Consider the following 121,896-nt stretch of genomic DNA (forward strand, 5'->3'; position numbering starts at 1 on the left):
AAGGTCACTAGAAAGAAAATTGTAAAGCCTCCTGTTAGGCCATCATCTACACGACATAGCCCTGAATTTTCCAATGCGCAGCTCTTTGCAAAAGAGAGATATTGGCAAGGAAAAGCTGTCTTGTACCATTGCATTTTTCTCCCAAACGAAGGACACTAGAAAGAATATTTTAAAGCCTCCTGTTAGGCCATCATCTACACGACATAGCCCTGAATTTTCCAATGCGCAGCTCTTTGCAAAAGAGAGATATTGGCAAGGAAAAGCTGTCTTGTACCTTTGCATTTTTCTACCAAACGAAGGTCACTAGAAAGAAAATTTTAAAGCCTCCTGTTAGGCCATCATCTACACGACATAGCCCTGAATTTTCCAATGCGTAGCTCTTTGCAAAAGAGAGATATTGGCAAGGAAAAGCTGTCTTGTACCTTTGCATTTTTCTCCCAAACGAAGGACACTAGAAAGAAAATTTTAAAGCCTCCTGTTAGGCCATCATCTACACGACATAGCCCTGAATTTTCCAATGCGCAGCTCTTTGCAAAAGAGAGATATTGGCAAGGAAAAGCTGTCTTGTACCATTGCATTTTTCTCCCAAACGAAGGGCACTAGAAAGAAAATTTTAAAGCCTCCTGTTAGGCCATCATCTACACGACATAGCCCTGAATTTTCCAATGCGCAGCTCTTTGCAAAAGAGAGATATTGGCAAGGAAAAGCTGTCTTGTACCTTTGCATTTTTCTCCCAAACGAAGGTCACTAGAAAGAAAATTTTAAAGCCTCCTGTTAGGCCATCATCTACACGACATAGCCCTGAATTTTCCAATGCGCAGCTCTTTGCAAAAGAGAGATATTGGCAAGGAAAAGCTGTCTTGTACCTTTGCATTTTTCTCCCAAACGAAGGTCACTAGAAAGAAAATTTTAAAGCCTCCTGTTAGGCCATCATCTACACGACATAGCCCTGAATTTTCCAATGCGCAGCTCTTTGCAAAAGAGAGATATTGGCAAGGAAAAGCTGTCTTGTACCATTGCATTTTTCTCCCAAACGAAGGACACTAGAAAGTAAATTTTAAAGCCTCCTGTTAGGCCATCATCTACACGACATAGCCCTAAATTTTCCAATGCGCAGCTCTTTGCAAAAGAGAGATATTGGCAAGGAAAAGCTGTCTTGTACCTTTGCATTTTTCTCCCAAACGAAGGTCACTAGAAAGAAAATTTTAAAGCCTCCTGTTAGGCCATCATCTACACGACATAGCCCTGAATTTTCCAATGCGCAGCTCTTTGCAAAAGAGAGATATTGGCAAGGAAAAGCTGTCTTGTACCATTGCATTTTTCTCCCAAACGAAGGGCACTAGAAAGAAAATTTTAAAGCCTCCTGTTAGGCCATCATCTACACGACATAGCCCTGAATTTTCCAATGCGCAGCTCTTTGCAAAAGAGAGATATTGGCAAGGAAAAGCTGTCTTGTACCATTGCATTTTTCTCCCAAACGAAGGACACTAGAAAGAACATTTTAAAGCCTCCTGTTAGGCCATCATCTACACGACATAGCCCTGAATTTTCCAATGCGCAGCTCTTTGCAAAAGAGAGATATTGGCAAGGAAAAGCTGTCTTGTACCTTTGCATTTTTCTCCCAAACGAAGGTCACTAGAAAGAAAATTTTAAAGCCTCCTGTTAGGCCATCATCTACACGACATAGCCCTGAATTTTCCAATGCGCAGCTCTTTGCAAAAGAGAGATATTGGCAAGGAAAAGCTGTCTTGTACCATTGCATTTTTCTCCCAAACGAAGGACACTAGAAAGAAAATTTTAAAGCCTCCTGTTAGGCCATCATCTACACGACATAGCCCTGAATTTTCCAATGCGCAGCTCTTTGCAAAAGAGAGATATTGGCAAGGAAAAGCTGTCTTGTACCATTGCATTTTTCTCCCAAACGAAGGACACTAGAAAGAACATTTTAAAGCCTCCTGTTAGGCCATCATCTACACGACATAGCCCTGAATTTTCCAATGCGCAGCTCTTTGCAAAAGAGAGATATTGGCAAGGAAAAGCTGTCTTGTACCTTTGCATTTTTCTCCCAAACGAAGGACACTAGAAAGAAAATTTTAAAGCCTACTGTTAGGCCATCATCTACACGACATAGCCCTGAATTTTCCAATGCGCAGCTCTTTGCAAAAGAGAGATATTGGCAAGGAAAAGCTGTCTTGTACCTTTGCATTTTTCTCCCAAACGAAGGTCACTAGAAAATTTTTTTTAAAGCCTCCTGTTAGGCCATCATCTACACGACATAGCCCTGAATTTTCCAATGCGCAGCTCTTTGCAAAAGAGAGATATTGGCAAGGAAAAGCTGTCTTGTACCATTGCATTTTTCTCCCAAACGAAGGACACTAGAAAGAATATTTTAAAGCCTCCTGTTAGGCCATCATCTACACGACATAGCCCTGAATTTTCCAATGCGCAGCTCTTTGCAAAAGAGAGATATTGGCAAGGAAAAGCTGTCTTGTACCTTTGCATTTTTCTACCAAACGAAGGTCACTAGAAAGAAAATTTTAAAGCCTCCTGTTAGGCCATCATCTACACGACATAGCCCTGAATTTTCCAATGCGTAGCTCTTTGCAAAAGAGAGATATTGGCAAGGAAAAGCTGTCTTGTACCTTTGCATTTTTCTCCCAAACGAAGGACACTAGAAAGAAAATTTTAAAGCCTCCTGTTAGGCCATCATCTACACGACATTAGCCCTGAATTTTCCAATGCGCAGCTCTTTGCAAAAGAGAGATATTGGCAAGGAAAAGCTGTCTTGTACCATTGCATTTTTCTCCCAAACGAAGGGCACTAGAAAGAAAATTTTAAAGCCTCCTGTTAGGCCATCATCTACACGACATAGCCCTGAATTTTCCAATGCGCAGCTCTTTGCAAAAGAGAGATATTGGCAAGGAAAAGCTGTCTTGTACCTTTGCATTTTTCTCCCAAATGAAGGTCACTAGAAAGAAAATTTTAAAGCCTCCTGTTAGGCCATCATCTACACGACATAGCCCTGAATTTTCCAATGCGCAGCTCTTTGCAAAAGAGAGATATTGGCAAGGAAAAGCTGTCTTGTACCTTTGCATTTTTCTCCCAAACGAAGGACACTAGAAAGAAAATTTTAAAGCCTACTGTTAGGCCATCATCTACACGACATAGCCCTGAATTTTCCAATGCGCAGCTCTTTGCAAAAGAGAGATATTGGCAAGGAAAAGCTGTCTTGTACCATTGCATTTTTCTCCCAAACGAAGGACACTAGAAAGAATATTTTAAAGCCTCCTGTTAGGCCATCATCTACACGACATAGCCCTGAATTTTCCAATGCGCAGCTCTTTGCAAAAGAGAGATATTGGCAAGGAAAAGCTGTCTTGTACCTTTGCATTTTTCTACCAAACGAAGGTCACTAGAAAGAAAATTTTAAAGCCTCCTGTTAGGCCATCATCTACACGACATAGCCCTGAATTTTCCAATGCGTAGCTCTTTGCAAAAGAGAGATATTGGCAAGGAAAAGCTGTCTTGTACCTTTGCATTTTTCTCCCAAACGAAGGACACTAGAAAGAAAATTTTAAAGCCTCCTGTTAGGCCATCATCTACACGACATTAGCCCTGAATTTTCCAATGCGCAGCTCTTTGCAAAAGAGAGATATTGGCAAGGAAAAGCTGTCTTGTACCATTGCATTTTTCTCCCAAACGAAGGGCACTAGAAAGAAAATTTTAAAGCCTCCTGTTAGGCCATCATCTACACGACATAGCCCTGAATTTTCCAATGCGCAGCTCTTTGCAAAAGAGAGATATTGGCAAGGAAAAGCTGTCTTGTACCTTTGCATTTTTCTCCCAAACGAAGGTCACTAGAAAGAAAATTTTAAAGCCTCCTGTTAGGCCATCATCTACACGACATAGCCCTGAATTTTCCAATGCGCAGCTCTTTGCAAAAGAGAGATATTGGCAAGGAAAAGCTGTCTTGTACCTTTGCATTTTTCTCCCAAACGAAGGTCACTAGAAAGAAAATTTTAAAGCCTCCTGTTAGGCCATCATCTACACGACATAGCCCTGAATTTTCCAATGCGCAGCTCTTTGCAAAAGAGAAATATTGGCAAGGAAAAGCTGTCTTGTACCATTGCATTTTTCTCCCAAACGAAGGACACTAGAAAGAAAATTTTAAAGCCTCCTGTTAGGCCATCATCTACACGACATAGCCCTAAATTTTCCAATGCGCAGCTCTTTGCAAAAGAGAGATATTGGCAAGGAAAAGCTGTCTTGTACCTTTGCATTTTTCTCCCAAACGAAGGTCACTAGAAAGAAAATTTTAAAGCCTCCTGTTAGGCCATCATCTACACGACATAGCCCTGAATTTTCCAATGCGCAGCTCTTTGCAAAAGAGAGATATTGGCAAGGTAAAGCTGTCTTGTACCATTGCGTTTTTCTCCCAAACGAAGGACACTAGAAAGAAAATTTTAAAGCCTCCTGTTAGGCCATCATCTACACGACATAGCCCTGAATTTTCCAATGCGCAGCTCTTTGCAAAAGAGAGATATTGGCAAGGAAAAGCTGTCTTGTACCTTTGCATTTTTCTCCCAAACGAAGGACACTAGAAAGAAAATTTTAAAGCCTCCTGTTAGGCCATCATCTACACGACATAGCCCTGAATTTTCCAATGCGCAGCTCTTTGCAAAAGAGAGATATTGGCAAGGAAAAGCTGTCTTGTACCTTTGCATTTTTCTCCCAAACGAAGGTCACTAGAAAGAAAATTTTAAAGCCTCCTGTTAGGCCATCATCTACACGACATAGCCCTGAATTTTCCAATGCGCATCTCTTTGCAAAAGAGAAATATTGGCAAGGAAAAGCTGTCTTGTACCTTTGCATTTTTCTCCCAAACGAAGGTCACTAGAAAGAAAATTTTAAAGCCTCCTGTTAGGCCATCATCTACACGACATAGCCCTGAATTTTCCAATGCGCAGCTCTTTGCAAAAGAGAGATATTGGCAAGGAAAAGCTGTCTTGTACCTTTGCATTTTTCTCCCAAACGAAGGTCACTAGAAAGAAAATTTTAAAGCCTCCTGTTAGGCCATCATCTAACGACATAGCCCTGAATTTTCCAATGCGTAGCTCTTTGCAAAAGAGAGATATTGGCAAGGAAAAGCTGTCTTGTACCTTTGCATTTTTCTCCCAAACGAAGGACACTAGAAAGAAAATTTTAAAGCCTCCTGTTAGGCCATCATCTACACGACATAGCCCTGAATTTTCCAATGCGCAGCTCTTTGCAAAAGAGAGATATTGGCAAGGAAAAGCTGTCTTGTACCATTGCATTTTTCTCCCAAACGAAGGTCACTAGAAAGAAAATTTTAAAGCCTCCTGTTAGGCCATCATCTACACGACATAGCCCTGAATTTTCCAATGCGTAGCTCTTTGCAAAAGAGAGATATTGGCAAGGAAAAGCTGTCTTGTACCTTTGCATTTTTCTCCCAAACGAAGGACACTAGAAAGAAAATTTTAAAGCCTCCTGTTAGGCCATCATCTACACGACATAGCCCTGAATTTTCCAATGCGCAGCTCTTTGCAAAAGAGAGATATTGGCAAGGAAAAGCTGTCTTGTACCATTGCATTTTTCTCCCAAACGAAGGACACTAGAAAGAAAATTTTAAAGCCTCCTGTTAGGCCATCATCTACACGACATAGCCCTGAATTTTCCAATGCGCAGCTCTTTGCAAAAGAGAGATATTGGCAAGGAAAAGCTGTCTTGTACCTTTGCATTTTTCTCCCAAACGAAGGACACTAGAAAGAAAATTTTAAAGCCTCCTGTTAGGCCATCATCTACACGACATAGCCCTGAATTTTCCAATGCGCAGCTCTTTGCAAAAGAGAGATATTGGCAAGGAAAAGCTGTCTTGTACCATTGCATTTTTCTCCCAAACGAAGGGCACTAGAAAGAAAATTTTAAAGCCTCCTGTTAGGCCATCATCTACACGACATAGCCCTGAATTTTTTAATGCGCAGCTCTTTGCAAAAGAGAGATATTGGCAAGGAAAAGCTGTCTTGTACCTTTGCATTTTTCTCCCAAACGAAGGGCACTAGAAAGAAAATTTTAAAGCCTCCTGTTAGGCCATCATCTACACGACATAGCCCTGAATTTTCCAATGAGTAGCTCTTTGCAAAAGAGAGATATTGGCAAGGAAAAGCTGTCTTGTACCTTTGCATTTTTCTCCCAAACGAAGGACACTAGAAAGAAAATTTTAAAGCCTCCTGTTAGACCATCATCTACACGACATAGCCCTGAATTTTCCAATGCGCAGCTCTTTGCAAAAGAGAGATATTGGCAAGGAAAAGCTGTCTTGTACCATTGCATTTTTCTCCCAAACGAAGGGCACTAGAAAGAAAATTTTAAAGCCTCCTGTTAGGCCATCATCTACACGACATAGCCCTGAATTTTTTAATGCGCAGCTCTTTGCAAAAGAGAGATATTGGCAAGGAAAAGCTGTCTTGTACCTTTGCATTTTTCTCCCAAACGAAGGGCACTAGAAAGAAAATTTTAAAGCCTCCTGTTAGGCCATCATCTACACGACATAGCCCTGAATTTTCCAATGCGCAGCTCTTTGCAAAAGAGAGATATTGGCAAGGAAAAGCTGTCTTGTACCTTTGCATTTTTCTCCCAAACGAAGGACACTAGAAAGAAAATTTTAAAGCCTCCTGTTAGGCCATCATCTACACGACATAGCCCTGAATTTTCCAATGCGCAGCTCTTTGCAAAAGAGAGATATTGGCAAGGAAAAGCTGTCTTGTACCATTGCATTTTTCTCCCAAACGAAGGACACTAGAAAGAACATTTTAAAGCCTCCTGTTAGGCCATCATCTACACGACATAGCCCTGAATTTTCCAATGCGCAGCTCTTTGCAAAAGAGAGATATTGGCAAGGAAAAGCTGTCTTGTACCTTTGCATTTTTCTCCCAAACGAAGGTCACTAGAAAGAAAATTTTAAAGCCTCCTGTTAGGCCATCATCTACACGACATAGCCCTGAATTTTCCAATGCGTATCTCTTTGCAAAAGAGAGATATTGGCAAGGAAAAGCTGTCTTGTACCTTTGCATTTTTCTCCCAAACGAAGGACACTAGAAAGAAAATTTTAAAGCCTCCTGTTAGGCCATCATCTACACGACATAGCCCTGAATTTTCCAATGCGTAGCTCTTTGCAAAAGAGAGATATTGGCAAGGAAAAGCTGTCTTGTACCTTTGCATTTTTCTCCCAAACGAAGGACACTAGAAAGAAAATTTTAAAGCCTCCTGTTAGGCCATCATCTACACGACATAGCCCTGAATTTTCCAATCCGTAGCTCTTTGCAAAAGAGAGATATTGGCAAGGAAAAGCTGTCTTGTACCTTTGCATTTTTCTCCCAAACGAAGGACACTAGAAAGAAAATTTTAAAGCCTCCTGTTAGGCCATCATCTACACGACATAGCCCTGAATTTTCCAATGCGCAGCTCTTGGCAAGGAAAAGCTGTCTTGTACCATTGCATTTTTCTCCCAAACGAAGGACACTAGAAAGAAAATTTTAAAGCCTCCTGTTAGGCCATCATCTACACGACATAGCCCTGAATTTTCCAATGCGTAGCTCTTTGCAAAAGAGAGATATTGGCAAGGAAAAGCTGTCTTGTACCTTTGCATTTTTCTCCCAAACGAAGGACACTAGAAAGAAAATTTTAAAGCCTCCTGTTAGGCCATCATCTACACGACATAGCCCTGAATTTTCCAATGCGCAGCTCTTTGCAAAAGAGAGATATTGGCAAGGAAAAGCTGTCTTGTACCATTGCATTTTTCTCCCAAACGAAGGACACTAGAAAGAACATTTTAAAGCCTCCTGTTAGGCCATCATCTACACGACATAGCCCTGAATTTTCCAATGCGCAGCTCTTTGCAAAAGAGAGATATCGGCAAGGAAAAACTGTATTGTACCTTTGCATTTTTCTCCCAAACGAAAGACACTAGAATGAAAATTTTAAAGCCTCCTGTTAGTGCTTCATCTACACGTTATAGCCCTGAATTTTCCAATGCCTAGCTCTTTGCAAAAGAGAGATATCGGCAAGGAAAAGCTGTTTTGAACCTTTGCATTTTTCTCCCAAACGAAGGACACTAGAATGAAAATTTTAAAGCCTCCTATTAGTGCTTCATCTACACGTTATAGCCCTGAATTTTCCAATGCCTATCTCTTTGCAAAAGAGAGATATCGGCAAGGAAAAGCTGTATTGTACCTTTGCATTTTTCTCCCAAACGAAGGACACTAGAATGAAAATTGTAAAGCCTCCTGTTAGTGCTTCATCTACACATTATAGCCCTGAATTTTCCAATGCCTAGCTCTTTGCAAAAGAGAGATATTGGCAAGGAAAAGCTGTCTTGTACCTTTGCATTTTTCTCCCAAACGAAGGGCACTAGAAAGAAAATTTTAAAGCCTCCTGTTAGGCCATCATCTACACGACATAGCCCTGAATTTTCCAATGAGTAGCTCTTTGCAAAAGAGAGATATTGGCAAGGAAAAGCTGTCTTGTACCTTTGCATTTTTCTCCCAAACGAAGGACACTAGAAAGAAAATTTTAAAGCCTCCTGTTAGGCCATTATCTACACGACATAGCCCTGAATTTTCCAATGCGCAGCTCTTTGCAAAAGAGAGATATTGGCAAGGAAAAGCTGTCTTGTACCATTGCATTTTTCTCCCAAACGAAGGACACTAGAAAGAAAATTTTAAAGCCTCCTGTTAGGCCATCATCTACACGACATAGCCCTGAATTTTCCAATGCGCAGCTCTTTGCAAAAGAGAGATATTGGCAAGGAAAAGCTGTCTTGTACCATTGCATTTTTCTCCCAAACGAAGGACACTAGAAAGAACATTTTAAAGCCTCCTGTTAGGCCATCATTTACACGACATAGCCCTGAATTTTCCAATGCGCAGCTCTTTGCAAAAGAGAGATATTGGCAAGGAAAAGCTGTCTTGTACCTTTGCATTTTTCTCCCAAACGAAGGTCACTAGAAAGAAAATTTTAAAGCCTCCTGTTAGGCCATCATCTACACGACATAGCCCTGAATTTTCCAATGCGCATCTCTTTGCAAAAGAGAAATATTGGCAAGGAAAAGCTGTCTTGTACCTTTGCATTTTTCTCCCAAACGAAGGTCACTAGAAAGAAAATTTTAAAGCCTCCTGTTAGGCCATCATCTACACGACATAGCCCTGAATTTTCCAATGCGCAGCTCTTTGCAAAAGAGAGATATTGGCAAGGAAAAGCTGTCTTGTACCTTTGCATTTTTCTCCCAAACGAAGGTCACTAGAAAGAAAATTTTAAAGCCTCCTGTTAGGCCATCATCTAACGACATAGCCCTGAATTTTCCAATGCGTAGCTCTTTGCAAAAGAGAGATATTGGCAAGGAAAAGCTGTCTTGTACCTTTGCATTTTTCTCCCAAACGAAGGACACTAGAAAGAAAATTTTAAAGCCTCCTGTTAGGCCATCATCTACACGACATAGCCCTGAATTTTCCAATGCGCAGCTCTTTGCAAAAGAGAGATATTGGCAAGGAAAAGCTGTCTTGTACCATTGCATTTTTCTCCCAAACGAAGGGCACTAGAAAGAAAATTTTAAAGCCTCCTGTTAGGCCATCATCTACACGACATAGCCCTGAATTTTCCAATGCGCAGCTCTTTGCAAAAGAGAGATATTGGCAAGGAAAAGCTGTCTTGTACCATTGCATTTTTCTCCCAAACGAAGGTCACTAGAAAGAAAATTTTAAAGCCTCCTGTTAGGCCATCATCTACACGACATAGCCCTGAATTTTCCAATGCGTAGCTCTTTGCAAAAGAGAGATATTGGCAAGGAAAAGCTGTCTTGTACCTTTGCATTTTTCTCCCAAACGAAGGACACTAGAAAGAAAATTTTAAAGCCTCCTGTTAGGCCATCATCTACACGACATAGCCCTGAATTTTCCAATGCGCAGCTCTTTGCAAAAGAGAGATATTGGCAAGGAAAAGCTGTCTTGTACCATTGCATTTTTCTCCCAAACGAAGGGCACTAGAAAGAAAATTTTAAAGCCTCCTGTTAGGCCATCATCTACACGACATAGCCCTGAATTTTTTAATGCGCAGCTCTTTGCAAAAGAGAGATATTGGCAAGGAAAAGCTGTCTTGTACCTTTGCATTTTTCTCCCAAACGAAGGGCACTAGAAAGAAAATTTTAAAGCCTCCTGTTAGGCCATCATCTACACGACATAGCCCTGAATTTTCCAATGAGTAGCTCTTTGCAAAAGAGAGATATTGGCAAGGAAAAGCTGTCTTGTACCTTTGCATTTTTCTCCCAAACGAAGGACACTAGAAAGAAAATTTTAAAGCCTCCTGTTAGGCCATCATCTACACGACATAGCCCTGAATTTTCCAATGCGCAGCTCTTTGCAAAAGAGAGATATTGGCAAGGAAAAGCTGTCTTGTACCATTGCATTTTTCTCCCAAACGAAGGGCACTAGAAAGAAAATTTTAAAGCCTCCTGTTAGGCCATCATCTACACGACATAGCCCTGAATTTTTTAATGCGCAGCTCTTTGCAAAAGAGAGATATTGGCAAGGAAAAGCTGTCTTGTACCTTTGCATTTTTCTCCCAAACGAAGGGCACTAGAAAGAAAATTTTAAAGCCTCCTGTTAGGCCATCATCTACACGACATAGCCCTGAATTTTCCAATGCGCAGCTCTTTGCAAAAGAGAGATATTGGCAAGGAAAAGCTGTCTTGTACCTTTGCATTTTTCTCCCAAACGAAGGACACTAGAAAGAAAATTTTAAAGCCTCCTGTTAGGACATCATCTACACGACATAGCCCTGAATTTTCCAATGCGCAGCTCTTTGCAAAAGAGAGATATTGGCAAGGAAAAGCTGTCTTGTACCATTGCATTTTTCTCCCAAACGAAGGACACTAGAAAGAACATTTTAAAGCCTCCTGTTAGGCCATCATCTACACGACATAGCCCTGAATTTTCCAATGCGCAGCTCTTTGCAAAAGAGAGATATTGGCAAGGAAAAGCTGTCTTGTACCTTTGCATTTTTCTCCCAAACGAAGGTCACTAGAAAGAAAATTTTAAAGCCTCCTGTTAGGCCATCATCTACACGACATAGCCCTGAATTTTCCAATGCGTAGCTCTTTGCAAAAGAGAGATATTGGCAAGGAAAAGCTGTCTTGTACCTTTGCATTTTTCTCCCAAACGAAGGACACTAGAAAGAAAATTTTAAAGCCTCCTGTTAGGCCATCATCTACACGACATAGCCCTGAATTTTCCAATGCGTAGCTCTTTGCAAAAGAGAGATATTGGCAAGGAAAAGCTGTCTTGTACCTTTGCATTTTTCTCCCAAACGAAGGACACTAGAAAGAAAATTTTAAAGCCTCCTGTTAGGCCATCATCTACACGACATAGCCCTGAATTTTCCAATCCGTAGCTCTTTGCAAAAGAGAGATATTGGCAAGGAAAAGCTGTCTTGTACCTTTGCATTTTTCTCCCAAACGAAGGACACTAGAAAGAAAATTGTAAAGCCTCCTGTTAGGCCATCATCTACACGACATAGCCCTGAATTTTCCAATGCGCAGCTCTTGGCAAGGAAAAGCTGTCTTGTACCATTGCATTTTTCTCCCAAACGAAGGACACTAGAAAGAAAATTTTAAAGCCTCCTGTTAGGCCATCATCTACACGACATAGCCCTGAATTTTCCAATGCGTAGCTCTTTGCAAAAGAGAGATATTGGCAAGGAAAAGCTGTCTTGTACCTTTGCATTTTTCTCCCAAACGAAGGACACTAGAAAGAAAATTTTAAAGCCTCCTGTTAGGCCATCATCTACACGACATAGCCCTGAATTTTCCAATGCGCAGCTCTTTGCAAAAGAGAGATATTGGCAAGGAAAAGCTGTCTTGTACCATTGCATTTTTCTCCCAAACGAAGGACACTAGAAAGAACATTTTAAAGCCTCCTGTTAGGCCATCATCTACACGACATAGCCCTGAATTTTCCAATGCGCAGCTCTTTGCAAAAGAGAGATATCGGCAAGGAAAAACTGTATTGTACCTTTGCATTTTTCTCCCAAACGAAAGACACTAGAATGAAAATTTTAAAGCCTCCTGTTAGTGCTTCATCTACACGTTATAGCCCTGAATTTTCCAATGCCTAGCTCTTTGCAAAAGAGAGATATCGGCAAGGAAAAGCTGTATTGAACCTTTGCATTTTTCTCCCAAACGAAGGACACTAGAATGAAAATTTTAAAGCCTCCTATTAGTGCTTCATCTACCCGTTATAGCCCTGAATTTTCCAATGCCTATCTCTTTGCAAAAGAGAGATATCGGCAAGGAAAAGCTGTATTGTACCTTTGCATTTTTCTCCCAAACGAAGGACACTAGAATGAAAATTTTAAAGCCTCCTGTTAGTGCTTCATCTACACATTATAGCCCTGAATTTTCCAATGCCTAGCTCTTTGCAAAAGAGAGATATTGGCAAGGAAAAGCTGTCTTGTACCTTTGCATTTTTCTCCCAAACGAAGGGCACTAGAAAGAAAATTTTAAAGCCTCCTGTTAGGCCATCATCTACACGACATAGCCCTGAATTTTCCAATGAGTAGCTCTCTGCAAAAGAGAGATATTGGCAAGGAAAAGCTGTCTTGTACCTTTGCATTTTTCTCCCAAACGAAGGACACTAGAAAGAAAATTTTAAAGCCTCCTGTTAGGCCATTATCTACACGACATAGCCCTGAATTTTCCAATGCGCAGCTCTTTGCAAAAGAGAGATATTGGCAAGGAAAAGCTGTCTTGTACCATTGCATTTTTCTCCCAAACGAAGGACACTAGAAAGAAAATTTTAAAGCCTCCTGTTAGGCCATCATCTACACGACATAGCCCTGAATTTTCCAATGCGCAGCTCTTTGCAAAAGAGAGATATTGGCAAGGAAAAGCTGTCTTGTACCATTGCATTTTTCTCCCAAACGAAGGACACTAGAAAGAACATTTTAAAGCCTCCTGTTAGGCCATCATCTACACGACATAGCCCTGAATTTTTCAATGCGCAGCTCTTTGCAAAAGAGAGATATTGGCAAGGAAAAGCTGTCTTGTACCTTTGCATTTTTCTCCCAAACGAAGGTCACTAGAAAGAAAATTTTAAAGCCTCCTGTTAGGCCATCATCTACACGACATAGCCCTGAATTTTCCAATGCGCAGCTCTTGGCAAGGAAAAGCTGTCTTGTACCATTGCATTTTTCTCCCAAACGAAGGACACTAGAAAGAAAATTTTAAAGCCTCCTGTTAGGCCATCATCTACACGACATAGCCCTGAATTTTCCAATGCGTAGCTCTTTGCAAAAGAGAGATATTGGCAAGGAAAAGCTGTCTTGTACCTTTGCATTTTTCTCCCAAACGAAGGACACTAGAAAGAAAATTTTAAAGCCTCCTGTTAGGCCATCATCTACACGACATAGCCCTGAATTTTCCAATCCGTAGCTCTTTGCAAAAGAGAGATATTGGCAAGGAAAAGCTGTCTTGTACCTTTGCATTTTTCTCCCAAACGAAGGACACTAGAAAGAAAATTGTAAAGCCTCCTGTTAGGCCATCATCTACACGACATAGCCCTGAATTTTCCAATGCGCAGCTCTTGGCAAGGAAAAGCTGTCTTGTACCATTGCATTTTTCTCCCAAACGAAGGACACTAGAAAGAAAATTTTAAAGCCTCCTGTTAGGCCATCATCTACACGACATAGCCCTGAATTTTCCAATGCGTAGCTCTTTGCAAAAGAGAGATATTGGCAAGGAAAAGCTGTCTTGTACCTTTGCATTTTTCTCCCAAACGAAGGACACTAGAAAGAAAATTTTAAAGCCTCCTGTTAGGCCATCATCTACACGACATAGCCCTGAATTTTCCAATGCGCAGCTCTTTGCAAAAGAGAGATATTGGCAAGGAAAAGCTGTCTTGTACCATTGCATTTTTCTCCCAAACGAAGGACACTAGAAAGAACATTTTAAAGCCTCCTGTTAGGCCATCATCTACACGACATAGCCCTGAATTTTCCAATGCGCAGCTCTTTGCAAAAGAGAGATATCGGCAAGGAAAAACTGTATTGTACCTTTGCATTTTTCTCCCAAACGAAAGACACTAGAATGAAAATTTTAAAGCCTCCTGTTAGTGCTTCATCTACACGTTATAGCCCTGAATTTTCCAATGCCTAGCTCTTTGCAAAAGAGAGATATCGGCAAGGAAAAGCTGTATTGAACCTTTGCATTTTTCTCCCAAACGAAGGACACTAGAATGAAAATTTTAAAGCCTCCTATTAGTGCTTCATCTACACGTTATAGCCCTGAATTTTCCAATGCCTATCTCTTTGCAAAAGAGAGATATCGGCAAGGAAAAGCTGTATTGTACCTTTGCATTTTTCTCCCAAACGAAGGACACTAGAATGAAAATTTTAAAGCCTCCTGTTAGTGCTTCATCTACACATTATAGCCCTGAATTTTCCAATGCCTAGCTCTTTGCAAAAGAGAGATATTGGCAAGGAAAAGCTGTCTTGTACCTTTGCATTTTTCTCCCAAACGAAGGGCACTAGAAAGAAAATTTTAAAGCCTCCTGTTAGGCCATCATCTACACGACATAGCCCTGAATTTTCCAATGAGTAGCTCTCTGCAAAAGAGAGATATTGGCAAGGAAAAGCTGTCTTGTACCTTTGCATTTTTCTCCCAAACGAAGGACACTAGAAAGAAAATTTTAAAGCCTCCTGTTAGGCCATTATCTACACGACATAGCCCTGAATTTTCCAATGCGCAGCTCTTTGCAAAAGAGAGATATTGGCAAGGAAAAGCTGTCTTGTACCATTGCATTTTTCTCCCAAACGAAGGACACTAGAAAGAAAATTTTAAAGCCTCCTGTTAGGCCATCATCTACACGACATAGCCCTGAATTTTCCAATGCGCAGCTCTTTGCAAAAGAGAGATATTGGCAAGGAAAAGCTGTCTTGTACCATTGCATTTTTCTCCCAAACGAAGGACACTAGAAAGAACATTTTAAAGCCTCCTGTTAGGCCATCATCTACACGACATAGCCCTGAATTTTTCAATGCGCAGCTCTTTGCAAAAGAGAGATATTGGCAAGGAAAAGCTGTCTTGTACCTTTGCATTTTTCTCCCAAACGAAGGTCACTAGAAAGAAAATTTTAAAGCCTCCTGTTAGGCCATCATCTACACGACATAGCCCTGAATTTTCCAATGCGCAGCTCTTGGCAAGGAAAAGCTGTCTTGTACCATTGCATTTTTCTCCCAAACGAAGGACACTAGAAAGAAAATTTTAAAGCCTCCTGTTAGGCCATCATCTACACGACATAGCCCTGAATTTTCCAATGCGTAGCTCTTTGCAAAAGAGAGATATTGGCAAGGAAAAGCTGTATTGTACCTTTGCATTTTTCTCCCAAACGAAGGACACTAGAAAGAAAATTTTAAAGCCTCCTGTTAGGCCATCATCTACACGACATAGCCCTGAATTTTCCAATGCGCAGCTCTTTGCAAAAGAGAGATATTGGCAAGGAAAAGCTGTCTTGTACCATTGCATTTTTCTCCCAAACGAAGGACACTAGAAAGAACATTTTAAAGCCTCCTGTTAGGCCATCATCTACACGACATAGCCCTGAATTTTCCAATGCGCAGCTCTTTGCAAAAGAGAGATATCGGCAAGGAAAAACTGTATTGTACCTTTGCATTTTTCTCCCAAACGAAAGACACTAGAATGAAAATTTTAAAGCCTCCTGTTAGTGCTTCATCTACACGTTATAGCCCTGAATTTTCCAATGCCTAGCTCTTTGCAAAAGAGAGATATCGGCAAGGAAAAGCTGTATTGAACCTTTGCATTTTTCTCCCAAACGAAGGACACTAGAATGAAAATTTTAAAGCCTCCTATTAGTGCTTCATCTACACGTTATAGCCCTGAATTTTCCAATGCCTATCTCTTTGCAAAAGAGAGATATCGGCAAGGAAAAGCTGTATTGTACCTTTGCATTTTTCTCCCAAACGAAGGACACTAGAATGAAAATTTTAAAGCCTCCTGTTAGTGCTTCATCTACACATTATAGCCCTGAATTTTCCAATGCCTAGCTCTTTGCAAAAGAGAGATATTGGCAAGGAAAAGCTGTCTTGTACCTTTGCATTTTTCTCCCAAACGAAGGGCACTAGAAAGAAAATTTTAAAGCCTCCTGTTAGGCCATCATCTACACGACATAGCCCTGAATTTTCCAATGAGTAGCTCTCTGCAAAAGAGAGATATTGGCAAGGAAAAGCTGTCTTGTACCTTTGCATTTTTCTCCCAAACGAAGGACACTAGAAAGAAAATTTTAAAGCCTCCTGTTAGGCCATTATCTACACGACATAGCCCTGAATTTTCCAATGCGCAGCTCTTTGCAAAAGAGAGATATTGGCAAGGAAAAGCTGTCTTGTACCATTGCATTTTTCTCCCAAACGAAGGACACTAGAAAGAAAATTTTAAAGCCTCCTGTTAGGCCATCATCTACACGACATAGCCCTGAATTTTCCAATGCGCAGCTCTTTGCAAAAGAGAGATATTGGCAAGGAAAAGCTGTCTTGTACCATTGCATTTTTCTCCCAAACGAAGGACACTAGAAAGAACATTTTAAAGCCTCCTGTTAGGCCATCATCTACACGACATAGCCCTGAATTTTTCAATGCGCAGCTCTTTGCAAAAGAGAGATATTGGCAAGGAAAAGCTGTCTTGTACCTTTGCATTTTTCTCCCAAACGAAGGTCACTAGAAAGAAAATTTTAAAGCCTCCTGTTAGGCCATCATCTACACGACATAGCCCTGAATTTTCCAATGCGCAGCTCTTGGCAAGGAAAAGCTGTCTTGTACCATTGCATTTTTCTCCCAAACGAAGGACACTAGAAAGAAAATTTTAAAGCCTCCTGTTAGGCCATCATCTACACGACATAGCCCTGAATTTTCCAATGCGTAGCTCTTTGCAAAAGAGAGATATTGGCAAGGAAAAGCTGTATTGTACCTTTGCATTTTTCTCCCAAACGAAGGACACTAGAAAGAAAATTTTAAAGCCTCCTGTTAGGCCATCATCTACACGACATAGCCCTGAATTTTCCAATGCGCAGCTATTTGCAAAAGAGAGATATTGGCAAGGAAAAGCTGTCTTGTACCATTGCATTTTTCTCCCAAACGAAGGACACTAGAAAGAACATTTTAAAGCCTCCTGTTAGGCAATCATCTACACGACATAGCCCTGAATTTTCCAATGCGCAGCTCTTTGCAAAAGAGAGATATTGGCAAGGAAAAGCTGTCTTGTACCTTTGCATTTTTCTCCCAAACGAAGGTCACTAGAAAGAAAAATTTAAAGCTTCCTGTTAGGCCATCATCTACACGACATAGCCCTGAATTTTCCAATGCGTAGCTCTTTGCATAAGAGAGATATTGGCAAGGAAAAGCTGTCTTGTACCTTTGCATTTTTCTCCCAAACGAAGGACACTAGAAAGAAAATTTTAAAGCCTCCTGTTAGGCCATCATCTACACGACATAGCCATGAATTTTCCAATGCGCAGCTCTTTGCAAAAGAGAGATATTGGCAAGGAAAAGCAGTATTGTACCTTTGCATTTTTCTCCCAAACGAAAGACACTAGAATGAAAATTTTAAAGCCTCCTGTTAGTGCTTCATCTACACGGTATAGCCCTGAATTTTCCAATGCCTAGCTCTTTGCAAAAGAGAGATATCGGCAAGGAAAAGCAGCATTGTACCTTTGCATTTTTCTCCCAAACGAAAGACACTAGAATGAAAATTGTAAAGCCTCCTGTTAGTGCTTCATCTACACGTTATAGCCCTGCATTTTCCAATGCCTAGCTCTTTGCAAAAGAGAGATATTGGCAAGGAAAAGCTGTATTGTACCTGCATTTTTCTCCCAAACGAAAGACACTAGAATGAAAATTTTAAAGCCTCCTGTTAGTGCTTCATCTACACATTATAGCCCTGAATTTTCCAATGCCTAGCTCTTTGCAAAAGAGAGATATTGGCAAGGAAAAGCTGTATTGTACCTTTGCATTTTTCTCCCAAACGAAGGACACTAGAATGAAAATTTTAAAGCCTACTGTTAGTGCTTCATCTACACGTTATAGCCCTGAATTTTCCAATGCCTAGCTCTTTGCAAAAGAGAGATATCGGCAAGGAAAAGCTGTATTGTACCTTTGCATTTTTCTCCAAAACGAAAGACACTAGAATGAAAATTTTAAAGCCTCCTGTTAGTGCTTCATCTACACGTTATAGCCCTGAATTTTCCAATGCCTATCTCTTTGCAAAAGAGAGATATCGGCAAGGAAAAGCTGTATTGAACCTTTGCATTTTTCTCCCAAACGAAGGACACTAGAATGAAAATTTTAAAGCCTCCTATTAGTGCTTCATCTACACGTTATAGCCCTGAATTTTCCAATGCCTATCTCTTTGCAAAAGAGAGATATCGGCAAGGAAAAGCTGTATTGTACCTTTGCATTTTTCTCCCAAACGAAGGACACTAGAATGAAAATTTTAAAGCCTCCTGTTAGTGCTTCATCTACACGTTATAGCCCTGAATTTTCCAATGCCTATCTCTTTGCAAAAGAGAGATATCGGCAAGGAAAAGCTGTATTGTGCCTTTGCATTTTTCTCCCAAACGAAAGACACTAGAATGAACATTTTAAAGCCTCCTGTTAGTGCTTCATCTACACGTTATAGCCCTGAATTTTCCAATGCCTATCTCTTTGCAAAAGAGAGATATCGGCAAGGAAATGCTGTATTGTACCTTTGCATTTTTCTCCCAAACGAAAGACACTAGAATGAAAATTTTAAAGCCTCCTGTTAGTGCTTCATCTACACGGTATAGCCCTGAATTTTCCAATGCCTAGCTCTGTGCAAAAGAGAGATATTGGCAAGGAAAAGCTGTATTGTACCTTTGCATTTTTCTCCCAAACGAAGGACACTAGATTGAAAATTTTAAAGCCTCCTATTAGTGCTTCATCTACACGTTATAGCCCTGAATTTTCCAATGCCTATCTCTTTGCAAAAGAGAGATATCGGCAAGGAAAAGCTGTATTGTACCTTTGCATTTTTCTCCCAAACGAAGGACACTAGAATTAAAATTTTAAAGCCTCCTGTTAGTGCTTCATCTACACGTTATAGCCCTGAATTTTCCAATGCCTATCTCTTTGCAAAAGAGAGATATCGGCAAGGAAAAGCTGTATTGTACCTTTGCATTTTTCTCCCAAACGAAGGACACTAGAATGAAAATTTAAAAGCCTCCTGTTAGTGCTTCATCTACACGTTATAGCCCTGAATTTTCCAATGCCTATCTCTTTGCAAAAGAGAGATATCGGCAAGGAAAAGCTGTATTGTACCTTTGCATTTTTCTCCCAAACGAAGGACACTAGAATGAAAATTTAAAAGCCTCCTGTTAGTGCTTCATCTACACGTTATAGCCCTGAATTTTCCAATGCCTATCTCTTTGCAAAAGAGAGATATCGGCAAGGAAAAACTGTATTGTACCTTTGCATTTTTCTCCCAAACGAAAGACACTAGAATGAAAATTTTAAAGCCTCCTGTTAGTGCTTCATCTACACGTTATAGCCCTGAATTTTCCAATGCCTAGCTCTTTGCAAAAGAGAGATATTGGCAAGGAAATGCTGTATTGTACCTTTGCATTTTTCTCTCAAACGAAGGACACTAGAATGAAAATTTTAAAGCCTACTGTTAGTGCTTCATCTACACGTTATAGCCCTGAATTTTCCAATGCCTAGCTCTTTGCAAAAGAGAGATATCGGCAAGGAAAAGCTGTATTGTACCTTTGCATTTTTCTCCCAAACGAAAGACACTAGAATGAAAATTTTAAAGCCTCCTGTTAGTGCTTCATCTACACATTATAGCCCTGAATTTTCCAATGCCTAGCTCTTTGCAAAAGAGAGATATTGGCAAGGAAAAGCTGTATTGTACCTTTGCATTTTTCTCCCAAACGAAGGACACTAGAATGAAAATTTTAAAGCCTACTGTTAGTGCTTCATCTACACGTTATAGCCCTGAATTTTCCAATGCCTAGCTCTTTGCAAAAGAGAGATATCGGCAAGGAAAAGCTGTATTGTACCTTTGCATTTTTCTCCAAAACGAAAGACACTAGAATGAAAATTTTAAAGCCTCCTGTTAGTGCTTCATCTACACGTTATAGCCCTGAATTTTCCAATGCCTATCTCTTTGCAAAAGAGAGATATCGGCAAGGAAAAGCTGTATTGAACCTTTGCATTTTTCTCCCAAACGAAGGACACTAGAATGAAAATTTTAAAGCCTCCTATTAGTGCTTCATCTACACGTTATAGCCCTGAATTTTCCAATGCCTATCTCTTTGCAAAAGAGAGATATCGGCAAGGAAAAGCTGTATTGTACCTTTGCATTTTTCTCCCAAACGAAGGACACTAGAATGAAAATTTTAAAGCCTCCTGTTAGTGCTTCATCTACACGTTATAGCCCTGAATTTTCCAATGCCTATCTCTTTGCAAAAGAGAGATATCGGCAAGGAAAAGCTGTATTGTACCTTTGCATTTTTCTCCCAAACGAAAGACACTAGAATGAACATTTTAAAGCCTCCTGTTAGTGCTTCATCTACACGTTATAGCCCTGAATTTTCCAATGCCTATCTCTTTGCAAAAGAGAGATATCGGCAAGGAAATGCTGTATTGTACCTTTGCATTTTTCTCCCAAACGAAAGACACTAGAATGAAAATTTTAAAGCCTCCTGTTAGTGCTTCATCTACACGGTATAGCCCTGAATTTTCCAATGCCTAGCTCTTTGCAAAAGAGAGATATTGGCAAGGAAAAGCTGTATTGTACCTTTGCATTTTTCTCCCAAACGAAGGACACTAGATTGAAAATTTTAAAGCCTCCTATTAGTGCTTCATCTACACGTTATAGCCCTGAATTTTCCAATGCCTATCTCTTTGCAAAAGAGAGATATCGGCAAGGAAAAGCTGTATTGTACCTTTGCATTTTTCTCCCAAACGAAGGACACTAGAATTAAAATTTTAAAGCCTCCTGTTAGTGCTTCATCTACACGTTATAGCCCTGAATTTTCCAATGCCTATCTCTTTGCAAAAGAGAGATATCGGCAAGGAAAAGCTGTATTGTACCTTTGCATTTTTCTCCCAAACGAAGGACACTAGAATGAAAATTTAAAAGCCTCCTGTTAGTGCTTCATCTACACGTTATAGCCCTGAATTTTCCAATGCCTATCTCTTTGCAAAAGAGAGATATCGGCAAGGAAAAGCTGTATTGTACCTTTGCATTTTTCTCCCAAACGAAGGACACTAGAATGAAAATTTAAAAGCCTCCTGTTAGTGCTTCATCTACACGTTATAGCCCTGAATTTTCCAATGCCTATCTCTTTGCAAAAGAGAGATATCGGCAAGGAAAAACTGTATTGTACCTTTGCATTTTTCTCCCAAACGAAAGACACTAGAATGAAAATTTTAAAGCCTCCTGTTAGTGCTTCATCTACACGTTATAGCCCTGAATTTTCCAATGCCTAGCTCTTTGCAAAAGAGAGATATTGGCAAGGAAATGCTGTATTGTACCTTTGCATTTTTCTCTCAAACGAAGGACACTAGAATGAAAATTTTAAAGCCTACTGTTAGTGCTTCATCTACACGTTATAGCCCTGAATTTTCCAATGCCTAGCTCTTTGCAAAAGAGAGATATCGGCAAGGAAAAGCTGTATTGTACCTTTGCATTTTTCTCCCAAACGAAAGACACTAGAATGAAAATTTTAAAGCCTCCTGTTAGTGCTTCATCTACACGGTATAGCCCTGGATTTTCCAATGCCTAGCTCTTTGCAAAAGAGAGATATCGGCAAGGAAAAGCAGCATTGTACCTTTGCATTTTTCTCCCAAACGAAAGACACTAGAATGAAAATTGTAAAGCCTCCTGTTAGTGCTTCATCTACACGTTATAGCCCTGCATTTTCCAATGCCTAGCTCTTTGCAAAAGAGAGATATTGGCAAGGAAAAGCTGTATTGTACCTTTGCATTTTTCTCCCAAACGAAAGACACTAGAATGAAAATTTTAAAGCCTCCTGTTAGTGCTTCATCTACACATTATAGCCCTGAATTTTCCAATGCCTAGCTCTTTGCAAAAGAGAGATATTGGCAAGGAAAAGCTGTATTGTACCTTTGCATTTTTCTCCCAAACGAAGGACACTAGAATGAAAATTTTAAAGCCTACTGTTAGTGCTTCATCTACACGTTATAGCCCTGAATTTTCCAATGCCTATCTCTTTGCAAAAGAGAGATATCGGCAAGGAAATGCTGTATTGTACCTTTGCATTTTTCTCCCAAACGAAAGACACTAGAATGAAAATTTTAAAGCCTCCTGTTAGTGCTTCATCTACACGGTATAGCCCTGAATTTTCCAATGCCTATCTCTTTGCAAAAGAGAGATATCGGCAAGGAAAAGCTGTATTGAACCTTTGCATTTTTCTCCCAAACGAAGGACACTAGAATGAAAATTTTAAAGCCTCCTATTAGTGCTTCATCTACACGTTATAGCCCTGAATTTTCCAATGCCTATCTCTTTGCAAAAGAGAGATATCGGCAAGGAAAAGCTGTATTGTACCTTTGCATTTTTCTCCCAAACGAAGGACACTAGAATGAAAATTTTAAAGCCTCCTGTTAGTGCTTCATCTACACGTTATAGCCCTGAATTTTCCAATGCCTATCTCTTTGCAAAAGAGAGATATCGGCAAGGAAAAGCTGTATTGTACCTTTGCATTTTTCTCCCAAACGAAAGACACTAGAATGAACATTTTAAAGCCTCCTGTTAGTGCTTCATCTACACGTTATAGCCCTGAATTTTCCAATGCCTATCTCTTTGCAAAAGAGAGATATCGGCAAGGAAATGCTGTATTGTACCTTTGCATTTTTCTCCCAAACGAAAGACACTAGAATGAAAATTTTAAAGCCTCCTGTTAGTGCTTCATCTACACGGTATAGCCCTGAATTTTCCAATGCCTAGCTCTTTGCAAAAGAGAGATATTGGCAAGGAAAAGCTGTATTGTACCTTTGCATTTTTCTCCCAAACGAAGGACACTAGATTGAAAATTTTAAAGCCTCCTATTAGTGCTTCATCTACACGTTATAGCCCTGAATTTTCCAATGCCTATCTCTTTGCAAAAGAGAGATATCGGCAAGGAAAAGCTGTATTGTACCTTTGCATTTTTCTCCCAAACGAAGGACACTAGAATTAAAATTTTAAAGCCTCCTGTTAGTGCTTCATCTACACGTTATAGCCCTGAATTTTCCAATGCCTATCTCTTTGCAAAAGAGAGATATCGGCAAGGAAAAGCTGTATTGTACCTTTGCATTTTTCTCCCAAACGAAGGACACTAGAATGAAAATTTAAAAGCCTCCTGTTAGTGCTTCATCTACACGTTATAGCCCTGAATTTTCCAATGCCTATCTCTTTGCAAAAGAGAGATATCGGCAAGGAAAAGCTGTATTGTACCTTTGCATTTTTCTCCCAAACGAAAGACACTAGAATGAAAATTTTAAAGCCTCCTGTTGGTGCTTCATCTACACGTTATAGCCCTGCATTTTCCAATGCCTATCTCTTTGCAAAAGAGAGATATCGGCAAGGAAAAGCTGCATTGTACTTTTGCATTTTTCTCCCAAACGAAAGACACTAGAATGAAAATTTTAAAGCCTCCTGTTAGTGCTTCATCTACACGTAATAGCCCTGAATTTTCCAATGCCTATCTCTTTACAAAAGAGAGATATCGGCAAGGAAATGCTGTATTGTACCTTTGCATTTTTCTCCCAAACGAAAGACACTAGAATGAAAATTTTAAAGCCTCCTGTTAGTGCTTCATCTACACGTTATAGCCCTGCATTTTCCAATGCCTAGCTCTTTGCAAAAGAGAGATATTGGCAAGGAAAAGCTGTATTGTACCTTTGCATTTTTCTCCCAAACGAAAGACACTAGAATGAAAATTTTAAAGCCTCCTGTTAGTGCTTCATCTACACGTTATAGCCCTGAATTTTCCAATGCCTATCTCTTTGCCAAAGAGAGATATCGGCAAGGAAAAACTGTATTGTACCTTTGCATTTTTCTCCCAAACGAAAGACACTAGAATTAAAATTTTAAAGCCTCCTGTTAGTGCTTCATCTACACGTTATAGCCCTGAATTTTCCAATGCCTATCTCTTTGCAAAAGAAAGATATTGGCAAGGAAAAGCTGTATTGTACCTTTGCATTTTTCTCCCAAACGAAAGACACTAGAATTAAAATTTTAAAGCCCACTGTTAGTGCTTCATCTACACGTTATAGCCCTGAATTTTCCAATGCCTAGCTCTTTGCAAAAGAGAGATATCGGCAAGGAAAAGCTGTATTGTACCTTTGCATTTTTCTCCCAAACGAAAGACACTAGAATGAAAATTTTAAAGCCTCCTGTTAGTGCTTCATCTACACGTTATAGCCCTGAATTTTCCAATGCCTATCTCTTTGCAAAAGAGAGATATCGGCAAGGAAAAGCTGTATTGTACCTTTGCATTTTTCTCCCAAACGAAGGACACTAGAATGAAAATTTAAAAGCCTCCTGTTAGTGCTTCATCTACACGGTATAGCCCTGAATTTTCCAATGCCTAGCTCTTTGCAAAAGAGAGATATTGGCAAGGAAAAGCTGTATTGTACCTTTGCATTTTTCTCCCAAACGAAGGACACTAGAATGAAAATTTTAAAGCCTCCTGTTAGTGCTTCATCTACACGTTATAGCCCTGAATTTTCCAATGCCTAGCTCTTTGCAAAAGAGAGATATCGGCAAGGAAAATCTGTATTGTACCTTTGCATTTTTCTCCCAAACGAAAGACACTAGAATGAAAATTTTAAAGCCTCCTGTTAGTGCTTCATCTACACGTTATAGCCCTGCATTTTCCAATTGCTATCTCTTTGCAAAAGAGAGATATCGGCAAGGAAAAGCTGCATTGTACTTTTGCATTTTTCTCCCAAACGAAAGACACTAGAATGAAAATTTTAAAGCCTCCTGTTAGTGCTTCATCTACACGTAATAGCCCTGAATTTTCCAATGCCTATCTCTTTACAAAAGAGAGATATCGGCAAGGAAATGCTGTATTGTACCTTTGCATTTTTCTCCCAAACGAAAGACACTAGAATGAAAATTTTAAAGCCTCCTGTTAGTGCTTCATCTACACGTTATAGCCCTGCATTTTCCAATGCCTAGCTCTTTGCAAAAGAGAGATATTGGCAAGGAAAAGCTGTATTGTACCTTTGCATTTTTCTCCCAAACGAAAGACACTAGAATGAAAATTTTAAAGCCTCCTGTTAGTGCTTCATCTACGCGTTATAGCCCTGAATTTTCCAATGCCTATCTCTTTGCCAAAGAGAGATATCGGCAAGGAAAAACTGTATTGTACCTTTGCATTTTTCTCCCAAACGAAAGACACTAGAATGAAAATTTTAAAGCCTCCTGTTAGTGCTTCATCTACACGTTATAGCCCTGAATTTTCCAATGCCTATCTCTTTGCCAAAGAGAGATATCGGCAAGGAAAAACTGTATTGTACCTTTGCATTTTTCTCCCAAACGAAGGACACTAGAATGAAAATTTAAAAGCCTCCTGTTAGTGCTTCATCTACACGGTATAGCCCTGAATTTTCCAATGCCTAGCTCTTTGCAAAAGAGAGATATTGGCAAGGAAAAGCTGTATTGTACCTTTGCATTTTTTCTCTCAAACGAAAGACACTAGAATGAAAATTTTAAAGCCTCCTGTTAGTGCTTCATCTACACGTTATAGCCCTGCATTTTCAAATGCCTATCTCTTTGCAAAAGAGAGATATCGGCAAGGAAAAGCAGCATTGTACTTTTGCATTTTTCTCCCAAACGAAAGACACTAGAATTAAAATTTTAAAGCCTCCTGTTAGTGCTTCATCTACACGTTATAGCCCTGAATTTTCCAATGCCTAGCTCTTTGCAAAAGAGAGATATCGGCAAGGAAAAGCTGTATTGTACCTTTGCATTTTTCTCCCAAACGAAGGACACTAGATTGAAAATTTTAAAGCCTCCTATTAGTGATTCATCTACACGTTATAGCCCTGAATTTTCCAATGCCTATCTCTTTGCAAAAGAGAGATATCGGCAAGGAAAAGCTGTATTGTACCTTTGCATTTTTCTCCCAAACGAAGGACACTAGAATGAAAATTTTAAAGCCTCCTGTTAGTGCTTCATCTACACGGTATAGCCCTGAATTTTCCAATGCCTAGCTCTTTGCAAAAGAGAGATATTGGCAAGGAAAAGCTGTATTGTACCTTTGCATTTTTCTCCCAAACGAAAGACACTAGAATGAAAATTTTAAAGCCTACTGTTAATGCTTCATCTACACGTTATAGCCCTGAATTTTCCAATGCCTATCTCTTTGCAAAAGAGAGATATCGGCAAGGAAAAGCTGTATTGTACCTTTGCATTTTTCTCCCAAACGAAAGACACTAGAATGAAAATTTTAAAGCCTCCTGTTAGTGCTTCATCTACACGTTATAGCCCTGAATTTTCCAATGCCTATCTCTTTGCAAAAGAGAGATATCGGCAAGGAAATGCTGTATTATACCTTTGCATTTTTCTCCCAAACGAAAGACACTAGAATGAAAATTTTAAAGCCTCCTGTTAGTGCTTCATCTACACGTTATAGCCCTGCATTTTCCAATGCCTATCTCTTTGCAAAAGAGAGATATCGGCAAGGAAAAGCTGCATTGTACTTTTGCATTTTTCTCCCAAACGAAAGACACTAGAATGAAAATTGTAAAGCCTCCTGTTAGTGCTTCATCTACACGTAATAGCCCTGAATTTTCCAATGCCTATCTCTTTACAAAAGAGAGATATCGGCAAGGAAATGCTGTATTGTACCTTTGCATTTTTCTCCCAAACGAAAGACACTAGAATGAAAATTTTAAAGCCTCCTGTTAGTGCTTCATCTACACGTTATAGCCCTGCATTTTCCAATGCCTATCTCTTTGCAAAAGAGAGATATCGGCAAGGAAAAGCTGCATTGTACTTTTGCATTTTTCTCCCAAACGAAAGACACTAGAATGAAAATTTTAAAGCCTCCTGTTAGTGCTTCATCTACACGTTATAGCCCTGAATTTCCCAATGCCTATCTCTTTGCCAAAGAGAGATATCGGCAAGGAAAAACTGTATTGTACCTTTGCATTTTTCTCCCAAACGAAAGACACTAGAATTAACATTTTAAAGCCTCCTGTTAGTGCTTCATCTACACGTTATAGCCCTGAATTTTCCAATGCCTATCTCTTTGCAAAAGAGAGATATCGGCAAGGAAAAGCTGTATTGTACCTTTGCATTTTTCTCCCAAACGAAGGACACTAGAATGAAAATTTAAAAGCCTCCTGTTAGTGCTTCATCTACACGGTATAGCCCTGAATTTTCCAATGCCTAGCTCTTTGCAAAAGAGAGATATTGGCAAGGAAAAGCTGTATTGTACCTTTGCATTTTTCTCCCAAACGAAAGACACTAGAATGAAAATTTTAAAGCCTACTGTTAGTGCTTCATCTACACGTTATAGCCCTGAATTTTCCAATGCCTAGCTCTTTGCAAAAGAGAGATATCGGCAAGGCAAAGCTCTATTGTACCTTTGCATTTTTCTCCCAAACGAAGGACACTAGAATGAAAATTTAAAAGCCTCCTGTTAGTGCTTCAACTACACGGTATAGCCCTGAATTTTCCAATGCCTAGCTCTTTGCAAAAGAGAGATATTGGCAAGGAAAAGCTGTATTGTACCTTTGCATTTTTCTCCCAAACGAAGGACACTAGAATGAAAATTTTAAAGCCTCCTGTTAGTGCTTCATCTACACGTTATAGCCCTGAATTTTTCAATGCCTAGCTCTTTGCAAAAGAGAGATATCGGCAAGGAAAATCTGTATTGTACCTTTGCATTTTTCTCCCAAACGAAAGACACTAGAATGAAAATTTTAAAGCCTCCTGTTAGTGCTTCATCTACACGTTATAGCCCTGCATTTTCCAATGCCTATCTCTTTGCAAAAGAGAGATATTGGCAAGGAAAAGCTGTATTGTACCTTTGCATTTTTCTCCCAAACGAAAGACACTAGAATGAAAATTTTAAAGCCTACTGTTAGTGCTTCATCTACACGTTATAGCTCTGAATTTTAGAATGCCTAGCTCTTTGCAAAAGAGAGATATCGGCAAGGAAAAGCTGTATTGTACCTTTGCATTTTTCTCCCAAACGAAAGACACTAGAATGAAAATTTTAAAGCCTCCTGTTAGTGCTTCGTCTACACGTTATAGCCCTGAATTTTCCAATGCCTATCTCTTTGCAAAAGAGAGATATCGGCAAGGAAAAGCTGTATTGTACCTTTGCATTTTTCTCCCAAACGAAGGACACTAGAATGAAAATTTTAAAGCCTCCTATTAGTGCTTCATCTACACGTTATAGCCCTGAATTTTCCAATGCCTATCTCTTTGCAAAAGAGAGATATCGGCAAGGAAAAGCTGTATTGTACCTTTGCATTTTTCTCCCAAACGAAAGACACTAGAATGAAAATTTTAAAGCCTCCTGTTAGTGCTTCATCTACACGTTATAGCGCTGCATTTTCCAATGCCTATCTCTTTGCAAAAGAGAGATATCGGCAAGGAAAAGCTGCATTGTACTTTTGCATTTTTCTCCCAAACGAAAGACACTAGAATGAAAAATTTAAAGCCTCCTGTTAGTGCTTCATCTACACGTAATAGCCCTGAATTTTCCAATGCCTATCTCTTTGCAAAAGAGAGATATCGGCAAGGAAATGCTGTATTGTACCTTTGCATTTTTCTCCCAAACGAAAGACACTAGAATGAAAATTTTAAAGCCTCCTGTTAGTGCTTCATCTACACGTTATAGCCCTGCATTTTCCAATGCCTAGCTCTTTGCAAAAGAGAGATATTGGCAAGGAAAAGCTGTATTGTACCTTTGCATTTTTCTCCCAAACGAAAGACACTAGAATGAAAATTTTAAAGCCTACTGTTAATGCTTCATCTACACGTTATAGCCCTGAATTTTCCAATGCCTATCTCTTTGCAAAAGAGAGATATCGGCAAGGAAAAGCTGTATTGTACCTTTGCATTTTTCTCCCAAACGAAGGACACTAGAATGAAAATTTTAAAGCCTCCTATTAGTGCTTCATCTACACGTTATAGCCCTGAATTTTCCAATTCCTATCTCTTTGCAAAAGAGAGATATCGGCAAGGAAAAGCTGTATTGTACCTTTGCATTTTTCTCCCAAACGAAGGACACTAGAATAAAAATTTTAAAGCCTCCTGTTAGTGCTTCATCTACACGTTATAGCCCTGAATTTTCCAATGCCTATCTCTTTGCAAAAGAGAGATATCGGCAAGGAAAAGCTGTATTGTACCTTTGCATTTTTCTCCCAAACGAAAGACACTAGAATGAAAATGTTAAAGCCTCCTGTTAGTGCTTCATCTACACGTTATAGCCCTGAATTTTCCAATGCCTATCTCTTTGCAAAAGAGAGATATCGGCAAGGAAATGCTGTATTATACCTTTGCATTTTTCTCCCAAACGAAAGACACTAGAATGAAAATTTTAAAGCCTCCTGTTAGTGCTTCATCTACACGTTATAGCCCTGCATTTTCCAATGCCTATCTCTTTGCAAAAGAGAGATATCGGCAAGGAAAAGCTGCATTGTACTTTTGCATTTTTCTCCCAAACGAAAGACACTAGAATGAAAATTGTAAAGCCTCCTGTTAGTGCTTCATCTACACGTAATAGCCCTGAATTTTCCAATGCCTATCTCTTTACAAAAGAGAGATATCGGCAAGGAAATGCTGTATTGTACCTTTGCATTTTTCTCCCAAACGAAAGACACTAGAATGAAAATTTTAAAGCCTCCTGTTAGTGCTTCATCTACACGTTATAGCCCTGCATTTTCCAATGCCTATCTCTTTGCAAAAGAGAGATATCGGCAAGGAAAAGCTGCATTGTACTTTTGCATTTTTCTCCCAAACGAAAGACACTAGAATGAAAATTTTAAAGCCTCCTGTTAGTGCTTCATCTACACGTTATAGCCCTGAATTTCCCAATGCCTATCTCTTTGCCAAAGAGAGATATCGGCAAGGAAAAACTGTATTGTACCTTTGCATTTTTCTCCCAAACGAAAGACACTAGAATTAAAATTTTAAAGCCTCCTGTTAGTGCTTCATCTACACGTAATAGCCCTGAATTTTCCAATGCCTATCTCTTTGCAAAAGAGAGATATCGGCAAGGAAATGCTGTATTGTACCTTTGCATTTTTCTCCCAAACGAAAGACACTAGAATGAAAATTTTAAAGCCTCCTGTTAGTGCTTCATCTACACGTTATAGCCCTGCATTTTCCAATGCCTAGCTCTTTGCAAAAGAGAGATATTGGCAAGGAAAAGCTGTATTGTACCTTTGCATTTTTCTCCCAAACGAAAGACACTAGAATGAAAATTTTAAAGCCTACTGTTAATGCTTCATCTACACGTTATAGCCCTGAATTTTCCAATGCCTATCTCTTTGCAAAAGAGAGATATCGGCAAGGAAAAGCTGTATTGTACCTTTGCATTTTTCTCCCAAACGAAGGACACTAGAATGAAAATTTTAAAGCCTCCTATTAGTGCTTCATCTACACGTTATAGCCCTGAATTTTCCAATTCCTATCTCTTTGCAAAAGAGAGATATCGGCAAGGAAAAGCTGTATTGTACCTTTGCATTTTTCTCCCAAACGAAGGACACTAGAATAAAAATTTTAAAGCCTCCTGTTAGTGCTTCATCTACACGTTATAGCCCTGAATTTTCCAATGCCTATCTCTTTGCAAAAGAGAGATATCGGCAAGGAAAAGCTGTATTGTACCTTTGCATTTTTCTCCCAAACGAAAGACACTAGAATGAAAATGTTAAAGCCTCCTGTTAGTGCTTCATCTACACGTTATAGCCCTGAATTTTCCAATGCCTATCTCTTTGCAAAAGAGAGATATCGGCAAGGAAATGCTGTATTATACCTTTGCATTTTTCTCCCAAACGAAAGACACTAGAATGAAAATTTTAAAGCCTCCTGTTAGTGCTTCATCTACACGTTATAGCCCTGCATTTTCCAATGCCTATCTCTTTGCAAAAGAGAGATATCGGCAAGGAAAAGCTGCATTGTACTTTTGCATTTTTCTCCCAAACGAAAGACACTAGAATGAAAATTGTAAAGCCTCCTGTTAGTGCTTCATCTACACGTAATAGCCCTGAATTTTCCAATGCCTATCTCTTTACAAAAGAGAGATATCGGCAAGGAAATGCTGTATTGTACCTTTGCATTTTTCTCCCAAACGAAAGACACTAGAATGAAAATTTTAAAGCCTCCTGTTAGTGCTTCATCTACACGTTATAGCCCTGCATTTTCCAATGCCTATCTCTTTGCAAAAGAGAGATATCGGCAAGGAAAAGCTGCATTGTACTTTTGCATTTTTCTCCCAAACGAAAGACACTAGAATGAAAATTTTAAAGCCTCCTGTTAGTGCTTCATCTACACGTTATAGCCCTGAATTTCCCAATGCCTATCTCTTTGCCAAAGAGAGATATCGGCAAGGAAAAACTGTATTGTACCTTTGCATTTTTCTCCCAAACGAAAGACACTAGAATTAAAATTTTAAAGCCTCCTGTTAGTGCTTCATCTACACGTTATAGCCCTGAATTTTCCAATGCCTATCTCTTTGCAAAAGAGAGATATCGGCAAGGAAAAGCTGTATTGTACCTTTGCATTTTTCTCCCAAACGAAGGACACTAGAATGAAAATTTAAAAGCCTCCTGTTAGTGCTTCATCTACACGATATAGCCCTGAATTTTCCAATGCCTAGCTCTTTGCAAAAGAGAGATATTGGCAAGGAAAAGCTGTATTGTACCTTTGCATTTTTCTCCCAAACGAAAGACACTAGAATGAAAATTTTAAAGCCTACTGTTAGTGCTTCATCTACACGTTATAGCCCTGAATTTTCCAATGCCTAGCTCTTTGCAAAAGAGAGATATCGGCAAGGCAAAGCTCTATTGTACCTTTGCATTTTTCTCCCAAACGAAGGACACTAGAATGAAAATTTAAAAGCCTCCTGTTAGTGCTTCAACTACACGGTATAGCCCTGAATTTTCCAATGCCTAGCTCTTTGCAAAAGAGAGATATTGGCAAGGAAAAGCTGTATTGTACCTTTGCATTTTTCTCCCAAACGAAGGACACTAGAATGAAAATTTTAAAGCCTCCTGTTAGTGCTTCATCTACACGTTATAGCCCTGAATTTTCCAATGCCTAGCTCTTTGCAAAAGAGAGATATCGGCAAGGAAAATCTGTATTGTACCTTTGCATTTTTCTCCCAAACGAAAGACACTAGAATGAAAATTTTAAAGCCTCCTGTTAGTGCTTCATCTACACGTTATAGCCCTGCATTTTCCAATGCCTATCTCTTTGCAAAAGAGAGATATTGGCAAGGAAAAGCTGTATTGTACCTTTGCATTTTTCTCCCAAACGAAAGACACTAGAATGAAAATTTTAAAGCCTACTGTTAGTGCTTCATCTACACGTTATAGCTCTGAATTTTAGAATGCCTAGCTCTTTGCAAAAGAGAGATATCGGCAAGGAAAAGCTGTATTGTACCTTTGCATTTTTCTCCCAAACGAAAGACACTAGAATGAAAATTTTAAAGCCTCCTGTTAGTGCTTCGTCTACACGTTATAGCCCTGAATTTTCCAATGCCTATCTCTTTGCAAAAGAGAGATATCGGCAAGGAAAAGCTGTATTGTACCTTTGCATTTTTCTCCCAAACGAAGGACACTAGAATGAAAATTTTAAAGCCTCCTATTAGTGCTTCATCTACACGTTATAGCCCTGAATTTTCCAATGCCTATCTCTTTGCAAAAGAGAGATATCGGCAAGGAAAAGCTGTATTGTACCTTTGCATTTTTCTCCCAAACGAAAGACACTAGAATGAAAATTTTAAAGCCTCCTGTTAGTGCTTCATCTACACGTTATAGCGCTGCATTTTCCAATGCCTATCTCTTTGCAAAAGAGAGATATCGGCAAGGAAAAGCTGCATTGTACTTTTGCATTTTTCTCCCAAACGAAAGACACTAGAATGAAAAATTTAAAGCCTCCTGTTAGTGCTTCATCTACACGTAATAGCCCTGAATTTTCCAATGCCTATCTCTTTGCAAAAGAGAGATATCGGCAAGGAAATGCTGTATTGTACCTTTGCATTTTTCTCCCAAACGAAAGACACTAGAATGAAAATTTTAAAGCCTCCTGTTAGTGCTTCATCTACACGTTATAGCCCTGCATTTTCCAATGCCTAGCTCTTTGCAAAAGAGAGATATTGGCAAGGAAAAGCTGTATTGTACCTTTGCATTTTTCTCCCAAACGAAAGACACTAGAATGAAAATTTTAAAGCCTACTGTTAATGCTTCATCTACACGTTATAGCCCTGAATTTTCCAATGCCTATCTCTTTGCAAAAGAGAGATATCGGCAAGGAAAAGCTGTATTGTACCTTTGCATTTTTCTCCCAAACGAAGGACACTAGAATGAAAATTTTAAAGCCTCCTATTAGTGCTTCATCTACACGTTATAGCCCTGAATTTTCCAATTCCTATCTCTTTGCAAAAGAGAGATATCGGCAAGGAAAAGCTGTATTGTACCTTTGCATTTTTCTCCCAAACGAAGGACACTAGAATAAAAATTTTAAAGCCTCCTGTTAGTGCTTCATCTACACGTTATAGCCCTGAATTTTCCAATGCCTATCTCTTTGCAAAAGAGAGATATCGGCAAGGAAAAGCTGTATTGTACCTTTGCATTTTTCTCCCAAACGAAAGACACTAGAATGAAAATGTTAAAGCCTCCTGTTAGTGCTTCATCTACACGTTATAGCCCTGAATTTTCCAATGCCTATCTCTTTGCAAAAGAGAGATATCGGCAAGGAAATGCTGTATTATACCTTTGCATTTTTCTCCCAAACGAAAGACACTAGAATGAAAATTTTAAAGCCTCCTGTTAGTGCTTCATCTACACGTTATAGCCCTGCATTTTCCAATGCCTATCTCTTTGCAAAAGAGAGATATCGGCAAGGAAAAGCTGCATTGTACTTTTGCATTTTTCTCCCAAACGAAAGACACTAGAATGAAAATTGTAAAGCCTCCTGTTAGTGCTTCATCTACACGTAATAGCCCTGAATTTTCCAATGCCTATCTCTTTACAAAAGAGAGATATCGGCAAGGAAATGCTGTATTGTACCTTTGCATTTTTCTCCCAAACGAAAGACACTAGAATGAAAATTTTAAAGCCTCCTGTTAGTGCTTCATCTACACGTTATAGCCCTGCATTTTCCAATGCCTATCTCTTTGCAAAAGAGAGATATCGGCAAGGAAAAGCTGCATTGTACTTTTGCATTTTTCTCCCAAACGAAAGACACTAGAATGAAAATTTTAAAGCCTCCTGTTAGTGCTTCATCTACACGTTATAGCCCTGAATTTCCCAATGCCTATCTCTTTGCCAAAGAGAGATATCGGCAAGGAAAAACTGTATTGTACCTTTGCATTTTTCTCCCAAACGAAAGACACTAGAATTAAAATTTTAAAGCCTCCTGTTAGTGCTTCATCTACACGTTATAGCCCTGAATTTTCCAATGCCTATCTCTTTGCAAAAGAGAGATATCGGCAAGGAAAAGCTGTATTGTACCTTTGCATTTTTCTCCCAAACGAAGGACACTAGAATGAAAATTTAAAAGCCTCCTGTTAGTGCTTCATCTACACGGTATAGCCCTGAATTTTCCAATGCCTAGCTCTTTGCAAAAGAGAGATATTGGCAAGGAAAAGCTGTATTGTACCTTTGCATTTTTCTCCCAAACGAAAGACACTAGAATGAAAATTTTAAAGCCTACTGTTAGTGCTTCATCTACACGTTATAGCCCTGAATTTTCCAATGCCTAGCTCTTTGCAAAAGAGAGATATCGGCAAGGCAAAGCTCTATTGTACCTTTGCATTTTTCTCCCAAACGAAGGACACTAGAATGAAAATTTAAAAGCCTCCTGTTAGTGCTTCAACTACACGGTATAGCCCTGAATTTTCCAATGCCTAGCTCTTTGCAAAAGAGAGATATTGGCAAGGAAAAGCTGTATTGTACCTTTGCATTTTTCTCCCAAACGAAGGACACTAGAATGAAAATTTTAAAGCCTCCTGTTAGTGCTTCATCTACACGTTATAGCCCTGAATTTTCCAATGCCTAGCTCTTTGCAAAAGAGAGATATCGGCAAGGAAAATCTGTATTGTACCTTTGCATTTTTCTCCCAAACGAAAGACACTAGAATGAAAATTTTAAAGCCTCCTGTTAGTGCTTCATCTACACGTTATAGCCCTGCATTTTCCAATGCCTATCTCTTTGCAAAAGAGAGATATTGGCAAGGAAAAGCTGTATTGTACCTTTGCATTTTTCTCCCAAACGAAAGACACTAGAATGAAAATTTTAAAGCCTACTGTTAGTGCTTCATCTACACGTTATAGCTCTGAATTTTAGAATGCCTAGCTCTTTGCAAAAGAGAGATATCGGCAAGGAAAAGCTGTATTGTACCTTTGCATTTTTCTCCCAAACGAAAGACACTAGAATGAAAATTTTAAAGCCTCCTGTTAGTGCTTCGTCTACACGTTATAGCCCTGAATTTTCCAATGCCTATCTCTTTGCAAAAGAGAGATATCGGCAAGGAAAAGCTGTATTGTACCTTTGCATTTTTCTCCCAAACGAAGGACACTAGAATGAAAATTTTAAAGCCTCCTATTAGTGCTTCATCTACACGTTATAGCCCTGAATTTTCCAATGCCTATCTCTTTGCAAAAGAGAGATATCGGCAAGGAAAAGCTGTATTGTACCTTTGCATTTTTCTCCCAAACGAAAGACACTAGAATGAAAATTTTAAAGCCTCCTGTTAGTGCTTCATCTACACGTTATAGCGCTGCATTTTCCAATGCCTATCTCTTTGCAAAAGAGAGATATCGGCAAGGAAAAGCTGCATTGTACTTTTGCATTTTTCTCCCAAACGAAAGACACTAGAATGAAAAATTTAAAGCCTCCTGTTAGTGCTTCATCTACACGTAATAGCCCTGAATTTTCCAATACCTATCTCTTTGCAAAAGAGAGATATCGGCAAGGAAATGCTGTATTGTACCTTTGCATTTTTCTCCCAAACGAAAGACACTAGAATGAAAATTTTAAAGCCTCCTGTTAGTGCTTCATCTACACGTTATAGCCCTGCATTTTCCAATGCCTATCTCTTTGCAAAAGAGAGATATCGGCAAGGAAAAGCTGCATTGTACTTTTGCATTTTTCTCCCAAACGAAAGACACTAGAATGAAAATTTTAAAGCCTCCTGTTAGTGCTTCATCTACACGTTATAGCCCTGAATTTTCCAATTCCTATCTCTTTGCAAAAGAGAGATATCGGCAAGGAAAAGCTGTATTGTACCTTTGCATTTTTCTCCCAAACGAAGGACACTAGAATGAAAATTTTAAAGCCTCCTATTAGTGCTTCATCTACACGTTATAGCCCTGAATTTTCCAATGCCTATCTCTTTGTAAAAGAGAGATATCGGCAAGGAAAAGCTGTATTGTACCTTTGCATTTTTCTCCCAAACGAAGGACACTAGAATGAAAATTTTAAAGCCTCCTATTAGTGCTTCATCTACACGTTATAGCCCTGAATTTTCCAATGCCTATCTCTTTGCAAAAGAGAGATATCGGCAAGGAAAAGCTGTATTGCACCTTTGCATTTTTCTCCCAAACGAAGGACACTAGAATGAAAATTTTAAAGCCTCCTGTTAGTGCTTAATCTACACGTTATAGCCCTGAATTTTCCAATGCCTATCTCTTTGCAAAAGAGAGATATCGGCAAGGAAATGCTGTATTGTACCTTTGCATTTTTCTCCCAAACGAAAGACACTAGAATGAAAATTTTAAAGCCTCCTGTTAGTGCTTCATCTACACGTTATAGCCCTGCATTTTCCAATGCCTATCTCTTTGCAAAAGAGAGATATCGGCAAGGAAAAGCTGCATTGTACTTTTGCATTTTTGTCCCAAACGAAAGACACTAGAATGAAAATTTTAAAGCCTCCTGTTAGTGCTTCATCTACACGTAATAGCCCTGAATTTTCCAATGCCTATCTCTTTGCAAAAGAGAGATATCGGCAAGGAAATGCTGTATTGTACCTTTGCATTTTTCTCCCAAACGAAAGACACTAGAATGAAAATTTTAAAGCCTCCTGTTAGTGCTTCATCTACACGTTATAGCCCTGCATTTTCCAATGCCTATCTCTTTGCAAAAGAGAGATATCGGCAAGGAAAAGCTGCATTGTACTTTTGCATTTTTCTCCCAAACGAAAGACACTAGAATGAAAATTTTAAAGCCTCCTGTTAGTGCTTCATCTACACGTTATAGCCCTGAATTTTCCAATGCCTATCTCTTTGCAAAAGAGAGATATCGGCAAGGAAAAGCTGTATTGTACCTTTGCATTTTTCTCCCAAACGAAGGACACTAGAATAAAAATTTTAAAGCCTCCTGTTAGTGCTTCATCTACACGTTATAGCCCTGAATTTTCCAATGCCTATCTCTTTGCAAAAGAGAGATATCGGCAAGGAAAAGCTGTATTGTACCTTTGCATTTTTCTCCCAAACGAAGGACACTAGAATGAAAATTTTAAAGCCTCCTATTAGTGCTACATCTACACGTTATAGCCCTGAATTTTCCAATGCCTATCTCTTTGCAAAAGAGAGATATCGGCAAGGAAAAGCTGTATTGCACCTTTGCATTTTTCTCCCAAACGAAGGACACTAGAATGAAAATTTTAAAGCCTCCTGTTAGTGCTTAATCTACACGTTATAGCCCTGAATTTTCCAATGCCTATCTCTTTGCAAAAGAGAGATATCGGCAAGGAAATGCTGTATTGTACCTTTGCATTTTTCTCCCAAACGAAAGACACTAGAATGAAAATTTTAAAGCCTCCTGTTAGTGCTTCATCTACACGTTATAGCCCTGCATTTTCCAATGCCTATCTCTTTGCAAAAGAGAGATATCGGCAAGGAAAAGCTGCATTGTACTTTTGCATTTTTGTCCCAAACGAAAGACACTAGAATGAAAATTTTAAAGCCTCCTGTTAGTGCTTCATCTACACGTAATAGCCCTGAATTTTCCAATGCCTATCTCTTTGCAAAAGAGAGATATCGGCAAGGAAATGCTGTATTGTACCTTTGCATTTTTCTCCCAAACGAAAGACACTAGAATGAAAATTTTAAAGCCTCCTGTTAGTGCTTCATCTACACGTTATAGCCCTGCATTTTCCAATGCCTATCTCTTTGCAAAAGAGAGATATCGGCAAGGAAAAGCTGCATTGTACTTTTGCATTTTTCTCCCAAACGAAAGACACTAGAATGAAAATTTTAAAGCCTCCTGTTAGTGCTTCATCTACACGTTATAGCCCTGAATTTTCCAATGCCTATCTCTTTGCAAAAGAGAGATATCGGCAAGGAAAAGCTGTATTGTACCTTTGCATTTTTCTCCCAAACGAAGGACACTAGAATAAAAATTTTAAAGCCTCCTGTTAGTGCTTCATCTACACGTTATAGCCCTGAATTTTCCAATGCCTATCTCTTTGCAAAAGAGAGATATCGGCAAGGAAAAGCTGTATTGTACCTTTGCATTTTTCTCCCAAACGAAGGACACTAGAATGAAAATTTTAAAGCCTCCTGTTAATGCTTCATCTACACGTTATAGCCCTGAATTTTCCAATGCCTATCTCTTTGCAAAAGAGAGATATCGGCAAGGAAAAGCTGTATTGTACCTTTGCATTTTTCTCCCAAACGAAAGACACTAGAATGAAAATTTTAAAGCCTCCTGTTAGTGCTTCATCTACTTGTTATAGCCCTGAATTTTCCAATGCCTATCTCTTTGTTATCATGCTGTTAACTGGGTTCAGATCACAAGTTGTACGGTGTGATTGGTGTGGCTGGTATGAGTCTTACCCGGGATTCAAAATCCTTCCTTATTGTGTACGCTCGTCCGGGCACAGTATCCTAACTGAGGCTTGGAGGAGGGTCATAGGGGGAGGAGCCAGTGCACACCAGCTAGTCCTAAAGCTTTTACTTTGTGCCCAGTCTCCTGCGGAGCCGCTATTCCCCATGGTCCTTTCGGAGTCCCCAGCATCCACTACGGACTATGAGAAATAGAATTATCGGTAAGTAAATTCTTATTTTCTGGACTGTGTCCAGGATCATCCTTAGGAATAGAAGACGTGTCGTCGGAATCAGCTGCGATTTTGGAATATTAAGAATCCAACCGTGCTGCCGCAACACTACCTGAGATAGTGCTACCCCGACTACCAACTGTTCCCTGGATCTTGCCCTTATCCGGAGATCGTCCAAGTAAGGGATAATTAAAACTCCCTTCCTTCGAAGGAGTATCATCATTTCGGCCATTACTTTGGTAAAGACCCGGGGTGCCGTGGACAAACCAAACGGCAGCGTCTGAAACTGATAGTGACAGTTCTGTACCACAAACCTGAGGTACCCTTGGTGAGAAGGGTAATTTGGGACATGGAGATAAGCATCCTTGATGTCCAGAGACACCATATAATCCCCTTCTTCCCGGTTTGCCATCACCGCTCTGAGTGACTCCATCTTGAATTTGAACCTTTGTATGTAAGTGTTCAAGGATTTCAGATTTAAATTAGGTCTCACCGAGCCGTCCGGCTTCGGTACCACAAACAGCGTGGAATAATACCCCTTTCCCTGTTGTAGGAGGGGTACCTTGATTATCACCTGCTGGGAATACAGCTTGTGAATGGCTTCCCATACCGCCTCCCTGTCGGAGGGAGACGTCGGTAAAGCAGACTTTAGGAAAACGGCGAAGGGGAGACGTCTCGAATTCCAATTTGTACCCCTGAGATACCACCTGAAGGATCCAGGGGTCCACCTGTGAGTGAGCCCACTGCACGCTGAAATTTATGAGACGGGCCCACACCGTTTCTGTTCCTGGGAACTGGCTGTTTGCTGCAGCCTTTTTCCTCTCCCTCTGCCACGGGGCAGAAATGAGGAGCCTTTTGCCCGCTTGCCCTTATGGGGCCCAAAGGACTGCGCCTGATAATACGGCGTCTTCTTATGTTGAGAGGCTACCTGGGGTAAAAATGTGGATTTCCCAGCCGTTGCCGTGGCCACCAGGTCTGTTAGACCTACCCCAAATAACTCCTCCCTTTTATAAGGCGATACTTCCATATGCCTTTTGGAATCAGCATCACCTGACCACTGTCTTGTCCATAACCCTCTTCTGGCAGAAATGGACAGCGCACTTACTCTTGATGCCAGTCGGCAAATATCCCTCTGTGCATCACGCATATATAGAAAGCATATTTTAAATGCTCTATAGTCAGTAATATACTGTCCCTATCTAGGGTATCAATATTGTCAGTCAGGGAATCCGACCAAGCCACCCCAGCACTGCACATCCAGGCTGAGGCGATTGCTGGTCGCAGTATCACACCCGTGTGAGTGTATATACATTTTAGGATATTTTACTGCTTTCTGTCAGCAGGTTCCTTAAGGGCGGCCGTATCCGGGGACGGTAGTGCCACCTGTTTAGACAAGCGTGTGAGCGCTTTATTCACCCTAGGGGGTGTTTCCCAATGTGCCCTATCCTCTGGCGGGAAGGGGTATGATGCTAATAACTTTTTAGGAATTAACAGTTTTTATCGGGGGAAACCCACGCATCATCACACACTTCATTTAATTCCTCAGATGCAGGAAAAACTACAGGCAGTTTTTTCTCACCCAACATAATACCCTTTTTAGTGGTACTGGTATTATCAGAAATGTGTAAAAACATTTTCCATAGCCTCAATCATGTAACGTGTGGCCCTACTGGAAGTCACATTCGTCTCTTAATCGTCGACACTGGAATCAGTATCCGTGTCGGCGTCTGTATCTGCCATCTGCGGTAACGGGCGTTTTAGAGCCCCTGATGGCTTTTGAGACACCTGGACAGGCACAGGCTGAGTAGCCGGCTGTCTCATGTCATCAATCTTTTGTAAAGAGCTGACACTGTCACGTAATTCCTTCCATAAGCTCAGCCACTCAGGTGTTGACTCCCTAGGGGGTGACAACTCCATTACAGGCAATTGCTCCGCCTCCACACCATTTTCCTCCTCATACATGTCGACACAATCGTACCGACACACAGCACACACACAGGGAATGCTCTGATAGAGGACAGGACCCCACTAGCCCTTTGGGGAGACAGAGGGAGAGTATGCCAGCACACACCAGAGCGCTAATAATATATATACAGGGATAACCTTATATAAGTGTTTTTCCCCTTATAGCTGCTGTATTGTTATACTACGCCTAATTAGTGCCCCCCTCTCTTTTTTAACCCCTTTCTGTAGTGTAGTAACTGCAGGGGAGAGCCAGGGAGCTTCCCTCCAACGGAGCTGTGAGAGAAAATGGCGCCAGTGTGCTGAGGAGATAGGCTCCGCCCCCTTCTCGGCGGCCTTTTCTCCCGTTTTTCTGTGGAATCTGGCAGGGGTTAAAATTCATCCATATAGCCCTGGGGGCTATATGTGATGTATTTTCGCCAGCCAAGGTGTTTCTATTGCTGCTCAGGGCGCCCCCCCCTAGCGCCCTGCACCCTCAGTGACCGAAGTGTGAAGTGTGCTGAGGAGCAATGGCGCACAGCTGCAGTGCTGTGCGCTACCTTGGTGAAGACAGGATGTCTTCTGCCGCCGATTTTCCGGACCTCTTCTTGCTTCTGGCTCTGTAAGGGGGCCGGCGGCGCGGCTCTGGGACCGAGCTCCGAGGCTGGGCCTGTGTTCGGTCCCTCTGGAGCTAATGGTGTCCAGTAGCCTAAGAAGCCCAATCCACTCTGCACGCAGGTGAGTTCGCTTCTTCTCCCCTTAGTCCCTCGATGCAGTGAGCCTGTTGCCAGCAGGTCTCACTGAAAATAAAAAACCTAAAACTAAACTTTCACTAAGAAGCTCAGGAGAGCCCCTAGTGTGCACCCTTCTCGGCCGGGCACAAAAATCTAACTGAGGCTTGGAGGATTGTCATAGGGGGAGGAGCCAGTGCACACCAGGTAGTCCTAAAGCTTTACTTTTGTGCCCAGTCTCCAGCGGAGCCGCTAATCCCCATGGTCCTTATGGAGTTCCCAGCATCCACTAGGACGTCAGAGAAACACTGATAGAGTACATTATATTTATGAATTAATTGCTTCCAGATTCTGCAGCAGCATCATCAGCACCACCAGTGTTACTCACAGTCACTTCACACTGACTGCTGCACAACACATCACTTAATTTCCGGGCCGCCCGCCACCTGGTGAAGAGACATGGGAGATGAAGGACCAGCAGTGCCACGTTGAGCGGAAGTATTGTGAATTAGTTACCCACACACTCCTTGTGACACCTGCTCCCCGTCTGCCCTCCCACCCGCCGCCTGCCGTCCGGAACCCGCACTGACAAGTAAGTCTCAGCAGAATGTGTCTGCCAGCAGCTCCCAGTCCCTCCTAGAGGAACACTGCCAGTGGTGTGGCGGCCGCGGCACACTAGGACTGAGAGACCGCAGCAGGAGGAAAGCACAGGTGGGCGGGAGGAGAGCATGGGCGGACATCACCATGTCACATTGCAAGGTGACGCCAGTCCCCCCAGTGAGGCCGCCGACGAATGCACTCAGCATAGTATTAGCAGCAGGCAGAGGGGGGTCGGGTGCAGCAGTGGTGGGAGGTACGGAAATGAGCTGCAGGCTAGGCTCCACCGATCACACACTCAGCGATCACTGTGCTACAGCAAGCGTGGCGTGCAGCGGTGCTGGACATTAGGGAGTGCCTGTGCGCACCAGGCACCCCCTGTACGCACGCCTATGCGCTACCACCACCCATATGCCACACTACATCACTATGCTACAGCCCTCCCATATGCTGCACTTCATAATTACACTATACCCCCCATACAACATACTACATCACCACACTACACTACTCACAATAAAATTAAAACATCCCAGTTCCTCATTCTTAATGAGCTCACGTGAGTTCTCTCCCCAACGGAGCTCCAGACCAAGTAACAATGAAGACACCAGCAGCGTGTAGGGGGCAGGCCTGGTCCACTTGTCAGGAGAGAGCAGTCACAGGAGGGTAAGAAGGGGGCGGGGCCTAGTCCTACAGACGGGAGAGAGCACAGACAGGAGAGAGCAAGGTACAGGGGTAGAAGGGGACGGAGCCTATTCTTACACGCTTTCAAAATTCGACTTTAAAATTCGACATTTGACAAATTCGACTTTTCTGCAATGGTACAAATGCGGCAATTCGACAAAAGTATATTCAATTGAAGTTTGTAAATTCGACAACAGTGCTTAAAAACAGTAAATTCGTCATTTTCAATCCGCCACACTTTGCTGGCGGAATCTAATAAAAAAAATTTAAAAACATGTTTTTTTTTTGCAGTTTTTTTTTTTTGGTAATAGCATATCTATTTATATTAGAAGGGATTAGGTACTTGGTTTGTCTTTTTTGGAGGCACAAGTATTATTTATATATTTTTTAAAATATTATTTATTTTTTAAATGGAATGTGAAAAACCCGAAAAAAAATTGCGTGGGTCCCCCCTCCAAAGCATAACCAGCCTCGGGCCCTTCGAGCCGGTCCTGGTTCTAAAAATCTGGGGGAAAAACGGACAGGGGATCCCCCGTATTTTTAAAACCAGCACCGGGCTCTGCGCCTGGTGCTGGTGCAAAAAATACGGGGAACAAAAAGAGTAGGGGTCCCCCGTATTTTTTACACCAGCATCGGGCTCCACTAGCTGGACAGATAATGCCACAGCCGGGGGTCACTTTTATACAGTGCCCTGCGGCCGTGGCATTAAATATCCAACTAGTCACCCCTGGCCGGGGTACCCTTGGGGAGTGGGGACCCCTTCAATCAAGGGGTCCCCCCCAGCCACCCAAGGGCCAGGGGTGAAGCCCGAGGCTGTCCCCCCCATCCAAGGGCTGCGGATGGGAGGCTGATAGCCTTGAGAAAATTTAAATAATATTGTTTTTTCTAGTAGTACTACAAGTCCCAGCAAGCCTCCCCCGCAAGCTGGTACTTGGAGAACCACAAGTACCAGCATGCAGGAGAAAAACGGGCCCGCTGGTACCTGTAGTTCTACTGGGGAAAAAATACCCAAATAAAAACAGGACACAGACACCGTAAAAATTTAACTTTATTTCCCACCTGCCGACACACCCATACTTACCTATGTTGACATGAAGCAGTCGGTCCTCTTCTCCAAGTAGAATCCACGGGTACCTGAAAATAAAAGATAATTATACTCACCTGATCCAGGTTCCAGATTAAATCCACGTACTTGGCAAAACAACAAACCGAACACCCGGACCAGACGGACTGAAAGGGGTCCCATGTTTACACATGGGATCCCTTTCCACGAATGCAGACATCCGAATCTCGCGAGAATCCGACAGCGGGATGATGACGTTCGTGCGCGCTCGGGCTAGCCGAGCAAGGCGGGAAGGTTCGAACCTGCCTCGGACCCGTGTAAAATGGGTGAAGTTCGGGGGGTTCGGATTCCGACGAACCGAACCCACTCATCACTAGTATGTACGTGAGTGTCAGGTGCCGTGCGCGTACATACGTGTCAGTGCCATGCGTGTACGTACGTGTGTGTCAAGTGTCGTGCGTGTACGTGTGTGTGTGTGTGTCAGGTGGCGCGTACCTACATGTGTGTATGTCAGGTGCTGTGCATGTGTGTACGTACAGGCGTGTGTCAGGTGCCGCGCGTGTACGTACGTGTGTGTGTGTGCCAGGAGCCGCGCGTGTACATGCGTGTGGGTGTCAGGAGCCGTGCGTATACGTACATACGTGTAGGTGTCAGGTGCCGTGCGTATACGTATATACGTGTGTGTGTCAGGAGCCGCGCGTGTTCGTACATGTGTGTGTGTGTCAGGAGCCACGCGTGTGTGTGTGTGTGTCAGGAGCCGCGCGTGTTCGTACATGTGTGTCAGGTGCCGCACGTGTATGTGTGTGTGTGTGTTAAATTCCGCGTGTGTACGTACGTATGTGTGTGCCTGGAGCCGCGCGTGTACATACATGTGTGTGTGTGAGGTGCTGCGAGTGTATGTGTGTGTTAGGTGCTCTGAGTGTATATGATTGTGTGTCAGGTGCTGTGCGTGTGTGCGTTAAATGCCACATGTATGTATGTATGTGTGTCAGGTGCTGCGTGTGTGTGTGGGTGTGTCAGGTGCTGCATGTGTGTGTGTGTGTGTCTGTCAGGTGCTGCATGTGTGTGTCAGGTGCTGCATGTCTGCGTGTGTGTCAGGCGCTGCATGTCTGTGTCAGGTGCTGCGTGTGTGTGTGTGTGTGTGTGTGTGTCAGGTGCTGTGTGTGTGTGTGTGTGTGTGTGTCAGGTGCTGCGTGTCTGCGTGTGTGTGTCAGGTGCTGCGTGTCTGCGTGTGTGTGTCAGGTGCTGCGTGTGTGTGTGTGTGTGTGTGTGTCAGGTGCTGTGTGTCTGCGTGTGTGTGTCAGGTGCTGCATGTCTGCGTGTGTGTGTCAGGCGCTGCATGTCTGTGTGTCAGGTGCTGCGTGTGTGTGTGTCAGGTGCTGTGTGTGTGTGTCAGGTGCTGCGTGCCGTGTGCGTGTGTCAGGTGCGTGAGTGTGCGTGTGTCAGGTGCGTGAGTGTGTGTGTGTCAGGTGCGTGAGTGTGTGTGTGTGTGTCAGGTGCGTGAGTGTGTGTGTCAGGTGCGTGAGTGTGTGTGTGTCAGGCGCTGCGTGTCTGTGTGTGTCAGGCGCTGCGTGTCTGTGTGTGTAAGGCGCTGCGTGTGAGTGTGTGCGTGTGTGTCAGGTCCGTGTGAGTGTCAGGTGCTGCGTCTGTGTGTGTGTGTCAGGTGCTGCGTGTGTGCGTGTGTGTCAGGCGCTGCGTGTGCGTGTGTCAGGCGCTGCAGAGAGGGCGGGGGGGACGGACAGCAGGGAGGGCGGGGGGGGGACGGACACACAGCAGGGAGGGCGGGGGGAGAACGGACACACAGCAGAGAGGAGGAGGGGGGGTGGCCGGACACAGCGGGAGGAGGGGGGGTGGCCGGACACAGCGGGAGGAGGGGGGTGGCCGGACACAGCGGGAGGAGGGGGGGTGGCCGGACACAGCGGGAGGAGAGGGGGTGGCCGGACACAGCGGGAGGGGGGGGTGGCCGGACACAGCGGGAGGGGGGGTGGCCGGACACAGCGGGAGGGGGGGGTGGACGGACACAGCGGGAGGGGGGGGTGGCCGGACACAGCGGGAGGGGGGGGTGGCCGGACACAGCGGGAGGAGGGGAGGGTGGCCGGACACAGCGGGAGGGGGGGGTGGCCAGACACAGCGGGAGGGGGGGGTGGCCGGACACAGCGGGAGGGGGGGGTGGCCGGACACAGCGGGAGGGGGGGTGGACGGACACAACGAGAGGGGGGGGTGGCCGGACACAGCGGGAGGGGGGGGTGGCCGGACACAGCGGGAGGAGGGGAGGGTGGCCGGACACAGCGGGAGGAGGGGAGGGTGGCCGGACACACAGCAGGGAGGGCGCGGGGGGGAACACACTGCAGGGAGGAGGGGGGGGGACACACAGCAGGGAGGGCAAGGGGGGGGCGACGGACACACAGCAGGGGGGGGGAGGGAGACGGACACACAGCAGGGAGGGCGAGAGGGGGAGGGGGGGTGACTGGTGACCATAGAGACCTTGATAAATACCGCATACTGCACGGAGGGAGGGCCGGACACAGCGGGAGGAGGAGGAGGGAGGAGTGGCCGGACACAGCTGCCCGAGGCGCCTCCTACTGCCAGCCGCACTACAGACGCGGGGAGGAGACGCAGGCAGCCACCAGGGAAGGTCCGGCGGGCGGCCGGGCACACAGCGGGCGAGCGGGCGGGCGAGCGGGCGGGCGGGCGGGCGGGAGGGGAGGGTGGCCGGGCGGGCGGGAGGGGAGGGTGGCCGGACACGCGGGGGAGAAGTGGAAGCTGGGTACACAGCGGTGGGCTGCCTGACAGAACTCACCCAGTGCTACGCAGCTCCGGCGATCTCCTCCCGCTTCATGGACCTCAATGAACTCACACGCCGGGAACCGCTGGCTGTCCTCCTGCAGCTCCACGTGACTCCTTCCCGCTCTGTCTCCTCGTGCCCAACTGCCAGAGCTACTCTCTGTACACCCCCTGTTGGCGGTCACTGCGCAGGCGCAACAAATTGAAATGCCCTATCTCTATAATGGGGCATATTTCTCTTAATTAAAAAAACCCTATAACTTTCTGAAAAACCACAACCCCAAAAGGCACTACACTGGGGCATACTCTATCTAGTAAAACAAACCCCAAGTCTTAATTCGTCCTCTATCCTGACTTATGCCTTCCCAAAAAAATCTTCATTCACTCTATGGGAAAACGTTGTCAAAAAGCCACAGAGGGAGTGGCAGAAAAAAACTGACAGTTGGAAATTTAGCTTACTCCCAATTCCTCATTTTTTATTATTTTGCCCTGAAATTTGTCCTGCAGCAGCGGGTGACGATTCTACGCGTCCATACCAAATTTCAGCTCAGTACGTCCAATCAGTTTTGAGGTGTAGCCCCTCAAACACCATGCCCCCATCTCAGAAGTTTCCTATGGGAGAATTCCGTTTGTTCGATTCAGCCTTAATATAAGGGCACGACCGTGCCCTTATAATTGACTGTATTGTTTTCTTTCAAAAATCCACTTAATTTTCTTTACCCGATTATTAAAATGGTAATTGACAAAAACAAACTACATTGTCACCAGAAGAGCAATACAAAATGTACAAGTGATATATTAAAATCATCTTTCCAGCTTGAATTTCAATGATGCATTGGGGCAACGATTTTGTGAGAAACATCTTCACCCTTAAATAAAGATTTTCTTAATTCCTTACCTGTGTGCTAATTAGATATCACCTTGTTTTCACATTAAACAGACTTCCACATGAGAAAACAGCAAAGATGCAGTGGCGTTAATGTTTCCTGGTGTCAACCTGTATTATTTCCGTAGATATTGAAATGAGGATGCATCTTGCTGCCTTTCCAATGAAGCAAGTTTAATTTAGTAATAGGTGAAAAACCATCCCTACAAAGATGTTAATCAGATACTTGGCTTTGTGGACACTTTTCAGAGAACAAATTTGTTATCATAAAAATAAAGCCAGAAAATGAAGAGCTGTTTAATCACTCAATTGGATTTTTCTGCCAGCATTTTTCTTTTTCTCTGCAACCCACTGCTAAATTGTGCTTCCTAGCTGTTTTTTTATAAAATCACTTAATCAAATCTAACTCTGATTACATCAGAGAAGGCCAGGTACCCTACACCATAAGAGGGGGTTTGCAATTTTGACTTGTCTACTTAAATATCACCAAAATCTGATCACAAGGTCAATTACGTCCCTGGGTGGGATTGAACCACCAACCTTTTGATTAATAGCTGAACACACTAACCGATTGCGCCACAGAGACACTTTGCAAAAACTATATACTGACAAAGACTAATAAGCATTCATCTAGAACGTTTCCTAGAAAAACTTTAAAAAGTCAATAATCTGGAGAGTTTTTGTAAGATGTTTCTTCCAGCAACCAATGAAGAAACACATTGGTACTTTCGCATGATGAGTGAGTGCTTCAGGATCTCTTGCACTTACATGTGCAGCAGAGTACTGCAATGGAAGCATGCTGGGCCCATAACCCAGAGGTAGGCAGATTGAAACTATCCTTTGCTATATGCATTTTTTTTTGTTCATTAAAGTAATCCAAAACTGGGATTGATATTTTAGCTTTTATTTTTACTTAAAGTACAATAACTTTTACCATTTTAATTTGTTTTAATAGTATATTGACAGTATTGTTTTCTTTCAAAAATCCACTTAATTTTCTTTACCCTATTATTAAAATGGTAATTGACAAAAACAAACTACATTGTCACCAGAAGAGCAATACAAAATGTACAAGTGATATATTAAAATCATCTTTCCAGCTTGAATTTCAATGATGCATTGGGGCAACGATTTTGTGAGAAACATCTTCACCCTTAAATAAAGATTTTCTTAATTCCTTACCTGTGTGCTAATTAGATATCACCTTGTTTTCACATTAAACAGACTTCCACATGAGAAAGCAGCAAGGATGCAGTGGCGTTAATGTTTCCTGGTGTCAACCTGTATTATTTCAGTAGATATTGAAATGAGGATGCATCTTGCTGCCTTTCCAATGAAGCAAGTTTAATTTAGTAATAGGTGAAAAACCATCCCTACAAATATGTTAATCAGATACTTGGCTTTGTGGACACTTTTCAGAGAACAAATTAGTTAGCATAAAAATAAAGCCAGAAAATGAAGAGCTGTTTAATCACTCAATTGGATTTTTCTGCCAGCATATTTCTTTTTCTCTGCAACCCACTGCTAAATTGTGCTTCCTAGCTGTTTTTATAAAATCACTGAATCAAATCTAACTCTGATTACATCAGAGAAGGCCAGGTACCCTACACCATAACAGGGGGTTTGAAATTTTGACTTGTCTACTTAAAGATCACCAAAATCTGATAACAAGGTCAATTAAGTCCCTGGGTGGAATTGAACCACCAACCTTTTGGTTAATAGCCTTACACACTAACTGATTGCGCCACAGCAACACTTTGCAAAAGTAGATACTGACAAAGGCTAATAAGCATTCATCTAGAACGATTCCTAGAAACATTTTAAAAAGTCAATAATGTGGAGAGTTTTTGTAAGATGTTTCTTCCATCAACCAATGAAGAAACACATTGGTACTTTCCCATGATGAGTGAGTGCTTCAGGATCTCTTGCACTTACATGTGCAGCAGAGTACTGTAATGGAAGCATGCTGGGTCCATAACCCAGAGGAAGGCAGATTGAAACTATCCTCTGCTATATGCATTTTTTTTTGTTAATTAAAGTAATCCAAAACTGGGATTGATATTTTTGCTCTTTTATTTTTACTTAAAGTACAATAACTTTTACCATTTTAATTTGTTTTAATAGTATATTGACAGTATTGTTTTCTTTCAAAAATCCAATTAATTTTCTTTACCCGATTATTAAAATGGTAATTGACAAAAGCAAACTACATTGTCACCAGAAGAGCAATACAAAATGTACAAGTGATATATTAAAATCATCTTTCCAGCTTGAATTTCAATGATGCATTGGGGCAACGATTTTGTGAGAAACATCTTCACCCTTAAATAAAGATTTTCTTAATTCCTTACCTGTGTGCTAATTAGATATCTCCTTGTTTTCACATTAAACAGACTTCCACATGAGAAAGCAGCAAGGATGCAGTGGCGTTGATGTTTCCTGGTGTCAACCTGTATTATTTCAGTAGATATTGAAATGAGGATGCATCTTGCTGCCTTTCCAATGAAGCAAGTTTAATTTAGTAATAGGTGAAAAACCATCCCTACAAAGATGTTAATCAGATACTTGGCTTTGTGGACACTTTTCAGAGAACAAATTTGTTAGCATAAAAATAAAGCCAGAAAATGAAGAGCTGTTTAATCACTCATTTCAATATCTATCTGTTTAATCACTCATTTTAATCACTGCATCCTCATTTCAATATCTACGGAAATAATACAGGTTGACACCAGGAAACATTAACGCCACTGCATCTTTGCTGTTTTCTCATGTGGAAGTCTGTTTAATATGAAAACAAGGTGATATCTAATTAGCACACAGGTAAGGAATTAAGAAAATCTTTATTTAAGGGTGAAGATGTTTCTCACAAAATCGTTGCCCCAATGCATCATTGAAATTCAAGCTGGAAAGATGATTTTAATATATCACTTGTACATTTTGTATTGCTCTTCTGGTGACAATGTAGTTTGTTTTTGTCAATTACCATTTTAATAATCGGGTAAAGAAAATTAATTGGATTTTTGAAAGAAAACAATACTGTCAATATACTATTAAAACAAATTAAAATGGTAAAAGTTATTGTACTTTAAGTAAAAATAAAAGAGCAAAAATATCAATCCCAGTTTTGGATTACTTTAATTAACAAAAAAAAAATGCATATAGCAGAGGATAGTTTCAATCTGCCTACCTCTGGGTTATGGACCCAGCACTTCCATTACAGTAATCTGCTGCACATGTAAGTGCAAAAGATCCTGAAGCACTCACTCATCATGGGAAAGTACCAATGTGTTTCTTCATTGGTTGATGGAAGAAACATCTTACAAAAACTCTCCACATTATTGACTTTTTAAAATGTTTCTAGGAATCGTTCTAGATGAATGCTTATTAGCCTTTGTCAGTATGGACTTTTGCAAAGTGTTGCTGTGGCGCAATCAGTTAGTGTGTAAGGCTATTAACCAAAAGGTTGGTAGTTCAATCCCACCCAGAGACTTAATTGACCTTGTTATCAGATTTTGGTGATCTTTAAGTAGACAAGTCAAAATTTCAAACCCCCTGTTATGGTGTAGGGTACCTGGCCTTCTCTGATGTAATCAGAGTTAGATTTGATTCAGTGATTTTATAAAAACAGCTAGGAAGCACAATTTAGCAGTGGGTTGCAGAGAAAAAGAAATATGCTGGCAGAAAAATCCAATTGAGTGATTAAACAGCTCTTCATTTTCTGGCTTTATTTTATGCTAACAAATTTGTGCTCTGAAAAGTGTCCACAAAGCCAAGTATCTGATTAACACCTTTGTAGGGATGGTTTTTCACCTATTATTAAATTAAACTTGCTTCATTGGAAAGGCAGCAAGTGATGTCATCCAAGCAGTGGGTCAAAGTTGGCTTCAAACCTCGTCTGCTTATGAAAAGAGAAAAGGGGTATGCAGGGCATGGCGGCCTTTTGCGGTGCTTGGATGACCCCTAGTTCGCATTAAATAATGCAGTCGAGTTTCCCACATTTGGGGAAATCACAGGGGTCAGCATACCCAGAATGCAATGAATGAACCGCTCCCTGGGAGAACAGTCTTCATGACCATGGTATCTCCTATGCAAAATAAGTATGATTTGGGATAGGGCTGGGGAGGGCCGCTGCTCAGGCACATCTCTGTCAAGTAAAGGAGATTCAACTGAGGCAGCACAAGGGAACTCTCATCTGGGGACAACAACTGCAGGGAGAACACATATTTTCAGATGAACATGGGAGGGCAGAAGGCTGCCTAATACTGAAGCACCCCCAAACAACAAACCAAATGCAACAACTAGTGCAAGCATTCCTGGGGGAAGGCCTGCAGCAGAATGATTTGCATATGGCGATGTCATCCAAGCAGTGGGTCAAAGTTGGCTTCAACCCTCGTCTGCATATGAAAAGAGAAAAGGGGCGTGCAGGGCATGGCGGCCTTTTGCGGCACTTGGATGACCCCTAGTTCACATTTCTTGCAGCAGCTGGGCACTGTAACAGCTCCAGAGCTGCTCTGTAAGGCAAGTAAAAGGGTGTGGGCCCTGCAGCACTACCTGTAGTTCGCATTGTGCGAGACCCCTAGTTCGCATTAAACACCCCCACCCTCCTTCGGTGTGGGGCTCATGTTGGCCATGCCCCAGCCCCTGAAGCATTCACGCTGATTTCTTGCAGCAGCTGGGCACTGTAACAGCTCAAGAGCTGCTCTGTAAGGCAAGTAAAAGGGTGTGGGCCCTGCAGCACTACCTGTAGTTTGCATTGTGCTTTGGAAGGCACAAAGTAAGCAGACGGGAAGAGAAGTCAGGATAGTGCACAAGGGTATAGACGGGAGGGGCTCAAGAAAAAAGAAGTGGAAACAGACAGCAAACTAGGCTTCCAATGCACAATGCAAACTACAGGTAGTGCTGCAGGGCCCACACCCTTTTACTTGCCTTACAGAGCAGCTCTGGAGCTGTTTAATCACTCAATTGGATTTTTCTGCCAGCATAATTTTTCTCTTACGTCCTAGAGGATGCTGGGGACTCCGTAAGGACCATGGGGGATAGACGGGCTCCGCAGGAGACATGGGCACTTTAAGAAAGACTTTAGATCTGGGTGTGCACTGGCTCCTCCCTCTATGCCCCTCCTCCAGACCTCAGTTTACTACTGTGCCCAGAGGAGACTGGGTGCTTTTCAGGGAGCTCTCCTGAGTTTCCTGACAGAAAGTATATTTGTTAGATTTTTTTATTTTCAGGGAGCCTGCTGGCAACAGACTCCCTGCATCGAGGGGCGGAGGGGAGAGATGCACACCTACTTCTGTGAGTTGATAGGCTCTGCTTCTTAGGCTACTGTACAGCATTAGCTCCAGAGGGATCGGTACGCAGGTCTCACCCTCGCCGTCCGTCCCAGCGCCGCGCCGCCGTCCCCCTCGCAGAGCCGGAAGATAGAAGCCGGGTGAGTATGAGAAGAAAAGAAGACTTCAGAGGCGGCGGAAGACTTCATGATCTTCACTGAGGTAACGCACAGCAGTAAAGCTGTGCTCCATTGCTCCCATACACCTCTCACACGGCAGTCAGTGTAAGGGTGAAGGGCGCAGGGGGGACGCCCTGGGCAGCAATATAGACCTCTCTTTGGCAAAATAAATATATATGCAGCTAGGCACTGTATATATATATAAGAGCCCCCGCCTTTTTTTTACTATATTTGAGCGGGACAGAAGCCCGTCGCTGAGGGGGTGGGGCTTCTCCCTCAGCACTCACCAGCGCCATTTTCTCCACAGCACCGCTGAGGGGAAGCTCCACGGACTCTCCCCTGCTTATACCACGGTAGAAAGAGGGTCTTAAAGAAGAGGGGGGCACATAATTAGGCGCATATATATATGGAAATACAGCGCTACTGGGTAAACATAAAATTATTGTGTTTTTTTCCTGGGTCATATAGCGCTGGGGTGTGTGCTGGCATACTCTCTCTCTCTGTCTCTCCAAAGGGCCTTGTTGGGGAACTGTCCTCAGATAAGAGGATTCCCTGAGTGTATGGTGTGTCGGTACACGTGTGTCGACATGTCTGAGGTAGAAGGCTCTCCTAGAGAGGAGCAGGAGCAAATTAATGTGGTGTCTCCATCGACAACGCCGACACCTGACTGGATGGATATGTGGAATGTTTTAAGTGCTAATGTAAACTTATTACACAAGAGATTAGACAAAGCTGAAGCTAGGGAACAGTCAGGGAGTCAACCCATGCCTGTCCCTATGTCGCAGGGACCTTCGGGGTCTCAAAAGCGCCCACTATCCCAAATAGTTGACACAGATACCGACACGGATTCTGACTCCAGTGTCGACTACGATGATGCAAAGTTACAGCCAAAATTGGCTAAATGTATTCGATATATGATTATTGCACTAAAAGATGTTTTGCACATCACAGAGTCCCCTGTCCCTGACACGAGGGTACACATGTATAAGGGAAAGAAACCTGAGATAACCTTTCCCCCCTCACATGAGTTGAACGAATTATGTGAAAAAGCTTGGGAATCTCCAGACAAAAAGCTGCCGATTCCCAAAAGGATTCTTATGGCGTATCCTTTCCCGCCAATGGACAGGATACGGTGGGAATCCTCCCCTAGGGTGGATAAAGCATTGACACGCTTATCCAAAAAGGTAGCGCTGCCATCCCAGGATACGGCTACCATCAGGGACCCTGCTGACCGCAAGCAGGAGGTTACCCTAAAGTCCATTTACACACATTCTGGTACCTTACTCAGACCGGCAATTGCGTCGGCCGGGGTTGTAGCGCGGTGGCAGCGGAATTGCAGACCCGTCCTCAATTCCTGCTAAAAGTGGAATCATCCTTTCATATGAACCAACCTATTGTGATGCCTGTGGCTACGCGTGACTTGGAGGATTCCGAGTCCCTTGATGTGGTCAGGGCTTTGAAAATTTACGTGGCCAGAACGGCTAGAGTCAGAAAAACAGAAGCACTGTTTGTCCTGTATGCAGCCAACAAGATTGGCACCCCTGCTTCAAAGCAGACTATTGCTCTCTGGATCTGTAACACGATTCAGCAGGCGCATTCTATGGCGGCAAATCCATCTGCGAACTACAGGTAGTGCTGCAGGGCCCACACCCTTTTACTTGCCTTACAGAGCAGCTCTGGAGCTGTTACAGTGCCCAGCTGCTGCAAGAATTCAGCTTGAATGCTTCAGGGGCTGGGGCATAGCCAACATGAGCCCCACACCAAAGGAGGGTGGAGGTGTTTAATGCAAACTAGGGGTCAGCCAAGCGCCGCAAAAGGCCACCATGCCCTGCACGCACCTTTTCTCTTTTCATATGCAGACGAGGGTTGAAGCCAACTTTGACCAACTGCTTGGATGACATCACCATATGCAAATCCATCTGCGGCAGGCCTTCCCCCAGGAATGCTTGCACTAGTTGTTGCATTTGGTTTGTTGTTTGGGGGTGCTTCAGTATTAGGCAGCCTTCTGCCCTCCCATGTTCATCTGAAAATATATGTTCTCCCTGCAGTTGTTGTCCCAAGATGAGAGTTCCCTTGTGCTGCCTCAGTTGAATCTCCTTTACTTGACAGAGATGTGCATGAGCAGCGGCCCTCCCCAGCCCTATTCCAAATCATACTTATTTTGCATAGGAGATACCATGGTCATGAAGATTTTTCTCCCAGGGTGAGGTTCATTCATTGCATTTTGGGTATGCTGACCCCTGTGATTTCCCCAAATGTGGGAAACTCGACTGCATTATTTGTGGTAGTGGGAGGCTGTGTTTGTGATTTCTTCTGGTCAGCTCTGGTAAAAGTCAGATTTCTTTGTTTCAGATTTTCCTTTAGCCTTGTTCTTCTTTCGAGAGTTCCCTTGTGCTGCCTCAGTTGGATCTCCTTCACTTAACAGGGGGGTGCCCGAGCAGCGACCCTCCCCAGCTCTAGCCCAACTCCTACTTACCTGCCAGGTGAGATACTATGATCATGAAGGTGCTTCTCCCAGGGCAAGGCTCACCCATTGCACTCTGGGTGTGCTGCCCCTGCGATTTCCCCAAATGTGGGAAACTTGACTGCATAATTTGTGTTTCCCCTGGTCGGCTCTCGTATAATTCAGATCTCTTTGTCTCAGATCTCTCTCCAGCCTAGTTTGCTGTCTGTTTCCACTTCTCTTTTCTTCAGCCGCTCCCTTCTATACCCTTGTGCACTATCCTGACTTCTCCTCCCGTCTGCTTACTTTGTGCCTTCCAATGCACAATGCAAACTACAGGTAGTGCTGCAGGGCCCACACCCTTTTACTTGCCTTACAGAGCGTCTCTGGAGCTGTTACAGTGCCCAGCTGCTGCAAGAAATCTGCTTGAATGCTTCAGGGGATGGGACATGGCCAACATGAGCCCCACACCAAAGGAGGGTGGAGCAGAAGGCTGCCTAATACTGAAGCACCCCCAAACAACAAACCAAATGCAACAACTAGTGCAAGCATTCCTGGGGGAAGGCCTGCCGCAGATGGATTTGTGGTGATGTCATCCAAGCAGTTGGTCAAAGGTGGCTTCAACCCTCGTCTGCATATGAAAACAGAAAAGGGGCGTGCAGGGCATGGTGGCCTTTTGCGGCGCTTGACTGACCCCTAGTTTGCATTAAACACCTCCACCCTCCTTCGGTGTGGGGCTCATGTTGGCTATGCCCCAGCCCCTGAAGCATTCAAGCTGATTTCTTGCAGCAGCTGGCCACTGTAACAGCTCCAGAGCTGCTCTGTAAGGCAAGTAAAAGGGTGTGGGCCCTGCAGCACTACCTGTAGTTTGCATTGTGCATTGGAAGGCACAAAGTAAGCAGACGGGAGGAGAAGTCAGGATAGTGCACAAGGGTATAGAAGGGAGCGGCTGAAGAAAAGAGAAGTGGAAACAGACAGCAAACTAGGCTGGAGAGAGACCTGAGACAAAGAGATCTGAATTATACGAGAGCCGACCAGGGGAAACACAAATTATGCAGTCAAGTTTCCCACATTTGGGGAAATCGCAGGAGCAGCACACCCAGAGTACAATGGGTGAGCCTTGCCCTGGGAGAAGCACCTTCATGATCATAGTATCTCACCTGGCAGGTAAGTAGGAGTTGGGCTAGAGCTGGGGAGGGTCGCTGCTCGGGTACCCCCCTGTAAAGTGAAGGAGATCCAACTGAGGCAGCACAAGGGAACTCTCGAAAGAAGAACAAGGCTAAAGGAAAATCTGAGACAAAGAAATCTGACTTTTACCAGAGCTGACCAGAAGAAATCACAAACACAGCCTCCCACTACCACAAATAATGCAGTCAAGTTTCCCACATTTGGGGAAATCACAGGGGTCAGCATACCCAAAATGCAATGAATAAACCTCACCCTGGGAGAAAAATCTTCATGACCATGGTATCTCCTATGCAAAATAAGTATGATTTGGAATAGGGCTGGGGAGGGCCGCTGCTCATGCACATCTCTGTCAAGTAAAGGAGATTTAACTGAGGCAACACAAGGGAACTCTCATCTGGAGACAACAACTGCAGGGAGAACATATATTTTCAGATGAACATGGGAGGGCAGAAGGCTGCCTAATACTGAAGCACCCCCAAACAACAAACCAAATGCAACAACTAGTGCAAGCATTCCTGGGGGAAGGCCTGCCGCAGATGGATTTGCATATGGTGATGTCATCCAAGCAGTGGGTCAAAGTTGGCTTCAACCCTCGTCTGCATATGAAAAGAGAAAAGGGGCGTGCAGGGCATGGTGGCCTTTTGCGGCGCTTGGCTGACCCCTAGTTTGCATTAAACACCTCCACCCTCCTTTGGTGTGGGGCTCATGTTGGCTATGCCCCAGCCCCTGAAGCATTCAAGCTGATTTCTTGCAGCAGCTGGGCACTGTAACAGCTCCAGAGCTGCTCTGTAAGGCAAGTAAAAGGGTGTGGGCCCTGCAGCACTACCTGTAGTTCGCATTGTGCGTTGGAAGGCACAAAGTAAGCAGACAGGAGGAGAAGTCAGGATAGTGCGCAAGGGCATAGAAGGGAGCGGCTCAAGAAAAGAGAAGTGGAAACAGACAGCAAACTAGGCTGGAGAGAGACCTGAGACAAAGAGATCTGAATTATACGAGAGCCGACCAGGGGAAACACAAATTATGCAGTCAAGTTTCCCACATTTGGGGAAATCGCAGGAGCAGCACACCCAGAGCAATGGGTGAGCCTTGCCCTGGGAGAAGCACCTTCATGATCATAGTATCTCACCTGGCAGGTAAGTAGGAGTTGGGCTAGAGCTGGGGAGGGTCGCTGCTCGGGTACCCCCCTGTAAAGTGAAGGAGATCCAACTGAGGCAGCACAAGGGAACTCTCGAAAGAAGAACAAGGCTAGAGGAAAATCTGAGACAAAGAAATCTGACTTTTACCAGAGCTGACCAGAGGAAAGCACAAACACAGTCCCCCACTACCACAAATAATGCAGTCAAGTTTCCCACATTTGGGGAAATCACAGGGGTCAGCATACCCAAAATGCAATGAATGAACCTCACCCTGGGAGAACAATCTTCATGACCATGGTATCTCCTATGCAAAATAAGTATGATTTGGAATAGGGCTGGGGAGGGCCGCTGCTCATGCACATCTCTGTCAAGTAAAGGAGATTCAACTGAGGCAGCACAAGGGAACTCTCATCTGGGGACAACAACTGCAGGGAGAACACATATTTTCAGATGAACATGGGAGGGCAGAAGGCTGCCTAATACTGAAGCACCCCCAAACAACAAACCAAATGCAACAACTAGTGCAAGCATTCCTGGGGGAAGTTCTGCAGAAGACGGATTTGCATACGGTGATGTCATCCAAGCAGTGGGTCAAAGTTGGCTTCAACCCTCATCTGCATATGAAAAGAGAAAAGGGGCGTGCAGGGCATGGCGGCCTTTTGCGGTGCTTGGATGACCCCTAGTTCGCATTAAACACCTCCACCCTCCTTTGGTGTGGGGCTCATGTTGGCCATGCCCCATCCCCTGAAGCATTCAAGCAGATTTCTTGCAGCAGCTGGGCACTGTAACAGCTCCAGAGCTGCTCTGTAAGGCAAGTAAAAGGGTGTGGGCCCTGCAGCACTACCTGTAGTTTGCATTGTGCATTGGAAGGCACAAAGTAAGCAGACGGGAGGAGAAGTCAGGATAGTGCACAAGGGTATAGAAGGGAGCGGCTGAAGAAAAGAGAAGTGGAAACAGACAGCAAACTAGGCTGGAGAGAGACCTGAGACAAAGAGATCTGAATTATACGAGAGCCGACCAGGGGAAACACAAATTATGCAGTCAAGTTTCCCACATTTGGGGAAATCGCAGGGGCAGCACACCCAGAGTGCAATGGGTGAGCCTTGCCCTGGGAGAAGCACCATCATGATCATAGTATCTCACCTGGCAGGTAAGTAGGAGTTGGGCTAGAGCTGGGGAGGGTCTCTGCTCGGGCACCCCCCTGTCAAGTGAAGGAGATCCAACTGAGGCAGCACAAGGGAACTCTCAAAAGAAGAACAAGGCTAGAGGAAGATCTGAAACAAAGAAATCTGACTTTTACCAGAGCTGACCAGAGGAAAACACAAACACAGTCCCCCACTACCACAAATAAAGCAGTCGAGTTTCCCACATTTGGGGAAATCACAGGGGTCAGCATACCCAGAATGCAATGAATGAACCTCACCCTGGGAGAATAATCTTCATGACCATGGTATCTCCTATGCAAAATAAGTATGATTTGGGATAGAGCTGGGGTGGGCCGCTGCTCAGGCACATCTCTGTCAAGTTAAGGAGATTCAACTGAGGCAGCACAAGGGAACTCTCATCTGGGGACAACAACTGCAGGGAGAACACATATTTTCAGATGAACATGGGAGGGCAGAAGGCTGCCTAATACTGAAGCACCCCCAAACAACAAACCAAATGCAACAACTAGTGCAAGCATTCCTGGGGGAAGGCCTGCCGCAGATGGATTTGCATATGGTGATGTCATCCAAGCAGTGGGTCAAAGTTGGCTTCAACCCTCGTCTGCATATGAAAACAGAAAAGGGGCGTGCAGGGCATGGTGGCCTTTTGCGGCGCTTGTCTGACCCCTAGTTTGCATTAAACACCTCCACCCTCCTTCGGTGTGGGGCTCATGTTGGCTATGCCCCAGCCCCTGAAGCATTCAAGCTGATTTCTTGCAGCAGCTGGGCACTGTAACAGCTCCAGAGCTGCTCTGTAAGGCAAGTAAAAGGGTGTGGGCCCTGCAGCACTACCTGTAGCTTGCATTGTGCATTGGAAGGCACAAAGTAAGCAGACGGGAGGAGAAGTCAGGATAGTGCACAAGGGTATAGAAGGGAGCGGCTGAAGAAAAGAGAAGTGGAAACAGACAGCAAACTAGGCTGGAGAGAGACCTGAGACAGAGAGATCTGAATTATACGAGAGCCGACCAGGGGAAACACAAATTATGCAGTCAAGTTTCCCACATTTGGGGAAATTGCAGGAGCAGCACACCCAGAGTACAATGGGTGAGCCTTGCCCAGGGAGAAGCACCTTCATGATCATAGTATCTCACCTGGCAGGTAAGTAGGAGTTGGGCTAGAGCTGGGGAGGGTCGCTGCTCGGGTACCCCCCTGTAAAGTGAAGGAGATCCAACTGAGGCAGCACAAGGGAACTCTCGAAAGAAGAACAAGGCTAAAGGAAAATGTGAGACAAAGAAATCTGACTTTTACCAGAGCTGACCAGAGGAAAGCACAAACACAGTCTCCCACTACCACAAATAATGCAGTCAAGTTTCCCACATTTGGGGAAATCACAGGGGTCAGCATACCCAAAATGCAATGAATGAACCTCACCCTGGGAGAAAAATCTTCATGACCATGGTATCTCCTATGCAAAATAAGCATGATTTGGAATAGGGCTGGGGAGGGCCGCTGCTCATGCACATCTCTGTCAAGTAAAGGAGATTCAACTGAGGCAGCACAAGGGAACTCTCATCTTGGGTCAACAACTGCAGGGAGAACACATATTTTCAGATGAACATGGGAGGGCAGAAGGCTGCCTAATACTGAAGCACCCCCAAACAACAAACCAAATGCAACAACTAGTGCAAGCATTCCTGGGGGAAGTTCTGCAGAAGACGGATTTGCATACGGTGATGTCATCCAAGCAGTGGGTCAAAGTTGGCTTCAACCCTCATCTGCATATGAAAAGGGGCGTGCAGGGCATGGCGGCCTTTTGCGGTGCTTGGATGACCCGTAGTTCGCATTAAACACCTCCACCAACCTTTGGTGTGGGGCTCATGTTGGCCATGCCCCATCCCCTGAAGCATTCAAGCTGATTTCTTGCAGCAGCTGGGCACTGTAACAGCTCCAGAGCTGCTCTGTAAGGCAAGTAAAAGGGTGTGGGCCCTGCAGCACTACCTGTAGTTTGCATTGTGCATTGGAAGGCACAAAGTAAGCAGACGGGAGGAGAAGTCAGGATAGTGCACAAGGGTATAGAAGGGAGCGGCTGAAGAAAAGAGAAGTGGAAACAGACAGCAAACTAGGCTGGAGAGAGACCTGAGACAAAGAGATCTGAATTATACGAGAGCCGACCAGGGGAAACACAAATTATGCAGTCAAGTTTCCCACATTTGGGGAAATCGCAGGAGCAGCACACCCAGAGTACAATGGGTGAGCCTTGCCCTGGGAGAAGCACCTTCATGATCATAGTATCTCACCTGGCAGGTAAGTAGGAGTTGGGCTAGAGCTGGGGAGGGTCGCTGCTCGGGTACCCCCCTGTAAAGTGAAGGAGATCCAACTGAGGCAGCACAAGGGAACTCTCGAAAGAAGAACAAGGCTAAAGGAAAATCTGAGACAAAGAAATCTGACTTTTACCAGAGCTGACCAGAGGAAAGCACAAACACAGTCTCCCACTACCACAAATAATGCAGTCAAGTTTCCCACATTTGGGGAAATCACAGGGGTCAGCATACCCAAAATGCAATGAATGAACCTCACCCTGGGAGAAAAATCTTCATGACCATGGTATCTCCTATGCAAAATAAGTATGATTTGGAATAGGGCTGGGGAGGGCCGCTGCTCATGCACATCTCTGTCAAGTAAAGGAGATTCAACTGAGGCAGCAAAAGGGAACTCTCATCTTGGGACAACAACTGCAGGGAGAACACATATTTTCAGATGAACATGGGAGGGCAGAAGGCTGCCTAATACTGAAGCACCCCCAAACAACAAACCAAATGCAACAACTAGTGCAAGCATTCCTGGGGGAAGGCCTGCCGCAGATGGATTTGCATATGGTGATGTCATCCAAGCAGTGGGTCAAAGTTGGCTTCAACCCTCGTCTGCATATGAAAACAGAAAAGGGGCGTGCAGGGCATGGTGGCCTTTTGCGGCGCTTGTCTGACCCCTAGTTTGCATTAAACACCTCCACCCTCCTTCGGTGTGGGGCTCATGTTGGCTATGCCCCAGCCCCTGAAGCATTCAAGCTGATTTCTTGCAGCAGCTGGGCACTGTAACAGCTCCAGAGCTGCTCTGTAAGGCAAGTAAAAGGGTGTGGGCCCTGCAGCACTACCTGTAGTTTGCATTGTGCATTGGAAGGCACAAAGTAAGCAGACGGGAGGAGAAGTCAGGATAGTGCACAAGGGTATAGAAGGGAGCGGCTGAAGAAAAGAGAAGTGGAAACAGACAGCAAACTAGGCTGGAGAGAGACCTGAGACAAAGAGATCTGAATTATACGAGAGCCGACCAGGGGAAACACAAATTATGCAGTCAAGTTTCCCACATTTGGGGAAATTGCAGGAGCAGCACACCCAGAGTACAATGGGTGAGCCTTGCCCTGGGAGAAGCACCTTCATGATCATAGTATCTCACCTGGCAGGTAAGTAGGAGTTGGGCTAGAGCTGGGGAGGGTCGCAGCTCGGGTACCCCCCTGTAAAGTGAAGGAGATCCAACTGAGGCAGCACAAGGGAACTCTCGAAAGAAGAACAAGGCTAAAGGAAAATCTGAGACAAAGAAATCTGACTTTTACCAGAGCTGACCAGAGGAAAGCACAAACACAGTCTCCCACTACCACAAATAATGCAGTCAAGTTTCCCACATTTGGGGAAATCACAGGGGTCAGCATACCCAAAATGCAATGAATGAACCTCACCCTGGGAGAAAAATCTTCATGACCATGGTATCTCCTATGCAAAATAAGTATGATTTGGAATAGGGCTGGGGAGGGCCGCTGCTCATGCACATCTCTGTCAAGTAAAGGAGATTCAACTGAGGCAGCACAAGGGAACTCTCATCTTGGGACAACAACTGCAGGGAGAACACATATTTTCAGATGAACATGGGAGGGCAGAAGGCTGCCTAATACTGAAGCACCACCAAACAACAAATCAAATGCAACAACTAGTGCAAGCATTCCTGGGGGAAGTTCTGCAGAAGACGGATTTGCATACGGTGATGTCATCCAAGCAGTGGGTCAAAGTTGGCTTCAACCCTCATCTGCATATGAAAAGAGAAAAGGGGCGTGCAGGGCATGGCGGCCTTTTGCGGTGCTTGGATGACCCCTAGTTCGCATTAAACACCTCCACCCTCCTTTGGTGTGGGGCTCATGTTGGCCATGCCCCATCCCCTGAAGCATTCAAGCTGATTTCTTGCAGCAGCTGGGCACTGTAACAGCTCCAGAGCTGCTCTGTAAGGCAAGTAAAAGGGTGTGGGCCCTGCAGCACTACCTGTAGTTTGCATTGTGCATTGGAAGGCACAAAGTAAGCAGACGGGAGGAGAAGTCAGGATAGTGCACAAGGGTATAGAAGGGAGCGGCTGAAGAAAAGAGAAGTGGAAACAGACAGCAAACTAGGCTGGAGAGAGACCTGTGACAAAGAGATCTGAATTATACGAGAGCCGACCAGGGGAAACACAAATTATGCAGTCAAGTTTCCCACATTTGGGGAAATCGCAGGAGCAGCACACCCAGAGTACAATGGGTGAGCCTTGCCCTGGGAGAAGCACCTTCATGATCATAGTATCTCACCTGGCAGGTAAGTAGGAGTTGGGCTAGAGCTGGGGAGGGTCGCTGCTCGGGTACCCCCCTGTAAAGTGAAGGAGATCCAACTGAGGCAGCACAAGGGAACTCTCGAAAGAAGAACAAGGCTAAAGGAAAATCTGAGACAAAGAAATCTGACTTTTACCAGAGCTGACCAGAGGAAAGCACAAACACAGTCTCCCACTACCACAAATAATGCAGTCAAGTTTCCCACATTTGGGGAAATCACAGGGGTCAGCATACCCAAAATGCAATGAATGAACCTCACCCTGGGAGAAAAATCTTCATGACTTAGAATTGAATTAGTATATTGACAGTATTGTTTTCTTTCAAAAATCCACTTAATTTTCTTTACCCGATTATTAAAATGGTAATTGACAAAAACAAACTACATTGTCACCAGAAGAGCAATACAAAATGTACAAGTGATATATTAAAATCATCTTTCCAGCTTGAATTTCAATGATGCATTGGGGCAACGATTTTGTGAGAAACATCTTCACCCTTAAATAAAGATTTTCTTAATTCCTTACCTGTGTGCTAATTAGATATCACCTTGTTTTCACATTAAACAGACTTCCACATGAGAAAGCAGCAAGGATGCAGTGGCGTTAATGTTTCCTGGTGTCAACCTGTATTATTTCAGTAGATATTGAAATGAGGATGCATCTTGCTGCCTTTCCAATGAAGCAAGTTTAATTTAGTAATAGGTGAAAAACCATCCCTACAAAGATGTTAATCAGATACTTGGCTTTGTGGACACTTTTCAGAGAACAAATTTGTTAGCATAAAAATAAAGCCAGAAAATGAAGAGCTGTTTAATCAGTCAATTGGATTTTTTTGCCAGCATATTTCTTTTTCTCTGCAACCCACTGCTAAATTGTGCTTCCTAGCTGTTTTTATAAAATCACTGAATCAAATCTAACTCTGATTACATCAGAGAAGGCCAGGTACCCTACACCATAACAGGGGTTTTCGAAATTTTGACTTGTCTACTTAAATATCACCAAAATCTGATCACAAGGTCAATTACATCCCTGGGTGGGATTGAACCACCAACCTTTTGATTAATAGCTGAACACACTAACCGATTGCGCCACAGAGACACTTTGCAAAAAGTACATACTGACAAAGACTAATAAGCATTCATCTAGAACGTTTCCTAGAAAAACTTTAAAAAGTCAATAATCTGGAGAGTTTTTGTAAGATGTTTCTTCCAGCAACCAATGAAGAAACACATTGGTACTTTCGCATGATGAGTGAGTGCTTCAGGATCTCTTGCACTTACATGTGCAGCAGAGTACTGCACTGGAAGCATGCTGGGCCCATAACCCAGAGGTAGGCAGATTGAAACTATCCTTTGCTATATACATTTTTTTTTTGTTCATTAAAGTAATCCAAAACTGGGATTGATATTTTAGCTTTTATTTTTACTTAAAGTACAATAACTTTTACCATTTTAATTTGTTTTAATAGTATATTGACAGTATTGTTTTCTTTCAAAAATCCAATTAATTTTCTTTACCCGATTATTAAAATGGTATTAAAATCCAATTGAGTGATTAAACAGCTCTTCATTTTCTGGCTTTATTTTTATGCTAACAAATTTGTTCTCTGAAAAGTGTCCACAAAGCCAAGTCTCTGATTAACACCTTTGTAGGGATGGTTTTTCACCTATTACTAACTTAAACTTGCTTCATTGGAAAGGCAGCAAGATGCATCCTCATTTCAATATCTACAGAAATAATACAGGTTGACACCAGGAAACATTAACGCCACTGCATCCTTGCTGCTTTCTCATGTGGAAGTCTGTTTAATGTGAAAACAAGGTGATATCTAATTAGCACACAGGTAAGGAATTAAGAAAATCTTTATTTAAGGGTGAAGATGTTTCTCACAAAATCGTTGCCCCAATGCATCATTGAAATTCAAGCTGGAAAGATGATTTTAATATATCACTTGTACATTTTGTATTGCTCTTCTGGTGACAATGTAGTTTGTTTTTGTCAATTACCATTTTAATAATCGGGTAAAGAAAATTAATTGGATTTTTGAAAGAAAACAATACTGTCAATATACTATTAAAGCAAATTAAAATGGTAAAAGTTATTGTACTTTAAGTAAAAATAAAAGAGCAAAAATATCAATCCCAGTTTTGGATTACTTTAATTAACAAAAAAAAATGCATATAGCAGAGGATAGTTTCAATCTGCCTACCTCTGGGTTATGGACCCAGCATGCTTCCATTACAGTACTCTGCTGCACATGTAAGTGCAAGAGGTCCTGAAGCACTCACTTATCATGGGAAAGTACCAATGTGTTTCTTCATTGGTTGATGGAAGAAACATCTTACAAAAACTCTCCAGATTATTGACTATTTAAAGTTTTTATAGGAAACGTTCTAGATGAATGCTTATTAGCCTTTGTCAGTATGTACTTTTGCAAAGTGTCACTGTGGCGCAATCAGTTAGTGTGTACGGCTATTAACCAAAAGGTTGGTGGTTCAATCCCACCCAGGGACGTAATTGACCTTGTTATCAGATTTTGTTGATCTTTAAGTAGACAAGTCAAAATTTCGAAAACCCCTGTTATGGTGTAGGGTACCTGGCCTTCTCTGATGTAATCAGAGTTAGATTTGATTCAGTGATTTTATAAAAACAGCTAGGAAGCACAATTTAGCAGTGGGTTGCAGAGAAAAAGAAATATGCTGGCAAAAAAATCCAATTGAGTGATTAAACAGCTCTTCATTTTCTGGCTTTATTTTTATGCTAACAAATTTGTTCTCTGAAAAGTGTCCACAAAGCCAAGTATCTGATTAACATCTTTGTAGGGATGGTTTTTCACCTATTACTAAATTAAACTTGCTTCATTGGAAAGGCAGCAAGATGCATCCTCATTTCAATATCTACTGAAATAATACAGGTTGACACCAGGAAACATTAACGCCACTGCATCCTTGCTGCTTTCTCATGTAGAAGTCTGTTTAATGTGAAAACAAGGTGATATCTAATTAGCACACAGGTAAGGAATTAAGAAAATCTTTATTTAAGGGTGAAGATGTTTCTCACAAAATCGTTGCCCCAATGCATCATTGAAATTCAAGCTGGAAAGATGATTTTAATATATCACTTGTACATTTTGTATTGCTCTTCTGGTGACAATGTAGTTTGCTTTTGTCAATTACCATTTTAATAATCGGGTAAAGAAAATTAATTGGATTTTTGAAAGAAAACAATACTGTCAATATACTATTAAAACAAATTAAAATGGTAAAAGTTATTGTACTTTAAGTAAAAATAAAAGAGCAAAAATATCAATCCCAGTTTTGGATTACTTTAATTAACAAAAAAAAATGCATATAGCAGAGGATAGTTTCAATCTGCCTACCTCTGGGTTATGGACCCAGCATGCTTCCATTACAGTACTCTGCTGCACATGTAAGTGCAAGAGATCCTGAAGCACTCACTCATCATGGGAAAGTACCAATGTGTTTCTTCATTGGTTGATGGAAGAAACATCTTACAAAAACTCTCCACATTATTGACTTTTTAAAATGTTTCTAGGAATCGTTCTAGATGAATGCTTATTAGCCTTTGTCAGTAAGTACTTTTGCAAAGTGTCGCTGTGGCGCAATCAGTTAGTGTGTAAGGCTATTAACCAAAAGGTTGGTGGTTCAATCCCACCCAGGGAGTTAATGGACCTTGTTATCAGATTTTGGTGATCTTTAAGTAGACAAGTCAAAATTTCAAACCCCCTGTTATGGTGTAGGGTACCTGGCCTTCTCTGATGTAATCAGAGTTAGATTTGATTAAGTGATTTTATAAAAACAGCTAGGAAGCACAATTTAGCAGTGGGTTGCAGAGAAAAAGAAATATGCTGGCAAAAAAATCCAATTGAGTGATTAAACAGCTCTTCATTTTCTGGCTTTATTTTTATGCTAACAAATTTGTTCTCTGAAAAGTGTCCACAAAGCCAAGTCTCTGATTAACACCTTTGTAGGGATGGTTTTTCACCTATTACTAAATTAAACTTGCTTCATTGGAAAGGCAGCAAGATGCATCTTCATTTCAATGTCTACTGTAATAATACAGGTTGACACCAGGAAACATTAACGCCACTGCATCCTTGCTGCTTTCGCATGTAATAGTCTGTTTAATGTGAAAACAAGGTGATATCTAATTAGCACACAGGTAAGGAATTAAGAAAATCTTTATTTAAGGGTGAAGATGTTTCTCACAAAATCGTTGCCCCAATGCATCATTGAAATTCAAGCTGGAAAGATTATTTTAATATATCACTTGTACATTTTGTATTGCTCTTCTGGTGACAATGTAGTTTGTTTTTGTCAATTACCATTTTAATAATCGGGTAAAGAAAATTAATTGGATTTTTGAAAGAAAACAATACTGTCAATATACTATTAAAACAAATTAAAATGGTAAAAGTTATTGTACTTTAAGTAAAAATAAAAGAGCAAAAATATCAATCCCAGTTTTGGATTACTTTAATTAACAAAAAAAAATGCATATAGCAGAGGATAGTTTCAATCTGCCTACCTTTGGGTTATGGACCCAGCATGCTTCCATTACAGTACTCTGCTGCACATGTAAGTGCAAGAGATCCTGAAGCACTCACTCATCATGGGAAAGTACCAATGTGTTTCTTCATTGGTTGATGGAAGAAACATCTTACAAAAACTCTCCACAGTATTGACTTTTTAAAATGTTTCTAGGAATCGTTCTAGATGAATGCTTATTAGCCTTTGTCAGTAAGTACTTCTGCAAAGTGTCGCTGTGGCGCAATCAGTTAGTGTGTAAGGCTATTAACCAAAAGGTTGGTGGTTCAATCCCACCCAGGGACTTAATTGACCTTGTTATCAGATTTTGGTGATCTTTAAGTAGACAAGTCAAAATTTCAAACCCCCTGTTATGGTGTAGGGTACCTGGCCTTCTCTGATGTAATCAGAGTTAGATTTGATTCAGTGATTTTATAAAAACAGCTAGGAAGCACAATTTAGCAGTGGGTTGCAGAGAAAAAGAAATATGCTGGCAAAAAAATCCAATTGAGTGATTAAACAGCTCTTCATTTTCTGGCTTTATTTTTATGCTAACAAATTTGTTCTCTGAAAAGTGTCCACAAAGCCAAGTCTCTGATTAACACCTTTGTAGGGATGGTTTTTCACCTATTACTATATTAAACTTGCTTCATTGGAAAGGCAGCAAGATGCATCTTCATTTCAATGTCTACTGTAATAATACAGGTTGACACCAGGAAACATTAACGCCACTGCATCCTTGCTGCTTTCGCATGTAATAGTCTGTTTAATGTGAAAACAAGGTGATATCTAATTAGCACACAGGTAAGGAATTAAGAAAATCTTTATTTAAGGGTGAAGATGTTTCTCACAAAATCGTTGCCCCAATGCATCATTGAAATTCAAGCTGGAAAGATGATTTTAATATATCACTTGTACATTTTGTATTGCTCTTCTGGTGACAATGTAGTTTGTTTTTGTCAATTACCATTTTAATAATCGGGTAAAGAAAATTAATTGGATTTTTGAAAGAAAACAATACTGTCAATATACTATTAAAACAAATTAAAATGGTAAAAGTTATTGTACTTTAAGTAAAAATAAAAGAGCAAAAATATCAATCCCAGTTTTGGATTACTTTAATTAACAAAAAAAAATGCATATAGCAGAGGATAGTTTCAATCTGCCTACCTTTGGGTTATGGACCCAGCATGCTTCCATTACAGTACTCTGCTGCACATGTAAGTGCAAGAGATCCTGAAGCACTCACTCATCATGGGAAAGTACCAATGTGTTTCTTCATTGGTTGATGGAACAACAAAGGTACATCTAGTGTCTTTCGTTTGGGAGAAAAATGCAAAGGTACAATACAGCATTTCCTTGCCGATATCTCTCTTTTGCACAGAGATAGGCATTGGAAAATTCAGGGCTATAACGTGTAGATGAAGCACTAACAGGAGGCTTTAAAATTTTCATTCTAGTGTCTTTCGTTTGGGAGAAAAATGCAAAGGTACAATACAGCTTTTCCTTGCCGATATCTCTCTTTTGCAAAGAGATAGGCATTGGAAAATTCAGGGCTATAACGTGTACATGAAGCACTAACAGGAGGCTTTAAAATTTTCATTCTAGTGTCCTTCGTTTGGGAGAAAAATGCAAAGGTACAATACAGCTTTTCCTTGCCGATATCTCTCTTTTGCAAAGAGATAGGCATTGGAAAATTCAGGGCTATAACGTGTAGATGAAGCACTAATAGGAGGCTTTAAAATTTTCAATCTAGTGTCCTTCGTTTGGGAGAAAAATGCAAAGGTACAATGCAGCTTTTCCTTGCCAATATCTCTCTTTTGCAAAGAGCTAGGCATTGGAAAATGCAGGGCTATAACGTGTAGATGAAGCACTAACAGGAGGCTTTACAATTTTCATTCTAGTGTCTTTCGTTTGGGAGAAAAATGCAAAGGTACAATACAGTTTTTCCTTGCCGATATCTCTCTTTTGCAAAGAGATAGGCATTGGAAAATTCAGGGCTATAACGTGTAGATGAAGCACTAATAGGAGGCTTTAAAATTTTCAATCTAGTGTCCTTCGTTTGGGAGAAAAATGCAAAGGTACAATACAGCTTTTCCTTGCCAATATCTCTCTTTTGCAAAGAGCTAGGCATTGGAAAATTCAGGCCTATAACGTGTAGATGAAGCACTAACAGGAGGCTTTAAAATTTTCATTCTAGTGTCTTTCGTTTGGGAGAAAAATGCAAAGGTACAATACAGTTTTTCCTTGCCGATATCTCTCTTTTGCAAAGAGATAGGCATTGGAAAATTCAGGGCTATAACGTGTAGATGAAGCACTAACAGGAGGCTTTACAATTTTCATTCTAGTGTCTTTCGTTTGGGAGAAAAATGCAAAGGTACAATACAGCATTTCCTTGCCGATATCTCTCTTTTGCAAAGAGATAGGCATTGGAAAATTCAGGACTATTACGTGTAGATGAAGCACTAAAAGGAGGCTTTAAAATTTTCATTCTAGTGTCTTTCGTTTGGGAGAAAAATGCAAAAGTACAATGCAGCTTTTCCTTGCCGATATCTCTCTTTTGCAAAGAGATAGGCATTGGAAAATTCAGGGCTATAACGTGTAGATGAAGCACTAATAGGAGGCTTTAAAATTTTCAATCTAGTGTCCTTCGTTTGGGAGAAAAATGCAAAGGTACAATACAGCTTTTCCTTGCCAATATCTCTCTTTTGCAAAGAGCTAGGCATTGGAAAATGCAGGGCTATAACGTGTAGATGAAGCACTAACAGGAGGCTTTACAATTTTCATTCTAGTGTCTTTCGTTTGGGAGAAAAATGCAAAGGTACAATGCAGCTTTTCCTTGCCGATATCTCTCTTTTGCAAAGAGATAGGCATTGGAAAATGCAGGGCTATAACGTGTAGATGAAGCACTAACAGGAGGCTTTAAAATTTTCATTCTAGTGTCTTTCGTTTGGGAGAAAAATGCAAAGGTACAATACAGCATTTCCTTGCCGATATCTCTCTTTTGCACAGAGATAGGCATTGGAAAATTCAGGGCTATAACGTGTAGATGAAGCACTAACAGGAGGCTTTAAAATTTTCATTCTAGTGTCTTTCGTTTGGGAGAAAAATGCAAAGGTACAATACAGCTTTTCCTTGCCGATATCTCTCTTTTGCAAAGAGATAGGCATTGGAAAATTCAGGGCTATAACGTGTACATGAAGCACTAACAGGAGGCTTTAAAATTTTCATTCTAGTGTCCTTCGTTTGGGAGAAAAATGCAAAGGTACAATACAGCTTTTCCTTGCCGATATCTCTCTTTTGCAAAGAGATAGGCATTGGAAAATTCAGGGCTATAACGTGTAGATGAAGCACTAATAGGAGGCTTTAAAATTTTCAATCTAGTGTCCTTCGTTTGGGAGAAAAATGCAAAGGTACAATGCAGCTTTTCCTTGCCAATATCTCTCTTTTGCAAAGAGCTAGGCATTGGAAAATGCAGGGCTATAACGTGTAGATGAAGCACTAACAGGAGGCTTTACAATTTTCATTCTAGTGTCTTTCGTTTGGGAGAAAAATGCAAAGGTACAATACAGTTTTTCCTTGCCGATATCTCTCTTTTGCAAAGAGATAGGCATTGGAAAATTCAGGGCTATAACGTGTAGATGAAGCACTAATAGGAGGCTTTAAAATTTTCAATCTAGTGTCCTTCGTTTGGGAGAAAAATGCAAAGGTACAATACAGCTTTTCCTTGCCAATATCTCTCTTTTGCAAAGAGCTAGGCATTGGAAAATTCAGGCCTATAACGTGTAGATGAAGCACTAACAGGAGGCTTTAAAATTTTCATTCTAGTGTCTTTCGTTTGGGAGAAAAATGCAAAGGTACAATACAGTTTTTCCTTGCCGATATCTCTCTTTTGCAAAGAGATAGGCATTGGAAAATTCAGGGCTATAACGTGTAGATGAAGCACTAACAGGAGGCTTTACAATTTTCATTCTAGTGTCTTTCGTTTGGGAGAAAAATGCAAAGGTACAATACAGCTTTTCCTTGCCGATATCTCTCTTTTGCAAAGAGATAGGCATTGGAAAATGCAGGGCTATAACGTGTAGATGAAGCACTAACAGGAGGCTTTAAAATTTTCATTCTAGTGTCTTTCGTTTGGGAGAAAAATGCAAAGGTACAATACAGCATTTCCTTGCCGATATCTCTCTTTTGCACAGAGATAGGCATTGGAAAATTCAGGGCTATAACGTGTAGATGAAGCACTAAAAGGAGGCTTTAAAATTTTCATTCTAGTGTCTTTCGTTTGGGAGAAAAATGCAAAAGTACAATGCAGCTTTTCCTTGCCGATATCTCTCTTTTGCAAAGAGATAGGCATTGGAAAATTCAGGGCTATAACGTGTAGATGAAGCACTAATAGGAGGCTTTAAAATTTTCAATCTAGTGTCCTTCGTTTGGGAGAAAAATGCAAAGGTACAATACAGCTTTTCCTTGCCAATATCTCTCTTTTGCAAAGAGCTAGGCATTGGAAAATGCAGGGCTATAACGTGTAGATGAAGCACTAACAGGAGGCTTTACAATTTTCATTCTAGTGTCTTTCGTTTGGGAGAAAAATGCAAAGGTACAATGCAGCTTTTCCTTGCCGATATCTCTCTTTTGCAAAGAGATAGGCATTGGAAAATTCAGGGCTATAACGTGTAGATGAAGCACTAATAGGAGGCTTTAAAATTTTCAATCTAGTGTCCTTCGTTTGGGAGAAAAATGCAAAGGTACAATACAGCTTTTCCTTGCCAATATCTCTCTTTTGCAAAGAGCTAGGCATTGGAAAATGCAGGGCTATAACGTGTAGATGAAGCACTAACAGGAGGCTTTACAATTTTCATTCTAGTGTCTTTCGTTTGGGAGAAAAATGCAAAGGTACAATGCAGCTTTTCCTTGCCGATATCTCTCTTTTGCAAAGAGATAGGCATTGGAAAATGCAGGGCTATAACGTGTAGATGAAGCACTAACAGGAGGCTTTAAAATTTTCATTCTAGTGTCTTTCGTTTGGGAGAAAAATGCAAAGGTACAATACAGCATTTCCTTGCCGATATCTCTCTTTTGCACAGAGATAGGCATTGGAAAATTCAGGGCTATAACGTGTAGATGAAGCACTAACAGGAGGCTTTAAAATTTTCATTCTAGTGTCTTTCGTTTGGGAGAAAAATGCAAAGGTACAATACAGCTTTTCCTTGCCGATATCTCTCTTTTGCAAAGAGATAGGCATTGGAAAATTCAAGGCTATAACGTGTAGATGAAGCACTAACAGGAGGCTTTAAAATTTTCATTCTAGTGTCCTTCGTTTGGGAGAAAAATGCAAAGGTACAATACAGCTAATCCTTGCCGATATCTCTCTTTTGCAAAGAGATAGGCATTGGAAAATTCAGGGCTATAACGTGTAGATGAAGCACTAATAGGAGGCTTTAAAATTTTCAATCTAGTGTCCTTCGTTTGGGAGAAAAATGCAAAGGTACAATGCAGCTTTTCCTTGCCAATATCTCTCTTTTGCAAAGAGCTAGGCATTGGAAAATGCAGGGCTATAACGTGTAGATGAAGCACTAACAGGAGGCTTTACAATTTTCATTCTAGTGTCTTTCGTTTGGGAGAAAAATGCAAAGGTACAATACAGTTTTTCCTTGCCGATATCTCTCTTTTGCAAAGAGATAGGCATTGGAAAATTCAGGGCTATAACGTGTAGATGAAGCACTAATAGGAGGCTTTAAAATTTTCAATCTAGTGTCCTTCGTTTGGGAGAAAAATGCAAAGGTACAATACAGCTTTTCCTTGCCAATATCTCTCTTTTGCAAAGAGATAGGCATTGGAAAATGCAGGGCTATAACGTGTAGATGAAGCACTAACAGGAGGCTTTAAAATTTTCATTCTAGTGTCTTTCGTTTGGGAGAAAAATGCAAAGGTACAATACAGCATTTCCTTGCCGATATCTCTCTTTTGCACAGAGATAGGCATTGGAAAATTCAGGGCTATAACGTGTAGATGAAGCACTAACAGGAGGCTTTAAAATTTTCATTCTAGTGTCTTTCGTTTGGGAGAAAAATGCAAAGGTACAATACAGCTTTTCCTTGCCGATATCTGTCTTTTGCAAAGAGATAGGCATTGGAAAATTCAGGGCTATAACGTGTAGATGAAGCACTAACAGGAGGCTTTAAAATTTTCATTCTAGTGTCCTTCGTTTGGGAGAAAAATGCAAAGGTACAATACAGCTTTTCCTTGCCGATATCTCTCTTTTGCAAAGAGATAGGCATTGGAAAATTCAGGGCTATAACGTGTAGATGAAGCACTAATAGGAGGCTTTAAAATTTTCAATCTAGTGTCCTTCGTTTGGGAGAAAAATGCAAAGGTACAATACAGCTTTTCCTTGCCAATATCTCTCTTTTGCAAAGAGCTAGGCATTGGAAAATTCAGGGCTATAACGTGCAGATGAAGCACTAACAGGAGGCTTTAAAATTTTCATTCTAGTGTCTTTCGTTTGGGAGAAAAATGCAAAGGTACAATACCGTTTTTCCTTGCCGATATCTCTCTTTTGCAAAGAGATAGGCATTGGAAAATTCAGGGCTATAACGTGTAGATGAAGCACTAACAGGAGGCTTTGCAATTTTCATTCTAGTGTCTTTCGTTTGGGAGAAAAATGCAAAGGTACAATACAGCTTTTCCTTGCCGATATCTCTCTTTTGCAAAGAGATAGGCATTGGAAAATGCAGGGCTATAACGTGTAGATGAAGCACTAACAGGAGGCTTTAAAATTTTCATTCTAGTGTCTTTCGTTTGGGAGAAAAATGCAAAGGTACAATACAGCATTTCCTTGCCGATATCTCTCTTTTGCAAAGAGATAGGCATTGGAAAATTCAGGACTATTACGTGTAGATGAAGCACTAAAAGGAGGCTTTAAAATTTTCATTCTAGTGTCTTTCGTTTGGGAGAAAAATGCAAAGGTACAATACAGCATTTCCTTGCCGATATCTCTCTTTTGCAAAGAGATAGGCATTGGAAAATTCAGGACTATTACGTGTAGATGAAGCACTAACAGGAGGCTTTAAAATTTTCATTCTAGTGTCCTTCGTTTGGGAGAAAAATGCAAAGGTACAATACAGCTTTTCCTTGCCGATATCTCTCTTTTGCAAAGAGATAGGCATTGGAAAATTCAGGGCTATAACGTGTAGATGAAGCACTAATAGGAGGCTTTAAAATTTTCAATCTAGTGTCCTTCGTTTGGGAGAAAAATGCAAAGGTACAATACAGCTTTTCCTTGCCAATATCTCTCTTTTGCAAAGAGCTAGGCATTGGAAAATTCAGGGCTATAACGTGCAGATGAAGCACTAACAGGAGGCTTTAAAATTTTCATTCTAGTGTCTTTCGTTTGGGAGAAAAATGCAAAGGTACAATACCGTTTTTCCTTGCCGATATCTCTCTTTTGCAAAGAGATAGGCATTGGAAAATTCAGGGCTATAACGTGTAGATGAAGCACTAACAGGAGGCTTTGCAATTTTCATTCTAGTGTCTTTCGTTTGGGAGAAAAATGCAAAGGTACAATACAGCTTTTCCTTGCCGATATCTCTCTTTTGCAAAGAGATAGGCATTGGAAAATGCAGGGCTATAACGTGTAGATGAAGCACTAACAGGAGGCTTTAAAATTTTCATTCTAGTGTCTTTCGTTTGGGAGAAAAATGCAAAGGTACAATACAGCATTTCCTTGCCGATATCTCTCTTTTGCAAAGAGATAGGCATTGGAAAATTCAGGACTATTACGTGTAGATGAAGCACTAAAAGGAGGCTTTAAAATTTTCATTCTAGTGTCTTTCGTTTGGGAGAAAAATGCAAAGGTACAATACAGCATTTCCTTGCCGATATCTCTCTTTTGCAAAGAGATAGGCATTGGAAAATTCAGGACTATTACGTGTAGATGAAGCACTAAAAGGAGGCTTTAAAATTTTCATTCTAGTGTCTTTCGTTTGGGAGAAAAATGCAAAAGTACAATGCAGCTTTTCCTTGCCGATATCTCTCTTTTGCAAAGAGATAGGCATTGGAAAATTCAGGGCTATAACGTGTAGATGAAGCACTAATAGGAGGCTTTAAAATTTTCAATCTAGTGTCCTTCGTTTGGGAGAAAAATGCAAAGGTACAATACAGCTTTTCCTTGCCAATATCTCTCTTTTGCAAAGAGCTAGGCATTGGAAAATGCAGGGCTATAACGTGTAGATGAAGCACTAACAGGAGGCTTTACAATTTTCATTCTAGTGTCTTTCGTTTGGGAGAAAAATGCAAAGGTACAATGCAGCTTTTCCTTGCCGATATCTCTCTTTTGCACAGAGATAGGCATTGGAAAATTCAGGGCTATAACGTGTAGATGAAGCACTAACAGGAGGCTTTAAAATTTTCATTCTAGTGTCTTTCGTTTGGGAGAAAAATGCAAAGGTACAATACAGCTTTTCCTTGCCGATATCTCTCTTTTGCAAAGAGATAGGCATTGGAAAATTCAGGGCTATAACGTGTACATGAAGCACTAACAGGAGGCTTTAAAATTTTCATTCTAGTGTCCTTCGTTTGGGAGAAAAATGCAAAGGTACAATACAGCTTTTCCTTGCCGATATCTCTCTTTTGCAAAGAGATAGGCATTGGAAAATTCAGGGCTATAACGTGTAGATGAAGCACTAATAGGAGGCTTTAAAATTTTCAATCTAGTGTCCTTCGTTTGGGAGAAAAATGCAAAGGTACAATGCAGCTTTTCCTTGCCAATATCTCTCTTTTGCAAAGAGCTAGGCATTGGAAAATGCAGGGCTATAACGTGTAGATGAAGCACTAACAGGAGGCTTTACAATTTTCATTATAGTGTCTTTCGTTTGGGAGAAAAATGCAAAGGTACAATACAGTTTTTCCTTGCCGATATCTCTCTTTTGCAAAGAGATAGGCATTGGAAAATTCAGGGCTATAACGTGTAGATGAAGCACTAATAGGAGGCTTTAAAATTTTCAATCTAGTGTCCTTCGTTTGGGAGAAAAATGCAAAGGTACAATACAGCTTTTCCTTGCCAATATCTCTCTTTTGCAAAGAGCTAGGCATTGGAAAATTCAGGCCTATAACGTGTAGATGAAGCACTAACAGGAGGCTTTAAAATTTTCATTCTAGTGTCTTTCGTTTGGGAGAAAAATGCAAAGGTACAATACAGTTTTTCCTTGCCGATATCTCTCTTTTGCAAAGAGATAGGCATTGGAAAATTCAGGGCTATAACGTGTAGATGAAGCACTAACAGGAGGCTTTACAATTTTCATTCTAGTGTCTTTCGTTTGGGAGAAAAATGCAAAGGTACAATACAGCTTTTCCTTGCCGATATCTCTCTTTTGCAAAGAGATAGGCATTGGAAAATGCAGGGCTATAACGTGTAGATGAAGCACTAACAGGAGGCTTTAAAATTTTCATTCTAGTGTCTTTCGTTTGGGAGAAAAATGCAAAGGTACAATACAGCATTTCCTTGCCGATATCTCTCTTTTGCACAGAGATAGGCATTGGAAAATTCAGGGCTATAACGTGTAGATGAAGCACTAACATGAGGCTTTAAAATTTTCATTCTAGTGTCTTTCGTTTGGGAGAAAAATGCAAAGGTACAATACAGCTTTTCCTTGCCGATATCTCTCTTTTGCAAAGAGATAGGCATTGGAAAATTCAGGGCTATAACGTGTAGATGAAGCACTAATAGGAGGCTTTAAAATTTTCAATCTAGTGTCCTTCGTTTGGGAGAAAAATGCAAAGGTACAATACAGCTTTTCCTTGCCAATATCTCTCTTTTGCAAAGAGCTAGGCATTGGAAAATGCAGGGCTATAACGTGTAGATGAAGCACTAATAGGAGGCTTTAAAATTTTCAATCTAGTGTCTTTCGTTTGGGAGAAAAATGCAAAGGTACAATACAGCATTTCCTTGCCGATATCTCTCTTTTGCACAGAGATAGGCATTGGAAAATTCAGGGCTATAACGTGTAGATGAAGCACTAAAAGGAGGCTTTAAAATTTTCATTCTAGTGTCTTTCGTTTGGGAGAAAAATGCAAAAGTACAATGCAGCTTTTCCTTGCCGATATCTCTCTTTTGCAAAGAGATAGGCATTGGAAAATTCAGGGCTATAACGTGTAGATGAAGCACTAATAGGAGGCTTTAAAATTTTCAATCTATTGTCCTTCGTTTGGGAGAAAAATGCAAAGGTACAATACAGCTTTTCCTTGCCAATATCTCTCTTTTGCAAAGAGCTAGGCATTGGAAAATGCAGGGCTATAACGTGTAGATGAAGCACTAACAGGAGGCTTTACAATTTTCATTCTAGTGTCTTTCGTTTGGGAGAAAAATGCAAAGGTACAATGCAGCTTTTCCTTGCCGATATCTCTCTTTTGCAAAGAGATAGGCATTGGAAAATTCAGGGCTATAACGTGTAGATGAAGCACTAATAGGAGGCTTTAACATTTTCAATCTAGTGTCCTTCGTTTGGGAGAAAAATGCAAAGGTACAATACAGCTTTTCCTTGCCAATATCTCTCTTTTGCAAAGAGCTAGGCATTGGAAAATGCAGGGCTATAACGTGTAGATGAAGCACTAACAGGAGGCTTTACAATTTTCATTCTAGTGTCTTTCGTTTGGGAGAAAAATGCAAAGGTACAATGCAGCTTTTCCTTGCCGATATCTCTCTTTTGCAAAGAGATAGGCATTGGAAAATGCAGGGCTATAACGTGTAGATGAAGCACTAACAGGAGGCTTTAAAATTTTCATTCTAGTGTCTTTCGTTTGGGAGAAAAATGCAAAGGTACAATACAGCATTTCCTTGCCGATATCTCTCTTTTGCACAGAGATAGGCATTGGAAAATTCAGGGCTATAACGTGTAGATGAAGCACTAACAGGAGGCTTTAAAATTTTCATTCTAGTGTCTTTCGTTTGGGAGAAAAATGCAAAGGTACAATACAGCTTTTCCTTGCCGATATCTCTCTTTTGCAAAGAGATAGGCATTGGAAAATTCAAGGCTATAACGTGTAGATGAAGCACTAACAGGAGGCTTTAAAATTTTCATTCTAGTGTCCTTCGTTTGGGAGAAAAATGCAAAGGTACAATACAGCTAATCCTTGCCGATATCTCTCTTTTGCAAAGAGATAGGCATTGGAAAATTCAGGGCTATAACGTGTAGATGAAGCACTAATAGGAGGCTTTAAAATTTTCAATCTAGTGTCCTTCGTTTGGGAGAAAAATGCAAAGGTACAATGCAGCTTTTCCTTGCCAATATCTCTCTTTTGCAAAGAGCTAGGCATTGGAAAATGCAGGGCTATAACGTGTAGATGAAGCACTAACAGGAGGCTTTACAATTTTCATTCTAGTGTCTTTCGTTTGGGAGAAAAATGCAAAGGTACAATACAGTTTTTCCTTGCCGATATCTCTCTTTTGCAAAGAGATAGGCATTGGAAAATTCAGGGCTATAACGTGTAGATGAAGCACTAATAGGAGGCTTTAAAATTTTCAATCTAGTGTCCTTCGTTTGGGAGAAAAATGCAAAGGTACAATACAGCTTTTCCTTGCCAATATCTCTCTTTTGCAAAGAGCTAGGCATTGGAAAATGCAGGGCTATAACGTGTAGATGAAGCACTAACAGGAGGCTTTACAATTTTCATTCTAGTGTCTTTCGTTTGGGAGAAAAATGCAAAGGTACAATGCAGCTTTTCCTTGCCGATATCTCTCTTTTGCAAAGAGATAGGCATTGGAAAATGCAGGGCTATAACGTGTAGATGAAGCACTAACAGGAGGCTTTAAAATTTTCATTCTAGTGTCTTTCGTTTGGGAGAAAAATGCAAAGGTACAATACAGCATTTCCTTGCCGATATCTCTCTTTTGCACAGAGATAGGCATTGGAAAATTCAGGGCTATAACGTGTAGATGAAGCACTAACAGGAGGCTTTAAAATTTTCATTCTAGTGTCTTTCGTTTGGGAGAAAAATGCAAAGGTACAATACAGCTTTTCCTTGCCGATATCTGTCTTTTGCAAAGAGATAGGCATTGGAAAATTCAGGGCTATAACGTGTAGATGAAGCACTAACAGGAGGCTTTAAAATTTTCATTCTAGTGTCCTTCGTTTGGGAGAAAAATGCAAAGGTACAATACAGCTTTTCCTTGCCGATATCTCTCTTTTGCAAAGAGATAGGCATTGGAAAATTCAGGGCTATAACGTGTAGATGAAGCACTAATAGGAGGCTTTAAAATTTTCAATCTAGTGTCCTTCGTTTGGGAGAAAAATGCAAAGGTACAATACAGCTTTTCATTGCCAATATCTCTCTTTTGCAAAGAGCTAGGCATTGGAAAATTCAGGGCTATAACGTGCAGATGAAGCACTAACAGGAGGCTTTAAAATTTTCATTCTAGTGTCTTTCGTTTGGGAGAAAAATGCAAAGGTACAATACCGTTTTTCCTTGCCGATATCTCTCTTTTGCAAAGAGATAGGCATTGGAAAATTCAGGGCTATAACGTGTAGATGAAGCACTAACAGGAGGCTTTACAATTTTCATTCTAGTGTCTTTCGTTTGGGAGAAAAATGCAAAGGTACAATACAGCTTTTCCTTGCCGATATCTCTCTTTTGCAAAGAGATAGGCATTGGAAAATGCAGGGCTATAACGTGTAGATGAAGCACTAACAGGAGGCTTTAAAATTTTCATTCTAGTGTCTTTCGTTTGGGAGAAAAATGCAAAGGTACAATACAGCATTTCCTTGCCGATATCTCTCTTTTGCAAAGAGATAGGCATTGGAAAATTCAGGACTATTACGTGTAGATGAAGCACTAAAAGGAGGCTTTAAAATTTTCATTCTAGTGTCTTTCGTTTGGGAGAAAAATGCAAAGGTACAATACAGCATTTCCTTGCCGATATCTCTCTTTTGCAAAGAGATAGGCATTGGAAAATACAGGACTATTACGTGTAGATGAAGCACTAAAAGGAGGCTTTAAAATTTTCATTCTAGTGTCTTTCGTTTGGGAGAAAAATGCAAAAGTACAATGCAGCTTTTCCTTGCCGATATCTCTCTTTTGCAAAGAGATAGGCATTGGAAAATTCAGGGCTATAACGTGTAGATGAAGCACTAATAGGAGGCTTTAAAATTTTCAATCTAGTGTCCTTCGTTTGGGAGAAAAATGCAAAGGTACAATACAGCTTTTCCTTGCCAATATCTCTCTTTTGCAAAGAGCTAGGCATTGGAAAATGCAGGGCTATAACGTGTAGATGAAGCACTAACAGGAGGCTTTACAATTTTCATTCTAGTGTCTTTCGTTTGGGAGAAAAATGCAAAGGTACAATGCAGCTTTTCCTTGCCGATATCTCTCTTTTGCAAAGAGATAGGCATTGGAAAATGCAGGGCTATAACGTGTAGATGAAGCACTAACAGGAGGCTTTAAAATTTTCATTCTAGTGTCTTTCGTTTGGGAGAAAAATGCAAAGGTACAATACAGCATTTCCTTGCCGATATCTCTCTTTTGCACAGATAGGCATTGGAAAATTCAGGGCTATAACGTGTAGATGAAGCACTAACAGGAGGCTTTAAAATTTTCATTCTAGTGTCTTTCGTTTGGGAGAAAAATGCAAAGGTACAATACAGCTTTTCCTTGCCGATATCTCTCTTTTGCAAAGAGATAGGCATTGGAAAATTCAGGGCTATAACGTGTACATGAAGCACTAACAGGAGGCTTTAAAATTTTCATTCTAGTGTCCTTCGTTTGGGAGAAAAATGCAAAGGTACAATACAGCTTTTCCTTGCCGATATCTCTCTTTTGCAAAGAGATAGGCATTGGAAAATTCAGGGCTATAACGTGTAGATGAAGCACTAATAGGAGGCTTTAAAATTTTCAATCTAGTGTCCTTCGTTTGGGAGAAAAATGCAAAGGTACAATGCAGCTTTTCCTTGCCAATATCTCTCTTTTGCAAAGAGCTAGGCATTGGAAAATGCAGGGCTATAACGTGTAGATGAAGCACTAACAGGAGGCTTTACAATTTTCATTCTAGTGTCTTTCGTTTGGGAGAAAAATGCAAAGGTACAATACAGTTTTTCCTTGCCGATATCTCTCTTTTGCAAAGAGATAGGCATTGGAAAATTCAGGGCTATAACGTGTAGATGAAGCACTAATAGGAGGCTTTAAAATTTTCAATCTAGTGTCCTTCGTTTGGGAGAAAAATGCAAAGGTACAATACAGCTTTTCCTTGCCAATATCTCTCTTTTGCAAAGAGCTAGGCATTGGAAAATTCAGGCCTATAACGTGTAGATGAAGCACTAACAGGAGGCTTTAAAATTTTCATTCTAGTGTCTTTCGTTTGGGAGAAAAATGCAAAGGTACAATACAGTTTTTCCTTGCCGATATCTCTCTTTTGCAAAGAGCTAGGCATTGGAAAATTCAGGGCTATAACGTGTAGATGAAGCACTAATAGGAGGCTTTAAAATTTTCAATCTAGTGTCCTTCGTTTGGGAGAAAAATGCAAAGGTACAATACAGCTTTTCATTGCCAATATCTCTCTTTTGCAAAGAGCTAGGCATTGGAAAATTCAGGGCTATAACGTGCAGATGAAGCACTAACAGGAGGCTTTAAAATTTTCATTCTAGTGTCTTTCGTTTGGGAGAAAAATGCAAAGGTACAATACCGTTTTTCCTTGCCGATATCTCTCTTTTGCAAAGAGATAGGCATTGGAAAATTCAGGGCTATAACGTGTAGATGAAGCACTAACAGGAGGCTTTACAATTTTCATTCTAGTGTCTTTCGTTTGGGAGAAAAATGCAAAGGTACAATACAGCTTTTCCTTGCCGATATCTCTCTTTTGCAAAGAGATAGGCATTGGAAAATGCAGGGCTATAACGTGTAGATGAAGCACTAACAGGAGGCTTTAAAATTTTCATTCTAGTGTCTTTCGTTTGGGAGAAAAATGCAAAGGTACAATACAGCATTTCCTTGCCGATATCTCTCTTTTGCAAAGAGATAGGCATTGGAAAATTCAGGACTATTACGTGTAGATGAAGCACTAAAAGGAGGCTTTAAAATTTTCATTCTAGTGTCTTTCGTTTGGGAGAAAAATGCAAAGGTACAATACAGCATTTCCTTGCCGATATCTCTCTTTTGCAAAGAGATAGGCATTGGAAAATACAGGACTATTACGTGTAGATGAAGCACTAAAAGGAGGCTTTAAAATTTTCATTCTAGTGTCTTTCGTTTGGGAGAAAAATGCAAAAGTACAATGCAGCTTTTCCTTGCCGATATCTCTCTTTTGCAAAGAGATAGGCATTGGAAAATTCAGGGCTATAACGTGTAGATGAAGCACTAATAGGAGGCTTTAAAATTTTCAATCTAGTGTCCTTCGTTTGGGAGAAAAATGCAAAGGTACAATACAGCTTTTCCTTGCCAATATCTCTCTTTTGCAAAGAGCTAGGCATTGGAAAATGCAGGGCTATAACGTGTAGATGAAGCACTAACAGGAGGCTTTACAATTTTCATTCTAGTGTCTTTCGTTTGGGAGAAAAATGCAAAGGTACAATGCAGCTTTTCCTTGCCGATATCTCTCTTTTGCAAAGAGATAGGCATTGGAAAATGCAGGGCTATAACGTGTAGATGAAGCACTAACAGGAGGCTTTAAAATTTTCATTCTAGTGTCTTTCGTTTGGGAGAAAAATGCAAAGGTACAATACAGCATTTCCTTGCCGATATCTCTCTTTTGCACAGATAGGCATTGGAAAATTCAGGGCTATAACGTGTAGATGAAGCACTAACAGGAGGCTTTAAAATTTTCATTCTAGTGTCTTTCGTTTGGGAGAAAAATGCAAAGGTACAATACAGCTTTTCCTTGCCGATATCTCTCTTTTGCAAAGAGATAGGCATTGGAAAATTCAGGGCTATAACGTGTACATGAAGCACTAACAGGAGGCTTTAAAATTTTCATTCTAGTGTCCTTCGTTTGGGAGAAAAATGCAAAGGTACAATACAGCTTTTCCTTGCCGATATCTCTCTTTTGCAAAGAGATAGGCATTGGAAAATTCAGGGCTATAACGTGTAGATGAAGCACTAATAGGAGGCTTTAAAATTTTCAATCTAGTGTCCTTCGTTTGGGAGAAAAATGCAAAGGTACAATGCAGCTTTTCCTTGCCAATATCTCTCTTTTGCAAAGAGCTAGGCATTGGAAAATGCAGGGCTATAACGTGTAGATGAAGCACTAACAGGAGGCTTTACAATTTTCATTCTAGTGTCTTTCGTTTGGGAGAAAAATGCAAAGGTACAATACAGTTTTTCCTTGCCGATATCTCTCTTTTGCAAAGAGATAGGCATTGGAAAATTCAGGGCTATAACGTGTAGATGAAGCACTAATAGGAGGCTTTAAAATTTTCAATCTAGTGTCCTTCGTTTGGGAGAAAAATGCAAAGGTACAATACAGCTTTTCCTTGCCAATATCTCTCTTTTGCAAAGAGCTAGGCATTGGAAAATTCAGGCCTATAACGTGTAGATGAAGCACTAACAGGAGGCTTTAAAATTTTCATTCTAGTGTCTTTCGTTTGGGAGAAAAATGCAAAGGTACAATACAGTTTTTCCTTGCCGATATCTCTCTTTTGCAAAGAGATAGGCATTGGAAAATTCAGGGCTATAACGTGTAGATGAAGCACTAACAGGAGGCTTTACAATTTTCATTCTAGTGTCTTTCGTTTGGGAGAAAAATGCAAAGGTACAATACAGCTTTTCCTTGCCGATATCTCTCTTTTGCAAAGAGATAGGCATTGGAAAATGCAGGGCTATAACGTGTAGATGAAGCACTAACAGGAGGCTTTAAAATTTTCATTCTAGTGTCTTTCGTTTGGGAGAAAAATGCAAAGGTACAATACAGCATTTCCTTGCCGATATCTCTCTTTTGCACAGAGATAGGCATTGGAAAATTCAGGGCTATAACGTGTAGATGAAGCACTAACATGAGGCTTTAAAATTTTCATTCTAGTGTCTTTCGTTTGGGAGAAAAATGCAAAGGTACAATACAGCTTTTCCTTGCCGATATCTCTCTTTTGCAAAGAGATAGGCATTGGAAAATTCAGGGCTATAACGTGTAGATGAAGCACTAATAGGAGGCTTTAAAATTTTCAATCTAGTGTCCTTCGTTTGGGAGAAAAATGCAAAGGTACAATACAGCTTTTCCTTGCCAATATCTCTCTTTTGCAAAGAGCTAGGCATTGGAAAATGCAGGGCTATAACGTGTAGATGAAGCACTAACAGGAGGCTTTACAATTTTCATTCTAGTGTCTTTCGTTTGGGAGAAAAATGCAAAGGTACAATGCAGCTTTTCCTTGCCGATATCTCTCTTTTGCAAAGAGATAGGCATTGGAAAATGCAGGGCTATAACGTGTAGATGAAGCACTAACAGGAGGCTTTAAAATTTTCATTCTAGTGTCTTTCGTTTGGGAGAAAAATGCAAAGGTACAATACAGCATTTCCTTGCCGATATCTCTCTTTTGCACAGAGATAGGCATTGGAAAATTCAGGGCTATAACGTGTAGATGAAGCACTAACAGGAGGCTTTAAAATTTTCATTCTAGTGTCTTTCGTTTGGGAGAAAAATGCAAAGGTACAATACAGCTTTTCCTTGCCGATATCTCTCTTTTGCAAAGAGATAGGCATTGGAAAATTCAGGGCTATAACGTGTAGATGAAGCACTAACAGGAGGCTTTAAAATTTTCATTCTAGTGTCCTTCGTTTGGGAGAAAAATGCAAAGGTACAATACAGCTTTTCCTTGCCGATATCTCTCTTTTGCAAAGAGATAGGCATTGGAAAATTCAGGGCTATAACGTGTAGATGAAGCACTAATAGGAGGCTTTAAAATTTTCAATCTAGTGTCCTTCGTTTGGGAGAAAAATGCAAAGGTACAATACAGCTTTTCCTTGCCAATATCTCTCTTTTGCAAAGAGCTAGGCATTGGAAAATTCAGGGCTATAACGTGTAGATGAAGCACTAACAGGAGGCTTTAAAATTTTCATTCTAGTGTCTTTCGTTTGGGAGAAAAATGCAAAGGTACAATACAGTTTTTCCTTGCCGATATCTCTCTTTTGCAAAGAGATAGGCATTGGAAAATTCAGGGCTATAACGTGTAGATGAAGCACTAACAGGAGGCTTTACAATTTTCATTCTAGTGTCTTTCGTTTGGGAGAAAAATGCAAAGGTACAATACAGCTTTTCCTTGCCGATATCTCTCTTATGCAAAGAGATAGGCATTGGAAAATGCAGGGCTATAACGTGTAGATGAAGCACTAACAGGAGGCTTTAAAATTTTCATTCTAGTGTCTTTCGTTTGGGAGAAAAATGCAAAGGTACAATACAGCATTTCCTTGCCGATATCTCTCTTTTGCAAAGAGATAGGCATTGGAAAATTCAGGACTATTACGTGTAGATGAAGCACTAAAAGGAGGCTTTAAAATTTTCATTCTAGTGTCTTTCGTTTGGGAGAAAAATGCAAAAGTACAATGCAGCTTTTCCTTGCCGATATCTCTCTTTTGCAAAGAGATAGGCATTGGAAAATTCAGGGCTATAACGTGTAGATGAAGCACTAATAGGAGGCTTTAAAATTTTCAATCTAGTGTCCTTCGTTTGGGAGAAAAATGCAAAGGTACAATACAGCTTTTCCTTGCCAATATCTCTCTTTTGCAAAGAGCTAGGCATTGGAAAATTCAGGGCTATAACGTGTAGATGAAGCACTAATAGGAGGCTTTAAAATTTTCAATCTAGTGTCCTTCGTTTGGGAGAAAAATGCAAAGGTACAATACAGCTTTTCCTTGCCAATATCTCTCTTTTGCAAAGAGCTAGGCATTGGAAAATGCAGGGCTATAACGTGTAGATGAAGCACTAACAGGAGGCTTTACAATTTTCATTCTAGTGTCTTTCGTTTGGGAGAAAAATGCAAAGGTACAATGCAGCTTTTCCTTGCCGATATCTCTCTTTTGCAAAGAGATAGGCATTGGAAAATGCAGGGCTATAACGTGTAGATGAAGCACTAACAGGAGGCTTTAAAATTTTCATTCTAGTGTCTTTCGTTTGGGAGAAAAATGCAAAGGTACAATACAGCTTTTCCTTGCCGATATCTCTCTTTTGCAAAGAGATAGGCATTGGAAAATTCAGGGCTATAACGTGTAGATGAAGCACTAACAGGAGGCTTTAAAATTTTCATTCTAGTGTCCTTCGTTTGGGAGAAAAATGCAAAGGTACAATACAGCTTTTCCTTGCCGATATCTCTCTTTTGCAAAGAGATAGGCATTGGAAAATTCAGGGCTATAACGTGTAGATGAAGCACTAATAGGAGGCTTTAAAATTTTCAATCTAGTGTCCTTCGTTTGGGAGAAAAATGCAAAGGTACAATACAGCTTTTCCTTGCCAATATCTCTCTTTTGCAAAGAGCTAGGCATTGGAAAATTCAGGGCTATAACGTGTAGATGAAGCACTAACAGGAGGCTTTAAAATTTTCATTCTAGTGTCTTTCGTTTGGGAGAAAAATGCAAAGGTACAATACAGTTTTTCCTTGCCGATATCTCTCTTTTGCAAAGAGATAGGCATTGGAAAATTCAGGGCTATAACGTGTAGATGAAGCACTAACAGGAGGCTTTACAATTTTCATTCTAGTGTCTTTCGTTTGGGAGAAAAATGCAAAGGTACAATACAGCTTTTCCTTGCCGATATCTCTCTTTTGCAAAGAGATAGGCATTGGAAAATGCAGGGATATAACGTGTAGATGAAGCACTAACAGGAGGTTTTAAAATTTTCATTCTAGTGTCTTTCGTTTGGGAGAAAAATGCAAAGGTACAATACAGCATTTCCTTGCCGATATCTCTCTTTTGCAAAGAGATAGGCATTGGAAAATTCAGGACTATTACGTGTAGATGAAGCACTAAAAGGAGGCTTTAAAATTTTCATTCTAGTGTCTTTCGTTTGGGAGAAAAATGCAAAAGTACATTGCAGCTTTTCCTTGCCGATATCTCTCTTTTGCAAAGAGATAGGCATTGGAAAATTCAGGGCTATAACGTGTAGATGAAGCACTAACAGGAGGCTTTAAAATTTTCATTCTAGTGTCTTTCGTTTGGGAGAAAAATGCAAAGGTACAATACAGCATTTCCTTGCCGATATCTCTCTTTTGCACAGAGATAGGCATTGGAAAATTCAGGGCTATAACGTGTAGATGAAGCACTAACAGGAGGCTTTAAAATTTTCATTCTAGTGTCTTTCGTTTGGGAGAAAAATGCAAAGGTACAATACAGCTTTTCCTTGCCGATATCTCTCTTTTGCAAAGAGATAGGCATTGGAAAATTCAGGGCTATAACGTGTAGATGAAGCACTAACAGGAGGCTTTAAAATTTTCATTCTAGTGTCCTTCGTTTGGGAGAAAAATGCAAAGGTACAATACAGCTTTTCCTTGCCGATATCTCTCTTTTGCAAAGAGATAGGCATTGGAAAATTCAGGGCTATAACGTGTAGATGAAGCACTAATAGGAGGCTTTAAAATTTTCAATCTAGTGTCCTTCGTTTGGGAGAAAAATGCAAAGGTACAATACAGCTTTTCCTTGCCAATATCTCTCTTTTGCAAAGAGCTTGGCATTGGAAAATGCAGGGCTATAACGTGTAGATGAAGCACTAACAGGAGGCTTTACAATTTTCATTCTAGTGTCTTTCGTTTGGAGAAAAATGCAAAGGTACAATACAGTTTTTCCTTGCCGATATCTCTCTTTTGCAAAGAGATAGGCATTGGAAAATTCAGGGCTATAACGTGTAGATGAAGCACTAATAGGAGGCTTTAAAATTTTCAATCTAGTGTCCTTCGTTTGGGAGAAAAATGCAAAGGTACAATACAGCTTTTCCTTGCCAATATCTCTCTTTTGCAGAGAGCTAGGCATTGGAAAATTCAGGGCTATAACGTGTAGATGAAGCACTAACAGGAGGCTTTAAAATTTTCATTCTAGTGTCTTTCGTTTGGGAGAAAAATGCAAAGGTACAATACAGTTTTTCCTTGCCGATATCTCTCTTTTGCAAAGAGATAGGCATTGGAAAATTCAGGGCTATAACGTGTAGATGAAGCACTAACAGGAGGCTTTACAATTTTCATTCTAGTGTCTTTCGTTTGGGAGAAAAATGCAAAGGTACAATACAGCTTTTCCTTGCCGATATCTCTCTTTTGCAAAGAGATAGGCATTGGAAAATGCAGGGCTATAACGTGTAGATGAAGCACTAACAGGAGGCTTTAAAATTTTCATTCTAGTGTCTTTCGTTTGGGAGAAAAATGCAAAGGTACAATACAGCATTTCCTTGCCGATATCTCTCTTTTGCAAAGAGATAGGCATTGGAAAATTCAGGACTATTACGTGTAGATGAAGCACTAAAAGGAGGCTTTAAAATTTTCATTCTAGTGTCTTTCGTTTGGGAGAAAAATGCAAAAGTACAATGCAGCTTTTCCTTGCCGATATCTCTCTTTTGCAAAGAGATAGGCATTGGAAAATTCAGGGCTATAACGTGTAGATGAAGCACTAATAGGAGGCTTTAAAATTTTCAATCTAGTGTCCTTCGTTTGGGAGAAAAATGCAAAGGTACAATACACCTTTTCCTTGCCAATATCTCTCTTTTGCAAAGAGCTAGGCATTGGAAAATTCAGGGCTATAACGTGTAGATGAAGCACTAATAGGAGGCTTTAAAATTTTCAATCTAGTGTCCTTCGTTTGGGAGAAAAATGCAAAGGTACAATACAGCTTTTCCTTGCCAATATCTCTCTTTTGCAAAGAGCTAGGCATTGGAAAATGCAGGGCTATAACGTGTAGATGAAGCACTAACAGGAGGCTTTACAATTTTCATTCTAGTGTCTTTCGTTTGGAGAAAAATGCAAAGGTACAATACAGTTTTTCCTTGCCGATATCTCTCTTTTGCAAAGAGATAGGCATTGGAAAATTCAGGGCTATAACGTGTAGATGAAGCACTAATAGGAGGCTTTAAAATTTTCAATCTAGTGTCCTTCGTTTGGGAGAAAAATGCAAAGGTACAATACAGCTTTTCCTTGCCAATATCTCTCTTTTGCAAAGAGCTAGGCATTGGAAAATTCAGGGCTATAACGTGTAGATGAAGCACTAACAGGAGGCTTTCAAATTTTCATTCTAGTGTCTTTCGTTTGGGAGAAAAATGCAAAGGTACAATACAGTTTTTCCTTGCCGATATCTCTCTTTTGCAAAGAGATAGGCATTGGAAAATTCAGGGCTATAACGTGTAGATGAAGCACTAACAGGAGGCTTTACAATTTTCATTCTAGTGTCTTTCGTTTGGGAGAAAAATGCAAAGGTACAATACAGCTTTTCCTTGCCGATATCTCTCTTTTGCAAAGAGATAGGCATTGGAAAATGCAGGGCTATAACGTGTAGATGAAGCACTAACAGGAGGCTTTAAAATTTTCATTCTAGTGTCTTTCGTTTGGGAGAAAAATGCAAAGGTACAATACAGCATTTCCTTGCCGATATCTCTCTTTTGCAAAGAGATAGGTATTGGAAAATTCAGGACTATTACGTGTAGATGAAGCACTAAAAGGAGGCTTTAAAATTTTCATTCTAGTGTCTTTCGTTTGGGAGAAAAATGCAAAAGTACAATGCAGCTTTTCCTTGCCGATATCTCTCTTTTGCAAAGAGATAGGCATTGGAAAATTCAGGGCTATAACGTGTAGATGAAGCACTAATAGGAGGCTTTAAAATTTTCAATCTAGTGTCCTTCGTTTGGGAGAAAAATGCAAAGGTACAATACAGCTTTTCCTTGCCAATATCTCTCTTTTGCAAAGAGCTAGGCATTGGAAAATTCAGGGCTATAACGTGTAGATGAAGCACTAATAGGAGGCTTTAAAATTTTCAATCTAGTGTCCTTCGTTTGGGAGAAAAATGCAAAGGTACAATACAGCTTTTCCTTGCCAATATCTCTCTTTTGCAAAGAGCTAGGCATTGGAAAATTCAGGGCTATAACGTGTAGATGAAGCACTAACAGGAGGCTTTAAAATTTTCATTCTAGTGTCCTTCGTTTGGGAGAAAAATGCAAAGGTACAATACAGCTTTTCCTTGCCGATATCTCTCTTTTGCAAAGAGATAGGCATTGGAAAATTCAGGGCTATAACGTGTAGATGAAGCACTAATAGGAAGCTTTAAAATTTTCAATCTAGTGTCCTTCGTTTGGGAGAAAAATGCAAAGGTACAATACAGCTTTTCCTTGCCAATATCTCTCTTTTGCAAAGAGCTAGGCATTGGAAAATTCAGGGCTATAACGTGTAGATGAAGCACTAACAGGAGGCTTTAAAATTTTCATTCTAGTGTCTTTCGTTTGGGAGAAAAATGCAAAGGTACAATACAGTTTTTCCTTGCCGATATCTCTCTTTTGCAAAGAGATAGGCATTGGAAAATTCAGGGCTATAACGTGTAGATGAAGCACTAACAGGAGGCTTTACAATTTTCATTCTAGTGTCTTTCGTTTGGGAGAAAAATGCAAAGGTACAATACAGCTTTTCCTTGCCGATATCTCTCTTTTGCAAAGAGATAGGCATTGGAAAATGCAGGGCTATAACGTGTAGATGAAGCACTAACAGGAGGCTTTAAAATTTTCATTCTAGTGTCTTTCGTTTGGGAGAAAAATGCAAAGGTACAATACAGCATTTCCTTGACGATATCTCTCTTTTGCAAAGAGATAGGCATTGGAAAATTCAGGACTATTACGTGTAGATGAAGCACTAAAAGGAGGCTTTAAAATTTTCATTCTAGTGTCTTTCGTTTGGGAGAAAAATGCAAAAGTACATTGCAGCTTTTCCTTGCCGATATCTCTCTTTTGCAAAGAGATAGGCATTGGAAAATGCAGGGCTATAACGTGTAGATGAAGCACTAATAGGAGGCTTTAAAATTTTCAATCTAGTGTCCTTCGTTTGGGAGAAAAATGCAAAGGTACAATACAGCTTTTCCTTGCCAATATCTCTCTTTTGCAAAGAGCTAGGCATTGGAAAATGCAGGGCTATAACGTGTAGATGAAGCACTAACAGGAGGCTTTACAATTTTCATTCTAGTGTCTTTCGTTTGGGAGAAAAATGCAAAGGTACAATACAGTTTTTCCTTGCCGATATCTCTCTTTTGCAAAGAGATAGGCATTGGAAAATTCAGGGCTATAACGTGTAGATGAAGCACTAACAGGAGGCTTTACAATTTTCATTCTAGTGTCTTTCGTTTGGGAGAAAAATGCAAAGGTACAATACAGCTTTTCCTTGCCGATATCTCTCTTTTGCAAAGAGATAGGCATTGGAAAATGCAGGGCTATAACGTGTAGATGAAGCACTAACAGGAGGCTTTAAAATTTTCATTCTAGTGTCTTTCGTTTGGGAGAAAAATGCAAAGGTACAATACAGCATTTCCTTGCCGATATCTCTCTTTTGCAAAGAGATAGGCATTGGAAAATTCAGGACTATTACGTGTAGATGAAGCACTAAAAGGAGGCTTTAAAATTTTCATTCTAGTGTCTTTCGTTTGGGAGAAAAATGCAAAAGTACAATGCAGCTTTTCCTTGCCGATATCTCTCTTTTGCAAAGAGCTAGGCATTGGAAAATTCAGGGCTATAACGTGTAGATGAAGCACTAACAGGAGGCTTTAAAATTTTCATTCTAGTGTCTTTCGTTTGGGAGAAAAATGCAAAGGTACAATACAGTTTTTCCTTGCCGATATCTCTCTTTTGCAAAGAGATAGGCATTGGAAAATTCAGGGCTATAACGTGTAGATGAAGCACTAACAGGAGGCTTTACAATTTTCATTCTAGTGTCTTTCGTTTGGGAGAAAAATGCAAAGGTACAATACAGCTTTTCCTTGCCGATATCTCTCTTTTGCAAAGAGATAGGCATTGGAAAATGCAGGGCTATAACGTGTAGATGAAGCACTAAAAGGAGGCTTTAAAATTTTCATTCTAGTGTCTTTCGTTTGGGAGAAAAATGCAAAAGTACAATGCAGCTTTTCCTTGCCGATATCTCTCTTTTGCAAAGAGATAGGCATTGGAAAATTCAGGGCTATAAGGTGTAGATGAAGCACTAATAGGAGGCTTTAAAATTTTCAATCTAGTGTCCTTCGTTTGGGAGAAAAATGCAAAGGTACAATACAGCTTTTCCTTGCCAATATCTCTCTTTTGCAAAGAGCTAGGCATTGGAAAATGCAGGGCTATAACGTGTAGATGAAGCACTAACAGGAGGCTTTACAATTTTCATTCTAGTGTCTTTCGTTTGGGAGAAAAATGCAAAGGTACAATACAGTTTTTCCTTGCCGATATCTCTCTTTTGCAAAGAGATAGGCATTGGAAAATTCAGGGCTATAACGTGTAGATGAAGCACTAACAGGAGGCTTTACAATTTTCATTCTAGTGTCTTTCGTTTGGGAGAAAAATGCAAAAGTACAATGCAGCTTTTCCTTGCCGATATCTCTCTTTTGCAAAGAGATAGGCATTGGAAAATTCAGGGCTATAACGTGTAGATGAAGCACTAATAGGAGGCTTTAAAATTTTCAATCTAGTGTCCTTCGTTTGGGAGAAAAATGCAAAGGTACAATACAGCTTTTCCTTGCCAATATCTCTCTTTTGCAAAGAGCTAGGCATTGGAAAATGCAGGGCTAACGTGTGTAGATGAAGCACTAACAGGAGGCTTTACAATTTTCATTCTAGTGTCTTTCGTTTGGGAGAAAAATGCAAAGGTACAATGCAGCATTTCCTTGCCGATATCTCTCTTTTGCAAAGAGATAGGCATTGGAAAATGCAGGGCTATAACGTGTAGATGAAGCACTAACAGGAGGCTTTAAAATTTTCATTCTAGTGTCTTTCGTTTGGGAGAAAAATGCAAAGGTACAATACAGCATTTCCTTGCCGATATCTCTCTTTTGCACAGAGATAGGCATTGGAAAATTCAGGGCTATAACGTGTAGATGAAGCACTAACAGGAGGCTTTAAAATTTTCATTCTAGTGTCTTTCGTTTGGGAGAAAAATGCAAAGGTACAATACAGCTTTTCCTTGCCGATATCTCTCTTTTGCAAAGAGATAGGCATTGGAAAATTCAGGGCTATAACGTGTAGATGAAGCACTAACAGGAGGCCTTTAAAATTTTCATTCTAGTGTCCTTCGTTTGGGAGAAAAATGCAAAGGTACAATACAGCTTTTCCTTGCCGATATCTCTCTTTTGCAAAGAGCTAGGCATTGGAAAATTCAGGGCTATAACGTGTAGATGAAGCACTAACAGGAGGCTTTAAAATTTTCATTCTAGTGTCTTTCGTTTGGGAGAAAAATGCAAAGGTACAATACAGTTTTTCCTTGCCGATATCTCTCTTTTGCAAAGAGATAGGCATTGGAAAATTCAGGGCTATAACGTGTAGATGAAGCACTAACAGGAGGCTTTACAATTTTCATTCTAGTGTCTTTCGTTTGGGAGAAAAATGCAAAGGTACAATACAGCTTTTCCTTGCCGATATCTCTCTTTTGCAAAGAGATAGGCATTGGAAAATGCAGGGCTATAACGTGTAGATGAAGCACTAAAAGGAGGCTTTAAAATTTTCATTCTAGTGTCTTTCGTTTGGGAGAAAAATGCAAAAGTACAATGCAGCTTTTCCTTGCCGATATCTCTCTTTTGCAAAGAGATAGGCATTGGAAAATTCAGGGCTATAACGTGTAGATGAAGCACTAATAGGAGGCTTTAAAATTTTCAATCTAGTGTCCTTCGTTTGGGAGAAAAATGCAAAGGTACAATACAGCTTTTCCTTGCCAATATCTCTCTTTTGCAAAGAGCTAGGCATTGGAAAATTCAGGGCTATAACGTGTAGATGAAGCACTAACAGGAGGCTTTAAAATTTTCATTCTAGTGTCTTTCGTTTGGGAGAAAAATGCAAAGGTACAATACAGTTTTTCCTTGCCGATATCTCTCTTTTGCAAAGAGATAGGCATTGGAAAATTCAGGGCTATAACGTGTAGATGAAGCACTAACAGGAGGCTTTACAATTTTCATTCTAGTGTCTTTCGTTTGGGAGAAAAATGCAAAGGTACAATACAGCTTTTCCTTGCCGATATCTCTCTTTTGCAAAGAGATAGGCATAGGAAAATGCAGGGCTATAACGTGTAGATGAAGCACTAACAGGAGGCTTTAAAATTTTCATTCTAGTGTCTTTCGTTTGGGAGAAAAATGCAAAGGTACAATACAGCATTTCCTTGCCGATATCTCTCTTTTGCAAAGAGATAGGCATTGGAAAATTCAGGACTATTACGTGTAGATGAAGCACTAAAAGGAGGCTTTAAAATTTTCATTCTAGTGTCTTTCGTTTGGAGAAAAATGCAAAAGTACAATGCAGCTTTTCCTTGCCGATATCTCTCTTTTGCAAAGAGATAGGCATTGGAAAATTCAGGGCTATAACGTGTAGATGAAGCACTAATAGGAGGCTTTAAAATTTTCAACCTAGTGTCCTTCGTTTGGGAGAAAAATGCAAAGGTACAATACAGCTTTTCCTTGCCAATATCTCTCTTTTGCAAAGAGCTAGGCATTGGAAAATGCAGGGCTATAACGTGTAGATGAAGCACTAACAGGAGGCTTTACAATTTTCATTCTAGTGTCTTTCGTTTGGGAGAAAAATGCAAAGGTACAATGCAGCTTTTCCTTGCCGATATCTCTCTTTTGCAAAGAGATAGGCATTGGAAAATGCAGGGCTATAACGTGTAGATGAAGCACTAACAGGAGGCTTTAAAATTTTCATTCTAGTGTCTTTCGTTTGGGAGAAAAATGCAAAGGTACAATACAGCATTTCCTTGCCGATATCTCTCTTTTGCACAGAGATAGGCATTGGAAAATTCAGGGCTATAACGTGTAGATGAAGCACTAACAGGAGGCTTTAAAATTTTCATTCTAGTGTCTTTCGTTTGGGGAGAAAAATGCAAAGGTACAATACAGCTATTCCTTGCCGATATCTCTCTTTTGCAAAGAGATAGGCATTGGAAAATTCAGGGCTATAACGTGTAGATGAAGCACTAACAGGAGGCTTTAAAATTCATCTGCTGCAGGCCTTCCCCCAGGAATGCTTGCACTAGTTGTTGCATTTGGTTTGTTGTTTGGGGGTGCTTCAGTATTAGGCAGCCTTCTGCCCTCCATGTTCATCTGAAAATATGTGTTCTCCCTGCAGTTGTTGTCCCCAGATGAGAGTTCCCTTGTGCTGCCTCAGTTGAATCTCCTTTACTTGACAGAGATGTGCCTGAGCAGCGGCCCTCCCCAGCCCTATCCCAAATCATACTTATTTTGCATAGGAGATACCATGGTCATGAAGATTGTTCTCCCAGGGTGAGGTTCATTCATTGTATTCTGGGTATGCTGACCCCTGTGATTTCCCCAAATGTGGGGAAACTCGACTGCATTATTTGTGGTAGTGGGGGGACTGTGTTTGTGCTTTCCTCTGGTCAGCTCTGGTAAAAGTCAGATTTATTTGTCTCAGATCTTCCTCTAGCCTTGTTCTTCTTTCGAGAGTTCCCTTGTGCTGCCTCAGTTGGATCTCTTTCACTTGACAGGGGGGTGCCCGAGCAGCGACCCTCCCCAGCTCTAGCCCAACTCCTACTTACCTGCCAGGTGAGATACTATGATCATAAAGGTGCTTCTCCCAGGGCAAGGCTCACCCATTGCACTCTGATTTCCCCAAATGTGGGAAGCTTGACTGCATAATTTGTGTTTCCCCTGGTCGGCTCTCGTATAATTCAGATCTCTTTGTCTCAGGTCTCTCTCCAGCCTAGTTTGCTGTCTGTTTCCACTTCTTTTTTCATGAGCCCCTTCCTTTTATACCCTTGTGCACTATCCTGACTTCTCCTCCTGTCTGCTTACTTTGTGCCTTCCAATGCACAATGCAAACTACAGGTAGTGCTGCAGGGCCCACACCCTTTTACTTGCCGTACAGAGCAGCTCTGGAGCTGTTACAGTGCCCAGCTGCTGCAAGAAATCAGCTTGAATGCTTCAGGGGCTGGGGCATAGCCAACATGAGCCCCACACCGAAGGAGGGTGGAGGTGTTTAATGCGAACTAGGGGTCATCCAAGCGCCGCAAAAGGCCGCCATGCCCTGCACGCCCCTTTTCTCTTTTCATATGCAGACGAGGGTTGAAGCCAACTTTGACCCACTGCTTGGATGACATCACCGTATGCAAATCCATCTGCTGCAGGCCTTCCCCCAGGAATGCTTGCACTAGTTGTTGCATTTGGTTTGTTGTTTGGGGGTGCTTCAGTATTAGGCAGCCTTCTGCCCTCCCATGTTCATCTGAAAATATGTGTTCTCCCTGCAGTTGTTGTCCCCAGATGAGAGTTCCCTTGTGCTGCCTCAGTTGAATCTCCTTTACTTGACAGAGATGTGCCTGAGCAGCGGCCCTCCCCAGCCCTATCCTAAATCATACTTATTTTGCATAGGAGATACCATGGTCATGAAGATTGTTCTCCCAGGGTGAGGTTCATTCATTGCATTCTGGGTATGCTGACCCCTGTGATTTTCCCAAATTTGGGGAAACTCGACTGCATTATTTGTGGTAGTGGGGGACTGTGTTTGTGCTTTCCTCTGGTCAGCTCTGGTAAAAGTCAGATTTCTTTGTCTCAGATCTTCCTCTAGCCTTGTTCTTCTTTCGAGAGTTTCCTAGTGCTGCCTCAGTTGGATCTCCTTCACTTGACAGGGGGGTGCCCGAGCAGCGACCCTCCCAAGCTCTAGCCCAACTCCTACTTACCTGCCAGGTGAGATACTATAATCAGGAAGGTGCTTCTCCCAGGGCAAGGCTCACCCATTGCACTCTGGGTGTGCTGCTCCTGCGATTTCCCCAAATGTGGGAAACTTGACTGCATAATTTGTGTTTCCCCTGGTCGGCTCTCGTATAATTCAGATCTCTTTGTCTCAGGTCTCTCTCCAGCCTAGTTTGCTGTCTGTTTCAACTTCTCTTTTCTTGAGCCGCTCCCTTCTATGCCCTTGCGCACTATCCTGACTTCTCCCGTCTGCTTACTTTGTGCCTTCCAATGCACAATGCAAACTACAGGTAGTGCTGCAGGGCCCACACCCTTTTACTTGCCGTTCAGAGCAGCTCTGGAGCTGTTACAGTGCCCAGCTGCTGCAATAAATCAGCTTGAATGCTTCAGGGGATGGGGCATGGCAAACATGAGCCCCACACCAAAGGAGGGTGGGGGTGTTTAATGCGAACTAGGGGTCATCCAAGCACCGCAAAAGGCCGCCATGCCCTGCACGCCCCTTTTCTCTTTTCATATGCAGATGAGGGTTGAAGCCAACTTTGACCCACTGCTTGGATGACATCACCGTATGCAAATCCGTCTTCTGCAGAACTTCCCCCAGGAATGCTTGCACTAGTTGTTGCATTTGGTTTGTTGTTTGGGGGTGCTTCAGTATTAGGCAGCCTTCTGCCCTCCCATGTTCATCTGAAAATATGTGTTCTCCCTGCAGTTGTTGTCCCCAGATGAGAGTTCCCTTGTGCTGCCTCAGTTGAATCTCCTTTACTTGACAGAGATGTGCATGAGCAGCGGCCCTCCCCAGCCCTATCCCAAATCATACTTATTTTGCATAGGAGATACCATGGTCATGAAGATTACTCTCCCAGGGTGAGGTTCATTCATTGCATTCTGGGTATGCTGACCTCTGTGATTTCCCCAAATGTGGGAAACGCGACTGCTTTATTTGTTGGTAGTGGGGGACTGTGTTTGTGTTTTCCTCTGGTCAGCTCTGGTAAAAGTCAAATTTCTTTGTTTCAGATCTTCCTCTAGCCTTGTTCTTCTTTCGAGAGTTTCCTTGTGCTGCCTCAGTTGGATCTCCTTCACTTGACAGGGGGGTGCCCGAGCAGCGACCCTCCCCAGCTCTAGCCCAACTCCTACTTACCTGCCAGGTGAGATACTATGATCATGAAGGTGCTTCTCCCAGGGCAAGGCTCACCCATTGCACTCTGGGTGTGCTGCCCCTGCGATTTCCCCAAATGTGGGAAACTTGACTGCATAATTTGTGTTTCCCCTGGTCAGGTCTCGTATAATTCAGATCTCTTTGTCTCAGGTCTCTCTCCAGCCTAGTTTGCTGTCTGTTTCAACTTCTCTTTTCTTGAGCCGCTCCCTTTTATACCCTTGTGCACTATCCTGACTTCTCCTCCTGTCTGCTTACTTTGTGCCTTCCAATGCGCAATGCAAACTACAGGTAGTGCTGCAGGGCCCACACCCTTTTACTTGCCTTACTGAACAGCTCTGGAGCTGTTACAGTGCCAAGCTGCTGCAAGAAATCAGCTTGAATGCTTCAGGGGATGGGGCATGGCCAACATGAGCCCCACACCGAAGGAGGGTGGAGGTGTTTAATGCGAACTAAGGGTCATCCAAGCGCCGCAAAAGGCCGCCATGCCCTGCATACCCCTTTTCTCTTTTCATATGCAGATGAGGGTTCCAGCCAACTTTGGCCCACTGCTTGGATGACATCACCGTATGCAATTCCGTCTTCTGCAGAACTTCCCCCAGGAATGCTTGTACTAGTTGTTGCATTTGGTTTGTTGTTTGGGGGTGCTTCAGTATTAGGCAGCCTTCTGCCCTCCCATGTTCATCTGAAAATATGTGTTCTCCCTGCAGTTGTTGTCCCCAGATGAGAGTTTCCTTGTGCTGCCTCAGTTGAATCTCCTTTACTTGACAGAGATGTGCATGAGCAGCGGCCCTCCCCAGCCCTATCCCAAATCATACTTATTTTGCATAGGAGATACCATGGTCATGAAGATTGTTCTCCCAGGGTGAGGTTCATTTATTGCATTTTGGGTATGCTGACCCCTGTGATTTCCCCAAATGTGGGAAACTCGACTGCATTATTTGTGGTAGTGGGGGACTGTGTTTGTGCTTTCCTCTGGTCAGCTCTGGAAAAAGTCAGATTTCTTTGTCTCAGATCTTCCTCTAGCCTTGTTCTTCTTTCGAGAGTTCCCTTGTGCTGCCTCAGTTGGATCTCTTTCACTTGACAGGGGGGTGCCCGAACAGCGACTTTCCCCAGCTCTAGCCCAACTCCTACTTACCTGCCAGGTGAGATACTATGATCATGAAGGTGCTTCTCCCAGGGCAAGGCTCACCCATTGCACTCTGGGTGTGCTGCCCCTGCGATTTCCCCAAATGTGGGAAACTTGACTGCATAATTTGTGTTTCCCCTGGTCGGCTCTCGTATAATTCAGATCTCTTTGTCTCAGGTCTCTCTCCAGCCTAGTTTGCTGTCTGTTTCCACTTCTCTTTTCTTCAGCCGCTCCCTTCTATACCCTTGTGCACTATCCTGACTTCTCCTCCCGTCTGCTTACTTTGTGCCTTCCAATGCACAATGCACACTACATGTAGTGCTGCAGGGCCCACACCCTTTTACTTGCCTTACAGAGCAGCTCTGGAGCTGTTACAGTGCCCAGCTGCTGCAAGAAATCAGCTTGAATGCTTCAGGGGATGGGGCATGGCCAACATGAGCCCCACACCAAAGGAGGGTGGAGGTGTTTAATGCGAACTAGGGGTCATCCAAGCACCGCAAAAGGCCGCCATGCCCTGCACGCCCCTTTTCTCTTTTCATATGCAGATGAGGGTTGAAGCCAACTTTGACCCACTGCTTGGATGACATCACCGTATGCAAATCCGTCTTCTGCAGAACTTCCCCCAGGAATGCTTGCACTAGTTGTTGCATTTGGTTTGTTGTTTGGGGGTGCTTCAGTATTAGGCAGCCTTTTGCCCTCCCATGTTCATCTGAAAATATGTGTTCTCCCTGCAGTTGTTGTCCCAAGATGAGAGTTCCCTTGTGCTGCCTCAGTTGAATCTCCTTTACTTGACAGAGATGTGCATGAGCAGCGGCCCTCCCCAGCCCTATTCCAAATCATACTTATTTTGCATAGGAGATACCATGGTCATGAAGATTTTTCTCCCAGGGTGAGGTTCATTCATTGCATTTTGGGTATGCTGACCCCTGTGATTTCCCCAAATGTGGGAAACTTGACTGCATTATTTGTGGTAGTGGGAGACTGTGTTTGTGCTTTCCTCTGGTCAGCTCTGGTAAAAGTCAGATTTCTTTGTCTCAGATTTTCCTTTAGCCTTGTTCTTCTTTCGAGAGTTCCCTTGTGCTGCCTCAGTTGGATCTCCTTCACTTTACAGGGGGGTACCCGAGCAGCGACCCTCCCCAGCTCTAGCCCAACTCCTACTTACCTGCCAGGTGAGATACTATGATCATGAAGGTGCTTCTCCCAGGGCAAGGCTCACCCATTGTACTCTGGGTGTGCTGCTCCTGCGATTTCCCCAAATGTGGGAAACTTGACTGCATAATTTGTGTTTCCCCTGGTCGGCTCTCGTATAATTCAGATCTCTTTGTCTCAGGTCTCTCTCCAGCCTAGTTTGCTGTCTGTTTCCACTTCTCTTTTCTTCAGCCGCTCCCTTCTATACCCTTGTGCACTATCCTGACTTCTCCTCCCGTCTGCTTACTTTGTGCCTTCCAATGCACAATGCAAACTACAGGTAGTGCTGCAGGGCCCACACCCTTTTACTTGCCTTACAGAGCAGCTCTGGAGCTGTTACAGTGCCCAGCTGCTGCAAGAAATCAGCTTGAATGCTTCAGGGGCTGGGGCATAGCCAACATGAGCCCCACACCGAAGGAGGGTGGAGGTGTTTAATGCAAACTAGGGGTCAGACAAGCGCCGCAAAAGGCCACCATGCCCTGCACGCCCCTTTTCTGTTTTCATATGCAGACGAGGGTTGAAGCCAACTTTGACCCACTGCTTGGATGACATCACCATATGCAAATCCATCTGCGGCAGGCCTTCCCCCAGGAATGCTTGCACTAGTTGTTGCATTTGGTTTGTTGTTTGGAGGTGCTTCAGTATTAGGCAGCCTTCTGCCCTCCCATGTTCATCTGAAAATATGTGTTCTCCCTGCAGTTGTTGTCCCAAGATGAGAGTTCCCTTGTGCTGCCTCAGTTGAATCTCCTTTACTTGACAGAGATGTGCATGAGCAGCGGCCCTCCCCAGCCCTATTCCAAATCATACTTATTTTGCATAGGAGATACCATGGTCATGAAGATTTTTCTCCCAGGGTGAGGTTCATTCATTGCATTTTGGGTATGCTGACCCCTGTGATTTCCCCAAATGTGGGAAACTTGACTGCATTATTTGTGGTAGTGGGAGACTGTGTTTGTGCTTTCCTCTGGTCAGCTCTGGTAAAAGTCAGATTTCTTTGTCTCAGATTTTCCTTTAGCCTTGTTCTTCTTTCGAGAGTTCCCTTGTGCTGCCTCAGTTGGATCTCCTTCACTTTACAGGGGGGTACCCGAGCAGCGACCCTCCCCAGCTCTAGCCCAACTCCTACTTACCTGCCAGGTGAGATACTATGATCATGAAGGTGCTTCTCCCAGGGCAAGGCTCACCCATTGTACTCTGGGTGTGCTGCTCCTGCGATTTCCCCAAATGTGGGAAACTTGACTGCATAATTTGTGTTTCCCCTGGTCGGCTCTCGTATAATTCAGATCTCTTTGTCTCAGGTCTCTCTCCAGCCTAGTTTGCTGTCTGTTTCCACTTCTCTTTTCTTCAGCCGCTCCCTTCTATACCCTTGTGCACTATCCTGACTTCTCCTCCCGTCTGCTTACTTTGTGCCTTCCAATGCACAATGCAAACTACAGGTAGTGCTGCAGGGCCCACACCCTTTTACTTGCCTTACAGAGCAGCTCTGGAGCTGTTACAGTGCCCAGCTGCTGCAAGAAATCAGCTTGAATGCTTCAGGGGATGGGTCATGGCCAACATGAGCCCCACACCAAAGGAAGGTGGAGGTGTTTAATGCGAACTAGGGGTCATCCAAGCACCGCAAAAAGCCGCCATGCCCTGCACGCCCCTTTTCTCTTTTCATATGCAGATGAGGGTTGAAGCCAACTTTGACCCACTGCTTGGATGACATCACCGTATGCAAATCCGTCTTCTGCAGAACTTCCCCCAGGAATGCTTGCACTAGTTGTTGCATTTGGTTTGTTGTTTGGGGGTGCTTCAGTATTAGGCAGCCTTCTGCCCTCCCATGTTCATCTGAAAAGATGTGGTCTCCCTGCAGTTGTTGTCCCCAGATGAGAGTTCCCTTGTGCTGCCTCAGTTGAAACTCCTTAACTTGACAGAGATGTGCCTGAGCAGCGGCCCACCCCAGCTCTATCCCAAATCATACTTATTTTGCATAGGACATACCATGGTCATGAAGATTATTCTCCCAGGGTGAGGTTCATTCATTGCATTCTGGGTATGCTGACCCCTGTGATTTCCCCAAATGTGGGAAACTCGACTGCTTTATTTGTGGTAGTGGGGGACTGTGTTTGTGTTTTCCTCTGGTCAGCTCTGGTAAAAGTCAGATTTCTTTGTTTCAGATCTTCCTCTAGCCCTGTTCTTCTTTTGAGAGTTCCCTTGTGCTGCCTCAGTTGGATCTCCTTCACTTGACAGGGGGGTGCCCGAGCAGAGACCCTCCCCAGCTCTAGCCCAACTCCTACTTACCTGCCAGGTGAGATACTATGATCATGATGGTGCTTCTCCCAGGGCAAGGCTCACCCATTGCACTCTGGGTGTGCTGCCCCTGCGATTTCCCCAAATGTGGGAAACTTGACTGCATAATTTGTGTTTCCCCTGGTCGGCTCTCGTATAATTCAGATCTCTTTGTCTCAGGTCTCTCTCCAGCCTAGTTTGCTGTCTGTTTCCACTTCTCTTTTCTTCAGCCGCTCCCTTCTATAACCTTGTGCACTATCCTGACTTCTCCTCCCGTCTGCTTACTTTGTGCCTTCCAATGCACAATGCAAACTACAGGTAGTGCTGCAGGGCCCACACCCTTTTACTTGCCTTACAGAGCAGCTCTGGAGCTGTTACAGTGCCCAGCTGCTGCAAGAAATCTGCTTGAATGCTTCAGGGGATGGGGCATGGCCAACATGAGCCCCACACCAAAAGAGGGTGGAGGTGTTTAATGCGAACTAGGGGTCATCCAAGCACCGCAAAAGGCCGCCATGCCCTGCACGCCCCTTTTCTCTTTTCATATGCAGACGAGGGTTGAAGCCAACTTTGACCCACTGCTTGGATGACATCACCATATGCAAATCCATCTGCGGCAGGCCTTCCCCCAGGAATGCTTGCACTAGTTGTTGCATTTGGTTTGTTGTTTGGGGGTGCTTCAGTATTAGGCAGCCTTCTGCCCTCCCATGTTCATCTGAAAATATATGTTCTCCCTGCAGTTGTTGTCCCCAGATGAGAGTTCCCTTGTGTTGCCTCAGTTAAATCTCCTTTACTTGACAGAGATGTGCATGAGCAGCGGCCCTCCCCAGCCCTATTCCAAATCATACTTATTTTGCATAGGAGATACCATGGTCATGAAGATTTTTCTCCCAGGGTGAGGTTTATTCATTGCATTTTGGGTATGCTGACCCCTGTGATTTCCCCAAATGTGGGAAACTTGACTGCATTATTTGTGGTAGTGGGAGGCTGTGTTTGTGATTTCTTCTGGTCAGCTCTGGTAAAAGTCAGATTTCTTTGTCTCAGATTTTCCTTTAGCCTTGTTCTTCTTTCGAGAGTTCCCTTGTGCTGCCTCAGTTGGATCTCCTTCACTTTACAGGGGGGTACCCGAGCAGCGACCCTCCCCAGCTCTAGCCCAACTCCTACTTACCTGCCAGGTGAGATACTATGATCATGAAGGTGCTTCTCCCAGGGCAAGGCTCACCCATTGTACTCTGGGTGTGCTGCTCCTGCGATTTCCCCAAATGTGGGAAACTTGACTGCATAATTTGTGTTTCCCCTGGTCGGCTCTCGTATAATTCAGATCTCTTTGTCTCAGGTCTCTCTCCAGCCTAGTTTGCTGTCTGTTTCCACTTCTCTTTTCTTCAGCCGCTCCCTTCTATACCCTTGTGCACTATCCTGACTTCTCCCGTCTGCTTACTTTGTGCCTTCCAATGCACAATGCAAACTACAGGTAGTGCTGCAGGGCCCACACCCTTTTACTTGCCTTACAGAGCAGCTCTGGAGCTGTTACAGTGGCCAGCTGCTGCAAGAAATCAGCTTGAATGCTTCAGGGGCTGGGGCATAGCCAACATGAGCCCCACACCGAAGGAGGGTGGAGGTGTTTAATGCAAACTAGGGGTCAGTCAAGCGCCGCAAAAGGCCACCATGCCCTGCACGCCCCTTTTCTGTTTTTATATGCAGACGAGGGTTGAAGCCACCTTTGACCCACTGCTTGGATGACATCACCGTATGCAAATCCATCTGCGGCAGGCCTTCCCCCAGGAATGCTTGCACTAGTTGTTGCATTTGGTTTGTTGTTTGGGGGTGCTTCAGTATTAGGCAGCCTTCTGCTCCACCCTCCTTTGGTGTGGGGCTCATGTTGGCCATGTCCCATCCCCTGAAGCATTCAAGCAGATTTCTTGCAGCAGCTGGGCACTGTAACAGCTCCAGAGACGCTCTGTAAGGCAAGTAAAAGGGTGTGGGCCCTGCAGCACTACCTGTAGTTTGCATTGTGCATTGGAAGGCACAAAGTAAGCAGACGGGAGGAGAAGTCAGGATAGTGCACAAGGGTATAGAAGGGAGCGGCTGAAGAAAAGAGAAGTGGAAACAGACAGCAAACTAGGCTGGAGAGAGATCTGAGACAAAGAGATCTGAATTATACGAGAGCCGACCAGGGGAAACACAAATTATGCAGTCAAGTTTCCCACATTTGGGGAAATCGCAGGGGCAGCACACCCAGAGTGCAATGGGTGAGCCTTGCCCTGGGAGAAGCACCTTCATGATCATAGTATCTCACCTGGCAGGTAAGTAGGAGTTGGGCTAGAGCTAGGGAGGGTCGCTGCTCGGGCACCCCCCTGTTAAGTGAAGGAGATCCAACTGAGGCAGCACAAGGGAACTCTCGAAAGAAGAACAAGGCTAAAGGAAAATCTGAAACAAAGAAATCTGACTTTTACCAGAGCTGACCAGAAGAAATCACAAACACAGCCTCCCACTACCACAAATAATGCAGTCGAGTTTCCCACATTTGGGGAAATCACAGGGGTCAGCATACCCAAAATGCAATGAATGAACCTCACCCTGGGAGAAAAATCTTCATGACCATGGTATCTCCTATGCAAAATAAGTATGATTTGGAAGAGGGCTGGGGAGGGCCGCTGCTCATGCACATCTCTGTCAAGTAAAGGAGATTCAACTGAGGCAGCACAAGGGAACTCTCATCTTGGGACAACAACTGCAGGGTGAACATATATTTTCAGATGAACATGGGAGGGCAGAAGGCTGCCTAATACTGAAGCACCCCCAAACAACAAACCAAATGCAACAACTAGTGCAAGCATTCCTGGGGGAAGGCCTGCCGCAGATGGATTTGCATATGGTGATGTCATCCAAGCAGTTGGTCAAAGTTGGCTTCAACCCTCGTCTGCATATGAAAAGAGAAAAGGGGCGTGCAGGGCATGGTGGCCTTTTGCGGCGCTTGGCTGACCCCTAGTTTGCATTAAACACCTCCACCCTCCTTTGGTGTGGGGCTCATGTTGGCTATGCCCCAGCCCCTGAAGCATTCAAGCTGAATTCTTGCAGCAGCTGGGCACTGTAACAGCTCCAGAGCTGCTCTGTAAGGCAAGTAAAAGGGTGTGGGCCCTGCAGCACTACCTGTAGTTCGCATTGTGCGTTGGAAGGCACAAAGTAAGCAGACAGGAGGAGAAGTCAGGATAGTGCGCAAGGGCATAGAAGGGAGCGGCTCAAGAAAAGAGAAGTGGAAACAGACAGCAAACTAGGCTGGAGAGAGACCTGAGACAAAGAGATCTGAATTATACGAGAGCCGACCAGGGGAAACACAAATTATGCAGTCAAGTTTCCCACATTTGGGGAAATCGCAGGAGCAGCACACCCAGAGTGCAATGGGTGAGCCTTGCCCTGGGAGAAGCACCTTCATGATCATAGTATCTCACCTGGCAGGTAAGTAGGAGTTGGGCTAGAGCTGGGGAGGGTCGCTGCTCGGGTACCCCCCTGTAAAGTGAAGGAGATCCAACTGAGGCAGCACAAGGGAACTCTCGAAAGAAGAACAAGGCTAGAGGAAAATCTGAGACAAAGAAATCTGACTTTTACCAGAGCTGACCAGAGGAAAGCACAAACACAGTCCCCCACTACCACAAATAATGCAGTCAAGTTTCCCACATTTGGGGAAATCACAGAGGTCAGCATACCCAAAATGCAATGAATGAACCTCACCCTGGGAGAACAATCTTCATGACCATGGTATCTCCTATGCAAAATAAGTATGATTTGGAATAGGGCTGGGAAGGGCCGCTGCTCATGCACATCTCTGTCAAGTAAAGGAGATTCAACTGAGGCAGCACAAGGGAACTCTCATCTGGGGACAACAACTGCAGGGAGAACACATATTTTCAGATGAACATGGGAGGGCAGAAGGCTGCCTAATACTGAAGCACCCCCAAACAACAAACCAAATGCAACAACTAGTGCAAGCATTCCTGGGGGAAGGCCTGCCGCAGATGGATTTGCATACGGTGATGTCATCCAAGCAGTGGGTCAAAGTTGGCTTCAACCCTCATCTGCATATGAAAAGAGAAAAGGGGCGTGCAGGGCATGGCAGCCTTTTGCGGTGCTTGGATGACCCCTAGTTCGCATTAAACACCTCCACCCTCCTTCGGTGTGGGGCTCATGTTGGCTATGCCCCAGCCCCTGAAGCATTCAAGCTGATTTCTTGCAGCAGCTGGGCACTGTAACAGCTCCAGAGCTGCTCTGTAAGGCAAGTAAAAGGGTGTGGGCCCTGCAGCACTACCTGTAGTTTGCATTGTGCATTGGAAGGCACAAAGTAAGCAGATGGGAGGAGAAGTCAGGATAGTGCACAAGGGTATAGAAGGGAGCGGCTGAAGAAAAGAGAAGTGGAAACAGACAGCAAACTAGGCTGGAGAGAGACCTGAGACAAAGAGATCTGAATTATACGTGAGCCGACCAGGGGAAACACAAATTATGCAGTCAAGATTCCCACATTTGGGGAAATCGCAGGAGCATCACACCCAGAGTACAATGGGTGAGCCTTGCCCTGGGAGAAGCACCTTCATGATCATAGTATCTCACCTGGCAGGTAAGTAGGAGTTGGGCTAGAGCTGGGGAGGGTCGCTGCTCGGGTACCCCCCTGTAAAGTGAAGGAGATCCAACTGAGGCAGCACAAGGGAACTCTCGAAAGAAGAACAAGGCTAAAGGAAAATCTGAGACAAAGAAATCTGACTTTTACCAGAGCTGACCAGAGGAAAGCACAAACACAGTCTCCCACTACCACAAATAATGCAGTCAAGTTTCCGACATTTGGGGAAATCACAGGGGTCAGCATACCCAAAATGCAATGAATGAACCTCACCCTGGGAGAAAAATCTTCATGACCATGGTATCTCCTATGCAAAATAAGTATGATTTGGAATAGGGCTGGGGAGGGCCGCTGCTCATGCACATCTCTGTCAAGTAAAGGAGATTCAACTGAGGCAGCACAAGGGAACTCTCATCTTGGGACAACAACTGCAGGGAGAACATATATTTTCAGATGAACATGGGAGGGCAGAAGGCTGCCTAATACTGAAGCACCCCCAAACAACAAACCAAATGCAACAACTAGTGCAAGCATTCCTGGGGGAAGGCCTGCCGCAGATGGATTTGCATATGGTGATGTCATCCAAGCAGTGGGTCAAAGTTGGCTTCAACCCTCGTCTGCATATGAAAAGAGAAAAGGGGCGTGCAGGGCATGGTGGCCTTTTGCGGCGCTTGGCTGACCCCTAGTTTGCATTAAACACCTCCACCCTCCTTTGGTGTGGGGCTCATGTTTGCTATGCCCCAGCCCCTGAAGCATTCAAGCTGATTTCTTGCAGCAGCTGGGCACTGTAACAGCTCCAGAGCTGCTCTGTAAGGCAAGTAAAAGGGTGTGGGCCCTGCAGCACTACCTGTAGTTCGCATTGTGCATTGGAAGGCACAAAGTAAGCAGACGGGAGGAGAAGTCAGGATAGTGCACAAGGGTATAGAAGGGAGCGGCTGAAGAAAAGAGAAGTGGAAACAGACAGCAAACTAGGCTGGAGAGAGACCTGAGACAAAGAGATCTGAATTATACGAGAGCCGACCAGGGGAAACACAAATTATGCAGTCAAGTTTCCCACATTTGGGGAAATCGCAGGGGCAGCACACCCAGAGTGCAATGGGTGAGCCTTGCCCTGGGAGAAGCACCTTCATGATCATAGTATCTCACCTGGCAGGTAAGTAGGAGTTGGGCTAGAGCTGGGGAGGGTCGCTGCTCGGGTTCCCCCCTGTGAAGTGAAGGAGATCCAACTGAGGCAGCACCAGGGAACTCTCGAAAGAAGAACAAGGCTAGAGGAAGATCTGAGACAAAGAAATCTGACTTTTACCAGAGCTGACCAGAGGAAAGCACAAACACAGTCCCCCACTACCACAAATAATGCAGTCGAGTTTCCCACATTTGGGAAAATCACAGGGGTCAGCATACCCAGAATGCAATGAATGAACCTCACCCTGGGAGAACAATCTTCATGACCATGGTATCTCCTATGCAAAATAAGTATGATTTGGGATAGGGCTGGTGAGGGCCGCTGCTCAGGCACATCTCTGTCAAGCAAAGGAGATTCAACTGAGGCAGCACAAGGGAACTCTCATCTGGGGACAACAACTGCAGGGAGACCACATCTTTTCAGATGAACATGGGAGGGCGGAAGGCTGCCTAATACTGAAGCACCATCAAATATCAAACCATATGCAACAACTAGTACAAGCACTCCTGGGGGAAGGTCTGCAGCAGACGGATTTGCATATGGTGATGTTATCCAAGCAGTGGGCCAAAGTTGACTGGAACCCTCATCTGCATATGAAAAGAGAAAAGGGGCATGCAGGGCATGGCGGCCTGTTGCAGTGCTTGGATGACCCCTAGTTCGCATTAAACACCCCCACCCTCCTTTGGTGTGGGGCTCATGTTGGCCATGCCCCATCCCCTGAAGCATTCAAGCTGATTTCTTGCAGCAGCTGGGCACTGTAACAGCTCCAGAGCTGCTCTGTAAGGCAAGTAAAAGGGTGTGGGCCCTGAAGCACTACCTGTAGTTTGCATTGTGCATTGGAAGGCACAAAGTAAGCAGACGGGAGGAGAAGTCAGGATAGTGCACAAGGGTATAGAAGGGAGCGGCTGAAGAAAAGAGAAGTGGAAACAGACAGCAAACTAGGCTGGAGAGAGACCTGAGACAAAGAGATCTGAATTATACGAGAGCCGACCAAGGGAAACACAAATTATGCAGTCAAGTTTCCCACATTTGGGGAAATCGCAGGGGCAGCACACCCAGAGTGCAATGGGTGAGCCTTGCCCTGGGAGAAGCACCTTCATGATCATAGTATCTCACCTGGCAGGTAAGTAGGAGTTGGGCTAGAGCTGGGGAGGGTCGCTGCTCGGGTACCCCCCTGTAAAGTGAAGGAGATCCAACTGAGGCAGCACAAGGGAACTCTCGAAAGAAGAACAAGGCTAGAGGAAAATCTGAGACAAAGAAATCTGACTTTTACCAGAGCTGACCAGAGGAAAGCACAAACACAGTCCCCCACTACCACAAATAATGCAGTCAAGTTTCCCACATTTGGGGAAATCACAGGGGTCAGCATACCCAAAATGCAATGAATGAACCTCACCCTGGGAGAACAATCTTCATGACCATGGTATCTCCTATGCAAAATAAGTATGATTTGGAATAGGGCTGGGGAGGGCCGCTGCTCATGCACATCTCTGTCAAGTAAAGGAGATTCAACTGAGGCAGCACAAGGGAACTCTCATCTGGGGACAACAACTGCAGGGAGAACACATATTTTCAGATGAACATGGGAGGGCAGAAGGCTGCCTAATACTGAAGCACCCCCAAACAACAAACCAAATGCAACAACTAGTGCAAGCATTCCTGGGGGAAGTTCTGCAGAAGACGGATTTGCATACGGTGATGTCATCCAAGCAGTGGGTCAAAGTTGGCTTCAACCCTCATCTGCATATGAAAAGAGAAAATGGGCGTGCAGGGCATGGCGGCCTTTTGCGGTGCTTGGATGACCCCTAGTTCGCATTAAACACCTCCACCCTCCTTTGGTGTGGGGCTCATGTTGGCCATGCCCCATCCCCTGAAGCATTCAAGCTGATTTCTTGCAGCAGCTGGGCACTGTAACAGCTCCAGAGCTGCTCTGTAAGGCAAGTAAAAGGGTGTGGGCCCTGCAGCACTTCCTGTAGTTTGCATTGTGCATTGGAAGGCACAAAGTAAGCAGACTGGAGGAGAAGTCAGGATAGTGCACAAGGGTATAGAAGGGAGCGGCTGAAGAAAAGAGAAGTGGAAACAGACAGCAAACTAGGCTGGAGAGAGACCTGAGACAAAGAGATCTGAATTATACGAGAGCCGACCAGGGGAAACACAAATTATGCAGTCAAGTTTCCCACATTTGGGGAAATCGCAGGGGCAGCACACCCAGAGTGCAATGGGTGAGCCTTGCCCTGGGAGAAGCACCTTCATGTTAGCATAAAAATAAAGCCAGAAAATGAAGAGCTGTTTAATCAGTCAATTGGATTTTTTTGCCAGCATATTTCTTTTTTCTCTGCAACCCACTGCTAAATTGTGCTTCCTAGCTGTTTTTATAAAATCACTGAATCAAATCTAACTCTGATTACATCAGAGAAGGCCAGGTACCCTACACCATAACAGGGGTTTTCGAAATTTTGACTTGTCTACTTAAATATCACCAAAATCTGATCACAAGGTCAATTACGTCCCTGGGTGGGATTGAACCACCAACCTTTTGATTAATAGCTGAACACACTAACCGATTGCGCCACAGAGACACTTTGCAAAAAGTACATACTGACAAAGACTAATAAGCATTCATCTAGAACGTTTCCTAGAAAAACTTTAAAAAGTCAATAATCTGGAGAGTTTTTGTAAGATGTTTCTTCCAGCAACCAATGAAGAAACACATTGGTACTTTCGCATGATGAGTGAGTGCTTCAGGATCTCCTGCACTTACATGTGCAGCAGAGTACTGCACTGGAAGCATGCTGGGCCCATAACCCAGAGGTAGGCAGATTGAAACTATCCTTTGCTATATGCATTTTTTTTTTGTTCATTAAAGTAATCCAAAACTGGGATTGATATTTTAGCTTTTATTTTTACTTAAAGTACAATAACTTTTACCATTTTAATTTTTTTTAATAGTATATTGACAGTATTGTTTTCTTTCAAAAATCCAATTAATTTTCTTTACCCGATTATTAAAATGGTAATTGACAAAAACAAACTACATTGTCACCAGAAGAGCAATACAAAATGTACAAGTGATATATTAAAATCATCTTTTCAGCTTGAATTTCAATGATGCATTGGGGCAACGATTTTGTGAGAAACATCTTCACCCTTAAATAAAGATTTTCTTAATTCCTTACCTGTGTGCTAATTAGATATCACCTTGTTTTCACATTAAACAGACTTCCACATGAGAAAGCAGCAAGGATGCAGTGGCGTTAATGTTTCCTGGTGTCAACCTGTATTATTTCAGTAGATATTGAAATGAGGATGCATCTTGCTGCCTTTCCAATGAAGCAAGTTTAATTTAGTAATAGGTGAAAAACCATCACCACAAATATGTTAATCAGATACTTGGCTTTGTGGACACTTTTCAGAGAACAAATTAGTTAGCATAAAAATAAAGCCAGAAAATGAAGAGCTGTTTAATCATTCAATTGGATTTTTCTGCCAGCATATTTCTTTTTCTCTGCAACCCACTGCTAAATTGTGCTTCCTAGCTGTTTTTATAACATCACTGAATCAAATCTAACTCTGATTACATCAGAGAAGGCCAGGTACCCTACACCATAAGAGGGGGTTTGCAATTTTGACTTGTCTACTTAAATATCACCAAAATCTGATCACAAGGTCAATTACGTCCCTGGGTGGGATTGAACCACCAACCTTTTGATTAATAGCTGCACACACTAACCGATTGCGCCACAGAGACACTTTGCGAAAAGTATATACTGACAAAGACTAATAAGCATTCATCTAGAACGTTTCCTAGAAAAACTTTAAAAAGTCAATAATCTGGAGAGTGTTTGTAAGATGTTTCTTCCAGCAACCAATGAAGAAACACATTGGTACTTTCGCATGATGAGTGAGTGCTTCAGGATCTCTTGCACTTACATGTGCAGCAGAGTACTGCAATGGAAGCATGCTGGGTCCATAACCCAGAGGTAGGCAGATTGAAACTATCCTTTGCTATATGCATTTTTTTTTGTTCATTAAAGTAATCCAAAACTGGGATTGATATTTTAGCTTTTATTTTTACTTAAAGTACAATAACTTTTACCATTTTAATTTGTTTTAATAGTATATTGACAGTATTGTTTTCTTTCAAAAATCCACTTAATTTTCTTTACCCTATTATTAAAATGGTAATTGACAAAAACAAACTACATTGTCACCAGAAGAGCAATACAAAATGTACAAGTGATATATTAAAATCATCTTTCCAGCTTGAATTTCAATGATGCATTGGGGCAACGATTTTGTGAGAAACATCTTCACCCTTAAATAAAGATTTTCTTAATTCCTTACCTGTGTGCTAATTAGATATCACCTTGTTTTCACATTAAACAGACTTCCACATGAGAAAGCAGCAAGGATGCAGTGGCGTTAATGTTTCCTGGTGTCAACCTGTATTATTTCAGTAGATATTGAAATGAGGATGCATCTTGCTGCCTTTCCAATGAAGCAAGTTTAATTTAGTAATAGGTGAAAAACCATCCCTACAAATATGTTAATCAGATACTTGGCTTTGTGGACACTTTTCAGAGAACAAATTAGTTAGCATAAAAATAAAGCCAGAAAATGAAGAGCTGTTTAATCACTCAATTGGATTTTTCTGCCAGCATTTTTCTTTTTCTCTGCAACCCACTGCTAAATTGTGCTTCCTAGCTGTTTTTATAAAATCACTGAATCAAATCTAACTCTGATTACATCAGAGAAGGCCAGGTACCCTACACCATAACAGGGGGTTTGAAATTTTGACTTGTCTACTTAAAGATCACCAAAATCTGATAACAAGGTCAATTAAGTCCCTGGGTGGGATTGAACCACCAACCTTTTGGTTAATAGCCTTACACACTAACTGATTGCGCCACCGCGACACTTTGCAAAAGTACATACTGACAAAGGCTAATAAGCATTCATCTAGAACGATTCCTAGAAACATTTTAAAAAGTCAATAATGTGGAGAGTTTTTGTATGATGTTTCTTCCATCAACCAATGAAGAAACACATTGGTACTTTCCCATGATGAGTGAGTGCTTCAGGATCTCTTGCACTTACATGTGCAGCAGAGTACTGTAATGGAAGCATGCTGGGTCCATAACCCAGAGGTAGGCAGATTGAAACTATCCTTTGCTATATGCATTTTATTTTGTTCATTAAAGTAATCCAAAACTGGGATTGATATTTTAGCTTTTATTTTTACTTAAAGTACAATAACTTTTACCATTTTAATTTGTTTTAATAGTATATTGACAGTATTGTTTTCTTTCAAAAATCCAATTAATTTTCTTTACCCGATTATTAAAATGGTTATTGACAAAAGCAAACTACATTGTCACCAGAAGAGCAATACAAAATGTACAAGTGATATATTAAAATCATCTTTCCAGCTTGAATTTCAATGATGCATTGGGGCAACGATTTTGTGAGAAACATCTTCACCCTTAAATAAAGATTTTCTTAATTCCTTACCTGTGTGCTAATTAGATATCACCTTGTTTTCACATTAAACAGACTTCCACATGAGAAAGCAGCAAGGATGCAGTGGCGTTAATGTTTCCTGGTGTCAACCTGTATTATTTCAGTAGATATTGAAATGAGGATGCATCTTGCTGCCTTTCCAATGAAGCAAGTTTAATTTAGTAATAGGTGAAAAACCATCCCTACAAAGATGTTAATCAGATACTTGGCTTTGTGGACACTTTTCAGAGAACAAATTTGTTAGCATAAAAATAAAGCCAGAAAATGAAGAGCTGTTTAATCAGTCAATTGGATTTTTTTGCCAGCATATTTTTTTTTCTCTGCAACCCACTGCTAAATTGTGCTTCCTAGCTGTTTTTATAAAATCACTGAATCAAATCTAACTCTGATTACATCAGAGAAGGCCAGGTACCCTACACCATAACAGGGGTTTTCGAAATTTTGACTTGTCTACTTAAATATCACCAAAATCTGATCACAAGGTCAATTACATCCCTGGGTGGGATTGAACCACCAACCTTTTGATTAATAGCTGAACACACTAACCGATTGCGCCACAGAGACACTTTGCAAAAAGTACATACTGACAAAGACTAATAAGCATTCATCTAGAACGTTTCCTAGAAAAACTTTAAAAAGTCAATAATCTGGAGAGTTTTTGTAAGATGTTTCTTCCAGCAACCAATGAAGAAACACATTGGTACTTTCGCATGATGAGTGAGTGCTTCAGGATCTCTTGCACTTACATGTGCAGCAGAGTACTGCACTGGAAGCATGCTGGGCCCATAACCCAGAGGTAGGCAGATTGAAACTATCCTTTGCTATATGCATTTTTTTTTTGTTCATTAAAGTAATCCAAAACTGGGATTGATATTTTAGCTTTTATTTTTACTTAAAGTACAATAACTTTTACCATTTTAATTTGTTTTAATAGTATATTGACAGTATTGTTTTCTTTCAAAAATCCAATTAATTTTCTTTACCCGATTATTAAAATGGTAATTGACAAAAACAAACTACATTGTCACCAGAAGAGCAATACAAAATGTACAAGTGATATATTAAAATCATCTTTCCAGCTTGAATTTCAATGATGCATTGGGGCAACGATTTTGTGAGAAACATCTTCACCCTTAAATAAAGATTTTCTTAATTCCTTACCTGTGTGCTAATTAGATATCACCTTGTTTTCACATTAAACAGACTTCCACATGAGAAAGCAGCAAGGATGCAGTGGCGTTAATGTTTCCTGGTGTCAACCTGTATTATTTCAGTAGATATTGAAATGAGGATGCATCTTGCTGCCTTTCCAATGAAGCAAGTTTAATTTAGTAATAGGTGAAAAACCATCCCTACAAATATGTTAATCAGATACTTGGCTTTGTGGACACTTTTCAGAGAACAAATTTGTTAGCATAAAAATAAAGCCAGAAAATGAAGAGCTGTTTAATCAGTCAATTGGATTTTTTTGCCAGCATATTTCTTTTTCTCTGCAACCCACTGCTAAATTGTGCTTCCTAGCTGTTTTTATAAAATCACTGAATCAAATCTAACTCTGATTACATCAGAGAAGGCCAGGTACCCTACACCATAACAGGGGTTTTCGAAATTTTGACTTGTCTACTTAAATATCACCAAAATCTGATCACAAGGTCAATTACGTCCCTGGGTGGGATTGAACCACCAACCTTTTGATTAATAGCTGAACACACTAACCGATTGCGCCACAGAGACACTTTGCAAAAAGTACATACTGACAAAGACTAATAAGCATTCATCTAGAACGTTTCCTAGAAAAACTTTAAAAAGTCAATAATCTGGAGAGTTTTTGTAAGATGTTTCTTCCAGCAACCAATGAAGAAACACATTGGTACTTTCGCATGATGAGTGAGTGCTTCAGGATCTCTTGCACTTACATGTGCAGCAGAGTACTGCACTGGAAGCATGCTGGGCCCATAACCCAGAGGTAGGCAGATTGAAACTATCCTTTGCTATATGCATTTTTTTTTTGTTCATTAAAGTAATCCAAAACTGGGATTGATATTTTAGCTTTTATTTTTACTTAAAGTACAATAACTTTTACCATTTTAATTTGTTTTAATAGTATATTGACAGTATTGTTTTCTTTCAAAAATCCAATTAATTTTCTTTACCCGATTATTAAAATGGTAATTGACAAAAACAAACTACATTGTCACCAGAAGAGCAATACAAAATGTACAAGTGATATATTAAAATCATCTTTCCAGCTTGAATTTCAATGATGCATTGGGGCAACGATTTTGTGAGAAACATCTTCACCCTTAAATAAAGATTTTCTTAATTCCTTACCTGTGTGCTAATTAGATATCACCTTGTTTTCACATTAAACAGACTTCCACATGAGAAAGCAGCAAGGATGCAGTGGCGTTAATGTTTCCTGGTGTCAACCTGTATTATTTCAGTAGATATTGAAATGAGGATGCATCTTGCTGCCTTTCCAATGAAGCAAGTTTAATTTAGTAATAGGTGAAAAACCATCACTACAAATATGTTAATCAGATACTTGGCTTTGTGGACACTTTTCAGAGAACAAATTAGTTAGCATAAAAATAAAGCCAGAAAATGAAGAGCTGTTTAATCACTCAATTGGATTTTTCTGCCAGCATATTTCTTTTTCTCTGCAACCCACTGCTAAATTGTGCTTCCTAGCTGTTTTTATAAAATCACTGAATCAAATCTAACTCTGATTACATCAGAGAAGGCCAGGTACCCTACACCATAACAGGGGGTTTGAAATTTTGACTTGTCTACTTAAAGATCACCAAAATCTGATAACAAGGTCAATTAAGTCCCTGGGTGGGATTGAACCACCAACCTTTTGGTTAATAGCCTTACACACTAACTGATTGCGCCACAGCGACACTTTGCAAAACTATATACTGACAAAGGCTAATAAGCATTCATCTAGAACGATTCCTAGAAACATTTTAAAAAGTCAATAATGTGGAGAGTTTTTGTAAGATGTTTCTTCCATCAACCAATGAAGAAACACATTGGTACTTTCCCATGATGAGTGAGTGCTTCAGGATCTCTTGCACTTACATGTGCAGCAGAGTACTGTAATGGAAGCATGCTGGGTCCATAACCCAGAGGTAGGCAGATTGAAACTATCCTCTGCTATATGCATTTTTTTTGTTAATTAAAGTAATCCAAAACTGGGATTGATATTTTTGCTCTTTTATTTTTACTTAAAGTACAATAACTTTTACCATTTTAATTTGTTTTAATAGTATATTGACAGTATTGTTTTCTTTCAAAAATCCAATTAATTTTCTTTACCCGATTATTAAAATGGTAATTGACAAAAACAAACTACATTGTCACCAGAAGAGCAATACAAAATGTACAAGTGATATATTAAAATCATCTTTCCAGCTTGAATTTCAATGATGCATTGGGGCAACGATTTTGTGAGAAACATCTTCACCCTTAAATAAAGATTTTCTTAATTCCTTACCTGTGTGCTAATTAGATATCACCTTGTTTTCACATTAAACAGACTTCCACATGAGAAAACAGCAAAGATGCAGTGGCGTTAATGTTTCCTGGTGTCAACCTGTATTATTTCCGTAGATATTGAAATGAGGATGCATCTTGCTGCCTTTCCAATGAAGCAAGTTTAATTTAGTAATAGGTGAAAAACCATCCCTACAAAGATGTTAATCAGATACTTGGCTTTGTGGACACTTTTCAGAGAACAAATTTGTTATCATAAAAATAAAGCCAGAAAATGAAGAGCTGTTTAATCACTCAATTGGATTTTTCTGCCAGCATTTTTCTTTTTCTCTGCAACCCACTGCTAAATTGTGCTTCCTAGCTGATTTTTTATAAAATCACTTAATCAAATCTAACTCTGATTACATCAGAGAAGGCCAGGTACCCTACACCATAAGAGGGGGTTTGCAATTTTGACTTGTCTACTTAAATATCACCAAAATCTGATCACAAGGTCAATTACGTCCCTGGGTGGGATTGAACCACCAACCTTTTGACTAATAGCTGAACACACTAACCGATTGCGCCACAGAGACACTTTGCAAAAAGTCCATACTGACAAAGACTAATAAGCATTCATCTAGAACGTTTCCTAGAAAAACTTTAAAAAGTCATTAATCTGGAGAGTTTTTGTAAGATGTTTCTTCCAGCAACCAATGAAGAAACACATTGGTACTTTCCCATGATGAGTGAGTGCTTCAGGATCTCTTGCACTTACATGTGCAGCAGAGTACTGTAATGGAAGCATGCTGGGTCCATAACCCAGAGGTAGGCAGATTGAAACTATCCTCTGCTATATGCATTTTTTTTTGTTAATTAAAGTAATCCAAAACTGGGATTGATATTTTTGCTCTTTTATTTTTACTTAAAGTACAATAACTTTTACCATTTTAATTTGTTTTAATAGTATATTGACAGTATTGTTTTCTTTCAAAAATCCAATTAATTTTCTTTACCCGATTATTAAAATGGTAATTGACAAAAGCAAACTACATTGTCACCAGAAGAGCAATACAAAATGTACAAGTGATATATTAAAATCATCTTTCCAGCTTGAATTTCAATGATGCATTGGGGCAACGATTTTGTGAGAAACATCTTCACCCTTAAATAAAGATTTTCTTAATTCCTTACCTGTGTGCTAATTAGATATCACCTTGTTTTCACATTAAACAGACTTCCACATGAGAAAGCAGCAAGGATGCAGTGGCGTTAATGTTTCCTGGTGTCAACCTGTATTATTTCAGTAGATATTGAAATGAGGATGCATCTTGCTGCCTTTCCAATGAAGCAAGTTTAATTTAGTAATAGGTGAAAAACCATCCCTACAAAGATGTTAATCAGATACTTGGCTTTGTGGACACTTTTCAGAGAACAAATTTGTTAGCATAAAAATAAAGCCAGAAAATGAAGAGCTGTTTAATCAGTCAATTGGATTTTTTTGCCAGCATATTTCTTTTTCTCTGCAACCCACTGCTAAATTGTGCTTCCTAGCTGTTTCTATAAAATCACTGAATCAAATCTAACTCTGATTACATCAGAGAAGGCCAGGTACCCTACACCATAACAGGGGTTTTCGAAATTTTGACTTGTCTACTTAAATATCACCAAAATCTGATCACAAGGTCAATTACGTCCCTGGGTGGGATTGAACCACCAACCTTTCGATTAATAGCTGAACACACTAACCGATTGCGCCACAGAGACACTTTGCAAAAAGTACATACTGACAAAGACTAATAAGCATTCATCTAGAACGTTTCCTAGAAAAACTTTAAAAAGTCAATAATCTGGAGAGTTTTTGTAAGATGTTTCTTCCAGCAACCAATGAAGAAACACATTGGTACTTTCGCATGATGAGTGAGTGCTTCAGGATCTCTTGCACTTACATGTGCAGCAGAGTACTGCACTGGAAGCATGCTGGGCCCATAACCCAGAGGTAGGCAGATTGAAACTATCCTTTGCTATATGCATTTTTTTTTGTTCATTAAAGTAATCCAAAACTGGGATTGATATTTTAGCTTTTATTTTTACTTAAAGTACAATAACTTTTACCATTTTAATTTTTTTTAATAGTATATTGACAGTATTGTTTTCTTTCAAAAATCCAATTAATTTTCTTTACCCGATTATTAAAATGGTAATTGACAAAAACAAACTACATTGTCACCAGAAGAGCAATACAAAATGTACAAGTGATATATTAAAATCATCTTTCCAGCTTGAATTTCAATGATGCATTGGGGCAACGATTTTGTGAGAAACATCTTCACCCTTAAATAAAGATTTTCTTAATTCCTTACCTGTGTGCTAATTAGATATCACCTTGTTTTCACATTAAACAGACTTCCACATGAGAAAGCAACAAGGATGCAGTGGCGTTAATGTTTCCTGGTGTCAACCTGTATTATTTCAGTAGATATTGAAATGAGGATGCATCTTGCTGCCTTTCCAATGAAGCAAGTTTAATTTAGTAATAGGTGAAAAACCATCACTACAAATATGTTAATCAGATACTTGGCTTTGTGGACACTTTTCAGAGAACAAATTAGTTAGCATAAAAATAAAGCCAGAAAATGAAGAGCTGTTTAATCACTCAATTGGATTTTTCTGCCAGCATATTTCTTTTTCTCTGCAACCCACTGCTAAATTGTGCTTCCTAGCTGTTTTTATAAAATCACTGAATCAAATCTAACTCTGATTACATCAGAGAAGGCCAGGTACCCTACACCATAAGAGGGGGTTTGCAATTTTGACTTGTCTACTTAAATATCACCAAAATCTGATCACAAGGTCAATTACGTCCCTGGGTGGGATTGAACCACCAACCTTTTGATTAATAGCTGAACACACTAACCGATTGCGCCACAGAGACACTTTGCAAAAAGTATATACTGACAAAGACTAATAAGCATTCATCTAGAACGTTTCCTAGAAAAACTTTAAAAAGTTAATA

At 41.8% G+C, this 121,896-nt stretch overlaps 39 non-coding genes and 3 pseudogenes across 39 annotated transcripts; 17 read left to right on the plus strand and 25 right to left on the minus strand.

Annotated features, from left to right (window-relative positions):
* Positions 1 to 51,957: 51,957 nt before the first annotated feature.
* LOC135018478 (U1 spliceosomal RNA) lies at positions 51,958 to 52,136 on the minus strand (annotated as a pseudogene).
* A 3,497-nt stretch (positions 52,137 to 55,633) lies between these two features.
* LOC135018315 (U1 spliceosomal RNA) lies at positions 55,634 to 55,797 on the plus strand. Its single transcript, XR_010216030.1, has one exon. It is a non-coding gene; the product is annotated as a U1 spliceosomal RNA (small nuclear RNA).
* Positions 55,798 to 55,949: 152 nt separating this feature from the next.
* Positions 55,950 to 56,112, plus strand: LOC135018361 (U1 spliceosomal RNA). The gene has a single exon (XR_010216071.1). It is a non-coding gene; the product is annotated as a U1 spliceosomal RNA (small nuclear RNA).
* Positions 56,113 to 56,936: 824 nt separating this feature from the next.
* On the minus strand, positions 56,937 to 57,099 carry LOC135018402 (U1 spliceosomal RNA). The gene has a single exon (XR_010216108.1). It is a non-coding gene; the product is annotated as a U1 spliceosomal RNA (small nuclear RNA).
* A 152-nt stretch (positions 57,100 to 57,251) lies between these two features.
* On the minus strand, positions 57,252 to 57,415 carry LOC135018311 (U1 spliceosomal RNA). Its single transcript, XR_010216026.1, has one exon. It is a non-coding gene; the product is annotated as a U1 spliceosomal RNA (small nuclear RNA).
* Positions 57,416 to 58,089: 674 nt separating this feature from the next.
* LOC135018463 (U1 spliceosomal RNA) lies at positions 58,090 to 58,250 on the minus strand. Its single transcript, XR_010216161.1, has one exon. It is a non-coding gene; the product is annotated as a U1 spliceosomal RNA (small nuclear RNA).
* A 152-nt stretch (positions 58,251 to 58,402) lies between these two features.
* On the minus strand, positions 58,403 to 58,566 carry LOC135018547 (U1 spliceosomal RNA). Its single transcript, XR_010216236.1, has one exon. It is a non-coding gene; the product is annotated as a U1 spliceosomal RNA (small nuclear RNA).
* A 674-nt stretch (positions 58,567 to 59,240) lies between these two features.
* LOC135018394 (U1 spliceosomal RNA) lies at positions 59,241 to 59,403 on the minus strand. Its single transcript, XR_010216103.1, has one exon. It is a non-coding gene; the product is annotated as a U1 spliceosomal RNA (small nuclear RNA).
* Positions 59,404 to 59,555: 152 nt separating this feature from the next.
* Positions 59,556 to 59,719, minus strand: LOC135018281 (U1 spliceosomal RNA). Its single transcript, XR_010215996.1, has one exon. It is a non-coding gene; the product is annotated as a U1 spliceosomal RNA (small nuclear RNA).
* Positions 59,720 to 60,393: 674 nt separating this feature from the next.
* LOC135018381 (U1 spliceosomal RNA) lies at positions 60,394 to 60,556 on the minus strand. Its single transcript, XR_010216090.1, has one exon. It is a non-coding gene; the product is annotated as a U1 spliceosomal RNA (small nuclear RNA).
* A 152-nt stretch (positions 60,557 to 60,708) lies between these two features.
* Positions 60,709 to 60,872, minus strand: LOC135018324 (U1 spliceosomal RNA). The gene has a single exon (XR_010216038.1). It is a non-coding gene; the product is annotated as a U1 spliceosomal RNA (small nuclear RNA).
* Positions 60,873 to 61,539: 667 nt separating this feature from the next.
* LOC135018403 (U1 spliceosomal RNA) lies at positions 61,540 to 61,702 on the minus strand. The gene has a single exon (XR_010216109.1). It is a non-coding gene; the product is annotated as a U1 spliceosomal RNA (small nuclear RNA).
* Positions 61,703 to 61,854: 152 nt separating this feature from the next.
* On the minus strand, positions 61,855 to 62,018 carry LOC135018297 (U1 spliceosomal RNA). Its single transcript, XR_010216012.1, has one exon. It is a non-coding gene; the product is annotated as a U1 spliceosomal RNA (small nuclear RNA).
* Positions 62,019 to 62,692: 674 nt separating this feature from the next.
* On the minus strand, positions 62,693 to 62,855 carry LOC135018392 (U1 spliceosomal RNA). The gene has a single exon (XR_010216101.1). It is a non-coding gene; the product is annotated as a U1 spliceosomal RNA (small nuclear RNA).
* A 152-nt stretch (positions 62,856 to 63,007) lies between these two features.
* On the minus strand, positions 63,008 to 63,171 carry LOC135018298 (U1 spliceosomal RNA). Its single transcript, XR_010216013.1, has one exon. It is a non-coding gene; the product is annotated as a U1 spliceosomal RNA (small nuclear RNA).
* A 674-nt stretch (positions 63,172 to 63,845) lies between these two features.
* On the minus strand, positions 63,846 to 64,008 carry LOC135018404 (U1 spliceosomal RNA). Its single transcript, XR_010216110.1, has one exon. It is a non-coding gene; the product is annotated as a U1 spliceosomal RNA (small nuclear RNA).
* Positions 64,009 to 64,160: 152 nt separating this feature from the next.
* Positions 64,161 to 64,314, minus strand: LOC135018489 (U1 spliceosomal RNA; annotated as a pseudogene).
* Positions 64,315 to 96,880: 32,566 nt separating this feature from the next.
* LOC135018442 (U1 spliceosomal RNA) lies at positions 96,881 to 97,046 on the plus strand. The gene has a single exon (XR_010216144.1). It is a non-coding gene; the product is annotated as a U1 spliceosomal RNA (small nuclear RNA).
* Positions 97,047 to 98,018: 972 nt separating this feature from the next.
* Positions 98,019 to 98,183, plus strand: LOC135018512 (U1 spliceosomal RNA). The gene has a single exon (XR_010216202.1). It is a non-coding gene; the product is annotated as a U1 spliceosomal RNA (small nuclear RNA).
* A 152-nt stretch (positions 98,184 to 98,335) lies between these two features.
* LOC135018426 (U1 spliceosomal RNA) lies at positions 98,336 to 98,498 on the plus strand. Its single transcript, XR_010216130.1, has one exon. It is a non-coding gene; the product is annotated as a U1 spliceosomal RNA (small nuclear RNA).
* A 671-nt stretch (positions 98,499 to 99,169) lies between these two features.
* LOC135018421 (U1 spliceosomal RNA) lies at positions 99,170 to 99,334 on the plus strand. The gene has a single exon (XR_010216125.1). It is a non-coding gene; the product is annotated as a U1 spliceosomal RNA (small nuclear RNA).
* Positions 99,335 to 99,486: 152 nt separating this feature from the next.
* LOC135018368 (U1 spliceosomal RNA) lies at positions 99,487 to 99,649 on the plus strand. Its single transcript, XR_010216078.1, has one exon. It is a non-coding gene; the product is annotated as a U1 spliceosomal RNA (small nuclear RNA).
* Positions 99,650 to 100,323: 674 nt separating this feature from the next.
* LOC135018558 (U1 spliceosomal RNA) lies at positions 100,324 to 100,487 on the plus strand. The gene has a single exon (XR_010216247.1). It is a non-coding gene; the product is annotated as a U1 spliceosomal RNA (small nuclear RNA).
* Positions 100,488 to 100,639: 152 nt separating this feature from the next.
* On the plus strand, positions 100,640 to 100,802 carry LOC135018362 (U1 spliceosomal RNA). Its single transcript, XR_010216072.1, has one exon. It is a non-coding gene; the product is annotated as a U1 spliceosomal RNA (small nuclear RNA).
* Positions 100,803 to 101,476: 674 nt separating this feature from the next.
* On the plus strand, positions 101,477 to 101,640 carry LOC135018299 (U1 spliceosomal RNA). The gene has a single exon (XR_010216014.1). It is a non-coding gene; the product is annotated as a U1 spliceosomal RNA (small nuclear RNA).
* Positions 101,641 to 101,792: 152 nt separating this feature from the next.
* On the plus strand, positions 101,793 to 101,955 carry LOC135018406 (U1 spliceosomal RNA). Its single transcript, XR_010216111.1, has one exon. It is a non-coding gene; the product is annotated as a U1 spliceosomal RNA (small nuclear RNA).
* Positions 101,956 to 102,629: 674 nt separating this feature from the next.
* On the plus strand, positions 102,630 to 102,793 carry LOC135018300 (U1 spliceosomal RNA). Its single transcript, XR_010216015.1, has one exon. It is a non-coding gene; the product is annotated as a U1 spliceosomal RNA (small nuclear RNA).
* Positions 102,794 to 102,945: 152 nt separating this feature from the next.
* LOC135018408 (U1 spliceosomal RNA) lies at positions 102,946 to 103,108 on the plus strand. Its single transcript, XR_010216113.1, has one exon. It is a non-coding gene; the product is annotated as a U1 spliceosomal RNA (small nuclear RNA).
* A 674-nt stretch (positions 103,109 to 103,782) lies between these two features.
* Positions 103,783 to 103,946, plus strand: LOC135018320 (U1 spliceosomal RNA). The gene has a single exon (XR_010216034.1). It is a non-coding gene; the product is annotated as a U1 spliceosomal RNA (small nuclear RNA).
* A 152-nt stretch (positions 103,947 to 104,098) lies between these two features.
* Positions 104,099 to 104,261, plus strand: LOC135018396 (U1 spliceosomal RNA). Its single transcript, XR_010216105.1, has one exon. It is a non-coding gene; the product is annotated as a U1 spliceosomal RNA (small nuclear RNA).
* A 674-nt stretch (positions 104,262 to 104,935) lies between these two features.
* LOC135018312 (U1 spliceosomal RNA) lies at positions 104,936 to 105,099 on the plus strand. Its single transcript, XR_010216027.1, has one exon. It is a non-coding gene; the product is annotated as a U1 spliceosomal RNA (small nuclear RNA).
* A 152-nt stretch (positions 105,100 to 105,251) lies between these two features.
* LOC135018409 (U1 spliceosomal RNA) lies at positions 105,252 to 105,414 on the plus strand. Its single transcript, XR_010216114.1, has one exon. It is a non-coding gene; the product is annotated as a U1 spliceosomal RNA (small nuclear RNA).
* An 825-nt stretch (positions 105,415 to 106,239) lies between these two features.
* Positions 106,240 to 106,402, minus strand: LOC135018363 (U1 spliceosomal RNA). Its single transcript, XR_010216073.1, has one exon. It is a non-coding gene; the product is annotated as a U1 spliceosomal RNA (small nuclear RNA).
* Positions 106,403 to 106,554: 152 nt separating this feature from the next.
* LOC135018317 (U1 spliceosomal RNA) lies at positions 106,555 to 106,718 on the minus strand. Its single transcript, XR_010216031.1, has one exon. It is a non-coding gene; the product is annotated as a U1 spliceosomal RNA (small nuclear RNA).
* A 674-nt stretch (positions 106,719 to 107,392) lies between these two features.
* On the minus strand, positions 107,393 to 107,555 carry LOC135018378 (U1 spliceosomal RNA). Its single transcript, XR_010216087.1, has one exon. It is a non-coding gene; the product is annotated as a U1 spliceosomal RNA (small nuclear RNA).
* A 152-nt stretch (positions 107,556 to 107,707) lies between these two features.
* Positions 107,708 to 107,871, minus strand: LOC135018263 (U1 spliceosomal RNA). The gene has a single exon (XR_010215980.1). It is a non-coding gene; the product is annotated as a U1 spliceosomal RNA (small nuclear RNA).
* Positions 107,872 to 108,556: 685 nt separating this feature from the next.
* LOC135018472 (U1 spliceosomal RNA) lies at positions 108,557 to 108,708 on the minus strand (annotated as a pseudogene).
* Positions 108,709 to 108,860: 152 nt separating this feature from the next.
* LOC135018329 (U1 spliceosomal RNA) lies at positions 108,861 to 109,024 on the minus strand. Its single transcript, XR_010216043.1, has one exon. It is a non-coding gene; the product is annotated as a U1 spliceosomal RNA (small nuclear RNA).
* A 674-nt stretch (positions 109,025 to 109,698) lies between these two features.
* Positions 109,699 to 109,861, minus strand: LOC135018364 (U1 spliceosomal RNA). The gene has a single exon (XR_010216074.1). It is a non-coding gene; the product is annotated as a U1 spliceosomal RNA (small nuclear RNA).
* A 152-nt stretch (positions 109,862 to 110,013) lies between these two features.
* LOC135018454 (U1 spliceosomal RNA) lies at positions 110,014 to 110,177 on the minus strand. The gene has a single exon (XR_010216154.1). It is a non-coding gene; the product is annotated as a U1 spliceosomal RNA (small nuclear RNA).
* Positions 110,178 to 110,851: 674 nt separating this feature from the next.
* Positions 110,852 to 111,014, minus strand: LOC135018388 (U1 spliceosomal RNA). Its single transcript, XR_010216097.1, has one exon. It is a non-coding gene; the product is annotated as a U1 spliceosomal RNA (small nuclear RNA).
* A 152-nt stretch (positions 111,015 to 111,166) lies between these two features.
* Positions 111,167 to 111,330, minus strand: LOC135018548 (U1 spliceosomal RNA). Its single transcript, XR_010216237.1, has one exon. It is a non-coding gene; the product is annotated as a U1 spliceosomal RNA (small nuclear RNA).
* Between the last annotated feature and the right edge of the window lie 10,566 nt (positions 111,331 to 121,896).

This window comes from Pseudophryne corroboree, unplaced genomic scaffold (assembly GCF_028390025.1).
Source record: "Pseudophryne corroboree isolate aPseCor3 unplaced genomic scaffold, aPseCor3.hap2 scaffold_322, whole genome shotgun sequence".
Taxonomy (NCBI): domain Eukaryota; kingdom Metazoa; phylum Chordata; class Amphibia; order Anura; family Myobatrachidae; genus Pseudophryne; species Pseudophryne corroboree.